At 40.5% G+C, this 144179-nt stretch overlaps 2 protein-coding genes and 1 long non-coding RNA gene across 3 annotated transcripts; 2 read left to right on the plus strand and 1 right to left on the minus strand.

Moving 5' to 3' along the window:
* Nucleotides 1-1786: 1786 nt before the first annotated feature.
* Nucleotides 1787-55169, plus strand: LOC146496689 (protein jagged-2-like). The gene is given in 27 exon segments (XM_085144142.1): nt 1787-2152; nt 3107-3430; nt 20310-20367; nt 29100-29354; nt 30633-30693; nt 36196-36326; nt 37348-37467; nt 37594-37707; nt 37831-37944; nt 39924-40037; nt 41298-41344; nt 41909-42082; nt 42182-42332; nt 42444-42608; nt 42884-42997; nt 43523-43636; nt 43727-43840; nt 43925-44041; nt 44257-44284; nt 45075-45160; nt 45752-45865; nt 46503-46618; nt 46725-46781; nt 46783-46986; nt 47921-48052; nt 51392-51551; nt 51895-55169. Coding segments are annotated over 27 exon segments (3762 nt in total). The 5' UTR covers nt 1787-2080; the 3' UTR covers nt 52401-55169.
* Nucleotides 55170-68495: 13326 nt separating this feature from the next.
* On the plus strand, nt 68496-77332 carry LOC146496690 (uncharacterized). Its single transcript, XM_085143806.1, has 4 exons — nt 68496-74725; nt 76287-76403; nt 76520-76623; nt 76727-77332. The coding sequence occupies exons 1-2, from the start codon at nt 68543-68545 to the stop codon at nt 76290-76292; spliced, it is 6189 nt and encodes a 2062-aa protein (XP_084999932.1). The 5' UTR covers nt 68496-68542; the 3' UTR covers nt 76293-76403; nt 76520-76623; nt 76727-77332.
* A 39238-nt stretch (nt 77333-116570) lies between these two features.
* Nucleotides 116571-121628, minus strand: LOC146496691 (uncharacterized). The gene is made up of 5 exons (XR_014871278.1): nt 121352-121628; nt 120408-120467; nt 120250-120298; nt 118531-118686; nt 116571-117207 (listed from the first exon to the last, which is right to left on the minus strand). It is a non-coding gene; the product is annotated as an uncharacterized LOC146496691 (long non-coding RNA).
* Nucleotides 121629-144179: the final 22551 nt, after the last annotated feature.

The raw sequence follows: 144179 nt of genomic DNA on the forward strand, positions 1-144179 counted from the left end.
GACAGTCTTGTATGGATTCATCTCTAGAACTTTATGCCATTTAAATATATATATATATATATATATATATATATATATATATATATTAGGGATGCACCGATACCAATACTGGTATCGGGTATCGGGGCCGATACTGTAAAATGTGTGTGTACTCATACTCGTAAAAGTTAATGATACCATTAACCAATACTAACTTATTTCATTAGTCAGAGGGTGGCTTGTCATTTCTGTTGTAGTTTTTTAGATTGGCCACTAGGGGGACATTCCACGCTAAACAGGCACAGGGTTAGGCGAGTGAGACTGGCGGCTCCAGATAAAAAAGAGAAACTGGAGGCTGCTGTAGCTAGGCTAAACAAAATGTCAGCAGTGTGGAACAGCCAACTTTAACTCAGGTTTTGGAAAAGCGATGAAAAATGTCAAGAGAAAATCCACGGGCAGTTAAAATAACAGAGGCTCTGACTCATTTTATCGCTCTGGATGACCAGCCAATGCCGGTCGTGGAAAACATAACAACACTCGAGCCAGGATATGAAATTGGACACTCTGCAATAATTTAAAAGTTTATTTTATTCTCAAACCTAATTTGTATTTATTTTATTCCAAACAGAAGTGTTTATTTATTATTCTGAAAGCTCGAGACAGTGCCAATAGTTCAGTGATATTTTGTAAAATTACATTGTGGAGACTCCGCAATAATTTAACAGAAGTGCTTATTTTTCACTTGAAATTTTTTTTGTGGTCATTTTTATTACGATTTTATTTTTAATCGGCAGAGAATAAAATAAAACCTGTCTTCCAATTCATTGCATTTGTGTGTGTGTGTGTGTGGTAGAAGTATCGTTTTTTGTACTCAGTATCTGTATCCAAGTATCGGTATCGTATCGGTTTGAAAAAATTGGTATCGTTGCATCCCTAATATGTGTATATATGTATATATATAAACAGAAACATAAAAGGAACCCCAAATGGAAAACTAGGTAAACAATAGGGACCAATGATGTGCAAAAAATTGACGGTTTTAATATTCTCAGCATACAGTGTGCACAGATAATGGAGATATGGAGCACCAAGATAACAATGCAGACATTTCTCTAGAATTAGTTTAAAAAAAATATGAGATGGGACAGTGTGAAACTGTGGATGCAGCAAATGACACAAACAGTAGGTGGGATCCTCTTTCCTCTTACACATTAAACTCTTTATGCTGCTTAAGGATTTGCTTTTAGCCTAACATGCATTGACTGCATTGGCAGGAGTCATTTAGTGTAGGCACTCATGCAGCACGTCAGAAAATATAAGACAACAAAGGTGTAACAACTTAAATTTACAGAGCATCAGCCTCGGGAGTCAGTAGAGGGCGCTAACAGCCCTGTTTCCTCAGGCTGCAAGTCAGTGAGGAGCAGCTCGTGGCGCAAACAGCATGAACTGCGCTCTGCATGTCCTCGCTGATTATTTATGACTATCGTTTACAGCATGTGAATTATAAGAATAAAAGCAAAAGTTTCTTTGTACATTTTTTCTGTCACATTTTTATCGTGACAATTTCATATAGAGAAACATACAGAGAAACTTTTGTTTGAATTTTGTTTGATTTGATTTGATTTTTTGCTAAGAGCCTTAAAAATGCCCAATTCGAGGTAAAGTGTGAGAAAACGTCAATAATAAATCTATCAGCTGTCCTCCCTTTTTCCCGCCCCTCTCTTCATTGGCTCTCTACAACGACGTTCCACGCTAAGGGGGATGCGATTGGTTCACTGGGCTGGCCGTCAAAGAGAGCTCCGGCTTTGGGCAGAGAGACGCACGCTGCTTCTAGTCCCTGCTGCTCAGTGCGTCGAGCGGCGGAGGGAATTGGAGTTTGTGCGTCTTGTTGTGAGTCCGTGGACCAAACAGCAGCACCAGTGCGCTTTTCCTCCTCCAGAGCCGCGGGCATCCCGGGGAGGAGCAGCAGCCGTGCATGTATTGGATAGAGGGAGGAAGAGGATTCTGCTTTTTTGTCTCATTCATTATTATTTTTTGACTCATTGAGACATCCATATTTTCGCTTTTCCCTAATGGTAACCAACACCGAGCAGCCGGAGACATGTGGACTAATCTGGGGAAACTGCAGCGCTTCTTCCTCTTAGTGTGTCTTCTCCTGACGCTGCGGGCTGAGGTGAGAACTTTATGTCTTTCAGCTCCGATGCAAATTATGATTTTGTTGCTCTGAAGTTCTGATTATTATTAATAATTCTGTTGTTGGGTTTTTTTTTGTGTGTGTGGTTGCTTGTTTTTGGGGGGGTTTCTTGTGGGGGGCTCGGAATAAATTCCATTCTTAATTGAATTGCCTCCTGAATCACGTGTTCTGGAATTTCGGGGGACAAATTAGATTTGCCAAAATTCTCTGCTGTGTCATAATTGCGCGTGTAACAGCAGACATCCGCAAATTTGTTCTCATCCAGGCGCCGAATGACTGCTATCCGCACCGAGTGCGTTAATGCGCGCCCGCTCTTGAAAGTTTGGTTACTCTAAGAAAAAAAAAGATCGTTAAGTGTCTTCACATGTTAGCAGTGCACCCTCACCTGCACAGAGAATCCCTCTACTGCTGTTATCAGCAGCAAGCGCCTCTAAATCTTTTAATGGTTTGCTTGTCTTTTCACTTTAGGTGATTTTGACTTTTAACTCAGACTGGATGGGTTTTCAAGGTGGATGTGTTTGTAAAGCAGGACTGCAGACTGATCTACAGAGTGAGCTAAACTGGGAGTGCTAGGTCCCGAAGCCGAACCTTGCCAAAAATGTACAGTAGCGTCTGTGCAGAGTGACTGTGCGCTGCAAACACATGAGCCCAGGTCGTGTTTTCTCCCCACACCCGCTTGTTTCCACCTGGAATGTCCGCGTGCAGTTTTGTGGAGAGCTTTCACTGAATCAGTGACATTTCTCGTAAGGGTGGCGATGGTTATTTAACCGAGGGTCATGCAACACTTTGTATACCTGCATTAATCACTGATAGAAACAATAAACTGACTAAATGTAAGGTTTAAATTACTATTATTATTATTTTAATTACCTGTTACAGAGAGATGCTGCTACCATCTTAGGCATTTTTTTCACACCGCCTTGTTCTCCTCAGGTGTCTCGGGCCACCGGTTACTTCGAGCTGCAGTTGATTTCGGTGGAAAACCCCAAAGGTCTGCTAAACAACGGCGATTGTTGCGACGACGAGAAGAGCGCGGCGGAAGGCCACTGCGGCGAGGACGAGTGTGACACCTACTTAAGAGTGTGCTTAAAGGAATACCAAACGGAGGTCACGACTAATGGACCGTGCACCTACGGCACGGAAACTACACAGGTTATCGGTGGGAATACTTTTCAGTTCAAAGGCGGACAGAAAACGGGACAGAACCGGAACAACGACGTCGGGAAGATCAAGATTCCCTTCCAGTTCGCGTGGCCGGTAAGTGGACCTTGCTTGATGGAAATTTGCCATTTGATGTGATAATTGCGCTTTTTAAATTTTTGTTTTGTTTTGTTTTTTTTCGCTGTAACATTCCGATTTCTCTTAAAAGAACGCGTAAAACACTTTGACCCAATTATGTTCGTTGAAATGGCCAATTAGGACGCGCAGGTGGACACAAGTTTACTAATATGTCATTTTATTTGCAAAAAATAAAATATAAATGTAAAATTGGATGTTGTCACGTATTGAGGCTAAACCCCGGATCACGCAAAGTGCAGCGCGCATCAGTTTGGCACAGTTCTCTGCAACAAGTCGCTCCTTGTCTGAATCTCTGCTTGCCACTCATTCTATCCGAAGTTTTGGCAACTTTTGGACTCTTCACATCATCAGTGATTCAGTCAAGTCACGGGGTAGATCACGCAGTTCTCTGGGAACTTTGCAGGAAATGTCCGCGTGCTTCTGATAAAGCCAAAACCACCTGGTGAGCGCAGGACGCAAGACTTTTACGCATAGTGGTGGAGTGGTGTCTCAGTTCTATGTGTGGCTTGTGTGTTTAAATGAAAGGAACGGGGGGTGGGGGTTATGTAAGGATTTTTAGTGCTGATTAAGAAGTGGCAGGTAACTTATTATCTAATCCAAACAGAATGGAGAGCCAATCAAAACCTGCCCCTGCTCCTTATTTGGAGGCACAGCGTGGGAAAGTGGATCAGAGCTGGCAATCAGAGCTTTGTTAAAAAAAAAACTGCTGTTACACCCACAGATCTGCATCAGGGAGGTTTACTGTTTGAAATGATGTTTTGGTGGAGTTTACAGGTTTTGTTCCCACAAATCAGCTGAGTGAGCTGTCCAAACAAGAGTCATCAGTCACTGTGAGACAATCTGGAGAAGAGGATCAAGGTTAAAGTTGATCATCAGAGCATGAAGGCAGGGATTAATCACAGGATATTAATGGAGGTGATTAGTCCAGTAATCAATTAGCCAAGGAAGGGAAAGTGATAAATCTTTTAATGACTGAGCAAACATTTATTTACATTCCAATTCCTAACTATTTTATGATTTAGCTCAGTTAGAAAAATTAATAAACAAACACTCAAAAAAAATGCACAAAAACGGTTGATGTCTTAGTGGAAACACTGGTAGATTCCTTTACTCAAAACCCCCCCCCCCCCCACTTTATAACATTTTTTTTATTTTGTTAAAAACATCTCAGGTCTGACCCATGAAGTCATGGATAAATGATGATAGAGGGGCGTGATAGGGGGCTGGGATGTCCTGTGGCAGAGGACTTCTCTGGGTTCCCAGGTGTGCATCAGACTTATTCCAGTGGGAAATGGGATCTGTAGACTGTGTTTGATTTGAACTTTCTTTGGTTGTTCTGAGTTTTTGAGGTGTGGCCGGGTGCACTGCCGGGAGCTGCTTTTTCGGTGGGTGGCATCCACACGAATTAGCAAGACCCAAGAATTTCCAGCAGAACATTTCATTGTAACCAAACGGTCATCGGTATCCGTTTCATCTGTCAGCAGATTACAGTGTACAACGGTGTACCTAATCTTTTTGATTTTTAAAAGATTTACGTTAATAGATAGCTTTGAACTTTTAGGATCATGTGGTGGGTGTTTGGCAGAAATAATATTTTGCAAGAAAAAATAAAAACATGAAATTACTTTCAGGAATGACGGGGGGGGGGGGGGGGGATGAGTCCCCATGCATCTGTTCATGTCAAAATGTACATATCGGGTTCTTTGTGTGCTTGGGTTGGCAGCAAGACCTTCCCATTCATCACTCCCCATGGTCAGCTGTCAGCAGAGGGGAAGATGGAAGTAGTAAGTTGGGGCCTTGCAGGCAGATTCGGTTACCACTAAGTTGTGTGTGACACAGGCGGTGGATATCAGTGTCACCTTCTACTCAAACAAGTGAACATCCTCCGGTCAATCGGGGCTGGGGGATGCCTTTACCTCGCCGCCTCTCAGGTTCACGCTCTACCCATTATTGGGTCATTGTTTCACTCGTCATGTGTGGGGTTGCTGTTTTCTGCTATCTGACAGACAGCAGATAGAGGTGTGTTTGTGTGTGTGTGTGTGTGAGAGAGAGAGAGCAGCATAAAGAAGGAGGGTATCAGCATTCAGCAGCTTCTTCTGATGAGGATGTCAAAGTCGCAGCAGTTGAAGGCTTGTAAAACAAAAAGTTAGAAATAAATAGCATTTCACATTTTAAAGCAGTGCTCCATAAAGTTAACAGTGTTGAGTGAGCTGGTTTCATATCTACAGTGTCATCATGTTGATTATTTGGGAGTAATTGATTAATCATGTAATGTAAGATAATTGAAAAAAAAGAAAGAAAAGATGCCTGGAATCAAAAATGATGTATTTGAGTGTCGTCTTTCTACCCGGCAACACTGTAAAATCCACAGACAGACATCATTTAAAATAATAATCAGGAGAGAAAAGCAGCTAAAAAGAAAAAGAGAGATCTGTGATATCACAGATAATACAGACTCTAAGCAACTGTTCCTTTCAGCTTGAAAGTTATAAATATTCAGATTCCTGGTTAAAGACAGTTACAGCACGTGCACCACAACTTCAGTCATCTCAAACCTCCAGATCAGGAACACCTGAATGATTACTGTGTAAACTTTGGCCTTGTTTCCCAAATCTTGTTGGACACTTAGAAGTGATGGAAATGACTCAACCGGTGAGGAGAATAAACTAAATGATTATAGCAAAATGCTATGAATAAAATAGACATGACAGTCAACACAAAAGGGTTCAGACATTCTTTATAGTGCATGTTTGAGGTATGGTAACACAATAGTGAACTCAGAGGAGAGAAACAAAGTATTGATCCGATACCAATACCAGGGTTGGTATTGATATTGGTAAACCTTTTTGCAGCTTCAATTTCATGGAGCTACTGTCCTGCCTTCTTCAGTCAGTTTTTGCAAAGTGATGAAAACTCTATTTCTAAAACATATTAATGTAGTTATGTAGCCTTTTCTCACCTGGGATTAGTTTTATTTTCGAGGAAAACTCTGTTTAAGATCCCAAATATGTGTCGAACGCGCGTAAAATTTGTTGTCAAAAGGATGAAGACATGCATGAGGCCGTGGCCTGTAGCCTGTGGTGCTGCTATAGTAGACTCCATTGGCTGACCTCTGTATCTGGGCCACTGGTCCTGACATAAATTAGCTGCAAAAAAAGGACATTGTTCTGCCCTCTCTTCCTTTGCCAATCATTTCTCCTTCATTTTAACCCCTCTGGCTTTTGGGGCCTTCAATGACATGTTCTTTCATTAGAGAAGAGAGGGGGGGGAGGGATTGGTCAATAGAATGAAGGAAGGAGTGATGATGGGGCAAAGGGAGGTAGAAGGGAAGAATGGGCCCCCTTTCAAAATTCTGAGGTTTTGCCACAAGGGAGGTGTATTTTTAGGATCTTTTAAGATGTTGCTTTCTTTTAGTTGTTTTTTTTATAGTGACTGAAGCAAAAACAAACACTTACTTCTTCTCTCATTCCTTCTCTGCCGCTCCACTCGTACCCAAACCTTCCTCCAGCCCTACATCTTCTTCTCCCTCTCTCCTTATGGGGGTATTTTTAGAGCTGCTGTCCTTCTCTCACCCCTCTGTGAGTAAATCAGGGATCTAGGGTGAGTACTCCTTCAGTTTCATAGCCCGCTTCCCCCCCCCCCCCCCCCCCCCCCCGCCTGCCCCATCTTTTGCCAGAATACCCCCTCCCCTCCCTCAGCCTGGTGGAGCTAAGGGACAGAGGTGGAACAGCTGTTGTTCAGAGACCTCCTGCTCCCCCTCCTCCTCGGATAAATGTTTTAGGGAATTGCATTAGGAAAGCAGGCTATGATTACAGCACGCGGCGTGTAAGATCACGTCTCTCGGAGGAGTATCAGTGAGCAATCACAAAGTGTAATGTTGGATGACAGCGAGTTGCTGCCTTCCTCGGTTGTGTCCTCGATGCTGCCACTGCCAGCGGTAGGCTCGTTTGGCTCATTTGCCGAGTGCGTCCTTGGCGCAGTCTCTGTCTCTTCCATCAGGGAGCTCTTTCCTGTTTGCTGATACTTTTATGGTTGATTAGGTTTGGGTAGAGGTTAGGAGGATGTGAAGCCCAAAGGGACAGAGGTGTAGGGTTGGTCTGGTTAGGGAAGCTGAATGAAAAGACACATGATGCAAAAGCACATGAAGCTGACTACCTGGTGTTACAGGTGGGCAGTGTGGTCACATAGCCAGAATTCTGGTGTCAGCTTACTGAAGTATTCTCCTTGCATTTCACGTTAACACAGTTTACAGGACTGAGAAGGAATTTAGAAAGCTAGTGTCTGCTTTTTAAATAAAGTTTGATTGTATTTCTGAGTGATCATCATCATACGTATATAATTTTTAAAGAATATGGGAGGTACATCTATGTTTAGGGATGCACCGATACCGATACTGGTATCGGTTATCGGGGCCGATACTGTAAAATGTGAGTTTACTCATACTCGTAAAAGTTAACCGATACCATGAACCGATACCAACTTGTTTCATTAATCAGAGGGTGGCATGTCATTTCTGTTGTAGTTTTTTAGATTGGCCACTAGGGGGCCAATTATTATTTTATTTATTATTTATTTTATAATAATTATTTTGTTTGTTTGTTTACAATATGGACACTCTGCAATAATTTAAAAGTTTAATTTATTCGCAAACCTAATTTGTATTTATTTTATTCCAAACAGAAGTGTTTATTTATTATTCTGAAAGCTCGAGACAGTGCCAATAGTTCAGTGATATTTTGTAAAATTACAATGTGGAGACTCTGCAATAATTTAACAGAAGTGCTTATTTTTCACTTGAAATTTTTTTGTGGTCATTTTTATTAAGATTTTATTTTTTATCGGCAGGGAATATGATAAAACCTGTCTTCCAATTCATTGCATTTGTGTGTGTGTGTGTGTGTGTTGTAGAAGTATCGTTTTTTGTACTCTGTATCGGCAAGTACTCAGATCCAAGTATCGGTATCGTATCGGTTTGAAAAAATTGGTATCGTTGCATCCCTATCTATGTTGAATGTAAGGATTATGCAGTTGTTTAGTTTGGCGCAGGCTGATGTAAATGACTGGTTTTTGGTGGCGAGAGTGTTTTGAAACTACACAGGAACTACAAAAAAGATGAAGTATTTAGAGTTACGACTGGTTGCTCATTTCCTGGATTAAAATGCTTTTGAACAACATCCTGCATAATTAGTTACTTGCATGCAACAGTTTGAACCAGCTTTATTGGCTGTCTCCACCAGAGTGCTAGTAAGCAGTTTTAGAAAACAAGCTTTTAGTCATGGATGCAGATTTCAGAAAACGCAGCCGCTCACAAAATAGAAATGATAGTCTGTGGTCTCCAGCCTGCTGCTTCTCTTAGTTTGTGTTTAATAAGCCTAAAAGCCTGCAGCGTGATCATGGTGAGGCTCTGTTACGTGACGTTAACTGCACTCACAGTGGATCTGCTCATCTTTCCCACGCTGGTTTGATGTCAGATGACCTGTTTCTGGTCAGAGGCATGGAAATGTGTTGTTAGCTGCTCTGCCTGGTCAGCTGATTGATGCGCATGCTGTGGATGGATTTGATTTTATGTGTGACTTGTGTGTCTGCGGGGGCAGATTTGTGTCACTGCACTTATTAGGCTGTGGTGATATCAATGGGTTTACATCATTAATTCAAACTTTTTAAAGTAAATACAATTTTTTTTTAGCTTGCTGCTTTCTAAAGCAAAACGTGAATAGAATTGAGTCATGATACAACTACACAGAATGCTTCACATGGTTTGTAATTGACATTTCACATCATAAATAACACAGCAGCTTAATACTATTGCATTACAGTGTCGTCTGTCTTTTCTTTCTCCCTTCATCCTTGACCGGTTGCAGCAGATGGCCACTCCCTCTCTTAGCCTGGTTCTGCCAGAGATTTTCTTCCTGTTAAAATGCAGTTTTTTCTTCCCACTGTCACCATGTGCTTGCTCATAGGGGGTTGTTTGATTGTTGAGGTTTTGTCTGCATTAGTATAGCTTACAATATAAAGTGCCTTGATGCATTGAGGTGACTGATGTTGTGATTTGGTGCTCGGTCACACGGTCATATAAGTGACTTTCCAGCATTCTAACTGTGTTAAATTCATAACGTGTGTGTTTTGGTGAGGCAGACATGAAGTAGTATATGGATTATGAACACTGAGGTGAGCAGGGGTGATAAAAACAACATGTTAGAGGCATATACACACAGAGCAGCTTAATTTCCCACTCGACTCTCCAGTTTTGCTGACAGGGCTAATAGAGCGCAGTTAGATGTGGGTACAGGGAGAGACATTATGATGGGATGAAGAGGACATACGGCGGGATGGAGAGAAAGCGATTTTGTGCGATGGCCAAACCTTCCTTTGTTCCACTATTTATTTACCTCCCAAAATCTCCCATCAATCCCATGTTTATTTTATCCATCTCCCTCTTTCGCTCACAGGGTACCTACCAGGAGAACACCCTCCAACTACATATTTTGTTAGTTAAAAGGTTTTTGGCTTTGGTTAGTTTGTTTTGTTTTCAGGGTTCAGCGTTCACCTGAGGTTTGCTTTTTCTTTGTCCAAAAACAGACTGGGCAAAGATCATTGCATTGCATTATTTTTATTTTTGCATTTGGCTCATTTAGGTTCACGCTGTGAACCAGCTGATGAACTAAAATGACACGGAGAGAAGTTTTGGAATTCTTTCATGCACAAGGTCAGCAATTCAACAAGCATAATCAAATCTTAATCCTCATCTTATAAGGATTTTTTTTTAGTTCTTTGCAGGATTTTGTAGTTTATACTTACACTAGAGCGACACACTTGTTGGTAGATCTTCTGTTTTAGAGTTTACTCCAGTAAAGAGCACATGAAGTAAGAGTTAGACTTCCTGACACGACTGTCATTCTTTTTGTGGAAAAATAAGGAGAGAGCGAAAGGAATAAACACACTAGAGTTCCAGTAAACCACTGCAAAGATATACAGCGTGAACAAACCCTGACCTTACCCTTACTCGTCATTTGGCTGAAGTAATAAAACTGGAGAGAAACTCATAGAAATGGGCCTTTACACATCTTACTACAAGTCTTCGTCCTCTGTATCCCCCTGAAACTTGGATACTGTGCAGCCTTTTGTAACTGGCCTCTCCAGAGGGATTGGGTGAAGGTTCAGCAGGGTTTCTCAACTCATGTGGGACCCAAATCTCTGCCAATAATCTCTATTGCCCAACCTCCCCTTCATGGAGAAACCCGTGAAATACTCTCTGAAGCGCTATAATGCAACTAAACTTAATCTACCTTTCTCTTTTTCCATGTAAAGGATCAAAGTGTAAGGTTGTCATGTCTGATATTAGTCATTTAAAGCTGATCAAACAAAGCAAATGTTATTAACCCGGTATGCTTATAAGATTAACAGACATTTAAATGTGTCTTGTTTAACTTAAAGTCCCAGATCGAATCTATAAAAAGTGCCTGTGATGTCTTTGTCTTACATTGTAAGGCAACTTAAAAATGACGTTGTAAAGAAATGTGACATTTCTACTCCTATTGTACTTTATCAGATGTAGCTGGACGTTAGAAGGTTACACCAAAGTTTCAGCCAGTTGGCCACATAATGAAGCACGAGCGAGCATCAGCATGTGAGTGAGAAATGTGAGAAATGATGGATTAAGGGCCCTATTTATTCTACCTTCTTTTCCATCCTTCTTTGACTTTTGAGGTATTTTTTATTTGCTTCTCTTGTTTCTTGTCACTTTTTATTGATGAGATGAAGCTTTTAGCAGCTCCACAAGCTTGTCATCATCAGTGTAGTTTGCTTGAGAAATCTTGAAACTATAGATGCCCATTAGAACACTTTAAAACTTCTCTTTGAGAGTTTAGTTCTTTTTAAATGCACTAAAAATTAATCCCATTTTGGCATAAATGTACAACTCTGAACCCAACGTGCTCTCATACCACTCAAAGTTTATCTACCATTGAAGAAGTTCATTTAAAACAGCATTTAGACCTGACATTACCTAACTGCCCCCACCTTGTCCACATGTTAAAAAACATTATTTGTGTTTGCAGCAAAGGGCAGGTGGACCGTTTATTTGTCACATCTGTGCTAAGGTGGGCCACTATTGAAGGAGTCGGTCAGGATTTTCCCACGGCGTGAATATCGCTTTCCCAGTGGAGCTGTGGAAATGAGGCCTGCTTTAACCTCTTTGTCACCGCACCTTTCAGCAGGAACAATGACTTTATACCTCAGCTATTGTCCCCGGATATTGAGTTAACAAGACAAGTGGAGGGAAGGCGAAACAGAGATCTAGGAGGACAGCTGTGTTGGGCAAATTGTCAGCAGTGGATCTTAGAGCCTCTGGAAGTGCTGAATATGCTGTTCATAAATATATATTCAGCAAATGTGTCTTTGGACTCTGGGATGAAGTCAGGGTGGCATCTTCATACTGCTCATTATCACTTCTTTCACTTCTAGTCCTCATTATTAATAATCCTACTGTACGTATCAGAGGTATTACTGTAAGTCTCGGCAATTTCCAACTTACAAACTGCAGGTGGAGATTAAAGGAAATGAAGAAAGATCAGTGAATTCTTTGTTAAAGCAGTTTGTGGTTTAGTATGTAAATGTCAGAACATGAAAAAACGAGTTGCAGGTATCTCAACAGTAAGATACTGTTTTCCAGTTGCGTGTCTTGTGTAAACAGAAAGGGAATAACTCAGACAAAGCTAGGATTTATATCATACGTCAGCTTATCTTTAGAGGGCTGATAAAGAAAGTAAAAAGAACTGAAAAAATTATTGTTCTTGCCACAGGCTGCTTGATCACAGTTGGGTCATAAACACCATGCGGATATCAGGTCAGTTGAAATTGGCTGGCTAACTGGCCGGGTCGCAGCCCCAGGTGTGTGTGCCTGTGCTGAGTCGGGAGTTTTCCCCTCATAGCCAAGAGGTTTGCTGTGAGTATGATTTAAGGAGAAATAGTGTATTGTTTATTTGCAGTTTTTACATTAGAATCAGTTCAGTTGTTCTGACATAGTTTTGAGAGATATTGCAGACAACAAAGTTACGATAATAAACATTGTTCTTGACTGCATCACTGGCTGTTTTTGTGCACACCTGGATTTTTTTGGTCTATGTCTTTGGATGACTTGTATGCAGTTCCAGTTCAGTTTCCTGAACAATCTTTGAACATTATATCTTTCACCAGACTAGCATCGTTTAACTGGGTATTAACTGCTGCACATCGCCACTGGACATCGTGAATTATGATTCTGTATGGTGGACGTTTGTGTTGAGATTTCAGCCTTTGTTTCAGATTCGTCACCTAACAACAAGCTGCGAGACCTCGTGTTGGAGAAGCTAGACCATACAAACATTTGGCATCATTAAATGTGATTAAGGAGTCATCATATAATTAACAAATCGTCTGTCCATCAGCAAAGTAAACTCATCTTTCCAGCTTTTCTTCACGCTGTATGGATACATGTGTGCCATTTCTTTTCTCTCTGTATCTGATATTCCAATATTTGTATAAAATTCAACTTTTCTCAAGCTGTGCTTGTTTGTCTTCGACGTGTTAGCTTAGCTTTCCTCTGTAAATAGCCTGCTGCCACTTACACATCTAGAACTGCACATTACCCAAGGAACCCACCACAGTACCTACACACTTATATTTCAGTTCCACTGTGAAACATCGCTTCAGCTCACTTCGGAAATCAGTGGGTTGTAATAAATAAAAAAAATAAGTAAACCCAGTGGATTTGTTCAGTGAGCCACTGTGGACTTTTACGGTCATGGTTGGTCTGAATTTGGCTCTCTCGCTCTGGTCTTTTCCAGCACTTCACTGTGTTTACAAATCAAATCAGTAGCATCGGCCAAGCATTTGAGCTAATCACAGACACACTCCTTACAATAAATCAGTGCAAAGTTTGGAGAATCTGCACAATTGAAATTTCACTCATACTCACTCTGCAGACTGCATCCAGACTCGGATGCACAGAAACCTATAGTGCTCCTCCAAGATCACAATTTAAGAGACGAGCGATTGTGCTAGTACTCCGAGATAATGCAGTAAAACATGAGAAAACAGAGTCCCCCACTTGTGGTTGTGATACACAGATGTACATGCACAGTGGCTGAGTAAGTGCAGCCGGCGGCACCTTCTGACGGTTTGATGAGGTGGTAATAAAACTCATATTTTTATCTCTGTACATGCTCTGACTTTCAGCGTTCAGTGGAAATTTGGAGAAGCATCGTATAACCTTACTGTAGAGGCATCATTAGAGAAAGTCACATTTCTTTCTTAGTTATATCACTCAGGACTAACTAATGGATTTAAGGTGGTATTTTCTCCCTCAGACATACGTGCTATTGATTCAGTATGAAAGGCAAATTCACAGAATTCCTCTCTGTTGCCGGAGGAGGCGGCGTGACCTGGAGCGACAGAAATAGCTTTTCACGCGTTTGGTGTGGGAAAAGTGAATTGGGTCATTTCACCATTCTGCAGCTCCAGTATAAAGACCTGATTAGATTAGCTTTGATTAGATTTGCTGTCTGAACGAGGCCTCCTCGGGGAGGGTTGGCACATTGAGGCCTCCTTAGAGAGAAGAGGTGGTAGTGGGTGGAGGGGTGCTGGGCTCGTTCTGTTAATAACGTGCTAAATTAACCATCCGAGCCCCTCTCTGCTGGGAGCAACATGTTTTATTCATGTCAATAGACTAACAGGTGTGACGTGACAGGTGTTGCTGCTGCTTTTATTTTTTTTCTTCTTCCTCAGATCACAACTCTGGAAAAGTTGTTAATTGGGTCTCTGGATTTTTTTTTACTCCTTTTGCCGTGAACGATTCCTGGCTGTTGTGAGTTTCAGTTAAAAGAACATTCCTCGTCATTATGCTCCACCTGTGACTGTGGAAGTTTTTCAAAAATTGCACATCTTTTATGCAACATCCTTGTGGTATTACTTTTACATTACTGCACTCTGCTTTTAATTTATTTGACTGTTCACACATGGAGGCTTTTGACATTTGTTTTTAGCTGCTGAGTTCTTCTGAAGGGTTTGTGCTGTGATATTCTTTCTTCTTTCTTTCTTTTTCTAATCCTTTATAAGGATTTCCAAAATTAAAGTGGAAGTAAATTAAATGATTGTTAGAGGTGCCCACTGGAGCAAAATGGTCGTTAGTTGTAATTGTTAGTTTCAGCTGTTCAGTTTGCTGCCTCCAAACGAATCCCCCGAGGTATTACTGAATAAGAATGCATCCTTCAGTTCAGTTGTTCTATTATATTTTATTTATGTAGTGCCAAATCACTACAACAGTCACCTCATGGGACTTTACAGGTAATGATACAGAGAAACCCCATCAATCAGGTGGCTCCCTTTGAGCGAGCACTTGGCGACTGTGGAGGAAAAACTCCCTTTTAACAGGAAGAGACCTCTGGACGAACCAGGCTCAGGGAGGGGCATGAGGGGAGGGAGACAAAACAAGGTGGTAACATTCATTTTTAATTATGCTGCATTTATGTAAGCTCAAATATACTCTATATACTCTAACTATATGAAGTTACACTCAGAACCTGACATAAAGCACAGAAACCAATACAGCAAACGAGCACTTGGCGACTGTGGGAAGGAAAAACTCCCTTTTAACAGGAAGAGACCTCTGGACGAACCAGGCTCAGGGAGGGGCAAACCAATACAGCAAACGAACCAATTTGTGCACATGTATAAGTTTTATGGATTTACCTCACCTTACAGGTTTCATCCTGCCCCAAATGTTCTGTTTTTGATAGTTTTTTCTGCTCCCGGCTCTTTATGATGTCAGTGAGAGGGGAACGCCCTATTATGGTGATCAGAGATTTTGTCGACACACCCACCTTTTGCAGTATTTAGTTTTCAAGTAGCTGCCAATCAGAAAAAGTTGGCTTAAAAAAAGGAGAAGGGAGCTAAAACATCTTGTTTCAGACATACGCAGTGAGAAAAATACAGCTTATTTGATTATTGCTGTGAATAATGCAAACCTACTCTAGTAGTATTAGGAGTTCTTAACAGTGAGTGATCTTCTGGCCTTAGTTTTATAGTACTGGCACCACTTCATCTGCACAATAGCTTCTCTTATGGCTTGTAGTGCAGTTTAATTTGTTCCAACAATATTACACACACTGCCGAGTGCGTTCAGAGGGTTCTCCAAAAGACTCAGATTGAGACTGCGCTGTTGTAGACTGCATATTTTTTTCAGTTTACTCCCTGAATCAGTTTTATAAAAAGTTGGAATTCCCTTCTGGGAATGGAAAAGTAAAATCAGGGTGACTTCGATTATCCAAGCGAGAACTCCAAGTTTTCTAGTGGCTGCAGTTCAATGGAAGAAAGCTTGTTAGTGCGTATGATACACATAATTTGCAGCGTGTCGAGCAGCTCCAGACTGTACAGTTTATTCTCAGCAGAGTTGTGTGTCGCTGGCGGCTGTTCCTGCCGTGGTGAGGCAGTAATTTATTCATTGAACAGGTGAAGGCGGTGAGGAGTGGGCTGGTTTCTCCTCGCCTAATGAAAACTCAAATCCCTCTGACTCCTGTAAATTGGTTAGGAGGTGTCAAGTGTCTCCCAACGCACCCTTACACTCCCTTCCTCCCCTCCCAAGCCTCATGTCTCTCTCTCACACACACACACACACGCACAGACACAAACACACACAGATAAGGTTGTCTCGCTGCAGACTGCAGGGACGTGACACTTTGATCTTCAAGCTCCTGGCCTTCGGTGACACACATAGCCTCCTGCTTTAGTCTATGACAGACACTCTTATACAGAAACACACATGCACTCATGTCAAGGTGCTGTGAGGTTCGGAGAAAGCCCCATCTGTCAGGAAGTCAGTGGCTGTGACATTTAAAATTGATTACAAGGGGAAAATTGATTATGATAATGTCCACTTGTGTTCACTCAGAGTTGAATTATGGCTTCTCACGTGCTCATAAATCACTACTGTGTCATCTAAAGAACCGAAGAAGAAGAAGCTGGTATGATCTGGACACTGTGCTCAGATTGTCCTCAGAATGATGCCATAGTTTGGGGATTATTAGTACTGGATCAACTCTGAGCAATTATAAGATTATGTGCTAGCAAACACTTCAGCATTAAAAAACCGATGGCTGAATATCTTTTCTCAACATTTAATCTTGTTAAAATAAATTTGCGCTGGTGTTGAAGACTTTACCTCTTTTACAATCCTTCTTGTTTTCTAATATTGGAGCCCAGAGAGGCGATGGTTACCATATAGACTCTCTATACAACATGTCTCATTCATCCATTCACACTGTGACTGCTTATATTACTGCTGCAGTCTTTATCTCGCAGGGTAGAATAGCTCATCCTCTTCCAAACGATTGTAGTAATAGCTGCATTACAAAGTAAAAGTTGGGAAAACTGTAGCATCTTTCTGTCCCTAGTGGAGATGCTGTAACACATGCCTACACTCACAGAGGGAGTGTAAAGAGCCTGTAAGAAAATGCTCCTGTGAATGCCTCTGGCTCCCTCTGGAAGTTCTGTGACATTACGTAGACACCTTGCGGTTACGAAACCTCTTTGTTTAATGTCATTTCCACTTTCCCACATTTGATCGCGTTACTAATTTGGCAGGCATGCCTGAGATCGCTCCAACTTTCAGATTTAGGATTGGTAAAGTAGGCGCATTCATTGAATTAAGATGAGAGGTAAAGAGATGGGAGGTAAAGACAGGAGCTTTACCTTTCATGTGCCCAGGATTTTAACATCAGATACAACAGTTTTTACGTTAATGAGTTCGTGATGTGTAGAGTAAAAAGATAAAAATGTCTACCTGGTGCTGGGGTGATTACTTCAAAAATGTAATGGGTGAAGAAAAAAAAGGGGGGGGGGGGGGAAGCGTAATTTTTTAAAAATATATAGTCACATTTCATTTCTAGAATAATCAAAAAAATCATATAATGCCAATTCACTGCCATTTTTTTGTTTCTTCCCTTTAATTAGTCGACAGACGTTACTTGAATAGAGCTCCATAAGACTAAAGAAACAGTGACACTCGTTTAGTGTACTAGTTGAGCATAAAACAACTTAACCACAAAACTGAACATGAATTTTTGATTTGTTTTCAAGTACGTCATTAATCATTTAGTCACACTCTATTTGCCATGAAGCATTCCATTCTGGACTTGTTTTCGACGTGGCGCCAACCTGCATGTTATGAACACGCCCTAAAATAAAAACAAATAAAAAAAAACACGTGCTAACAAGCGCTAAGAGCAATATCTGACTTGTATTTTTGTCTCACCCGCGACTTTTCTCAGCTACCCACCCAAAGAGCTTCACACCACGCAATTACGTTTAAAGCACCACCGAGCACCTGAGCGCTCTACCTCACCCCATGTCTTTTGCGCTTCGTCTTTAATCTCTCCTAGCGCCACTTTGTAACCTCCCTTGTAATCTTCCCTGCAGCCTTCAGTCACTCTGAGTCAGACTTGGGTCATGGGAACTCACAGCTGCTTGCTTGGCCCCATGCAGATGACAGACAGCGAGCTCCATCTCGGTTTGTTTGCTGATGCCCGTGAAAAAAAAGGGAGAGGGGGGGAAAATAGCCCTGCACCTGAAACAATCCACAGTTTGAGTTTGTTGCTGTGGGACAGTGGAGTCCATCTCTTCAGGAAAGTAGGGCATAGTGTGCAGGCATGCTGGGCTTTCACACGCATTATACACATAAACCTGCAGTTTAGCGCTCAGCAGATTGTGACATTTACTGTATCTGGTATTATTTAACACAGAAATCCAAATTTAATCCTCATTTCTGTGGATGACAGACAATCCAAAGAAAGGCATAGTAACCATCCTGAACATGCAAACCCAAACAACAGTTAGAGTAATAGAGTAGTATGCATCCATCAGACATAACATTATGACCGCCTGCCTAATACTGTGTTGGTCCCCCTTTTGCTGCCAAAACACCCGTGACCCATTGGACATGGACTCCACTAGACTCCTTAAGGTGTGCTGTGGTATCTGGCAGCAAGATGTTACCAACAGATCCTTTAAGTCCTCTAAGTTGTGAGGTGGGGCCTCCACGGATTGGACCTGTTTGTTCAGCACATCCCACAGATGCTCAATTTGACTGAGATCTGGGAAACTTGGAGGCCAAGTCAGCACCTCAAACTCATTGTTGTGCCCCTGAAACCATTCCTGAACCATCTTTGCTTTGGACGCATTATCCTGCTGAAAGAGACCACAGCCATCAGGGAATACAGTTCCCATTAAAGGATGTACAGGATGTGCTGAGGGAGGTTGTATGTGTCAAAGTAACCAGTCCACCTTCTTCCATTGCTCTGTGGTCTACATGGTGGACAAGGGTCAGCATGGGCATCCTGACTGGTCTGCAGCTTTGCAGCCCCATGTACAACAAACTGTGTATTCTGACACCTTTCTATCAGAACCAGTATTAACTGCTACAGCAGCTCATCTGTTACAACAACAACAAACTTTCTTTATATAGCACATTTAAAAACCAGTGGTGTACCAAAGTGCTTAACATACAAGAGAGTAAGATGAGGTAACAGGGAGGATAAAGGCTATGGCGAAGTACCAACATGGTAGCATGTTAAATGGCATTAAGAACACAAAAGTAAAGGAAATGCATATAAAAGCATAAAAGAACAATATATGTAAAGGATAAAACAGTCAGGAATTTTAAAAATGATTAAAAGTAGTTCAGAATAGACCGAAGATAGAAATAAGCATTCAACTAACTAACAAACAATCATTAACTGGTAGAAAAGGCAAGGCTAAAAAGGCGCAATTTGAAGGATTGAATGGAATCAGACTCGCGCATAGTGATGGGAGGTTACTCCATAGATCCAAGGCAAACGCTCGGTCACCTCTAGTCTTCAGCTGGGATCTCGGCTTTACCAAAAGTGACTGGGAAGATGATCTTAGTACTCTAGCGGGGGTGTATAATCTAAGTAGCTCAATACTTAGATTATACTTAGACCACATGCATCAAAGACTCTTGGTCACCACTGTTCCTTCTTTGGACCACATGTGAAAAATACTAACCACTGCGGACCAGGAACGCACCACAAGAGCTACAGTTTTGGAACAATCATCTAGCCTTTGGAATTTGGGCCTCGTCAGACGGAAATCCCTTGGCTTGCCCGTTTTTCCCACTTCTAACACATCAACCACTATAGGTGCCATGATGATAAGTGTTATTCACTTCACCTGTCAGTACTCATAATGTTATGCCTGATCGGTGTATGCATTCCTAGACATTTAAAACAAGTTGGGACACAGTTTCCCGTGGGGGATTTCAGTGGAGAAGGCAAGAGAATTATATTTCCCCATTGTAGATCAATATAGTCCATTTAACCGCCTTTTTGGCAAGTCATCAAAAACCTGCCAGCTCTGGGGGTGGTGACCTTCCAAAGAATCCGGAAAAATGTAATTAGGAGGATGTCTATCTGACTGAACTTGAAAGGATCATATGGAAACTGTGTGTTGCTAATTTCCAGGCGAATGCTTTCTTTTTTGAATGATCAGGTTGCTGCCCTTTTTAACTAGCCCTGGTTACACAGAAGGTAATCAGTGACAGCAGTGTGGGAACAAAACTAATTTTCCCACCGCTTCTCACCTTCTGTGCCAAATATGTGTGTGTGTGCCAGTTTCTGAAAGCAGTCTTCCATGTCTGTTTGTATCTGGGTTTCTGTGTAAACTCACTGTCGTGTGCCATGTCCACATCATGAACTGGGCACGAGTTTGAGCAGAAAAGTTGATTGTGATGTTTCCGTATTAGTGCACCCCGTGATGACCTCTGTCTCTCCTCCTCTCTGTGTTTCAGCGAGCGTTCACTGTGATAGTGGAGGCGTGGGACAGGGACAACGGCACACACAGCAATGGTAAGGTCCACCTTTCAGTGTTCTTTCCATCGTTTCCATCTATCTTAGCAACGATGAGAGAGTGACACTGATCCTCACCTGCTAAGAAAGCAATGGATTTAGGCTTTTTTAAATCTTTAAATAATAAAGAAAATAAATTATTATCAGCTGACTTCTTTTTGTTTGGATGGTTCAAGGGGCATAAATGCATAAATGCACAGTTCATTTATGATCAACCCAGTCAACATTGTCAAAACATCAGCACAGACAGTGTGAACTGGAAAGTGAAGCTTCTAGGCCTGCCACAATTAGTCGACTATCAAAATCGTCGACGACTGATTCAATAGTCGTCGCGTCGTTTGAAGCTTTGTAAGATCACAAAAGACGCAGGAATAAGTAGTAGGATTTAAGAGTGTAATAACGGACTGAAACAGAAGATGGCAGCACTGCATGTACAAGGATGCCAGCTGCCGTTAAACTCCGAAGAAGAAGAAGCTGCGTCCCAGAATTCATAGCGCAGCCCAGCGCGGCTGTGCTCAGTTTCCAACAATGGCGACAGCTAGTTAGTTTTAATATTACTCTTATTATTCTTTCTGGGTCACAAAATAAACGTTTAACATATTTTCAGGCGAGAATGTAGCTGTGTAAACCTCAGATATTTGCTCAGTTTATCAAGACACCACATATTTTCAAAAGCGCTGCGACGTTTTCCTAGCTGGGTGCTAGGCTCACTAGAGCCGTGAGAACACCGGACTCCCGGCAAATCGTTTTCAAACCCACCGCCGTCTTTCGCTACTCAGGTTAAACATATATAAGTAACTTAGATAACTTAAAAATGTTATTGTTTGGCTTTTTTTTTGTATTTTATTTGTTTCTGAGTAAATCGGTTTGGCTGAGGCTAAAGTTATAGTTTTTACACAAATGAATAAATGTCAAGCAGATAGCTGATTATCAGAAGTGTGAGATGCTGGAGAATATACTCCGGTGTCCTGTTATATTTTAGATAGCAAGGAGCAGTTTATTAAACTTCACCGAAACAATCTGCAAATTTCATTAAAATTTAATAAACTATCATCTTGTCTTTATTTTTAGTTAGCACATACCTTAAACACTTAAAGCTGTAAGCTAATGATAGTTATATAAGAGCAGATGCTGCTAGTGCAATAAGCTGTACGTTTTACGTCCAATGGATTCATGATCTGATTAGTCGACTAATCGCAAAAATAATCGATGACTAGTCGATTATCAAAATAATCGTTTGTGGCAGCTCTAGAAGCTTCTAACCAGCCTGCCTGCCAGCACCAGATTTCTTTGGTATACAGCTGTATCCTGTTAACACACTTCTGGTCTCAGTTCTGTTTGGCTTTGTTTTCCAGCACCATAGTGAGGAAGGTTAATTGAAGGATGCAATCTACGTTAGGAGACAACGCTTCGTTAGCGTTGTTGGCTTTATTTTCCCCGAGTTGATTCAGGACCCGGTTCATTTAGCGCCAGGGTTCTCAAGGTGTGTCATGTGGGCCGATGACGGCTCTGGGGAGCTGCTGTACATTTCATCCATCCACAAGGGAGCTTTTCTTCTCATTTTTCAGCTTCTTGTTCTAGCTATAAAAACTTCTTAATATTCACAGCTGGTGTCAAGAAATAGAGAAAAAATGCAATAAAATGCTTATAAACCTTACAAAAAAATGGCTGTTCCTAACATAAACCACCATCACACAAACAGATGCATTAGAACAATTAAAGATGATGTGTCACTCTAAATTTGAAGTTCATTATTAAATCTTGAGAACTCTTGATTCAGTGGCTTTAGCTTCATTTTTGAAGACGCGGTGAGGAGAAAACTCCTTGAGTGAACCATTTAGCTGAAATTCAGTCCAATTTTATTTATATGAGATCAGGAGTGTAGCTGTAGGGAGGCCTGAGTAACACCACTCCTTTCCCTATTTTCTGGGTGTTGTCAGCCTTATGCCCGTATGCAGACTGTATTTTGTTAGCTACATACGTGATGTTTTTATGCCACAGGAACAGCTCCTTACTCAATACATTAACTTTGTGTTAACTCATGATGGAAGCATTTATAGGTTTTCCCATAGTTAAGCCAAGATTTTACAATGTTAACCAAACAAACAAACACTTAGTGATAGTGGGGAGGAAAAAAAGCTCAAGACGAATCAGGTCACACAGCCATCAGATGAGACACGAATAGACGTGCAGACAGTAATGACAGTAAACACTTAGCAGGTCGGTGAGCCAGTAAGTGCAGATCAGACATGAACGCAGAAAAGGAAGAAAGTGAGCAAACCTCGGGCCAGAGAAGATGTAAACTTAATGGGATGCAATACTCACATATGGATATGGATGCATAGCTTTAAAAGAGTGGAGGTGCTCGTCCATAATGTGAGGATCCCCAAACAGCTTTGGCTTTGTTTGCATCTAATTTTGAAGGTAAAATGACCTTTTCACATTAATAAATGAAGATGACTGCTATGATCAACCACACACGTACACACAAACTGTGTTACTCCACCCTTCTCGGGGTCACCCAGGTTGTTTATGCCTCTCCTCTATATTAAGTCTGTGAGAGCATTGCCTTGTTAAGCCATTAATTGCAGACCCCCACCCCCACATTTCGCTACCTCCTAATTAGCATCCTGACAGCTGTCTGGCTACCGCACGCCACTTTGTTATCACTGTGACAGGCTGCTATGGCTCAGCGTGGACCGTGATTCGAGTACTTTTTAGCTTACTAGATGTGATGGTGCAGCGGCAGGAGGGGGGTGCTTTACTTATCCCGGGAGGGGAGGCGTGTATTCTAAGGTAGTGACAGGCAGGCAGGAGGTGCTGATGTGTCGACCGCCGTGTCTTGTCTTGCAGAGTTGGTCTGAGTCTCATTGCATGATCACAGGTTTCAGTCCTGAATCTGTCAGTTAGTCTGTCAGCAGTCGAGGGTCCTGTCAAGAGACAAAGCTTACAGTTTTGGGCTTAATTATAGGTCAAACTGGACAAACTAAAAATAGATATTTAATGATATAATGAGAAGCCACCACAAGTGTCTTTCTAAAGCTGTTTGGGGATTAAGTGTTGACTTCTCGGTGTATCTGCCTACTTTCGTTTGTCTTTTCTTCCTCCGTTTTGGGATTTCCTACATTTTCGCGACGCACGTCAGAGAGCAGGCCCGAACCTGCAGCATCCTGCTGTGTGTGTGTGTGCGAGTGGAGCAGGTGGAGGTGGAGCAAACATTAGTGATAGTGTAGCATAATTATAGAGAAGGAGAAAGTTCTCATGTGCCCAGGCGTGCACAAGAATAGGAATCTACGTAGGGATGTCCCAATCAAGTTGAGCTTTGCCCAGGGGCCCAGAAAGCATATATCTTGGGTTGGAAGATATATGCTTTGAATATCTTCCAACCCAAACCCTGTACTGTATTTTTTTTTTCATGTGTAAAGCAGTTGCATCGTCCTTGGAGTATGGTTAGGGATCTGCTGGGGTGGTGAAATCTGAGCATGATTTAGGCTGTCCCTCTTCATTTCCAGCCTCAACAAACTGCTAAGTTTAAGTACAGGGACTGAGGTCGCCCTTCCAATGAGTGGACAACCTCCTGAGCCACAGGCAGCCCTAGTCATGCGGGTTGGCCAGAGAGGTGGCCAGACTTCAGTCTGTAGTGGCCATTGTGTAATAAACAGTGGTTTGATTAATTAATCTACTGGTTCTTTTTCAGATTTGGTCTGTGGAATTTTTGTAAATGGTCTAAAATCTTACAAAAGCTTTTATCATTATACATTTTTTTATTACTTTTATTTTACAGTTTATTAAACAGCAAGCATAGTCAATTACTTTATTATTTTCTGCTATTTATATCATTATGAATTGATTATTTTTAGACTGATGATCAGAAAAAAAAATCCAAATTCAAACCACAAACCCTGGTTGCTTTCGTACAGAGTCTTCGATGATAAGTCCGCTGTCATGACTCACCGTCATGGGATAATTAACATGGCTTACCTTTGTTTAATTCAGAGTAATTAGAGAAGCATTGCTCTTTTCCCAAAATATCTAACACTTTATCAGCAGCTCAGCACTTAAACAGCAACATTAAAGTGTGACGTGTCTCGATTAGGGCTGCCACAAACGATTATTTTGATAGTCGACTAGTCACAGATTATTTTTGCAATTAGTCGACTACTCAGATTATGCATCCATTGGACGTAAAACATACAGCTTATTGCACCAGCAGCATCTGCTCTTATATAACTATCATTAGCTTACAGCTTTAAGTGTTTAAGGTATGTGCTAACTAAAAATAAAGACAAGATGATAGTTTATTAAATTTTATTGAAATTAGCAGATTGTCTCGGTGGAGTTTAATAAACTCCTTGCTATCTAAAATATAACAGGACACCGGAGTATATTCTCGAGCATCTCACACTTCTGATAATCAGTTGTCTGCTTGACGTTTATTCAACTGTGTAAAAACTATAACTTTAACCTCAGCCAAACCGATTTACTCAGGAACAAATAAAATACTGAAAAAAAGCCAAACAATAACATTTTTAAGTTATCTAAGTGACTTATATATCATGTTTAACCTGAGTAGTGAAAGACAGCAGTGGGTTTGAAAACGATTTGCCGGGAGTCCAGTGTTCTCACGGCTCTAGTGAGCTTTGCCCCCGGCTAGCTATCGAGCTAGTGGGTAACAGACGTCTCCGAAAACGTCAGAGTGCTTTTGAAAATATGTGGTGTCTTGATAAACTGAGCAGATATTTGAGGTTTACACAGCTACATTCTCGCCTGAAAATATGCTAAACGTTTATTTTGTGACCCAGAAAGAATAATAAGAGTAATATTAAAACTAACTAGCGGCCGCCATTGTTGGAAACTGAGCTGGGCTGCGCTATGAATTCTTGGACACAGTTTCTTCTTCTTCGGGGTTTAACGGCAGCTGGCATCCTTGTACATGTAGTGCTGCCATCTTCTGTTTCAGTCCGTTATTACACTCTTAAATCCTACTACTTATTCCTGCGTCTTTTGTGATCTTACAAAGCTTCAAACAATGCATCAACTATTAAATTAGTCATTGACAATTTTAATAGTCGACTAATCGTGACTAGTCGACTAATCGTGACTAGTCGACTAATCGTGACTAGTCGACTAATCGTGGCAGCCCTAGTCTCGATGTGTCGATTTTTCCTCTGAACTTCTGGTAAATATTCTGAGAGCATACGAGGGGAGTTTCCTCACTTGCGTTTCAGTGTATGCATGAACAGGCCTGGGCTGCAGGTTGCAGAGGCCTCAGGAAAAAGAAGGCCTCGCAAAGGTTGTTTATGTTTCAGGAAGCCCCCCCGCCTGTTTCAGAGCAAAACAGAAAAGCCTTGGGAAAAGAGGGCTGAGATGTTATTGAGCATCAGAGCTGGTGCATTGTTGGTGTATTGGGGAAGAATTATGAATTATGCATGTCAGACTGATTGGATGGTAGTATGAATGATGCTAAAACACTGGTAGCATTCTGTAGAGATAAGCTCAGCTTTGGTCCTAAAAGTATTAAAAATACATCAGCCAGCTGCACGTCTGGAATGGAGATGACGGTGGTTTTTTGAGGTTCCCCTTTAAATCTCGAATGTAATGGAAACCTGCAGAGGCCTGATTTCAACTTTCAAAAATGGATGATTTGCATCTTCACTGATGGGAAATATCAGTGAGTCTTTTGCTGAGTTGTGCCAAACTATTAACTGTCATCGAATAATTTATGATAAAGTTTTGGCAATCAAAGAAAGGAGTTGATTTAGTGCATTTTTTGCCCTTTTATTTGTCATTTAACTCAGATCTGTCTGTAGTGCCAAGCAGGTCACAACAAATCCTCAGATGAGAGGACTGCTCCATTAATATTTATGGGAAAAAAACAGGTTTATTACAGTTGCCTTAAGAAGGTAGGGAGATGACAAATGGCTGTAAACGTTAGGTGGTACACCTGGAGGAAGATGGTTCACAAAGCAAAGTAACTCCTTGCCAACCAGTTAGCTCATGGTTTCACTGGAGAATGTAAGAGTCACGTCACTCTGCCGGCATTCATTCTCGGTGTTCTGTTTGTTGGTGTCTTTAAACAAGAAAGAAAAGTTGGGACCGATGTTGCAGAACTTTTCTGATTCTGATTTTTGTTATCAGCTCAGCTGTAGTCACAACCCCGTGTCTTATTCAGACAATTGGTTTGGAGAAATTGTGAGGAAACAGGTGTAGATTTTGCAGACTCAAACAAAAAACTTCTGCAAAATGCTAGATGTCAGGTAGAGAAAGAGGTCAAAGTTCAAAGACCCCCAGCCCCTCTTAAAGCTCTCCTGTCCCATGAACTGTGTCGCACATTGCCTGACAACTGAAACTGTTGGACAAAGCCATCACTCTACATTTTTAAAATGAATTCCTCTCTTTGAAAGCAAAGACAATCGTGCTGCTCTTGACATGATCAGCTGCTCGGATCTGAAGCCCCTCGTTGTTTATATAAGCTGGTTTTTAAATGGCCTTCCCTCGCCTGCTCTCCCTAGTAACAACGGCCCCTCTTAGTGTGTCTCCTCTACTACAGAGGGAGCTCATGATTGGTCTATATTTTTATATCTAATTGCTGGAGATGAACAGCAGTGAGTGAGTGCCTGGGTGTTTCAGGTGGTGGGTGTGGGACTGAAATCTGTGGCAGTGTGTTAACTCACAGTGAGCCTCAGTAAATCAGGACAGTGTGAAAATGGATTCTAGGTCTTTTAGCTTTTCAGTCATTTTTCTACACTGTCTAACTTAGGAAGTTGTGCTATTGTAGGGTAAATGTTGTTCACAAATATATTTAAGGTATTATATTACCATAACTATTGACCATAAATATTTTTAAAAAGTTATTTTATAAAGATAACTTCACAGTCTTATTCTTCTGCCATGACTAAAGGGGTGTGAAAAGTGGCTAAATCTAGTAAAGTAAAGGTGGACATGCCTTCCTGCTGTAATCTAAAGTCAGTATGGGAATGCTTTAAATGTGCATTACTTTTAAAGGCCAGCAGGGGGTGTCACCTTTGCTGCCTCTGATTGTAAGTTAAAACTATGAGAAAATTACCCCACTGCTCACTCGATGTGTGACCTGAGTAAACACTCCCCTGATGAGTTTATGGTCTCAGTCTTTAGTCTCGGAGCTTATTTATTGCAACACACTGTTCCTTTTTGTAAATAATGTCACATATAGGCTAAAATAGACAGGGTGGGACTAACCCTGCGACTGACATTTCATGTGACTATGGCCAGTCTCCTGGGTTTCTTAGCTCAGATCTACCCATGACTCATTACAACTTGAACTGAGCGTGAGTTTAAAGAGTGTCTGACACTTGAGCTGAGACAGCTTAGATGACTATATAGATCTCGAAACATGTATAAAAAAAGCCGACCGCATCCCTATTCCAAAAAGGAAAACTCAATGCTTACTTACTGAATGAAAATCTGAATCAAACGTTAAGGTGTAGTCCTATCTCTGGGGCTTTTTGTTTTTTTGCATAGATAATTTGCATTTTGGAAGGAAAAGTTTTGCTAAACTAAAGGCAACCCAAGTTATAATGGAAACATATCATTAATAGCATTGTCAGCATTTAGCTTATGACCCAGGAGAGAAAAACGAGTCTTTCAGTCCATCTCCACCTTGTCACCCTCTAAAAACAAGAGAATGCAGAGAAGTCTGCTGGGTCGTGGTGCTTCTGTTCCTTGAGAACGAGCTAAAGGGCCTTTCCTATGTCGCCCTTCCTTGCCTGTTCCCCGTCTCTTATTATTTCCGGCCTGGCTCCGATGAAGTCGAGCTGGATATCCTGAAAGTGGGTGGCAGGAGAGGAGGGGGCCTGAAAAGCATTTCACCAAGCAGGAAAACTGAAAAAGCATTTCGGTTATCAAGCCCTCGCAGACCTCGCTTGTGCTTGCTTAATTTTCCGATTCTTTCACTCTTTTTCCTCAACTTTTATTTTTTCTTTTACCACATTCTTGATAGAACAGAGTGAAGCTTGACCAGAGGTTACACCTTCTCTCTGATGTGTATTAGCGACAGGCAATCTTGAAAGCCTTTTGGATTGTCTCATCAAAACAGCAAGTTCAGTACGGTTAAATCTCATAACTGGCATCAGCACTGTTCTACGCAGTGCCACTCAGAAGTTTTGTTTTTCAGACTTTGCATTCTAAATGACCCCAAACATCAGATCTTTTGAGCATTTCTGTGTTTTTTGTTCTTTTTCTGTATACGTGAAAATGAATCACTACTTCAACTTTTCCTAGACTGGGAAAGGAAGTCTGTCCACGTATACCATGTGAGGCAAAATTTGAACTGCATCACCAGTTGACAGGCTTTGGATTTTTTCACAGTACAAGTTGTGACTGTAACAAAGATAATCTGTCAGGAATTAGTGCACATTTTAACATACAAACAGCACTAATGACGCCACTTGATTTTAGTCAGTTTAGCGACAGGAAAGTTAGTCACGGAGTACCACAGGGCTCTGCACTGGGGCCTCAAGAATTCATCATTCAGTATTGTGAATCTTCCATTGCTTTGCAGTTGGCAACCAGCTATATTGACCTAAAAAGCTGGGAGAGATAACCCTGTGAAAATCGACTGACGTTGTTTCCATGAGCTGCAGGGTTTTTTTTAGTTAAAAGGAAAAATCGTCCACTGAGTAAATAACAAGCATAATTTGTCATAGCATTTTTTTAACATCTGTTTCTGTGTCATCTGTTTTTGCTTTGTCCAGATGATGAGCTACTGATAGTGCGCAGCATCCACAGAGGAATGATTAACCCTGGAGAGGAGAAACAAGTGGTGGAATATAAAACTTTGATTGCTAGTATTGGCTACACCATCCGTGTGCGCTGTGATGAAAACTACTATGGCACCAAATGCAATAAAGTATGCCGTCCACGCAATGACTACTTCGGCCATTATGTGTGCGACCAAACTGGAAACCAAGAATGTATGGAGGGCTGGACAGGGCCTGACTGCAACAAAGGTAGGAAAAAATATATCAGTCAAAGTGCAAACAGCAACACAATCTACCATGTAATAATGTTAATAAGAGAATAAAAATAATTAATCCTTAACTAATAATTAAGTAAATAATGCAATCTAAACCTTAAATCTTCAGTGTCATAACCAGTTAATAATGTATCTATTTCTCACTATTTCATAGTGAAATTGCAGCACTTTTTATGGGGGAGTACTGGTAAATGTGCAATGAATCAAAATGAATCAAAACTGTCATTCAGAAGCTCTCATTGATTGATTGATTGGTAATTTATTTCAACATGTGAACAATATACAAGTACATTTAGAAAAGAAAATAAGAAAGAAAAAAAATACAAATTACATACAAAAAAAATTATTAATTTACATGTTGAAAGGGAGTGGCAAGAAGTAAACACTTATTTAATCCCACCCCTTTGCCATAAATTATCAGTTAATATTTAGTCAGCTTACTGATATAATTTGTAATAAAAACAGTGAACAGATTTCTGATATACTATATACTATAATATCTTTTTTTTTTTTTTTAAATAGAGACATTCCCTTAATTTAAATATTTTCCTTTTCTTTATAGTTCGAGAAGATCATATCTTTATAACTCTTTTTGAACAGTTTTATGTTTGGACATTGCTTTAATTCCATATTCAGACTGTTCCATAGTTTCACTCCATGAACAGAATCACAAAAGCCTTTTCTTGTAGTATGTACCTTCATTGTTTTGAAGTTACAAAAACCCCTTAAATTATAACTTCCTTCTTTCAAAAAAATTCTCATTGGCATCCTTTTCCACTTTTCTTGTTGGTTATTTTGTTTTTTTGTTTTTAAATGGTTTTTTTTTAATTACTTACCACTTTTGGAAAGCCAAAAGCAGCCAGATTCAAATAAACACTCCTCATCCAAGCTTACTGTGATCACGTGGATCCTCAGTTTTTCCTTCCTTATTGCCCTTTTTGGATGAAATTCAGAAGTTCACGGAAATTCGTGTCAAATGTCACTTCGCAAGAATGTGAAGAATGTCTGGAAATTCCTACCATTGCTGAAGGCACCTTCAACTCTCTTGACAGTTCATCCATCTATTGTCACAACAGCAAAGTTTCTCTGCATTTTCACGAGCAAGGAGGGCTAGGGAAGGACATTTTAATGACTGAAAGCTCAAAAGAATTCAAATGCTTTATGTTAGCTTTATTATGCTTTTAAATACAAGAGTTTTTCACAATTTTTGGACAAATCCATACATGTCGTTTTCTCTTTTCCTTCTCAAAAGCCATCTGCAAACAAGGCTGCAGCCCCATCCACGGGATTTGTAATGTGCCAGGAGAATGCAAGTAAGTCACCTCTAGTTTTTTTTTATGCACCTCTTTGTTTCTCTTACAGCATTGTTGTCAAGTGATGGAAAATATGTTCTTGTTTGGATGGAAACCCCATCACCATCACCTCCACCTCCAACACATAGGGACTTAATGAGAATAACAGTCCTGACACAACAGAGTGGTGAGTGGGTGAGGGGGTTGTTAATAAGCAGCCTAACCCCGCATCACTCTTAACTCCCCCATCCCAGTCTGATGCATTGCCCCCCGTTCCTCCACCTCCATCCCTCAGCTCCACTCTGATCCAGAAGCTATTGTTCTGCTTCCTGTTCTAAAGCTGGCCTGCTCTTGCCCGCACACAGAAAGAGAGAAAGCAGCCTGGGGTTTTTTTGTTTTTTCTTCCATGTTTCCTTCCTCATCCTTCTCCAGCAACAGAGAGGCACCGTACCTCATGCAGTCCCTTCCCTCCACCACCCTCTTCCAGTGTCTGGAGCCCACATCACCTCTTCCTATCCTGGATCTTGTTATGGCTGGCACTCTTATGTTAGGAAGTGTGGATTCCACGCACAAAGCTACAGACAGCAAGCAGGGATAAAGACAGAGGGCATTGAGGGCAGTGTCACTGGTTGCTAATGGTAACTCAAATTATAGGTCAATACATAGTCTGTGAGTACCTCGAATATAAATATATAATAAGGTAATGAAGTCAATTTATACAAACAACTCAAAGTACATGAAATAAGAAATACCAATTACTTAAATGACATTTTACGTGTCAAAACCAAGAGAACTTACCTCACTACAAATAACCTTCATTATGCTTTGGTTGACACAGGCTAAGAGACATGTCATCGACCCCCTGACAATCTTGAGTCACTAGGAGAAAAAAATGTATTCTCTGAGTGGTTCTTGTGGGCAGATTGCTGGTCACTAATAGACGCAGTCACACGTCAGTTTCTTGAAAGATGTCAATTTGTCTGCATACCTCATAAAAAAAGGAAGTGAACAATGATCATCTTCAAAGTAAAAGATTTGGCTGACCACAAGTTAAAAAAGTTGTGGGTTGAATTCTTACCTTGAGGAGACCATTTTTCATGTACGGTTTACGTGACAACCTGCTACTGACCAAACCAATCACAAGGAGGTTGTATATATATATATATATATTTGTGACCAATTTCATGTTCTCCAACTACCAACAACTCTCAGAAAACATTTTTAAACCAGTTGAAGAACACACTGTTGTCTAGCGATTGGCAGCTAGTGATTGGCTGTACTTTACCTGAGTAATTCAGCCTTGATAATTCATTGGATGAACGTTCTATGAGATACCAAATACAACAAATCAGAGATGCTACTGCTCCAAAAAAATTGTATTTCATGGCTCCCGTGTGTTCGTGAAAAGTATTAGACCAGTACTTCTAGACTGGCTACAGTGTTGTTGCTTAAAGCAACAAGCATTTAAAAAAGGCTGATGAAGCGTTTACAGTTACGTGAAGAGCAGAGATGGCAGCAGAGAGATATTTAGATTTGATTACATTTGGAACTGAACTGTACATTTAGACAGAGTGGAACACAAGCTTTAAAAAGCCAAACTACACACACACACACAAACACACACACACACATAGTGCCAAGTATTTGGAAACATCAGAAGAGCAGCGTTGACAGAAGGGAGGGAGGGAGGTTAGGGTTTTACACTGTGGCAGGTTTGATTAGGTTTGACGAGGCTGACATTTCTCATTGAAAATGGCCAGAGGACTGCAAGAGAAAGCAACACCCTGGAATGTGCCTCAACATGTGATTTGGAGCTTCGTCGCCATCAGGAGCGCACATACGCGCAGCGCTGAGAAAGACAAGAAGCAAAAGAGAAAGAGAGAGTCGGGGGATAGTTCACATTTATACGAACACATAACAAAAGTGTAAGCCTAACTGTGTGAGAATAAAACGAAAACAGACACACCTGACAATAAACGTGACACTCTTGAGCACAGAAAAACTGATGTGAAATAAATTATGAAATGAATTGCATTAGAAGGATTTATTTGTATTATATATCAATGTTAAGGTTGAAATGCTGAGCTATGTCACAATTTATTCGGAAGAGAAACAAACAGTCTCTTGTCTATCACACCAACTTCGTACTTTAGCCTTAATCGATCTTTAATTTAAGTTAATCCACCTTCTAAAACAAGGTATTTTAGCTAACTATGCCTTCTCTTTAAGCCAACCTTCTTACTGGATAATAGCAGGTGAGTGGGGCTCCTGTGAGACTAACCTACTAAGGGTATCCCCTGTCTTTGACATCATACAGGTCCAAGAGAAAAAAAAACTGTATAAAACCTCACATTTAGAGCAGTCTGAAGTCTTCTCATGACCTTTTGGTTCATGGGGATCACTTGCGTATACACTGCCTTCATTACTTGAGGTAAAACATCATTAGCCCCCTTTCAATGGAGTCAGTGGAAAAGTGTTAAATGGATCCAGCCACTTCCACTTTATTTTGATGCAATGAAAATTGTGGATGATACAAGCCCTTTAATTAAAAATCTAATTTCACCGTTTACAAAACACGTAAATCTAATAACGTACACGGAGGATCCATTTATTCAGAAGACAGCCACCTAAGCCGCAAATATGTGCCTGTCAAACGTTACGGTGTGGCTCAGCCTGTGGTGTCAGGTGCAAATTGATTGAAAGCTCCATAAAAATCACACGTAATGCGATCTCGCAAAGCAAACGGGCTTGTATTAATATGATTCAAATAGAAAACCGTGTCAGGGCGAACGCATACCGAACAAGTTAGAGCGAATGTGATGTCAGAAGAAGTATTAAACCCCGATTCTTTTGTCCCCATGATAGAACAGAGAAAACCCGACTCATAGTGGTTAAAACATTTTATATTTCTGAGAGGAGAAAAAAAACAGAAGAAGAAGAAGAAGTAGTTGCTGGGTTAATGTCTGGGAAATTTTGAGGGAAGAGAAAAGAGAAAGAAACTGGGGAAAAAAAGCATCTCAGCCTGGCAGAAGGAAACTAAAAATGTGTGTTTGGTATCTTGTTTCTTACACACAGCGCATTCACAACCTACGCTCCCTCATGTGACACTACTAAACATGTAGCTAGGCAACAGCAGGCTAAGTCCGTCTGCTGGATTTGGGCGCGAGACTTGCCTGTAAATAATTCAGCGGTCCCACACACAGACACTCGCACACACACAGCCCCCTCTACCTCGGCCCACCGTCCCGTCTTCAGGGTGTGGTTTGTCTGAGGGGCAGCGGCGGGGCGTGGGGTTTTGTGGTAAAGGAGGGATATTTTAGGCCCTGGCTTGGCCCCCACGGCCCCCTCCATTGATGGGACAGCAGCAGCCCAGTGACGGTGCTTGTGGGTAATGCCACCCTTGGCCTGTGGCTGCCCGAAACCATTTCCCTGCTCTCCCACACTGCAGCCAGACAGGCTGTCCGCTCTGCCACCGCTGACAGTGTGCAGGGCACTACTGCCAACCGCAGAGCCGGACAACACTGCATACAGTAGTAAACAATACACAGCACTGTCTCCCAGACACGCAAACACACACATATGCATAAGTGAATTGCAAATACAGAGCGAGATCAGATGAACATTGCAGTCATGCATACAGTTAAAAACATTTCAACTTGCAAGTTGTGCATGAGACCAAACTGTCTGTGCATGTTTTGATGTAATCAGAACTTGGTCACTGCTCCATTTCTTTCTTTGTTTTAAGTGTGACTCTGTTTGCCTGATACCCCACACAGGAATTTCAAGGTCACCAGCTACAGAAAATATGTTGTTAGCATTTTGCATGAATTGAGTTTAAAGACCGTTAGAGCAAAATTTGAAATTAGCTACCATAATAAATTTGATCCTTGGTCAAATAGGCTTTATTCTTTTGGTTTCTGATAGTTTTCCTGGACGCCAGGGCCCAGTCACATTTTTCTTTTTTGAGTGCTGTCCCGTCTGTCATTGTCCCAGAGTACTACAGCACATCACAGCAGGCTACATTTCGCTGCCTTTTGGTCTTTTGGTCGGCTTCCATTTTGAAGTGTTCGTGAGAGTCGAAGGAGAGGAGGGCTTGTTGGGTGGGGAGGTGGGTTTTGGGTGGCCCCAAAATAGCCCCAACGGAGAAATGACAGGACAGGTGGGGCAAGGTTACCGCTGGCCTTGGAATAACAGAGCGCTGCCATATACCAACAGATTAGCTAACCCTGTGCCGGCCTCTGCTTCGAGACGACTAAGCCTCGTTCCACAAAAAAAACAAAAAAACACCAGTTCCAAGTTTGCCCTCAAGCCACGCTCACGGCACAGGAAGAGGGCAGAGAGCAGACACGGCGTGCATGACGTCTGTGTGAAGAAATGCACAAAACAAACAAAATGACCTCTTAGAAGGTCATTTTTCTCTTTTATCGACAGTATTTTGTAGATTACAGTATTGCCTCTGATGATATAAGTAGTATTATACACCAACGAAGGCTTTAACTCTAATAAAAGTGCAGGTTTTTTTGCTAATACGTAATACTTGGGAGTTTTGGACAAATATGTTGGCAAAATGAACAATTTGAAGACTTCTGATGAGACATTATTTCGCGTGACTTTTGGACTTTTATATTAGCAGTGAAGTCACATTTCATATATAAGTGCTGCAGCAGTCAGACATAAGCTAGTTTTAAATAATTGACCTGAAACTTTGTAGGAAATGTGAATGAATGTGCACAAGAAAGTAAGCATGACGGGATATTTGCAGACCCACACCCACAACACACTCAGGAATGTCCCCTGGCCCTGCATGTTCTAAGATTAGGAGTGGCAGCAAACATGTCACTCACCTCGATGAAGATGCTTTGTCCTGCTGTGGCGTTCAGCTGCAGTGTCACAGTGGTAACGTGTGGCTGAGTCAAGTACAGTGATGTTTGCACTTGCTGACCCTTCATGTATGCAGAATTCTTCCCTCTCTGAACTCCATAATTTGCCCTTTTTTTGGCACCCGGCAGCATCCCTCGTGTTCACCAGCCACGTCCCACTGGCACGATGGCATGACATCAAGTGCTCCTCTGTGTTTCCCGACATCGCAGAAGTATTAAATGACTTTATTGTTATCAATACGTAACTATCACTCTTTCTCAAGGCTAAATCCTCCCACCCCCCACCCTTTCCCCTCGCATTTTTAAGCGTGTCTGTGTGCCTGATGCTCCCTCGAGCTGGTTGTGCTATTAAGAACACATTCTTTTTGTGCGTGTGAAATAAGAGGCACTTATTTTGCTAATAAATACACTCACCCACTGTTCTCCCTCTTCTCTGTGTGCTTTTTATTTATTAGTAATGGCACAAGTATTTCAGTCCTCAGGAGCTTAACTGTCTGTACCCAGTTCTCGGGTTTATATTGCTCCTGATTGAGGAAAAGAAAGAAGCAAGGAGGCAAAAACAGCCGCCCAGGTGTGCTGTCTGTATCAACAGCAAAAGTATTTGGTAATAAAAATAAGGACATTTCTCTTCTCTGCGTTGCAGGTGTAACTACGGCTGGCAGGGTCCGTTGTGTGAGGAGTGCTTGCCATACCCAGGCTGTGTTCATGGTACCTGCAAGCAGCCCTGGCAGTGCAACTGTGAGAAGAACTGGGGAGGTCTGCTATGTGATAAAGGTCAGAAGTTAAATATGTTTTCTAAGATCTAAGATATCCATCTTTAACATAGCCAGAATTTCCAAGACAAGCAATCCTTACGGTTATTTATTACAGACGCTAGCTCTGACGGGACCATGCTAGTCAACACGGGATTCTTATTCTGTGTGCACTAATTGACATGTGGCAGTATACCTCTGTTTTGTGGGGAGGGCGGCAGCATATAACCTGAATGGAATTAATTAAGTCAGAAACAACATGAATAGCGTGAAATGGAGGAGCTGGGTTGGAGGTGGGTTGACAAGTGGCTTGCAGAGGGAGCGACTGCTTAAATAGATGCTCGGGGCTTATTTAAGCTGTGATGTTAAAAATTAGTCAGTAACTTCTCTCACCTCAACCGGTCGCAGCAGATGTCCGCCCCTCCCTGAGCCTGGTTCTGCCGGAGGTTTCTTCCTGTTAAAAGGGAGTTTTTCCTTCCCACTGTCGCCAAAGTGCTTGCTCATAGGGGGTCATATGATTGTTGGGTTTTTCTCTGTATCTATGAAGCGCCTTGAGGCGACTTTTGTTGTGATTTGGCGCTATATAAATAAAATTGAATTGAATTGAATTGAAATAAAAAATGTCTTTGGGTTGTAGTGATCAAAGAAAATATAACTGTGACAACAATGTGAGCAGACATAATAGGTACCATTTCAGTTGTCCAACGTCTTGGAAATAAAGAAAACCTGTTGCTCCTGTAGGACTGTGATCCTTTGTTGTTGGATTCATCTTGGCCTCATGGTGAGACTAGTCAGGATGCAGAGTAGTGAGATAGAAATGGAATAAATTCATCATTTTGTAGGAAAAAAGTGATGGTGGCTGATGTGTTTTGGAAGTTAAAGAGCACAGAGATGCAGAATAATGACACCTCAAAGTATTTAATTATTATTTTTTGGTCAGGGAGGCTTTCGTACGTAACAATTTTGCTGCTAGTTTTCTATCAGATAGCTTCTCCCAGAAATATCACTTCACACACACACTTTACTGTTCTGTCTCTGTGCAGATCTGAACTACTGTGGGACCAACCGGCCCTGTAAGAATGGAGGAACGTGTATGAACACGGAACCAGACGAATACCACTGCGCCTGTCCGGATGGCTACTCTGGCAAGAACTGCGAAATCGGTCAGTGTCTAAATACAACGCACCAAAAGTTTAGGTTCAAAGACCTTTGCTTTGGGCCACAGTACATTTGGGACAAAGCTCCAAAGAAACATAAAAAGCTAATTAGACATTTGACTTTCTTTTTAGCGGAGCATGCCTGTGTGTCTAACCCTTGTGCCAACGGAGGGACGTGCCACGAAGTCCCTACGGGGTTTGAGTGTCACTGTCCTGCTGGCTGGACTGGGCCAACCTGTGCTAAAGGTGAGAGGTGCTAAACTGTCTAGGTATTTAGATAGGTAGATGGATGCATATAACTATAGTTTTCTGTACTACACTAAGTACTGTGGCTGTGATAGTAGCTTTAACATACGTCTTATATTTCAGACACTGATGAGTGTGCCTCCAGCCCCTGTGCTCAGGGCGGGACGTGCATCGACATGGAGAACGGCTTCGAATGCCTCTGTCCTCCACAGTGGACAGGCAAGACCTGCCAGATAGGTATGTCTGTCTGTCTCCATCTAATGAATGATGTGGTCTAAAGAAAGAGAATCATACACTCATTTGAGCAGCTCTTTTTTTTTTTTTTTTTTGACTGCTCAACATCATAAATTGATGTGTTTTTAAAATTAAATTAGGAGTCTTTCAGGTAGAAGCTTCATAATATTATATAATTTTAATTTTAAAATCCTAATTTGAAAAACCACTGCATGCTAGATGATATGTGGTGAAGCCAATGTGTGTGGCACCTATGGTGAATTCCATGCATCCACACTTGCGCGCAGAGTTACAGCATATCTAGTTGTTTGTTTATCCTGCCACATCGTTTAACCAGCAGTATAACTGCAAGAGGCCCACTAATTTCATGTCTGTCTGTGCATGCGCATGCCCAGCGGAGACGCTCTCCGAGCATCGTCTGCAATTTGAGTCAGGTGATTTGAGTAAAGCTAAAAATAACACCCCGCCTGGCAACTGCTAGCCTTGGGACCAAATCTACTCCACTGGGGGGTTATCTTTGGCTCCAGACTGGCCGTAACAGTGGAGTATATGCGCTACGGTGAGGCAACGCCCCAGCATAGCGGAGCCCTCACACCCTCCGGCTTCAGCCAGGAAACACTTTATAACCTGTAAACAACAACAGGGAGCAACCGAAATGCAGCGGCTTGTGTTACGAGTCCTGTTATTCTCAGAGTGCTTCCCCTTTCAGGGAGCAGGGTGGTACCTGTGGGAGAGGGAGATGAAGTGAACGGGCGCTTTAGATCGGGAGGAGGCTCGGGTTTTGGGAAGGGGTTTGGGGTGTTTAGTTTCAGCAGGCTAACAGGTGCCGCTTACCTCCTGGGAGTAGTATTAATGCACTGTGTGTTGGTTTATAGTGGGCAAGGCGGCACGGTGGGAGCGGCGAGCGCTGCCTCTGAAACTGACCACTTGGAATGCCGCAGGTTGGCCCTCAGGGAATGCAAAAGAGAGACATTAACCCCTAGGGGTGGGGATGAGGACAAAATGGCAGGAGTAGGGGGAGGCAATGGAAACCAGTGGAAAAGTAAACACCCATCCAGACATGAACTTTACGCTGTAAATGTGCTGGCAATTTCATGTTTGAAAACAACCCAGAGTGTTTGGGATCATTTAAAGTGGTCTGATTAAATATTACCTAGTACACATTACATTTATTTCAGTGTTCATTTATTTAAATAAATCAAGTGGCTTTATTGTGATTCCAACCGTGGTACAGTTCACAGTGAAACGAGACAACGTTCCTCCAAGACCATAGTGCTACATGGGACATATAACAGACAATCAACACAGGACTCCGTAAAGTGCAAGTGTGCAAAAATGGCAAAAACACAAAACAAAGACGGTGCAACACCAGACAGAACAGAACGATACAGACACAAGACAACAGATGACAACAATGACAGTGGGTTGTGCAAATGACTGCACACTGTGCAAAAAGTAACTTGATGTGTCATATATATATATATATATATATATATATATATATATATATATAATAAGTGCAGAAAGCTGTGAGCAATACAGGAATTAAATTAAACTTGTGCTGTGGTAGGGTGCTACTGAAGTGTTTCCAATAACCATCAAAGCACCAAAATTGGTTTTGGAGACAGCTCCAAACAGGTCTACAAACAGCATATGCCCAGTGCGGATGACAACCATAAATCAAGGTGTTGGAAAGAGTTACCATGAGTCAAGTATTGCAGGATAATTCGCAGCACTTTGAGTTACCGTGGAGCATTTTTTGTTCCTGAAGTCTGCGTTTAAAGCCCGTAAATGAAATGAAAAAAGAAAAAAAAACAGATTCAGATAAGTTGTCGCTAAAAGGGAAGTTTGCGAAAGACCTTCGATCTTTGGCCTTCATTTCAGTGGGCTGTGTGACAGGAGGCTGTGCTTGGTGACGGGCTTTCTGAGCAGGTTCTTGGCTTTAATTCATTTTCTCTGTGTCTCTCATCTCCATTTTTCAGATGTAAATGAGTGCGCGGGGAAGCCGTGCCTCAATGCTTACGCTTGCAAAAACTTGATTGGTGGATATCACTGTGCCTGCTTTCATGGATGGGTGGGCCAGAACTGTGACATCAGTTAGTATCAGTCCAGCAGATTATTAGTCTTTAGCCTCTTTCCAGCTACCTGTAGAAAACGGAGGTGAAACAGGGGCCTCTGTCCAGCCAGCTTCTTTTCCACTGTAGCAGTAAATCAGTGTTTGTTGATAGACGGTTTCTCATGAAAATCGACACCATGTAATTCCTATTTCAAAAATAATAACCAATTTTTCAGGAAAAATGGTCTTTCTAGATGCTTATTAGAAGCACTGACAGCATAGCAATATGCTATTAATATCTATCGATATCAAAATTGCTAGCAAAATTCTAGTAAATTCCAATGTAATAGGTAACATCTTTTTATATCTGAACATAGTATTTACTGCAGTTATTTCTTTTCCCGAAATAAAGAAAAAAATATCTGCACAAAAAGTCACATGGGGCCTTAAAAGCATGTGAGTTTTAACCTGTTTTTGCATATTTTTAGCAAAAAAAAAAAAAATGCCACCAAATTATTTTTTTTTCTTTGGCAAGTTGATTTAATTAATCATGTTTATTAAAGATATATTAAATAATAAATTTATCTTTGAGCTTTAATTTCGGAAACAGTCCAATCTCTAAGCTCAGTGGTAAATTTAAAAAATACTGGCAAAACAATCAAAACTTCACCTTAAAATAATACTTCTTCCAACAGTAGAAAGTACATGTTCATATTATGTGACCAAAACATTTTGACTAGAATTTCCTTATGCTTTGGTGACACAGGTGTGCTAGCAACAAAATGAGCTGCTGTCCAGTATAGTCCTTAATAATTCATATGTATATAGTATATTTTACATTGTACACATAAAAGTCAAGAAGAGTTTATCTTCTTAGAAAGCACAAAAAGAAAAACATCTACTGAGAAATCCAGAGATTTGCAGATGGCGGTGGAAGAGAAGCTTGGCTTTAGCTGTATTCTGTCTCTTATATACCTCCCTTATGGCTTTGTACCTGCTACACACTGGCTCACTCTTCTAAAACTACAATATTTTCCCAAACTATCAAACTTTTTTCTTAAATTGCCTAAACTCTTTAGGGTTAGCTTTTTTCCCTCTGCAAGTTAAATTCCGTTGCACATTCTCACAGCTCATCTGCACCTCTGAATCTGCAATTCTTCCAGGCATGGAAAACTTTGCTTTGGTTTCATCGACCACTTTCCTGTAGCAACTGCACGTTACAATACTGAACACTGTTCTGCCCATTTTGTCAAAGTCGGTTTCAGATCTGACGTTTTTCTTGTGATTGATTATTCAACAGACATGAACAGCTGTCACGGACAGTGTCAGAACGGAGGGACCTGCAAGGTGAGACTTAGTTCAAACATAATGAGGTCTTTATTGATTTTATTTATGATGTGATGACAGCAACGGAGAAGTAACATGCTTCTTGTCAATCATCCAAGTACCTGTCAAAACATAAAAGAATAAGCTTAAGGCTATTATGACTTTGAAAGGTTGTCAACCTTCAATGACTGAATGAGTTTTTGTGTTTTGTTACACAAATAAAAAACAAAACTTCAAATATGGACTTGGGTTTGGATTAGAAGCCTGTTTCAGATAAATCAAGGATTAAAGAAAATGTCATGTATGGCATTGATCAAGTTAGTCAAGTAAGCTGTGTCAGCCTCCTGGTTAGTTTTGCATGTATTAGCTAAAGAAGGTGTTGAGCTGTTTCTTAGTGAAAAACAGGTTTTTCCTTATAAACTGAAATCCGTCACTATTTGTGATGTGAAACTTACCCTTTCCAAATGTCACAGCAGTTGTCATGGTGAAAGTTTGAGCATATCTGGACAAAAGTGACAGTTTAATTATCCTCTATAAATAAAATGTGTCAGCAGACACTTTGATGACTTCTTACCTTTATACCAGGAGTTGGCCAGAGGCTACCAGTGTGTCTGCCAGCCAGGTTTTGGGGGTCGGCACTGCGAGGTTCCGAGGAACTGGTGCAGCAGCAGTCCATGTAAGAACGGCGGGCGCTGCCACACCCTGCTGCACGGCTTCATGTGTGAATGCCCACAGGGCTTCACTGGAACAACGTGTGAGGTAAGGACTAAATCCAACTTATATAATATGCAGAAGAAAGTTTGTTGTTTTTGCTGTAGTTTTGTTTCACAAATGCATTTTCTGTTTTTCTTCCTGAAGTTGCAGAACAACCCCTGTAGCCCAAACCCATGTCAGAACAAGGCTCAGTGCCACAGCCTGACCGGTGACTTCTACTGCAGCTGTCCGGATGACTATGAGGGCAAAACCTGTTCAGAGCTCAAGGACCACTGCAAGACCAACCAATGTGAAGGTAACCCAGCATCTTCACATTTTTAAAAAATGTACTCGTCAGAAAATTGTGACAAATAATTCCAAGGCGCTCCCCTTGCTGATCATCCGTTTTTCATTTCGTTACCCCAAGTGATTGATAGTTGCACTGTTGCCGTCACAACTAACGACACTAAAAAGAGGGTGTGGAACATCTCATCCAATGTGTGTGGACCGCGTGGCCGCTGCATCAGCCTGCCGGCCGGGAACTTCAGCTGCTCCTGTGATCCGGGATTCACTGGCACCTACTGCCATGAGAGTGAGTCATTGTTAGCTGACCCACCCACACACACACACACACACACACTGACTATATTTATCATCAGTTACCATCACTGGGAACCACATAATTCTTACGGTAATTCAAACTCTCACTTCAGCAATCATGACTTAGTTTGGTCTTCTTAGTTTGGTCTACAGCAGAAGGAAGAAAGAATCTCAATAAACAAAATGTAAAAGACAAAAATCAACAGTTTTGATCTTTGCTTGAAAAGTAACGGGGTATCAAAAGACCTCTTCTCTCTTTGCCTGCAGACATTAATGACTGTGCATCATCTCCGTGCAAGAACGGAGGCACTTGCATCGATGAGATCAACTCCTTTAAGTGTTTCTGCCCAGACGGCTGGGAGGGCAGCCTCTGTGATGTTGGTGAGTGCGTGTAGGTGTGTGGCAGAGGAGTGGATTTTTCTCAGTGTTGGTGTAGCTCAACAGTACAAGCTGTAAAGGAGAGCCTGGCTTAGTCATGCAGATTATGAGTCACAGCCATGGGAGACACAAGAGGAATGACGAGCAGTTTGAGGATCTCGCAGAGGACTAGAAGATTTGAGATAAATACAGGTGTAAAATGTAACAATCAAGCCAGCTGACAGACTCAAAATCTATTTTGTGGCTATGTGCTTACAGACAGTGCACGCATTTGCAGATGACAGTCTATATTATATTTGAAAGGAAATGAGTTAGGTTTAGACAGAAGTAATTTATTGGTGAAATAAACATTGACAGTTTTGAGTGCAAAATACTATAATCGCTGCTAAGACTATGCCTGGGACTAGAGAAGCTTGAGTTTTTGCTGAAGAGTTGAACCAAACTATTATCATACGTTATCCGATTACGTTAGGACGGTAATCAGTAGCTAAAACGAGTGCACTGAGTTGCTGTCTCACTCTTTTCCAGACGTAAACGAGTGCAGCAGGAACCCCTGTCAGAATGGAGGCCAATGTGTCGATCTGCTTAATGACTTCTACTGCAACTGTGTAGACAACTGGAAAGGAAAGACCTGCCACTCACGTAAGTTCAACATGCGAGCCAACTCATTAAATAAACACCTTGCATTGCGTCAAAAGCTTAAAATCTTTTCCCCATGCCATCTCGGTGTAGGCGAGAGCCAGTGCGACTCCACTACCTGCAGTAACGGGGGAACGTGTTATGACCACGGAGACTCCTTCCTGTGCAGCTGTCACTCAGGCTGGGGTGGCAGCACCTGCAACACGGGTGAGACACCAGCCTCACTTTTGTTTCACTGCAAAAACACAGAGTTACATTCATGATTTATAAAAAAATTATTTGTTTTTTTAGCCAAGAACAGCACCTGTGATTCAGGTCCTTGCGAAAATGGAGGGACATGTGTTGGAGGGGGAGACGCCTACACTTGTATATGCAAAGACGGCTGGGAAGGACCCACATGTTCACAGAGTATGCAAAGTTTTGGGTATTTCTTATATTCTCTTACTAACCAGGATACATGCAGATACTGTGTGTTTAAAAAAACGTATATCTATATACTGTTATAGCATCAGGATAAAATCAGTTACATATGCTTGTTATACATTTATACAACTCACTCATTCTCACCTATGGATTATGACAGGTTTCAAGTTTTAAAGTTAATTATGTCTTTCCTCTTGCAGATGTTGATGACTGCAATCCTCATCCCTGGTAAGATATGGAAATATTTTGCCCTCTAATGATTTTCAAAAATGTATTGGTGCCAGAATATATCAGTATCTAAGGAAATTTGTATGTGATGTGTTTTTGTTAATGAGTTTGAGGTTGTTGGCTGGTTGGTTACACAAAACAACACATTTTATAATTTTTTTGTTTTTTGCAATTTATTGAAAAAATGAGGAGTACACAAACTGTTGAGCTCTTGGGATTCTCTACATCAGAGAGGCTACCCTGGACAAAAGCCTTCCCTCCCCCTTGCCCTCCCCTTCAATGACTGACAGGTGGATTAGTGGTGGTTTTGGTTTTTTGGAGAAGGCGGTGGATGAGGAGGGGGACAAGTGCAGGAGAGTGTGAAGTGTCACCCCTCTGACCATTCACCGACCTCGACCTGGGAAACATTGTAAGGAGTGAAGGTGTTGAGGGGTGTTTGGGGGGCTCAGTATGTGGCCTGGGCAGATTTACATATGAAGCCTGGACATTGATCTGGGATCAGCTTCATCCTGCTGCGCCTCAGAGGCTCTGCAGACCCACAGAGCAGAGCGTGGGATAAATCAGGACTACTAAGCTACACATATCTACCCGTTCACCCATTTTCCACCTATGCGTACATTTTCTTACACCTTTTTGTGTGTGTGGGCGGGGTTATACGGGTCAAATTAGAATATTTACTTACCAAGTGCAAAAAAAATTCAGAGAGCTTTTGTTAACATCAAAAACTGAATATTTGTTTCTAGGTTAAATCCACTTTTGATTGACTTGTTTGGTTCTGTCTTCTTTGTAGCTACAACGGCGGCATCTGCGTGGATGGTGTGAACTGGTTTCGCTGCGAGTGCGCTCCAGGATTCGCTGGACCGGACTGCCGCATCAGTGAGTCCCTGGGAACTGGAAGGGGGGCATGAGGCTGGGGTCAGATGGGCGGGGGTTCAGGGGTGAAAGGCCGCAGCGAGGGAGCGTGAGCCGATTGTTTCAGGGCGACAGATTAGGAAGCCTTTCAGGAAGACCGTCTTAACCTCTCCCCTCTGCACCGAGCGAGGTCAGAGCTGAAGTTTGTCAGACAGGTCTGTGCGCTCTCCCGTGGCCCTTCTGGGAGAGAGCTCTTCAGAAAAAGCCCCCGCTGAACCAAAGCGTTATTCTTTTAAAGAGTTTAAAACCAAACCGGTACATCGGTCATTGAGACGTTTTTTTTTAAAAGAAACACTCAAAAGAGAAATGCAACACTGAAAGAAATCTCTGTACTTAAAAATATTTTTTAGTTCTTAATGTTTTTAGGTTGTAGTTTTCAACTTTCTGTGCGCTATAATCTGAAACGTTTTTTCTAACAATGCCTACAATGCTTGCTTTTTAAATAAAGCACTCACAGTTGTTACAGTGAGTCACCGGGACTTGTCTAGACTGGTTTATGATGGGCATTAGACGTTTAATAATGCTCTGCACGCTGCCTGCGGTTTTCTCTTTCAGACATTGATGAGTGTCAGTCGTCTCCTTGTGCTGAAGGTTCAACCTGCATGGACGAGATCAATGGCTACCGCTGTCTCTGTCCTCCAGGACATGCTGGACCTCGCTGCCATGACTGTAAGTGCAATAAATAGCTGTTTATAGAGGTTCATAAGATGACGATTAGACGTGAACCAGATTTTTGTCAACAATCAGATTTGAATCATTTTATTAAAGAAGACCTATTATGCTCATTTCCAATATTTCTTTGCTTGGACCTTTTATCAGAGTAGCTGTTTGTTCATTTTTCACAAACGTTTGTCTTTATTTAGCACCCTTTGTGTGCCCTTTGGGTCTGAAGCCTATACGTCGATCCCTTGGCCCTCTATTTAAGTTCCCTTTCTTCTGATTGGCTGTCCCCAGTAAACACAAGGTCTTAAAAGCAGGAGGGACCATATTTGCAATATCCTCTGTCTATGACATCAAGCAGAGCTAAAAATAGAAAAAGTATCTGAAATGGAGTGAGCAGGACTACATCGGCATACACTGACATCATTATTTTGAACTTCCACCATTTTTCATGTAAGCATTCACTACTCTGATAGTAGGTACTGTATATGACACAAGAAAAGGAGAGAGAATAATATGTCTACCTAGGGCAGCTCTGTGGCTTTCATGTGACTCCAGTGAACTCCAGCAGCATAAGGATTATAACTTACATTTAAGATTACATTTGACAACTTCAATTGTTGCTTTAATTCTTTCTTCTCTCCAGTCATCGGACTTGGGAAGCCATGCCGTCACACTGACCTACAGTTTCCTCACGGCAGCCGCTGGGAGGAGGAATGTAACACATGCCAGTGTGTCAACGGGAATGTTCACTGTTCCAAGGTTAGGAATACGAGAATGAATCGTAATTGCTAAAGCTAAGCTAGCTCGGTATTAGCTAACTGAGCGTTTGGTGTGGACCCTCTCTCTGAACGCTGAATTCCTCTAGGTGAGATGTGGCCGTAAGCTCTGCATCCTCCCGAAGGCTCTTCCGCCTCCCGAAGCAAACCTTCCGTCCTGCCCCTGGAGGTCACGAGTGTGTGGAGCACCAGTTCCTCACCTGCTTCTCGCCACCCTGTCATCAGTGGGGGGTGTGCTCAACGCCAGACCCCCCCACACCTCTGCACACCCAGTGCGAACCCAACAGCGGCTATCTGGATAACAACTGTGCTCACATCACACTCATCTTTAAAAAGGACAAAGTGCCACAGGTGAGTAAATCATACAGAAGTAGGAACTTGAATCGTTGTCTTCTGAATTTTTTTAAGCTTGGTCTGTGGGTCCAGCTACAAAAGCCTTTTATGTCTTATGCTTTAGTGGCACTGAATAAAAATCTGTGGTTTTACATTGCAGTCACGGTTCACATAAACGTGATTCTTAATGTATTCTCCAAACATTTCAAGACTTTATTAATATTAACACATGGCTTTTAATATAGAGGACACTTTTACAAAGGGACAGGTGCTGGATCAGCTCTGTACTGACCAAAAAACTTCGAGTCTTAGCAGGTGGAGGGGAAAAGTTTGAGCTCAGGCTGAAGCATTTGCCCAACCATCAAACACTATCTTTCAAGCCTGGTGATGTGCATGTCATAACAGAACACTGGAAATGATCGTCCTCCCGCCGGGAATTGTTGACATTTGATAATGGCAGGAATTATCAAATGCTAACAATACAGGATGGGAAGAAGATCATAAACAGTTATTTTAAATGTCCCGTTTCTTTGAATCCACACACGCAAGAGAGCAGACTGTCTGTTCTGTTGCCCCGATGCATGTTTTTATTTCCTCTGCTGACAGTCTGATGTTTGATAGTGTGTCTTATCCCATAACTGCTTGATTCAGACAGTGATGTTCAGAGGTTTTTGTAGTTAGATTTGGAAATCTTCCAGAACATGTGAAAACATACGAATAAAGATAGTATGACTTTTACACGAATGCTCTATTCTTAATGGTCACATCACTTCACCATCTGTCTGGGTGCCTGTCGGGCATGTCTGAATGGGAACAAATCTGCTCCTCTGACAAAGTGCTGATGAGGCAAGGTTTTCCCCCTGCCGGGGAATGCTTTCGGATTGAATCCATGTAAGAAAGACTTAAAAGGAATGAGAGGAATTTGTTCACCCGTGTTGTCCGTGTGCCGCAGGGAACCACAGTGGAGAACATCTGCTCGGAGCTGAGGTATCTCCCCGTGACTCGGACGCTTGGTGAGGAGCGGGCATTGCTCATCCTCTGTGACCAGTCCTACTCCACCAGTGATGCCGTGGAGGTCGCTTTGGTAATTATTACACACACACACACACATGCACTTGTGTGCACTTGTCCCACAATATAAGACTGACTTGTGCCTTTATATTTGAAAAAGCAAAGAGCATTGGTGAGAAGTTTTAGGATGATCCCAAGACAGTCGTACAGGTCATCATAGTCTAAGGAGCTTGGAAAGAAAAGCGACTTCTTTAAGTTGCTTGAAGATGTTTCACCGCTCATCCGAGAAGCTTCAGTTTGAAATATGTATCTTTATGCAAATAATTCATCCCCCATTATGGCTGCTGCATCCACCCACTACCATGATTCTGTGGAGATGCCTCTCTGATCTCTGATCCTGCTTACACGAACTCCCAGTCTCTCCTCCTCACTTGTCTCTTTTTTTTCTTCTTCCACTTTATTAAATCGCACATAATCCCACACTGCAAATTGTTTCCAGTAGAGGACATTAAAATCAGATCTTTCTTCTATTTTTGGTTTATTTCGTCCTTGTTTTAGAAAACAGAGAGAGTATTTGATGCTTTTAACAACATCTGGTTAAAATTTAGCTTTACTTTTGGGAACTTGCCGATCTTGCTCTCCTTCTGCGTAATTCTTCTTCTTCCTCTGCATCTTCCTCTTCCTTCCCCGTCTTCTTTATCTTCTCCTTTAATATCTGCACAATCTGTCTGATCCCATCTGTCTCCCTTGCTTGCTTTTATTCGCCCTCCTTTATTGTTTCCCCCCTCTTTGTTTTAGTTTCTGTATTTCTCACTCTCGGCCACCCAGACTTGAGGGAATCAGTCACATCTAAGCTCTTAATGGAGGGGATTAGTTTTTGTTCCTCTGATGTTTGCAGGCCTGTTTTGAGCGACAGATACAGGAAAAGGAGTGGTGAGCCTGACATCCACCCAAACTCCTCAACAAGGCTTTCATAAAAAGAAGGAGGAAAAAAAATAAAAAAGCTTCACTCCCACTTGTTGCGGACTTGTGTTGCAGCGATATGTCACCGCTCAGTTTCACGTGCGAGTGAAATCTTTATGATCTGAGCGCAGGCTTTAACCTGAGCGGAGAAAGAAGTGCGATGCCTGTCTTTCAGAATGCATGTGGGGGCGAGTGTTTGCCTTGGTTTGTGTCCCCTCGAACATGTTGTAGCCTCTTCAAATGTTTTTAAGGAAAACTGAGGGATGTTCAAGAAGTTGTGGCCAAATATTTGAAAGTGTTTACTTCGATTTGTTTCATCGGGCATGCTCATCACAGAGTTGTCCATGGGTGCTGCACAGAACGTTGCAGACTGATGTCCGCTTGTTGTAGGTGTGGCAGTGTTGAATTTATATACAGATATGGAAAAACTAGTAAGGTGGGAAACACTTGTTTATGTTCATGCTGTGTTGGTCCTTTGCTTTAGCGCTTGGCATGGAAAAAACAGTCATCATACATAAGAAATTTTTTGTAGTGGAGTGTTAGAAACCGTTTTTAATTTTAACGATTTTTTGTGCTTCTTTCTCTTCATGGGGAATTCCACTGTTGTTCCCATTACTGTCCAAGCCAACGTTTCTACCTGTCAGCGTTCTGTCTGCTGATAGCATCACGAACGTTTGGCTCAATGCTTTTGGCTTTTTGGAGGACTGCTAATGTTTCTCTGCGCTGGTGGAATTTCCTCTGTCTTTGTAGCCATGCATTCGATTTAGTTGAGTTTTATTTATATACCATATATATATATATATATATATATATATATATATATGGTATACATATATATATAACAACAAGGCACTTTGTATTGTAAGGTAAAGACCCTAAATAACCCCAGAGAAAACTGCAACAATCAAACAACCCCCTTTGAGCGAACACTTGGTGACAGTAGGAAGGAAAAACGCCCTTTTAACAGGAAGAAACCTTTAGCAGAACCGGACTCCAGAGGGGGCAGTCGTCTGTCGTGACCAGCTGGGGTTGGACAAACACAAACCAACACTAATGAACTAAACACTAAATGTGTTTTCATCCGCTGCTCAAGATAGTCCCAAATAATTGCAAAAAAAAAATTCATTATTTCCTCCTGTTTGAGCTTTTTTTTGCTGAGGATCACCTTTCCCGCTAGGTAGAAATAGTGTAAGAGGATGTGGAGTGATTTTTGTTACAGCTCTTGGAGGGAGCCCTGTCTACATGCCCAAAATTACGACTAAGTTCTTAGAACTCCAGCGTTGGGATGTTTTAGCTCCTGCTTCAGGATAGCCGCTTTCTGGCACAAGAGGAACTTAAACACTAGAACAGTGATTGTTCTAGAATTGAGCACATGTTGCTGTCAAGTGTGTTAGATACATTTACTCTCAAAAATGGAACAAAATATGGTAAAATAAATAAATCCTTCAATATCTCTGCAATGTGATCTGTCAGTCAGTCTGGAAGTTGGGTGTGTGAATGAGCTGCTGATTTCCTCGGGAGAAGAAAAAAGGAGTGTTTGTCCCCAGGCGAGCAGGGAGCACAGCTGGCCTCTTTTCTATTGTTTGTCCTAATTGAACTACACAGCACACAGCTAATCCCCCAACAACAGCCCTGCATCCCCAACTCCACCTCTCTGTTCTCACCATCAGCACCTTATTAGGCAATTAACTCCACCCTCAGCGGGGGGGTGGGTTCACAGCCTGCCAGATGTTGGGAGGAGAATCTCTTTTATTCTGACGGATGAATGTGTTTTTTCTTCTTCTTCCTTTTTGTCTTCTTACATGGCCTCGAGCGAGACTTTGACCATTTGGCGAATGGGACTTCTTTTCTTTCTCCGCTGCACTGAGGGAATCTGTGTTTTGCAAATTTTTTTTCCTTTTACCTACAAATCAGCTTTTCTTTACATCGCTGAAAAGCTCTATTCAAAGAGCACTGAAAGGTTTGAGGGAGTATTTGTGTCCCCTGTAATGAAAGCAACTGTCAGATGTTTAAGAAGATGTGCATTACATATTTTAGTGTGTGCAGGGATCACGATTTGATTGGAACTCTCTCTGTTATTCTTGTCATAATGGTTCTGGTTTTGCTTATCTCCTTGGTTTGGTTTGTGAGAATCAGACTTTCTGGCAGTAGAAAACTAAACGTGACACGATGAACCTTTCAGAAGAGGCACAGAAATGATGGGATTTTAACCAAAAATCAATGCAATGAGATGTTCTCATGTAATCCAGGATTATACAAAAGCAAGTGCCTTCCAGGACCATAATTGAATGAAACCATTAATTCCTGCAATCAGCTATTTAAACCCTAAACTTTCTCTACTCCAGGCCCGAGCTATACCCACCACATATTCAAATCTAAACGGCGAAACAAGTTATTTTGAATTCAAAAGAGAAATAAATCTTATGGTTCCTGTTCTTCCTCTTTGTAGTCTTTTGAGCAGGATGGAGGATCGAAAGACGGCGACTGTGGACAGATCCAGAAGGTGGCCAGCGCTATCACCAGTGCGCTGTCCAAACGCCAGAACAGCACCATCATTCTGGCAGTGGTTGAGGTCAAAGTGAAGGTGGTGGTGGAGTGCCCTACTGTTGGTGAGTTACACATCGGTTCCTCTGTGAGAATTAGTCTACCGTATTTTTGTCATATTTGCTACAGCCAGCATTTTTGTTCAATTTATCACTTAAAATTGTGTTGCGCAATCACGAATCACACTGATGTTACAAAAGTCTATGCAATCACCCTCTGGCCTCTGATCTGCAAGAAAAAACTCAAGCGGTTCCAAATTTAGTCAAATTTAGTCAAATTTAGTTATTATATTCTGTACAAAACAATAGGTACATGCTTTTTTCTTAATTTTGCCGATGGTATGATATATCTTTGTAACATCTTTAAATGCAATGATCTCCTAATATCCCATTAAACATTCCTCTTCAGGTTACCTGGTCCCAGTTTTGTGTGTGGTCTTCAGCGTTCTCTGGATCTTCTGCATCGTTGTTTGCATTTGGTGGACCCGCAAGAGGAAGAAAGAGCGCGAGAGAGCGGCCCGATCTGAGGAAACAACAGTCAACAACCAGCTGGAGCCGCTGCGAAGCAACGCTCTCAAGGATAACCGCGACAAAGACGTTCAGTACGAATGCAAGAAACTGATGGGCCCCTCTGACAGGACGTGCGATGGGGCCGAGGGTGAGGAGGACGGGGAGCACGAGGGGGATCAGGCGGAAGACGAGGAAAGGGCGTTGGGCATGGGAGACAAGTGTCCGCCTCAGAAGTGCACCATAACACAGGACAGGGGGATGATGGGTAAGGGAGGGATGATTTGTACAACGCGCAGCGGTCCGCTGAAGGTGCCGCACCGGACAGCGTACAGCCCCAAAGACAACCGGTGTAAAAACCTGAATGCCGCCAAACTCAGCGAGGACATTAAAGATCACTACGTGTGAACCCCACACAGGAAGAGGAGGGACCGTCTGAGTAAAAGGAAGAAACTGCGATGTCTTCAATGTCACTGACTTTTCAACTCTTAAAAGCACCAAAAGTGAAGATTACAGATGCTTTAATTTTATATTTTTTATTTGCCTCGCCTTATTTAAATTCTTCTTCTGGAGCACAGATGTTACTATTAAAAAAGAAAAAAAAAAAAGAGGCATGAAAATTAAACATCACGGCTTCGGGATTTCTGGATTGTTACACTGTTGAAATCACGAATTTTCTTTTCACATTTCTAGATTTTCTGTTTACACACATTTCTTTCTCTTTTTTTGCTTCACTAGAAAAAAACTAACGCTCACGTTTGTTTCTTTGAAACTTTGGAGATTTAACTGAACGTCATTGGCTGGCAGCTGTTAACGCCGTTTCTACTGCGTGGCGTGGTGCATTTGTTTCCTGTCTGCCTTAGCCCACACCTGTGGGCCTTTTCTACACTGTCTTCAAATCATGTGTTTTTATTTAAAGAAAAAAAATACTAAAAACAAGTTTTATATATATATATTTAAGTTCTTTGAAAGTTGGCACAAAGTAACCACTGTATAATGCCTGGCATGATTTATTTTTTTTGTTTGTTTGTTTACAGTCATAAACATCTTAAAGGTTTATATATCATTTGAAAATAATTGGCACTACTTCCTGCAAGTCTGCATGATTATTTTTCAGCATATTGCTTTAGTAGAAAAGTGCCTTCAGCTCCTATTTTTACTTCTTTCCTTCCTCTTGTAGACTGTACGCAGATTTTAAACACACAAAAAGGGAAAGAAGTCCTAACAACAACTCGATCGCAGTAAATGCTGTTTTCTTCTTTGCATTGTACATATGTAAATATAAAAAAATGGCTGTGTATATTTGAGTTTAATAACTTAAGTGATGCTTTGTATCATAGTTATTCTAAAGAATAAGATTGTTTTGTGGTTGTTTCTTTCTTTCTTTTTTTAATTATGTCATTCCGTTTATCAGTGTCTGTTGACACTACGACAGGTTTTAGACAGATTTCTCAGTGCCCGTGGTCCCACTGAGTCATGAAAACTTGTTTAAAGAGAAATTAAGTGTTGATTGTTTGTCTTTATGTTTAGAATTATTTGTTAAGCTGATCCCAGACCTGCCAATCATTGGAACAGGCTGTGAGGATCAGCTGGGTCATCAGTGCTACAGCTACAGGAACTCCATCATTAACAGTCATTTTCATCTCACTGGAGACCTCCAGAGTGAAATTTTATGAGCATTTGCAATAGTCACCTTTTATTATTTTTGATATTTTTAATTCTACAAATTCAATTCTTAGTGTTTTTTCTTTTTTTGGGGGGGGGGGAGTCCATTTGATTTTTTTAAATGTCGGTCCCTGAATTTCATTATCACAGTGTTCGGGGCTAAGTATCATTTTGTATCCAGATAGGTTCTAATTTATGTATTTGCTCAGTTTTCTGTTGGGTTTTTGCTAAATTATGTATTTTCTTTCATTTTCTCCACATTGGACTTGCTGTAACACACCATTGTCATTTATCACTTAATGACTCACTCATAACTGCTGATCTCTACCTTCTAATCCACATTGTTCTTTTACATTTGAAGCAATCTGAGTAGATCCAGATCTAGGTTTCTTTGTTCAGGTTTTCCTCAGTATCATCACTCAAAATGAGTAAAGCTGTTCCCGAAAGCACTTCTTAATTCATTAATGTCATACTCCCTACAGAAATGCATGTACTGACATTTGACAATCATCATTCTGGCATCACAGCAGGCAAGCAAATTGAAGAATTTTGATATTTGTCTTGTCAAAAGCAAAGGCGAAGCGCTGTGTGCCATAAATGATTCAGATAACAGTTTTTGCGGTTCATTTTGGGGGGTTTCTGTTCATGTCTGGCAGAATGGAAATATAATTTCAAGTTAAGAAAGTTTTTGACTGACGGTTCTGAGGTGCTCTGCCACATGCTGCTTACGAGATTATTGGACACCAAATGGCAAAAAGGAAAACTTTGGTGAATCTTTAATCAGCACTGATGCATCTGATTTCTATTTTCAGTATCTAGAGGACGCAGGGTCCAAACAACTTAAAAGCCCCGCTGCCAGTCTCACTTTAGCCTCTTAGTATGTGAGTTACAAAGTTATAGTTCTACAGACTGCTGACAGCAGAGATGCTGCACAGAGCAGCATGGTGTTAGCTACAAACAACTCCACGGTAATCATCCACCCAGGGGAAGTGCTGTTTAGCAAGACACTGAAACCTCATCACAGACAGTGTGTTGTGTGAATGGGAACCTGCTTGCAATAGATGTGTCTGTATCCTAATGTACCGCCTCTCCCTGTGTGTATCTACTCTGGTCTAATGAAGGGAACAAGTTGTATTACTGTTGATGTTGTTTGACTGTTGTGGATGTTGTCCAGTCTGTTTCTGCACTAAGAACACACAGGAAGAGAAATGTTTAGTGTTACCTCCACAGCAGTTGCAGGAGGGGGTTGGGGGTCAGTTATCGTCACTGTTTGCAGATGAATATGATAATTTTTTTTTCAATATTTTTTGTTAATGCAGATGCATTCATAGGAAACCCAAATAATTTTTCTCTCAGTAAATTTTTACTTTCTGTTAGCCCCACATGGGCTGAATGTGCAGAACATTGTAATTATTTTGTACAATATTTGGTAAAAGTCTTGGTTTGTTAGTGGAATTTTTTTTGTTTGTTCTTAGAACAATACTATTATTTATTAAAGTATTTTATACCAAAGTCTGTTTTGTGTTGTCATTTGTTAAAAAGCTGTCATTGGCTACTGCAAATGCCCTTATAACTGGACCTTTCACTAAGGTACTCTTGAAGCTTTCATTCACCTTCCATTCTGTAACTTGTTCATTCTGGACATTTGAATTCATCCTAAAGTTGTAAAGTGTTTCTATGTATTCATTATAAAATTCCAAGTTCCATTTAGTTCAAATCAGCACTTTGAAAGGGAACATTTTACATTTGTATTCTAGAATTTTACTTCCTACTTAAAAACTCCAACCTCAATTCTCGAGCGTCACTTTCCAGTAAAGTTATATTCATTCGATTTTAAATCCCACACAATTACTTTTTTTTTTAACCTTTTTCCAAATTAGAACATTTTTTTGTATTTTAGAATGTCACTTTCCATTCTAGAACTTATTTCCCTCCTTGACTCAAATTGTCACTGGAACTTCAATTTTCATTCAGCAATTGTATTTTACAGTTTGCAGTTTTTTATTTGCAGACCTAAATTTAAACCTACCGCATGTTTTTGGTGCTAACCTAGTTTTCACTAGTTTTGAGAAAAGGCGCTGTAATCAAGGAGTGTCAAGCTGACACTTCCTTCCTTTTCAAACTAAAAGTCTGTCCACTTTAGGTCACACAGAACTGCTGTATTGGGTCAATATTAGCTTTGCAAAATGTTTACAGGGAGTGTGGTTAAACTCTCCTAATTGAAGTTTGTCCCATAAACTGAATTTTTGCTTATGTTTCATTTGTAAAGGGTTACAAAATAGGTTTAAATTTCAGGAGTTCACAATGTGAGTTGTTTTACCTTTTTTACTTTCTACATTTCTAAAAAAGAAGAAGAAGAAGAAAAAAGTACACATTTTTTCCTGCAATATTTTCTATCCTATCTTATTTTTGTATGTAGCTTGACACCCAAAACTTTTCTTTAGCCATGGCAACACGTTCTCACTCCCAAAGCGTAACATTTTACGCTAGGTGACAAATAGTCAACATATTACGTTTTCGGCTACCCACCACGTTCCTAAATGACGGAAAAATTAGGAAATATGAGAACCGTATGGACTCAATCTACACATGCTCGCTCTTTTTCTTCAAATCGCTTAGAAACACGCTATTTAACATCATTAAAGTCCTGGTTAAGATCAGGAAAAAGGTTATGGTTAGGGCTAGGGATAAGGTTAGGTTTAGGGCTGGAATACAGGGCTGGAATGTCTATTACCGCGGGAGCGTCATTGCACTGGATTTCAGCCATAACCCGCTGCGTACCATAAGAACGCAGAAGGTCTCCTTTTGCGTTCCTCAGGAACGCCGCGGGACGTGACAAAACGTCGGCATGCTACGCCTCGGGAGTGAGAACGGGCTGGTCATGGAGACAATCGCCCAGCATCCCGCTCCCGCTTCATTTAGCGCCAAGCCAATGAGATAAGTCCTTTGCATGACTACATCTGCCCCTTTAATGACATGGTGGGAAATGATTAACAGTAGCCCGCTCTGCATGAAAGCCTTCCAGCAGCTGTGTTGGATATCCTTAATGCTTGGTGGGACGTTATGTGCTATGCTATGTGTTCATTAACCCATCAGTTGTTTTGGGAAGAATGGGAAATGTGTCTGGAATCCTGGATGGCATAGCTTTCAGGTCACATGCACGTTCAGCGCACATTTGCTGACCTGCTTGGAGTGGAGCACAATGGGAGAATGAAAAATAACGGCACGGTACAAACAGCAGGAACAAGCGATAGCATTAGCAACTGGTGTCGTCCCACAATGTAGCATGTAAACAGAATTAAACTGCTTGTATCAGAGCTGAATATCACAGTGAGAGCCCAGCTGCATGAGAAAAGAGATGATTGGTATAATTATTGAACCATTTTGTGGGGCGACCATGGCTCATAAGTTGGGAGTTTGCCTTGTAATCGGAAGGTTGCCGGTTCGAGCCCCGGCTCGGACAGTCTCGGTCGTTGTGTCCTTGGGCAAGACACTTCACCTACCGCCTACTGGTGTTGGCCAGAAGGGCCGATGGCACGACATTGGCAGCCTCGCTTCTGTCAGTCTGCCCCAGGGCAGCTGTGGCTACAACTGTAGCTTGCCTCCACTAGTGTGTGAATGGGTGGATGACTGGGTGTGTAAAGCGCTTTGGGGTCCCTAGGCAGGACTAGTAAAAGCGCTATACAAATACAGGCCATTTACCATTACAGGAGCTGCCATTAAATACCATAATCCTCAGACAAACTCGACCTAAGATTTACCTAAGAGGCCTGTTAAAATCACATTGTCCACGTTGGGAATCAGTAATTTATTGGCATCAGCAAATTCCATCTGGTGATAAAGTCCAAGGCTTGGGAAGCCACGCAGAGCATTTGTAACTCCAGCCCGAAAGTCAGAGCAATAAAGCTTAAGAACTAAGGTCTCACTTTATAACAGCAATGTCCTTCCTAATGAACAATATCAACACCTTCCACAATGGATTCCTCATGGATCTCAAATGATCTCAGAAAAGATACAAGTGGAAGTGCCTTATGTCCCTCCAGGGGTGTAAAAGAGCCAAATAACTGTCTACAAGGAAGTCAAGAACATCTACTTGTGATGTGTTTTGTTTTTAGCTCAGCTTTTTAAGCACATATGAACGCAAAAAGTTAAGAGGGAAAACATGAACAGCTCCAAATATGTCGACTAAGGAGCTTGGAAAGAAAAGCGTCTGGACTTCTTTAAGTTGTTTTCACCTCTCATCCAAGAAGCTTCTTCAGTTCTAGGGTCAAACGGTGGAGAGTCCCAGATTTAAGCCCTATGAGAGGGTCCCCCCCAAAGGGGACAATGGACCCCCTAATGATCCTCAACCTAATCACACGAGCCAAGGTGTGAAAACGGGTGTAGGTCAGCCAAGGTTTCGGGTGAGCTCATTGTGAAACCTAGCCCCACCCTATCATCAGATTTCCTGAGGTCAGATGGCCCAGGATGTGAGTGGGCATTAAGGGGTCTGGGAAGGGATCTCAGAAATGGATTATAGATGGCAGACAGTTGGTGTCGTAAACCACCGCCTCTGTTCAAAGATGGTCGCTCACAGTGGGCATAGATTCAATTCAATTCAATTCAATTTTATTTATATAGTGCCAAATCACAACAAAAGTCGCCTCAAGGCGCTTTATATTGTACAGTAGATACAGAGAGAAGCCCAACAATCATATGACCCCCTATGAGCAAGCACTTTGGCGACAGTGGGAAGGAAAAACTCCCTTTTAACAGGAAGAAACCTCCGGCAGAACCAGGCTCAGGGAGGGGCGGCCATCTGCTGCGACCGGTTGGGGTGGGAGAAATAGATGGCTTCTTTCACTGCTCTTTCAAACCATCTGTCTTCTCTGTCCAAAATGTGAACATTGGCATCCTCAAAGCAGTGACCTTTGTCCTTTAGATGCAGATGAACCGCTGAGTCTTGTCCTGCCGAGGTGGCTCTTCTATGTTGTGCCATGCGTTTATGAAGTGGCTGTTTGGTCTCTCCAATGTAGAGGTCTGGGCATTCCTCGCTGCACTGTACAGCATTCCAAATATGTCAAAATCCACAAGCTTCCTTTTGTGCAATAACACATTTTACAATAAGACAAAGGCCAACAGGCAAGCAGACATTTAAGTATTAAGAAAATCAAAGATCCAAAGTTGCTTTCCATCAGTTTTTGACAAAATAAAAAATAAAATTATATTGTTTTAGTGATGTTTAAGGGAAACACAAATTGCTTACATACAATCCAAGACTGGGTACAGTAGGCTTGACAGTCTATTTAGTAAGTTTAAAAAATATGAATTTTTCCAACACATTGAACAATAGAAGCATGTCTCATATATAGAGTACTGTTTAGAAATATGTACCTACATACAAAGTGCAAGTAAACATAATTAACCTCCTTTTCCATTCTTTTTAACATTACAACATGGCTATTTAAGTTGTTGCTACCAGGATGGCTAACTAACCAACTCTTCCAAGTTGGTCCCTGTCATGCTTGAAGAACTCTAACTGATGGGAGATGTGTCGTGGATTCACGGACCATTTGATGCTTGTCCTCCTGGATAATTTAAACTACCAACTCAAAATTGTTTCTATGGTGATAACATCAAGACGTTGCTTTATGCTTAACTGAAAATTTATTATCCTCTGTACCTAGAAGGATGACTCAATGTGGCAGATAAGCGGCTGAAAAGAATGATGCGCGCAATGTGTAATGATTGATAAACTGTGTTGCAGGTCGGCCAGTTGGTTTCCTGGATGCTGTTAAGGGTGCATGGGTGCGTAGTTTGACAGTTTGAAGCGGTTCAAAAAGTCTGGTCAGTCTGGATGCTGCACACAAATCAAAAGAAATGTTATTTTTTACTTTCACTTTCTGCAATATTAGCTTGATGATTATGCTTTTTTTTCTAGTCTTTTTTTCCTTCAGTTTAGGAAAAACTTAGGTGGATGTTTGAGTCATCTGAGGCTTTTTCTAGTAAATCAACTTGCATCCATTGTTCACCTTTTATACACGCCTGTGACTGTGCCTCAGTTTTTCAGGAAGACTTACCTGGCATCATTGTGATATCAGAAATAAGTGAAAGTGTCAGAAGTCAAATAATTCCAAATAGTTCCAAGCAAAGAAAGTTTTTCTCAACATCAAACATTTAATATTATAGACTGTAACTTCTGAGCTGTTCTTACCTTTGAAAATGCTGCAATTTTTTAATCCATCCCTGGAAAATACAACAACCGTACAATTGCTAGTAGATGCATTATGTAGAAATTGTGTGTTTGGTGAAAGTTAGTTAGATTTCCATCTTCACCAAAAATACATCACATATCATCACTAGCTAGGATGTAGCAAATGAAAAATGAACCCACTCAACAGTAATATGCATTAACCTGCTTGTCAGATCTAATTATTCATTAACTCAGGGTGCAGGAACACTCTTCCAGCCTTCTTTAACCACAGGGTAAACTGTGGTGATAAACAGATGGTCATAAATATTGGTCATGCCTTTATGATCACGTGGTCTACAGCAATGCTCAGGTAGGTGGTCTTGTGTTTAAATGACGCTCAGATGGTACTAAGATGCCCAAAAATCTATTCTTAACTTACACGAGTGACACCCAGTGTGGTCTTCTGCTGCTGCCTTAAGGTTTGACTTATCGCACGTTCAGAGATGCTCTTCTGTACATCTTAGTCAGCTCAAAGCAGTCTTCCTATTCTCCTCTCACCTGTAGCATCAACAAAACATTTGGTCATCATAAATTTCTCAGATACTCAGACTAGCTCGTCTGGCACCAACAAAGCCACTTAAATCACTTTAATTGCCCATTCTGATGCCCTGTTTACATGTGAAAACACAATGAGTTGCTGCCATCTGATTAGCTGATTAGGTATTTAAGTTGATGAGCAGTTGAACTGGAATACCTAACAAAGTGATCGAGTGTGTAAGATAATATAATAATAGACATAATAATAGACATAACAGTACCAAAGATATTTTCAAATCGGTTGTATTTTAAACAAAACAAACTCCATAAAAAACAGTGTTAGTTTATTTTTTAATTATTTTTTTTTTATAAAACTATCAATGTCTTAGTTTCAGCATATGTTGTTATGTACTTTAAGTACAATAAATTATTTGTGAAATATTACATTCTACTTTTATTTACATTCCACACAGAAAAAAAAGCTTATGCCCAAAGCACTGATTTAAAGTAATTTGATTAGATGAAAAAATTTCCATGCCATTTTGTGACATACGTACAATGTAAAACATAAAATTGATTTACATCTGGTCAAATAACATTTACTTAATTACTTGCATACATTCATTTTATAGCAAGCACATTTTCAAAACTCAAAATTACTACCTTACCTTTATTGAAGGTCAAAAATATTTTTAGAAAGCTTATTTTATGCACTGATGTTTTACTTAAAGAAAAAAGTATTGGTAGTATAACACACACTGATCTAATATAACAAAAGAAAGAAGAACGTTTTAAGTTTTCTTTGGTGGCAGTGCCAAAATGTGTCAGTATAACTAACATCCCAGCTATAACTGCATAACTTGTTTTTTTTAAAAACCTGTGGAGATGATTGTTACTGATGGTTACTGATATTTCACTAAAAAGCTACAAGTGTGCACGGCAGAGTGACTCTCCAACGGGTAACCGGGCAGTGTCTACTTCGTCAGGGTTTCACAGTAAAATCCGAGCTATTCCCTGACCTGCTGGTCTGGCGCCGCTTAGCTTTTAAACACAATGACCCAGATATAATGAAGCTGAGAGGCTCAGTGACTTTTCCCGGCCTCCTCCTGCTTCCCACACAAACTGAAACCTCTCTCTGCACACACCTGTTTCTGCCTGACCACCAGCAGCGAGCTTTCACGCGCTCTCACACCCAAGCACTGACAAATAACTGCCACAATCTCTATTCCTGGACCAGGTCCCAGCAAGCGCTGGTATCCAATTAATGTCTGAAAGCTGCTTAGAATATAAATAATAAACAACAACAACAGCTGGAGGTGTTACAGTGTGTTCTCTTTTCAAAAAGTGTTTGGTTTTGGTTTGAGGATTTTTTTCAAGTGAATTAGCCCAGGTTTCTATCCCCATACCATGATTATGCGGAATTCGTTGCTTCAGACAGAATTTATGTTGTTGAATTTTTAAAGGATTAACATTTTTTAAAAGAATTAAAATCTTTTGTAGCATTGAACTAGTTGAATGATACACCCGCATAAAAACAAACTGCTTTCAACAGCCTCACCTAAATTACTTCATTGTAATGTAATGTCTTATCTCTTTGATCCAAATGTTTTCAGCAAGGTTTCTGAACCTGAACCAAGGGTACAGAGTTTGTCCCCACCATTTCACCAACATGTCGACATCGTTTTGGTCTTTTCTCAGTTTAAATTGAAGCCTATTATGTAATCCTATTGCCATGCATTTTCCAGAACTACTTACCAAAGCCTAATTTTGAATTCAACCTCAATTGATTTGAGCCCTCAGTCCTTATTTTATTGCCTTGCATGGTTTACAGGTATTATAAAACCAAACTTGGATACTGCTGTAGCTTGTCGAGTCACTAAATATTAGTCTAGATTACAAATTATTAAAATTAGTCACTCAAATTGCTTTGAGCACTTCATTTGTTGCCCTTTACATCTTCAGGATTTGTTCCACTATGTTTACGTCTAAAGTCTTTAAGCTTCTTTTTCAGTACTTCCTCTCTTGCTTCTTTGTGTAATCACAGAATAAGGCTGTAGCCGGGCTTGGTCAGTGTAATTGAATTCTTACACACCAAACTAAGTCTGAAGCAGACTGAGGCTCAGGGTTTGACAGTCCATTACATAGATGTAAGAGGAGCGTGGAAACGGGTAAGGATCAGACTGATCCTGAAGACAGCAGGATTCCTCGTCGGTGCTGGCCACACCTTGGCCTCACTGTTGGCGGTGAGCCCTCTGACTCCTCCCAGGGTTAGGGCCGAATCCACATGTTCAAACGGAGATGAAAGGCCCCCAGTAGGAAGGTTTGCCGGTGCCAATACCAACTGCCTGCCAAGTAAGCCCTGCTTAACATGCGCTTCCAGATGTTCCTGATGCTGATTATTCTGCTCTTTGGCTCTCCCTGGAGTCAAGGAGGGAGCCTCCGCTTGACCCCTTCACATCAAAGTGTGGAGGAGGACTCAAAACAATGAGCACTTCCAGAGAAGAGCGAAGGTCTTATGTGTGTGTTTATGTGAGTGTAAGTGTGTGCAGAGTGAGGAATCAATGATTTATGAGGGTAAGATGTGGGTTGGGCCTCTCATCTGAATAGTTGACATTAATGCCTATGTCCTGTGGGTATGAATCTGGAGAGCAGAGAACTGACTTACTATGAGCTCACACTCGCATACTTTTGCTCATAATTCAATCCACACTGTACTCTACTTACAGTATTCATGTAAGTAATGCATGGCAACATCTTCACAGTAAGACGTACTTACATCCTTGAATGGGAGCTGTAATACTACCAGAGATGAGAAGTAATATAGTACAAGAATTTTCAAGTATCTGCACTTCACTGGAGAATGTTTCTGCTAACATTTTACTTTCACTTACTTTTATCAAGGGTTAAAATGAGTCAGAATGATCCAAACAGCGTGTTTTCAGTGAGCATAAAGGGAGTATATTGTGAAATGTCCTGCAAACCAAACAAAGGATATTCAAAGGTTGTGTTGGACTGGTGCACAGCAGCTGTGGTGTTCATGGTCAACGTTGGGTTACATGACGAGCAGCAGAGATTGATTGTCAGTGTAGATGACAGCTTGTTAAACATGTGCTTGAATCTTCACGTCACAATTCAATTGTGTAAATCCACAAAAAGGAGTAAACTTCAGAGCAGCAGCAGCACTGATATGTACACAAAGAAAATCTACAGGAGCTTGTTTTTCCCCAGACTGAGCCACTATAACTGACCATATGTTTGAACCTGTTAACACCACTTTAATATCTTATTGCACTCGTTCTTTCTATTTAGGTGTGGAGCCAATTTAAAAAGATAATGTTTGCATTCCCATGTACTGTATTATTATATGTATTATTTTATAATTAGTGTGAATGCTTGTAAAAGCATTCACAGTATTGTTGTTGTAATCTTTATTATTATTATTTCCTATTCCGTACGTTTTTCGCCGACTATCTCCTTCAAAACCGCTCAACTTAGAAAAACCATTCAAACACCATCAGATTCCTCTTCTTTTGGAAAGGTGTGCTTCTATTTTTCTCATTTTTAACATTTATATTTTTAATTTTATTCAACTTTTTTCAACAAAAATTTCCCATGTATTTCAATGGGGAGACCCTTCAAATCCTCATCCAACTTACTCATTTTTAAACTCTTACTACTTCCACATACATTGACATAGAGCAACCATTCAAACTTTAAAACGAAGACAAGACATTCAACTATTCAACTTGTATTTATCTTTTCAATATCTATTATACTTTTTCTTCAGTTCCAGTTTAAATTTCATGTTGTTTTTTCAGCCGTTTCAGAGTTTATAATGGGTGTGTATGGGACGGAATGTTGCCGCTAGAGTGAGACAGCTGACCTGCTAGAGTGAGAGGAGCGAAAAAATTAATCTTAAAATCTTTTTTAAAACTGCTGCTGTGTCCGCAGCGTTTGCTCTACTGGTCTGATTTTACCCTCAAAACGTAGCCATCGCTGTCCTCTTTCATCCAATGTGTTTATTATAGTAATGGGTGTTATGGTTCTTTCATAAATGTCACCAATGCACAGCCTCCTCCCTCCAACTCTTCCATAGACTCTAATGTTAAAATGGCTCAAAAAGTTCGTTTGAAAACCAGAAGTACAGGCTGTCTTTACACTGTCACCACGTCAATATAATAAACTCCACCGGCATGAAAACTGAGAATTTGGTAGACTGGACATTGCTGGCGCTCACGGTGAATTTTGTCAATACGACCTGTACTTTTCATTTGGGAAGGATTTGTTTTGGCCTGACTTTTCTGTTCATTTTAAGCATCAAAAGTGAGGCGCATGTCTGTCTGTGTGTGTAGGGAGCCATTGGGTGCAGTCACCAATGTCACCAATGCACAACCTCCTCCCTCCAACTCTTCCATAGACTCTAATGTTAAAATGGCTCAGAAGGTTTGTTTGAAAATCAGAAGAGCATGGTGTCTTTACACTGTCACCACGTCAATGTAATAAACTCCACAGGCATGAAAACTGAGAATTCAGTAGACTAGGCATTGCTGCCACTTACGATGAAAGAATTTTGTCAATACGACTTGTACTTTTCATTTAGGAACAATTTGTTTCGGCCTGACTTTTCTGTTCATTTTAAGCATCAAAAGTGAGGTGCATGTCTGTTTCCGTGTGTAGGGAGCCATTGGGTGCAGTCACTATAGCAACCAGGCTCACACCTGCCTGCTTAACGAGCTCTCTCTCACTCTGCCAAGATTCATCTTAAAAATTTCTGTTACAACTAAGCAGTTTGAGTTAGATTAAGTCAACAAGTCAATAAGTCAAATTTGACAGGGTTTTGCCACAGATTAATAGTATGTCAGTAGTTAGTATAGGTCAACCGAATAGTGCATTCTCATTGGCCTTTTAAATTCAAGCTAATTGTGTATTGGTGGACTTGTCCTCTGCACACAGGTTTTTTCAGATCTGTGCAGTTGGAGTCAGTTGATGACTTTAAAATAATCTTTTCTGACTGGATAATTAAAGCTCACAGCATCTACCTGTCTGTAGTGGATTTTCCCACATTTTAAATAATCTAATCTTATTTAATGTCTCTGTTTTTAGTCTGTATAGTTTATCTCCCCACGAATACACTCAAAGTAGTTTTAAAACAAAACAGTTCAAGATGACATACTTTTTATTTGCTTGTTTAATGCCAGTTGCCCTCTTTCTCTGTATGTCACTCATTCCCTTATACTCAGGCAAAAAGTATCAATATTTATGCTGATGAGTCTTGTGTATTTTTTTTTTTTACTCTGTCTCTCTATGACAGAGTATATGTAGAGTATATGCTCAATATTGCTGTTCAAACTGATGGTCAAATTTCCAAGCACCACCTGAACGCCTCATCGGTCTTTAACCAATCACTGCACCAGCTGTCATCATTCCGCTTTGCTCTCTGCTGTGGTAAGTACAGTATACTCAGTACTGCACTGTTTTATTTTTATGATCATAAAAATACATGTTTGACATTTAAACTCACATATCAAGTCTTGCTAAAGTTCAACAGAGTTCAACGAATAAAGAAAGCAAAAAAAGAATAACATTCACTATCACAGGTTTATGAATTTTGCTGTTAGCAGCAGTGCTAATGCTAGCGTCAATGCTAATGCTAGCAACAATGCTAATGCTAGCAACAATGATAACGCTAGCTATAGTGCTAACCCTAGCCTTAGCAGTTGTTAACTGACAAAAAGAATATTCCTGTGATATTTATTTGCGGTTAGTGAGACAAAAGTAACACATGAGCTTTATTATTGCCATTATGGCTCAGTTTTAACAGTAAGAGTGCTCTAGCTCTAGCTGCAATGCTAACGCTAGCTGCAATGCTAACGCTAGCTACAGTGCTAACACTAACTGAAGTGCTAACGCTAGCAGGAATGCAGCAATGCTAAGGCTAGTAACAGTCTAACAGTAGCCTTACATAAGTGGAAATACTTCAGTTAAGTAGTTTTAATTATAAAATGGCTGCTGTGTCAGCTGGTGTGCTATATTACTCTATAATTACCCTACTGACTATAAGTTCAGTGTATCATGTCGTGTGGGATTTGTATTTCTGTTAGTCTGATAACACTGTACAGACAACTAACATATTATTTCTCGTCTTACACTTTCAGGAACCCGACTGACATCTGTGCTTTGCCTGGTAGGTGTGCACATATTGTAAGAGAAGTAGACCAAAATAAAAAAATAATCTCACTAATATAAGCTGTAGAGTGATGGGTTCAAACTTTTGTTCAAACTAGACCTTTTAAACACAATTTTATAATAAATACACATAAGTGCAGCATAACAATTGGGCTAAAATGATTTTTTTCGTACATTTTTGTAGTCACACTAAATGTGATTAGTTAATGATTCGCTCAATCATATTTGTATTTAAAAATATTATTGCTGAATTTAAATAAATATTTATTCTTTTAAAAAGTGACCAATTATGCAACTTTTTGCATATGGCAGCCGACAACAGTTTAGCTTGAATATTTGTTTTGTCCTTTTTCAGTAGTCACAATTAATTCATACAATTACCATGTGATATAATTTTAATAAAATTATTATTTTTTTCTTCTTTTTTGTTCACAGTGTGCAGAAGAAGAACAAGGACCAGATCTCCAGTCTTCTCTCTCACATCCCAACCCCCCATCCCCTCTATCCTCTGTCCTGCTCCACCTGTTGTCTCTGCCTTCTTTCCATCTGTATTTCACCCTGTGGTTTGTGAGGAATTTTGCCAAACCAAGAATCTTATTGCGGTTTGATTTAAAGCCGTCTCTCCTGCTCTGTCTGTTCTCTCTGCTAAATTTTCTCTCTACCTGTTTTTCACTCTTGGCTTGCTGCTGAAAAACGCCAAGCCAATAAAGCAACAAAGAGTGCATATTTTGCCTCAACCTAAGAACAAACTGAACAAACAAAGAAAACTCTGCGGTTTGATTTTCAAGCCGTGTCTCTCCTGCTCTGTCTGTTCTCTCTTCTAAATTGTCTCTCTACCTGTTTTTCACTCTTGGCTTGCTGCTGAAAAACGCCAAGCCATTAAAGCAATAAAGAGTGCATATATTGCCTCTACCTGAGAACAAACTGAACAAACAAAGAAAACTCTAATTCACGGTTTGATTGTGATTTCCCAGCCGTGTCTCTCCTGCTCTGTCTGTTCTCTCTTCTAAATTTTCTCTCTACCAGTTTTTCACTTTGTGCTTGCTGCTAAGTTGTGCCAAGCCAATAAAGAGAGTGCATAATATTCTCTCGACTGAAGAACAAACTGTCAAACAAAGACAACGGTTTCTGAGAAATAAAAACTAAAATATAAAGACAAAGACAACATCTCCTGGTGTGTGCCACTCTTATTTTATAAACATATTTTCTAAAGACTAAGAGAAACACTTGTGTAAAAATGCCAAGGAAGCAGAAAAAGTCACAAGCTGCAAAGCAACGCTGGAAGAAGTTCCATGAGTTTCACAGTGTACCAATATGTGAACAAACTGAGTGTGATTTTCCTCAGTGCTCTGCAGAAGACAGTGTGTCTACAAAGACCAATGCTGACAGTGTCAAACAGGCAGGTCAACATGTTCCTGCAAGTGTACAACAGGTATCCTATGCTGATGCTGTAAAGAGTGGACTGCAGCATGAATTTAATGAACAATATGAGGTGTCAAGTGCCCCACAGGTGGGTTATGCTGATATTGTGAAAAGAGGCTGTCACAGTGATGTGGCAGGACCATCTCATGCAGAAAGAGTGAACCTTGAAAACCAGCCCTCTGTAACACATGTCTGTGCATCTCACAGCCAGGCACATCCTAAATATGGAGACTCCAGAAACAAGCAGTGCACATGTAACTCTCTCACATTTCTTGCTTTCCTTCATGAGAATGAAAACATGACTACAGCTGATCTTAATCTGGTCTTGGATAAAGGTGATGTGATGTACAAAGAGGCCAAGAAAAGATTTCCTAAAAATATTCATTTGGCAACCGATGAGCTGCCAGACAAAGTTGATGCACGCAGGTCTATGTATCATGTCGACATGACACAGCCTTCCCGGTATGGGACACATGAAGAACCTCCAGAGGAGGCAGTAGATACCTTTCTCAGCTTAGAAGCAGGACTGAGCTGCCTGTTGTCAGATGTGCAGTATGCCTTATTAATTATGAGTGGATTGTGTATCGCAGTGTTCAGATCCACATCAGGCAAATATGGTTTTTTTGACCCACACCCAAGAACACCCAGTGGTCTTCCTCTACCACTATGGTCACGTAATTGTGGTACAGCAGTGATGCTGAAATTCACACTCCTCAGTGACATGATTAAGAGGCTCCAAGATTCTTATGAAGGGATGGAGATATCACCCTATTGTACCTATGAACTGAAGCCTGTGCAGTTTTACAGTGTGCACACAGTCAACCTGAGGGATACTATCACCGACACAGTCTGCAGATCAACAGCTGCCACTGCTGTGGCACCTACTCACTCTGATACAACTATTGATGAAGCAAACTCCTCTACTCCAAGGAGAAACACATCATCTGTCAAACCATTTCACAGTACACAAACTGAATCAGTACCATCCAGTGAATGTATTTTCCTACCAGAGAATGACATTTCATGCAGCCAGTTAAACTCTTCTGCAGTCAATAATGCAGTAGCCTGTGATCTTTCCTGTACTGCTTTAAAAAAAATCGACAAAATGACCAAAGTTAATAAACAACGAAGACAAAAAATGAAAAGAAGATTAATGGCATCAGAAAAACAGAGAAAACAGAGATATGAAAACCAAAAAATGAAAGAACGACAAACGTATGCTTCAAATAAAGATTACAAAGAAAAGAAAAAATCTTGCACAAGCAAGGCATATAAAGACAATCCTGAAGTTAGACGGAAACAACAACAATATAAAAAAAGGCTTTACTGTGAGAATGATGAATTCAGACAAAAACGACGAGACTATATAAAAAGACTTTACTGTGAGAATGCTGAATTCAGACAGAAACAACAACAATATATCAAAAGACGTTACTGTGAGAATGCTGAATTTAGAAAGAAACAAAAAAGCTATATCACTAAAAGGTATCAAGAGAGCCCAGAATTCAGAGAGAGACAAAGATCTCGAATGACTCAGCGTTATGTACGTGACAATGCATTCAGAGTAAGACACAAACAACTAATGAAACAACTAATGCGAGACAGGTATCAAAGTAATCTTGCATTCAGAATTATGCACAACATGAGATGTGCAATGAAAATAAAAAGGAAATACAGATGGGTGAACAGACAAACCCAAGAGAGTGACAACAGTGTGATCAACGAGGCCATATCTGTGTTCAAATCACAAATCAAAGCTGGACCATCATACCCATGTACTGTCTGTTTCAAGGCTTCATTTCCAAACCAAGTACGACCCTGCAGAAGGTCATATTATGTGAAAAACCCACATGTGGTTGCAACATGTTTGACAGGAAGGTTTGTTCATGTTTGTGATGAAAACTGCAGAAATGAGGAGTGCAATGTGCCTGATGAGAGAAAGAAAGAGTGGATTTGTCACACCTGCCACAATCATCTTAAAAATGGATCCATGTCAGTACTTGCTGTTGCCAATAAACTGGATCTTGCTGATATTCCACCAGAACTGTCTGATCTCAACATACTGGAGAGACATCTCATAGCCAAGTGCATACCATTTGCCAAGATTATTCCTCTTCCCAAAGGCAGACAGAGAGCAATTAGAGGGAATGTGGTCTGTGTCCCATCAGAGGTACAGGAAACTGTTGAAGCACTACCTCGATTGAGAATTAATTCTCAGGTGATGAGAGTAAAACTGAAGAGACGCTTGTCTTACAAAGGTCATCAGCTGTTTCAGACTGTAAGCTGGTCTAAACTTGTGCAAGCACTGCATAAACTCAAGCAGATTCATCCACAGTATAAGGATGTGAGCATCAGAGATGATCCTGAGCTGTGTGATCCAACACTTCCTGATGAAGATGAGGAGGATGATGATGATGAAAACATGAATGAGGATGATTATGATGAGGCTGATTTAATGGAAATTGACAGCTGTGAGAAAAATGCACTGAGTGAAGCACAAAATAAAAATGAACAGGACATTGACATGTTACCCTGTGATGGTGAACAATCACATGAACAGATGAGAGATGATTCAGAGCAAGCAGATGGACTGACTAATGGTGGTTTTGCACTCGAGTCCTGTTTGCAGCCCCCTGATGTGGCTGAGGAGATATTATGTTTCAGTGAAGGAATCTACTCTGTTGCTCCTGCAGAGAGAAACAATCCAATAAGTTTTTTCAAAACACCTAAACTGGAGGCCATGGCCTTCCCTGTGCAGTTTCCTACAGGCCAAAACACACTTGATGAAAGAAGGCTGATCAAAGTATCCCCCAGTGGGTATTTCAAATCAAGACTTTTCTGCATTGATGATCGTTTTGCCAAAGACACAAACTATTTGTTCTTTGCACAGTTTGTGACTGAAATACACTTGGCTACTTCCAGCATGACAATACAGTTAAGGAAGGCAAAGCCTCTGACCAGAGATGGGAGAAAAATAACCTCAGGCATGTTACAAGATAAACATGAGGTGGAGAAACTGGTGCGAAATAAAGATGCAGTGAGATTCATGCAGCCTCTGAGAGGAACCCCAGCCTATTGGGAGAAAACAACAAGAGATCTTTTTGCCATGATCAGACAGTTGGGAACTCCCACGTTCTTCTGCACATTTTCAGCCGCTGAAATGCGCTGGCCTGAAGTGATTGAGGCAATAACAAGGCAGCAAGGTGAACAAGTGAATTTTGAAGGACTCGACTGGTCAGCAAAGTGTGACATCCTGAGAAGCAATCCTGTCACAACAATGCGCATGTTTGACAAGAGAGTTGAAGCATTATTCAGAGATTTACTCTTATCTCCTGCACAGCCACTTGGCAAAGTTATTGACTACTTTTACAGAGTTGAGTTTCAGCACAGAGGAAGCCCACACATACACTGTCTCCTGTGGGTAGAAGGTGCTCCTGTGTTTGAGGAGGATGATGAGCAAACTGTTGTGGATTTTATAAACAAATACATCACAGCTCAGCTGCCTGATCCTCATAAACAACCTGAACTGTACAAGAAAGTAACAGAAGTGCAAAAACACAGTAAGAACCACACAAAGACGTGCTTTAGGAGTTTAAGCTCCGGGTGCCGTTTTGGTTTTCCTAAACCACCCTGCAATGAGACAATGATCACAAGACCCAGTGAGGATGATGCACTGGAAGTAGAAACAGCAAAGAACAAGCTCAGACCACTGAACCAGCTGCTGAATGAGCCTGAAACTGCTTCCATGAGTTTAGAGCAGCTCTTGGCAAGATGCAAGTTGACACATGCAGAATATGAGAGATACCTGAATAAAATGAACACAAGGAGTACGATCATACTAAAGCGTGATCCAAAAGACTCTTGGATAAATGGCTATAATCCACATCTGCTTGAAGCCTGGAACAGTAATATCGACATAAGCTTTGTTTTAGATGCTTTCGGCGCTGCAAATTATTTAATGAAATATATATCAAAAAAAGAGGGCGGGCTATCTGAGTACCTGAAAACTGTCATTGAGAACTCCCATAAGGACAGTGTAAATGAGTGCGATGAAATGAGAGCCGTCATGCAGGCATATTCAAAGAAACGAGAGATCAGTGCACAGGAGTGTGTTGCTCGTGCATGTGGTCTTCACATGAAGCAATGTTCACGTGCTGTAATCTTCATACCAACTGATGATAATCCTGTGAAAATGAGTCGTCCCCTGTCAGTTCTGGACAACACAACACCTGAGTCTTCCAATGTTTGGATGACATCTTTGAATGACAAATACAAAGCCAGACCTGAAACACCAGAGTATGAGGAGATGTGCATGGCAGACTTTGCTGCTACTTGCAGGATTGTCTATGGCCAACAGACAAAAGGTAAAGATGTTTTGCCCCTTCTCAATGAGATAGGATTTGTGCAAAGGCGCAAAAACGATAAGCCTGCTATCATCAGATTTCACCGCTGTTCACAAGAAAAACATCCAGAGCAATATTACGGAAGACTGCTTAAACTTTACCTTCCTCATCGTTCAGACCATGAACTGAAAACACCATCGTTGCCAACCTATCAGGCTTTCTATGGTGCTGGCTGTGTACAGCTACCAGGTACTGACCGTCTTGAGTACGTGCAACACATTGTCAAAAGAAACAGAGAAAAATATGAGAAAAACAGTGAGGAGATCGAGAGCGCTGTTGAGGAATATGAGCAGAACAGAGGTGTGACTGACGAATGGTGTAATCTGGCACCTGAATCAGATCTCGTAAGGTTGCCACTTGTTGAACAAGAAAGAGAGCGAGACAATGAAAATGAACAGGAAGATGTGCCCGACTACAGCCGTCAGGCTGATGCTTCAACAGAAGTCAGAGCCATCAGGGAACCCCCTGCTATTGATCCTACATTGTTACGTCAGATGTTTCAGAATCTGAATAAGAAGCAAGCCTGCATATTTTATGCAGTTAGAGACTGGTGCATTAAAAGAGTCTGTGCTCTAAATCCAGAGCAGTTTTTCTTTTATATTAATGGTGGTGCTGGAACAGGAAAATCACATCTTATCAAATGCATCTACTCAGAAGCATCTAAGATACTGAGCAAAGTGCCCAGATATGCAGACGACGTTGACATATCAAAACCCACTGTCCTGTTAACTGCTTTCACTGGGACTGCAGCATTTAACATTTCTGGAACAACACTGCATTCTCTACTCAAGCTCCCTAGAAGCTTAAAACCTCCCATTCAGGGACTTGGCAATCAGCTGGATGAAGTCAGATCAGAACTTTTGAATGCTGAAATAATCATCATTGACGAAGTGTCTATGGTGTCAAGACATCTCTTTGCCTACGTAGATGCAAGACTCAAACAGATCAAAGGGACTCGGAGACCCTTTGGAGGCATGTCAGTCATTGCTGTTGGAGACTTCTATCAGCTACCCCCAGTGCGACAGTCTAAACCTCTCTGTGTGCACGACCCGTCCGAGATCGACCTGTGGCGGGAGCATTTTCAAATGATCACTCTGACTGAGATTATGCGTCAGAAAGATGATGTTGTCTTTGCTGAGATGCTGAACAGAATTCGTGTGAAAGGAAAGTTGGATGAGCTTTGCGAAGCAGATAGAGATTTGTTGTCACAGGCCATAACTGAACCAGCCCTTTGTCCGACTGATGCGTTGCACATTTTTGCAACTAATAAAGAAGTGGATGCACACAACTCTTCAACACTGGCTCTGCTCCATACTCATGTCATTGACATCCATGCAGATGATTATAGAAAAGATCCTAGAACTGGCAGAATGGCACTTCAAGACAGACCATTGAAAGGAGGTAAAAACGAGTTACCCGACACACTGAAAGTTGCAGAAGGAGCTCGTGTCATGCTCACCAGAAACATTGACATACACAATGGTTTGGTTAATGGAGCTTTTGGAATACTACTTAGAGTAGTTTACTCTGAAAACGACCAACACATCATCAAGCTTGGACTTAAAATGGATAATGAGACATCTGGAAAGAATAACCGCACACCAGCAGACGACATGGTGTACATTGAGAGAGCAGAGGAGAATCTGAAGCAGAAAGGAGTGGTACGAAGACAGTTCCCAGTGAAGCTGGCCTTTGCATGTACAATACATAAGGTACAGGGTATGACAACTACATCAGCTGTTGTCTCTCTTAAGAGCATTTTTGAGCCCGGCATGGCCTACGTAGCTGTCAGTAGAGTGACGTCTCTCAGTGGACTGTATCTTCTTGATATGGAGGAGAAAAAAATATTCACCAACCCAAAAATCACTGCAGCGCTTGAGAACATGAGACAAGCCAACCTTGATGACATGATGCCTCTTCTACACGTGAGACAAACACTGAGCAGGTCAGACGTTTTCACCATTGTTCATCATAATACAGAGGGACTGCCAGCTCACATTAATGACATCAAGAGTCACCATGAATTGTGTCTAGCAGATGTTTTGTGCCTAACAGAAACACACCTGCGGGGCTCTTTTGTCGCAGAGAGTCTCCACTTGGAAAATTACAATTTGTTTAAACGCAACAGACACCTGTCCTACACAAACTTTCCCCAGATGGCAAACAGAAGTGGTGGTGGAGTTGCTGTTTATGTGAAAAGTGACATTCAAGTGCATGAAAAACAGTACATCCATAATGTAACTGACCTTGAATTTCTGGCTTTAAAGGTTGAAGCACCAGTCAGTGCACTGATTGCAGTTGTGTACAGACCTCCAGACTACACTCTGAGGCCATTCCTGAAAAACCTGGTAAGCCTATTAGACTCATTGGAGATCATGGACTGTCATCCCATCATAGTTTGTGGTGATTTTAATGAGAATGTTTTATCCAGTGCAAACAAACCAATCCTGGAGCTGTTTGAGTCTAGGGGATACGCACAGGTCATCACTGCCCCTACCACAGAGAAGAACACACTGCTTGACCTAATTTTCATTTCTCAGCCAGAGCGATGTCTCCATTCTGGAGTCATGAAGACCTACCATAGTTACCATGACCCTGTATACTGTGTATTGTCCTGTGATGATTCATGATCTAGATCTTTGAATACAGTAAGTAATTTCTATATTTTTGAATGACATAAGAAAGTAGAGCGATATTTAAAAGTTGGCTTAAGAAAAAACGCCCTGCATTGCAGTATAATGTTTGAATTGTTTACATAAAATACAATTAAATGAATTAAGTAATGATATCAGTAAAAGATGACAATTTTATTTATTACAGAAAATCTAAAAATCACCTACAGTAATCTATGAATGTCAGAAAAATCAAATATACCAGTTTAAAACGAACAGTGTAGGCATATCCTCTCTGCAGCCAGGCTTCAAAATCCTGCCAGGCTGCCCCAGTCTCACTGTGGCTGGGAGGGAGGGAGGGTGGACCAGAGGATTGCCCAAACAACGCATATATGTTCAACAGCTTCTTCGTTGTTTCTGGGAGAACAACACAGACTAAAGGTTTAAAATACCTAATTACAGCAATAATGACAGTTAAGCCACTTTATGTGTGCCTTTATTTTAAAATACTATTTACAAAAATGTTATTGATTTTAGTTGACTTTAAACTTTTGAAAAAGTTTAAAGTCTTTAAACTTTTTCAAAAGTATACGATTATATTTTTGGACAAATCTTACGATGAAACATACATTTTTATGAGCTTTTATCATGTTTCAGACAGTGCATTTATCAGGGTGGGTCTGGATCTGGGATGATAAATGCACACTTCTGGCCAGAAGTGTTTCAGCAGTGTCACATATGTACTACATATGTGACACTTGCTTTCTGTTACCAGCTGATACCCTACATTTGTATAGACATTGGATCTTGTGAGGCTGGGGAGTTGAGTGGGTAGGTGGGAGTTGAGTGGGGGCGGGGGGGGGGGGGGGGGGTTCGGTGGGAGGTTGTTAGGTTTTTGTTTTTTTTGTTTTTTTTAAGAGAGACACAGTCCTCCTGTGTCTTCTTCAAGCTTAAAAGCGTAAAAGCCAACAGTGTGAAGCACATAGCAGCCAGAAACTGTAATGCCACAGATCAGAGAGGCTTCATCATCACCATCTTCATTGCCGTACGACCAGAGTGTGAGACTTCACATCTGGAGCACAGGAGACATTCTGTGATAAGTCCTCCTTCTAGCTCGTCCCACAAGCAGTCGGTGAGATTTACTCGCATCAAAAAGGGTTAATGACATAATTTCCATGAAAACATGTATTAATTTTTTGTAACGTGTTTAAATTGTGTTTTCACCTGACCTTAGGAGTGTTAGAGTGTATTGTAATGTCTGTACTCAGGTGTTTCCCTCTGTGATCCATCCCTTCAGAGCTGAGACACTCAGGACTGAACAGACTGCACAGTTTCTGTGACTGAGCCTCCAAAACACCTTCTTTGAAACCACACATGATAGGAGGGCTTCATATTTGCAGCAGCACTACTACAGGTATTCAGTTTATTACAGGATGTGTTTGTTTCTTAAGACCAGCTCTAAGTGCACACTACCTAACATATACACCTTTCTGTTCATTACAAACCAACTATTCTGGATCATATGGCCAGTTGGCAGGAATGTTGCTGCAGGAAAACATCCCTGGAGATCACCATCATTGTCAGACTGACTGTGCCTCCTCTGTGCAGTGTCAAGAGCCTCCCTAAATGAGTGTGTAAGTTAACATTTTCATTATTTTATTCCCTATGACAAGACAAGTATCACTGATATTTACATTTACAACTACATATGTTCCTGTTTTCTGCTCTTCTTTCAAGGCCTCAGCTATCCTGCTTCTGTGCTGCTTGCCACACATCAAACACTGGCCGGATGACAGGGAGGATCCACTCTGAAGTCACTGGACATGATGAGGATCATCTGGGACTTTATAGTTTCACAGAAACGTTGTGCTCTTTGATTACAGGTTTTAAATGGACATAATGACTGCCTCTCTCTGATCAACAGGCTAAAGGATTGTTTTCATTATTAGAGCTCTGCAGAATGTATGCTTATTTACTATTTCAACACAGAGCAAACCTTTATTTATTTATTTAACATATTTTTATTTGTTTTAATGTTGAATTAACTGTGGGGATTTTTTCAAGTGGGCACTCAGGATGTCATATGACCAGAAATGTGGTAACTGGAATTCAACAGTATGGAGAAAAAAATCTGCTAAGAACAAAACACACACAAAAACCCCCAAGAGAACTCAAATTCATTCCATGTAATCCAATCTAAAACATTTTAAACTGCTGAACAGCAAAACAAACAGTGTTTAAAAAAAAAACAAACAGTGTTAACAGAATGATTATGATGAGTTTTTACCAAAGTTTCAGGTCACATGGCACACCTAGTGTGTAGTGTGGGGTATCAGCTGGTAAGTATAGGTTTTTTCATATTTGTGTCCTTAGAGTTCAGATGGATAAAGCCTTGTGTATAATAATTAGTCATAAACACAACTCAAAGGCAGGGACTTACTGAGATAACTAAATTTGGGACTTTGTGTCTGAGCCCAGGTTAAAACACTGTGTAAAAAAGCATTTAGTGGCATGGCTGAACAATGCTGTAAACTAATGATACTTATTTATCCATGTTCACAAAAAGGACTAATGTGTTTATTTGATTATTTGTATGTGTTAAACTGTGTCACCACCTTAGGCTTTCATTTGAATTTACTCAAAAATCTCTATACAGTTCTCTTTTACCACTGCGTGGACTCTGTTTACATTAAAACACAAAAAAGAATGAGTAATAAAAAGATGTGTAGACAGATCAGTAGATTAAGTAGACTGATAGAAACAGCTGTTCAGCCATGTTCTAAGAAACCAACACAATTTAAAGGTTCAGGATTGTGGTTTTAAAAGTTGAATTTTCATGTATTTCATATGTTGCTTAATATTTTTATTTAGTTATTTAATTTAGTTATTTTGATTTATTCTACTAGTCCTTTTCAGAAAGGAGCTGTAAAATATGACTTAAGATTTTTATGTTATTTTTTATGACATACAAAACAAATTGATGTATATAATACTATTAAACATAATATACACAATATGTCTGAAAAACATTATGCTGTATATTAAAGTTTGTATTTTCTCCAGAATGTTTGTTCATCTTTTAAGTTCGTTTCAACAAATTTGTTTTTACATTTATTTTTAATAAGTTCTTTTTTTATGAATTGGAGATTTATAATACATAATTCCACTCTTTAAGTGATTAGAAGAATATAAACTTTTAATATTAATTCAGAGGTTTTCTGACTCTAAATTTTCTTTTGTCAAGACTCATCTTTTTCTAATGTTCAGCTATTTTCCAAATTCTTCCTTTGTGTAAACGTCAGCTTCTAGCAGTTCAGAACTTTTGTTTTCAGGTGAAAAATTCATTTTTTTAGTCTCATTCAACATTTTTAACTTAATTTCATCAATTAATTCATTTCAGTGCATACATTCAGATTCAAGCATTCACACTGCAGTTTCTTCAGAAAATGCACTTTCTAGTTATATTAATATATCAAAAGGATCAGTTAGCTTTGCATATAAAATAGCAGGTATAAATGTCAATTTCCCTTTTTTACTTTTACTTCAGTAAACAAACTGAATCAGTACTGGAGTGTTTGGATTAACAAACTCTACATAAGTAACAAATATACCACTACCACCTCTGCATAAACCAACTTTAATATGATTAAAGATGTCATGAAGAAATGTCCCTTTATATTTCGCTGTATTGTGTGACGTTTGCTTTTTATGTGTTTTTGTTTTGCTTGTTAGTGTGTATTTCAGTTTTATTGTAGAGATTTTTATGTACCTTTATATAGTGCTCAAAATGATAGAAAAAGTACCACAAATTGAAAAGTGCCAAATTTCAACACTCCACTCTTTCAAAAATGTTCATGGTGTGAAAGTAAAATGATGCATACTATAGTTTCCTCAATCATACTACAGTTATTGTACAAGAAAGGGAGTAAAGGTGGAACTTTTATCCAGGCAATGACTCAAAAAATAAGAAACTAAAATTTAAAGATCACGTTTTATTTGTAAAGTTCTCTGTCTACAGTTTTGCAGGAAAAAAGTGCAACAGTAAAAGAAAATAAATGGATTTAAAAGTCACAGCAAGTCACATTTTTATGTTACAGAAGCATTCTGTACTTTCTTATTTTGAAATATCCACCATTCATCCATTCCGTCCGTGGTGAGAGGTAGGATACACCCTGGGAGTTTAGGCAAAAATAAGGCAAAAATAGAGTTTATATGGGAGCTTAACAACCTTGAAAGTAAACACTTTATATGACCACCTTTAGTCTTCAACACAGACTGATCTCTCTTCGGCAGCTTTCTTGTAATTTCTTTAGACAGACTACAGGAGTCTTGCTTTGTGAAGTACATTCTGTAGGTTTTCTTTGGATGTTGGCTGCCTTTTGTTCCATTCTCTGTCAAGATGATCACACACTGCTTCAGTAATGTTGAGGTCTGAACTCCTCGACACCACTGGCTGAACTGCAGCTTCAAGCTCAGCTCCGTCCACTGTGTTTTACAGACTGATGTAGACACTCGCTGACCTCTCCTGTACAAATAGACATTTATTTCAACTAAAAGAAACACTGACATTTGAATTAATCCACTAACTGCTACTGACAAAGTGCCTAAAAATACAATTTCAAATGAACTCTTTTCTTAGTTGTGTTTTATGTATAAACACAACACTGGTTGTTAGGTGCCTTTTGATATCTGAATGAGTCATAGGTTAGTGTTAAGTAGCTTAACAAAAAAACCCAAACATTCGTCTTAAAATGGGTCAGGTATAAGGACTGGGCTAAAAATGAGTGAAAAAGCACCAGAGGAAGAAGAAAGTCTGGCTCTTGTGTGGAGTTGCAGCGCATGGTTCAAATCAAGAACCTTCCTGTTGTGAGACAACAGTGCTTTCCAATCGTTATTGAACTTCTTTAAATGCTTTGCTATAAGGCAGCACAGATAAGACATCCTTATGTGCCACAGATGACATCATGACTGCTTCTGAGCTTGTATATTAACAGGCTGCACTTTAAAAAGAAACAATAAATCACTGCACATAACGAGTATATTGAAATATGTTTCAGTGTATCAAATGCACATACACATTGGTGAAAACAGGTGTAATTTGGCTTAAAATAAAATAGAAGTAAATTAGTTGAGGCAGTTTGCTGCAAAATGAGAAGGCTCTTAATTCATCTGAAAAGTGGCAGGAGCTCAAATACTGGCAAAAATGGATCTACACTTTTTTTTTTAACCACATAGCTTTTTGTCTGACTGCATTGATAAACGTTTCTTACAGGAAACATTTATAAATAAATAGCATCTTATCTCGGTGACTATTTTTTTTAAATCAAAGCATTAAATCAGTAGGCTCAAAACATTTGTGTAAGTACGCAGTTAAGGAAAACTAATAAATTAGGTATTCAGTCAAAGCGGCGGAGTCATTTCATCGCCTTTTGAAATCTGAAGAGTCTGAAGCGGCACGCCTGGCTTACATGAACACCACCCAAGGCTACACATTTCATAGACAAGCCTCAACTCAGAAAGGAACGCCGTAACTCCCAATATCATCCACCTATTCATCCTAACAAATGAACTGGATCTGTTTCATGTTAGAATTGCAGTGCTCACACATGAAGAAAGCTGAGGAGTCTCCTTCACAGGAAGGGAAAAGTGGATCTTATTATGTTGCTGTAAAACACATTATCTTTATGCTTACATAGATGTGCGTGCCGCAAAGTATAAAGTGTACAAAGTAGATCGCATGGGTCGGTGATTTTTATAAAGCAACAAAAAGGTGCCTCAAGGTGAAAGCAAAAGTTCAACTATGGTTAACAGCCGTAAAGCATACAGTGCGGTTTCATGCATGTACAGACACCAACATAAAGCATGCCATTAGAATACATGAATAAGATAACCTTTATTGGACCTATAGAAGTGAAGGAAATGCAACAATGACGTTTCTCGCGTATACAACATCGTATAGGAACACAGTTTTCTGCTTTCCATGTTTTTCTGAGCATGTGTTATGTCCGTGTGGTCCTGTACACACTACTGCAGGTAGAACCAACTAGAAGTATCCTAATGACACATTTAAAGCTTTACATGTGTCATTAGGATCAATATTGATGCCAAGTTTGAAGAAAGGTCATGACTGAAAAAAACATTGAAGCTCTGTTAAAACCTACAAGCAAGTCAGTGTTACACCAGTGTCAAAGGTCATGATCTAAAGCCAACATTTGCATTTTGTTCAGAAAGATATTATCAGTGCTTTGAGCATCAGCATCAGGTCAAACTCGGCTAATTCACTGTCTGACATGCTGCAAAGTAACACAAGCAAACATTGATATTGCGGATGTTTTATTTGCTTTCTCATAAATATCAAAAAATTGCATTTTGGGTATAATATATTTGAAGTGTTTTTGGTGTAAACCATCGATATATGATGTATCTACAATGGTCTGAGAACTTTATAGTCTCAGAGAGGCTGTGGCCCTGTTGTGAGATGTTATCTGGATAGAATACACCGACGTACATTTGTTTATTCTGTACAAGTAATACAAAGCAATCAAAAATACATGTATAAAATAGACAATATATGTATGTAATAGTTATATAAATAAATAAATAATAAATAGTCCATGCTGCATTATGTCTGAGTATATCCTATACACATTTCTGAAGTTGGGACACGGAAAAAAACAAAAACAAATAAAAAATAAAATAAAACAAAACAAAACAGAACACAATCTCCTAAAGACAAAAAAATACAAAATCTTGAAACTGAGAAACTGTACCATTTCTAGAAAAATGTTAGATTATTTTCAAGTTAATGGCAGCAATATCTGGGACAAGACCATGTTCACTACTGTGTGGCATCTGATCTTCTTTTAACAATAGTCCATGTCCAGACAAAAAATGGACAGCATTCCATGTGGGAAGTGGTCTCCTCACTTCCCACATGGAATGCTGTCCATTTTTTGTCTGAGTGGAGCTAATAAGCAGTCTTTGGGTTTTTTCTTTCTTTCAATGTTTAGAAGAGTCTGGGAAGAGTCTCTGGATCTGCCCTACCTGCATACGAGATCTTTCAGCAAATCATTTTATTGTAATACGAATATGAATAATATGAAATTTAGCATTGTCTCACTGAAATATGCATTTAAAATATACCTTTGAGCATTGATGGTGCCTTTCCTAATGTTCAGGCTGACAATTTCATAGTCCATGGAGGCAGCCGTCTACTTATTTTTGCAGATGAATCCAGAATTTTACACTTGGATTTGCTTTTGGATCACAGAAGAGTTTTCTACTTTACCTCAGTCCATCTTAAATAAGCTTTGGTCCAGGGAGGATGGTGGTATTTCTGGATCATCATGTTCACATATGGCTATTTCTATGGATGACAAAGTTTTATGTGTGGACGGCAGACTGTGTTCATGGGCAATGATTTCTGAGTCCCAGTTTTCTGCAGATTTCCAGAATATCTTGATAATATTATGTACTGTAGATGATAAAATATATAGTTTTACTTTGATGGACATTATTCTGAAATTGTTACACAGTGTTTGCCTCTGCTCATCTTTACGTCTGAGAAACTCTGCCTCTCTAAGATGCTCTTTTTCTACCCAATCATGGTACTAATCTGTTGCCAGTTAGTTGTAAAATCCTCCCTCCATCTGTTTCATTTTAATATTACTTAGTTTTCCAGCTTTTTGCAGCCCCCTACCTTTTTCTTGAGATGTGTTACTGCTATCAAGTTCAAAAGGAGGTAATTTTTTTTTAATGGTAGATTTATTCAGTTCAAATATAACGTGTTTTCTATGTCATATAGTGAATAAAATATTGTTTTACAAGGTTTGCAAATCATTATATTTTACACAGCCTGTTTTTTCAATGATTATTTTGTTTTATTCAAATTTGAAATGAAACAGTAGTTTCATTTCAAATTTGATTACAGATTACAGTAGTTTTTTTGGGGTTTTTATAAGCAATAGCATTTTTCTACGTACAGGATTTGGAAGCTGACATGTGTAGAAATCTGACTTTGTGACCTTTCAGCACCCTTTCTTTAGGCCTTTACGGCTCTGTAACAAACACACACCCAGAAAAACACAAAGTGACATGACACAGGGTGAGGCGGACCTTACGTCATGGCATTTGCACGCTGTGAGGTCGGGCCCCGGGGCAGTTGGGTTGAGACAGCGTGATGGTCGGATCACTGTGTCATCAGTTGGCCGGAGGTGCAACAAAAAGGCTTAATGCATGATTAAGTCCCGAATCAACTCTCATTATGAGTGAGCACGTCAACTGTGAGTGCAGTGTGGCTCCCTTTCAGAAAACTGAACCCTGTATCAAAATCTGCCCTAACAGCTCCCCCCTGAACTCATGCTGAGGCTCATAGACTTTCTGCTGCTTTAGACTCTTTCTGCATCTTTGACTTTGTCATCACTAGCTAGAGTCTGTCATCTGATACTCTATTTAAGGCTATAGCATGCAATCTTTTGACACGAGTTGGCACAAATTTGTTGTGCTGCTTTTACGTTCTTCCTCCTGTGCGGAAATTACAGTTGAACTGTCAAACACATTTAGCTTAAGGACCTACGTCTCAAAGTCCTTCACAAGCACTGTACATATCTGGTAACCTGGGTCATGTTTGCCTTTTTCAGAGGTGGCAAAAGTATACATAACGTAACTGTAGAGGTACAGATACTTGTGTTAATAAATACTCCAGTAAAAGTTGCAGTGCTGTGCCAACATCTTCACTCAAGTAAAAGTGAAAAAAATAAGATAACGACCCCACAATAATGCAAACAGAGAAAACCCCAACCATCATATGACCCAAAGTGCTTTGGTGACAGTGGGAAGGAAAAACCTCTTTTTAACAGGAAGAAAATTCCAGCAGGACCGGGCTCAGGAGGTTGGGAGTAAGAGGAGGGAAACAGTAGTACTGTAGCAGTACCTACTACTACTACAATATCCTACTTTGATATCTTACTATCTACTACAAGTAAGCCACCTGTCAGAGAGCATAGTGCTCTATTGGGGTAATATGGTACTACAAGGTCTGTAGGACCAGAGATCCGATTACTTTTTTCAAGTAACGAGTAAAGTAAGGGATTACTATTGCAAAAAAGTAATTAGATTACTGTTACTTTCCCATAAGCACGCTGCGTTACTACGTTACTACGGTACTACGTTACTAAACCGTGATTTTGTTTGTGAGAGTGTCTCATGACAATGACGTATGAGCGTGCGATGCCCGTGGCAACAACAGAGGTGTGCAGATCAACAATGGATAATATGGAGTGTGGAGAACACTACGACCGTGCAGCGTTTAAAGCGGGGAAGTACTGACATTATTTTGAGTTTGATTCCGTAGAAAGTGACAAAAACCTCCACCGGCCCCACTCCTGCTAAACAGGTGAAAATAGATTTAAGAGCAACAGGCCTTAGTGCTGCCGAATCTTTGATTTTGTTTATTTTTTTACTGTGTTTTACTTGCATCTATTTAAAAGAGTGAGTGTAAACACAAAAAATTATTTTATTTTATGTGCTATAATACGCAAAGAAATGGGTTTAAATGTTAAACAACTTTCTTCAAGTCAAAGACTGTTGCATGTAATTTAATTTTTGCTTGATGCAATGTGCATAAAGTTAAAAGATTAAAACTAATAAAACAAGTTTTAAAAAGAGACTTTTTTATTTTATTAAATGTTATATGATGGATTATGCATAAAAAATGAAACTGAGCTACAAGGTCTAGTGCTTTATTACATGTTCAGCTTGTGTATTATGTTTTTAGTAATAAAGTAAATAATTACTTTTAAAATTATGTAATCAGTAAGTAATGGGATTACTTTCATGGAGAGGTAATCAGTAATTAGTAACTAAGTAGGTTGATCAACACTGTTTAGGACTTCACAGTACTGCTCTGCTGTAAAGCTAACCACTGCACAACCGTGCTGCTCTTGCTTGTATATTTCCACATATATATTAATTTGATTAGGGATAAACGCAAAGACCAGGAATAAAACTGGTTTATAAAATAATAAAAATCTAGCTTTTTCCATCAACATACAACATTGGGAATACACTGAATATGACTTTGTTTAAGATGAGAGTAAGTGCCTTGTAATGGATGTAAACAGAATATTTGGAATATTCTGAGATGACAAAATCCCAAAGTGGGAACGTCCATCTCAGAAAACCCAGCTAACCTGAAGAATGTAAGAGAGCACACCCTGCAGCAAAAGAAGCTAAACTATGGAAAGGCAAAGGAAAACATGAAGGCAGTGTTTCCGTTGGTTACCTGATAACTCACAGGCGCAAAGGGGGAGGAGGAATTGTAGTTCAATATGTTTATTGAGAGTGGGATGTGCACTGTTTCAGTCAGCTGCGCTCAAGATGTTTAGCACTCCACTTGAACCAAAATAAAAAACATGTGGATCTGCTTGGTATTAAAGGGGCTAAGATGTATATGGAAAAGTAGAAACTAAAAAAAAACACTCATGAAAGAGGACTGGAACAGATGCCTGGATCAAAACAGAATTAAAAGCTTTTTTTTATGGGTCTGTCAGCCTGTTTTTATAACTATATTTTGCTGCTCCTTGATTAATTAATTTATTAATAACATCCTGTTTTTTCTTTTTGCTTTCTATGAACCTGAGCTACCAGAAGATAATTAGAAAAATGTGGTGTAGTCTGTTCTCAACAATCCAGGTCATACTAAAGGGTTATCTGATCCATTCATAACTAAAGCAGAGGAGCTGTTACACAAATGATCAAAAGATGTGGTAAAGCTCTGAACCCAGCATGTTGCACGTGCTGGAACAGCACTTTTAATTTGCTGAGACGACTGCTGACACTGGACTAAAACAGCTAGTGAGCCAGACATGAACGCATGTCTCACAAGTGATTGGACCAAGCTGGAGCGCCTTATCAAGCTGTTTGAGCCCTTTCCCATTCACATAGTCCGTTTTAGAGTGACAACCAGCCACTCTTACAACAAGCAATACCTGGGTTCAGCTGTGAGACACACCTGCTGACTAGTCTTTGTTTTTTCTTGGTTCTGTCCATATGCTGTCGTACAAATTGACAGATTTCAGGCCTTTTGTTGTTGCTGAGCTGGCCAGTGCATTCATTCTTTTTAATGTAATGTAATTTAATGTAACTGTTTATTAATTTAGCTATTCCTGCATCTCTGTGCCTTTTATATATTTAATTATTATGACACTTCAGCCTATTTTGTTTCCAGTAATTATTGATCAACATATTGTTGTAATCCTCGTGGATTTCACTGCATGATGTATTTTGTGAGTTTCACTTCAGGGAGACACTCTCTGGGAGTCTTTAAAACCTTTATAGTCTTTGATGCATTGCAACAACTGTTATTATGGCACAGCACCGCTAGAGGGGTGTTTTTTCCACTATTATGGTAGTAGGGGAGACCGCTCTCGTTGCCATAACAGACGAGCATGCTGCTTTCTTCTCACCTCTTCATCAGAAAGGCCTTAACTTTGTAACGGGCTGGCACAGGCATCTACCTGACCCCAGGACATGTATGGCTTGTATGGTCTTCTTATTGTTAATGCCCCCAAAAAGGCCAAGTATTCTACCTATGTGACTAGCCTCTAGCCTATGTCTGGTTGACTTCCACACTCCCCCGCTGGACCTGCTAGCCACTCCTCCCTCGCCAAACAGCTGGTACAGCACCTTTATCTTTTCATCTTATCCTCTATTAAAATTATTTCCTGTTCTCTGACATGCATCACATCTAAACGTCCCTAAAATGAAATGCCTCACTCACTATCGCTTTTATAATTTTGCTTTTTGGCACATTTAAGAACAGATTTTCTATGATGTGTCAATCACTTTCACTTTAAGCTCTTACCTTACCATACTCAAACTTTTATTAGATTTGTGCAAAATGATACCTCTGTAACATTAAACCCTTCAATTTCTTGTTAGTGCCCATCCTCAGTGATGGAAAGGATCGGATTGGACGATTTGTCTTTGCCTTCAGCTCCATGGGCTGAAGGTCTTTCCTTTCTACGCTACCTGTCTGTCAAGGCTACAGCAGATGCTAGTTGTGGAGTTGACTGGTGGAATAACAAACTATCTCTCTCGCACTCTTTCTCTTTCCCTTCTTTTAGCTGAAGCTAATCATTAGAAAGCCCCGGGATTTTGACTTTGCATCTTATGTCAAACGTGTTACGATCTGCCTTTTCATGGTGCAGAGAAAGATGGTTCGCTAGAGAGACAACGGACCTTTAGCTGCTGCCAGATGAATAATTTAGCTGAAAAACATATATATGACTGTTTCTGTTTTTTCAATGCGCACATGTTTCAATTGACAGATTAATTGTGAGGTTATTGGCAAGTTTTATAATCTTTGGCTCGATGAAGTCTTTTGAAAACTCTGGGTTGAGTTTCAAAGATTTATGGGCGTGAGTTCAAAGGTTTATGCTTTTTGCGTAATTTACCAGAGACAGATAGATTGCAGGGCACCCAGCAGGAGAACTCCTGGCCTCAACTTAGAGTCTAGAACATGGCATTGGACTTTTTCCAGCTTTTATTTCTTCATCCATGTGTATTACAGAGTTGCACACAATATAAACTAGTTACCAGATTACCTATAGGTTCTGCAGTAAATGTTTCTTTTCCTACTGACATTCATTCCCCAATCCTTTTGGATACAAGACTGTTATTAACCATAAGGTTTCTGATGATTACCATGTGAGATGCTTCCTGCATCCCTCTGGTGTCCATCTGTGCAAAACAAACTCAGGAATTTCCCTAAGTTTTGAAAGATTTTGCATCCTTCCTCACTCAGTAGACAATGTACTACAGTGCATTTCTCTCTTTTCCCACAAATTGCTTCATTACAGCTTGCTGTTTTGAAAGTAAATAGACCAAATTACTGAATTACCATTTCGTCAGTGCACACTGGCTTGATGGCATTTCAATTTGCAGTTAAATGATCTGATACATAGAACATGATCATAACCAATGATGTTGTGAATGTAGGAACTCTAAATGAGGATATGCCAATTTTATAATGGTCTTATAATGTAAAACCACAACATTTCAGATCATTCTCAGTGGTTCTGAGACCTCTCAGGTACAAATGTGGTATCATCTGTGATCAGTTTGCAGGACCCTTGTATGTGTTGGGATTTCCTCAGGTATGTTATAAATGGGTCACTACCGAGATAGAATTTGCTTGACCTGCTCTATAGTCTTCAGGTAAGAAACTGAACAAACATCAAATTTGTTTCATCTGGAATCTTGTACAAGTACTAATTCACTGGATATGAGGTGGGTTTTTACTATTTATTGATATTTTATTTTAGAACAGCTGTCAAAGTAGAAGAAAGCCATGTATAAAAAAGGATCAATTTGACAGAGGAGCATATAAATCTCATTTCAGGGCCTTTGGCTTTGATGTCCAGCACAAAAAGGACCTGCGTTTTTTCCACCCTGCAAGTGAAACCAAAGACTTGAGTGGATTTTGGGGAGCTACTCAAGGACTCATTTTTGCTGACTTCTCAACTCATCTTTTCAGCACTCCTGCATGGATGGATGGCGAGACAAAGGTTGGGATGGGTGAATTTTCTTGAAAAGAGATGTTTGCTGCTCTTCAGAGTAGCTGACCTGAGACGACAGCAGTGACGCTAATGGCTGCTGTGAAGAGGCCTACAGAAGTCCAGGCGGAGGTTAATGGGCCACTTCATCCCTCAGTTTCCAGGCCACTTCTCAAAATAGATACAGGCAAACCAAAACCGAGTGGACCAGAAGACACCAGATTCTTCTAAAAGCAGAAATGTTAAAACTTAAACCTTATAGCATCTTAAAGTTAGCAAGCTAGCAAGCACACATTATTAAAAGGTACTGAGAAGTCTATCTATGCCTGTCTCTATGAGACAGAGTTAGTGTCCACAACCTGGTGGACACTAACTCTGTCCTTTGACCAGGACATGTCCTTTGACCAGGACATGTCCTTCAACGCACATATTAAACAAATATGTAAGACTGCGTTCTTCCACTTGCGCAACATCTCTAAAATTAGAAATAGCCTGTCTCAGAGTGACGCTGAAAAACTAGTTCATGCATTTATTACTTCCAGGCTGGACTACTGCAATTCATTATTATCAGGATGTCCAAAAAACTCGCTGAAAAGCCTTCAGCTAATCCAAAATGCTGCAGCAAGAGTCCTGACAGGGACTAGAAAGAGAGAGCATATTTCTCCTGTTTTGGCTTCCCTTCATTGGCTTCCTGTTAAATCCAGAATTGAATTCAAAATCCTGCTCCTCACATACAAGGTCTTAAATAATCAGGCCCCATCTTATCTTAATGACCTTGTAGTACCATATCACCCTATTAGAGCACTTCGCTCTCGCTCTACAGGCCTACTTGTTGTTCCTAGAGTATTTATAAGTAGAATGGGAGGCAGAGCCTTCAGTTTTCAGGCCCTCCTTCTGTGGAACCAGCTTCCAGTTTGGATTTAGGAGACAGACACTATATCTACTTTTAATATTAGCCCTAAAACTTTCCTTTTTGCTAAAGCATATAGTTAGGGCTGGACCAGGTGACCCTGAATCCTCCCTTAGTTATGCTGCAATAGACGTAGGCTGCCGGGGGATTCCCATGATGCATTGAGTTTTTCCTTTCCAGTCACCTTTCTCACTCACTATGTGTTAACAGACCTCTCTGTATTGAATCATACCTGTTATTAACCTCTGTCTCTCTTCCACAGCATATCTTTTATCCTGTCTTCCTTCTCTCACCCCAACCGGTCACGGCAGATGGCCCCGCCCCTCCCTGAGCCTGGTTCTGCCGGAGGTTTCTTCCTGTTAAAAGGGAGTTTTTCCTTCCCACTGTCGCCAAAGTGCTTGCTCATAGGGGGTCATATGATTGTTGGGTTTTTCTCTGTATCTATGAAGCGCCTTGAGGCGACTTTTGTTGTGATTTGGCGCTATATAAATAAAATTGAATTGAATTGAACCTTCACTGAAAAAGTTAAGTTGGACTTAATTCGTAGAACCACAAACATATTCACTATGCTTACCAAACCATTTAGCTGAAGTTCCCAAGTATGACATCAGGCTTCAAACTTTCCTTTTTGCTAAAGCATATAGATCAGGTGACCCTGAATCCTCCCTTAGTTATGCTGCAATAGGTGTAGGCTGCTGGGGGATGATGATGCATTGAGTGTTTCTTCTTCAGTCACCTTTCTCACTCCCTATATGCTAATTGACCTCATCATACTTGTTATTAATCTCTGTCTCTCTTCCACAGCATGTCTTTTATCCTGTCTTCCTTCTCTCACCCCAACCGGTCACGGCAGATGGCCCCGCCCCTCCCTGAGCCTGGTTCTGCTGGAGGTTTCTTCCTGTTAAAAGGGAGTTTTTCCTTCCCACTGTTGCCAAAGTGCTTGCTCATAGGGGGTCATATGATTGTTGGGTTTTTCTCTCTATGAGTTATTGTAGGGTCTACCTTACAATATAAAGCACTTTGAGGCGACTGTTGTTGTCATTTAGTGCTATATAAATAAGATTGAATTGACTTGAATTAATTTACAGATTTGAGTGTAATTTAGTTTATACTTTAATTTTTGTGAGTTATCGAGACCTCTATATCATGGGTTAGACTTTACAGGGTTTTTTTTAAAAATTTTGCTGCTATTCTTTCTTGTGTTTCTGTCATGATGCCGTGCTCGTCTGTGTTCTATGTTTATGCTACAGCAGATGGTAGGACCGATGATCAGGTCAGCTGGAGACACCTGGGCCCAGTGTTTCATATATGAAACCCACCCTTCAGTCTACCTTTGGGAGTTCTTCTTCAATGCATGTCTTTGTTCTGTGCTATTTAACATTTCCATCACTTTGTGAATTGTGTAGTCATCCACTCACACACCCTCACTAACAATAACACTGATTTCCACATGAGCTTTTAGCTGAAGGTGATGCGAGGGCTGTGTTGTCTTCCAGTCAGACACATTGTTTCAATGTAAACAGCGTACACCAAGTTTTCTGATAAAACCATTTAGGTCCTGGGAAAAAGTAGAACAGCAAAGTCAATGCATAAAGTTATCTCAAGTTTGAATATGAGTTGTTCAGTTTCTGATGTGCATGATTTCACTGTATTGTGTGAGCTCACTGTGCTGGAACAATTTACCAACTCAGTTCCTGAGTATATGGCAACTTTGATCAGTGAGCAAAAAGAAAAAAAAAGTGCGGGTAGCACTCATTCATGATTATGTGTTGACACACGAGTGCCTTTGGAGAATTTTCCAACTTACCAGAGTCGAAGTAAAGAAGGCTGTAGCGTGCATGACAAAGATTATTAGTTGCACACATTTGCTTAGCAGGAAGTTGGCTGAATGGCTTAAAGGTAAGCTTAAGTCTGCTGCAGGTCTGTGCATCAGCTTATGCATGCTCACAGTGGAAAGACTTGCATCCAGCTGGTTTGGAGTTTTACCAACACACTGTTTGTACCATCTGACAACGTGATGTTACACTGCCACTTGTTTGAGGCTGAGGGCCAAGTGAAGGAGTTTCTGTTGTGTAATAACCTGACAGATCAGCACAGATGCACCTCTGATTTTGGAGGCTGCCTCAGTGCTGCTCATAAAACCAAATGAGAGGGTGATCTGATTGCAGAGCTGTTAATCCTCCTTTGAAGGATTGAATAAGTAAATACTTCTGCCTACTCCTTTTCAAACAAATAATGGAATAATATTTTGTAATGATTGTGAAGGCTCATGTTTGAAATGTTTGAAATAAAAAAATAAAAAATAAAAAGGTGCTGTTTGATTAAGTTTAAGTGAGTTAGTTGACAGAACTTGTGGATGTATTCTTTAGGACCCACTGTTAAAAAATTATTCCAGGTTCTCAAGTAATACAACTCCTGTGTGAATAGGATTTCAGTCACTTTATTTCTGAGCTTTATACAAAGTGAATGCAAAAATGAAACTGTCCATGGGCTTGAGGTTAAATAGAATGTTTCACAGCACTACTGTTTAAACTTTCCGTCTGTGTGGAGACAGGTGAGATGCACCTTCTTTAAATTTACCTCTGCGTTTCGATGCTGTTCCTTGCTGCTTGCCTCATAAATTACTTTGATGCATCTTCTAACTGCAATGGAATTTTAATGCCTCCTGTAAAATGATCCATGTGACATAAATCATTATACCTTACTGCTTCTACACGGAAACATGTGGAACCTAAACATCCCTCTTTTCAGAGTTTGGAGGTGTGTGTCACAGAATATGGGCAACACAGAAGTGTATGTAAATCAAAGCCTATTTCTGTACTTCCTCTGTGATCCCCACCTCCCTGCAGCCGTCCTACACCTCGGGCTGGCCAGTGTAGGCAGGTTGGTGCTTTGGCCTGTGCTTCAAAGACTCAACTCTGCTTTCAACCAAAGTCTGAAACAAAGAGTCCCAGATGCTCCTTATGGAAGTCCAGCAGAGTTCCAGCAGATGGATCGGAATAACTAACATACTGGAAAACTAGAAAACAGACGGGTTAGAGCACTGGTGTCTCAAAGCTGCTTCGCTTTACTTCATTATTGTAACTGAGTAAATGCTCACTGAAAAATTTGGTATTTTAGCTGATTGATTTCAAAGTCAAGCGCATCATTTCATATTATGTTGGAATGTTGAGTTATTGGTTGAAGGTTGGGCTTCGGGATTGGATTTGGATGAGTCTGATGTGGCTAGACGACTCAGTCAGAGCATCTCTAGAACTGCAGCTCTTTTGGGTTGTTCCTGTACTGCAGTGGTCAGTATCTATCAGTGGTGAACCAGCAACAGAGTCATGGGCAGCCAAGACTCATGGGGGAGCGACAGCTGACCTGCGTGGTCTGATCCAGCAGACAAGCTACTGTAGCTCTAATTGCTGAAAAATGCAGGTTCTGATGGAAAGGCGTCAGAACAAGACACTTTAACACCCCACTCACACAATGTACATTGGAAATGGAAAAAGGTGGGCTGGTCTGGTAAATCGTGCTTTCTTTCACATCACCTGCATGGCTTGGTGAGTGTGCATTACTTAACTGGGGATCACCAGAAACCAGGATGCACTATGGAAAAAAATCAAGGGTCAGGGCTGTTTTGGCAGCAAAAGAGGGACCAACACAAAGGTCATAATGTTACGCCTGATCAGTGTTTACTAGTCAGTTTTGGGTGAAACTTAATAAAGTTAGGAAACTGGGATCCAATCAAGTTAAAAACTGTATTTACTCCTATTTAATTTAGAGATGGACCGATCCGATATTACGTATCGGTATCGGTCCGATACTGACCCAAATTACTGGATCGGATATCGGCGAGAAATAAAAAATGTAATCCGATCCATTAAATATCAAAAAAGCACCTCACAAAACTTGCTACATGGCGTAACTTGTCTCATAACCGTAGCACTTCGCAGCAGTGTGCATCACGTGATAGAGCGGCTGTGTGTATTTGTAGCCTTGCTAGCAAACCAGCATTTCATCTCCGAGGAAGTTTTCCCAGAGAGAAGTAAAGCAAGTGTGTAAGTTCATCTCTGAATGTTTGTAAAGCTTATGGCGCGACTGCCTCTCTCTCTCTCTCTCCTGCTGCTACTGATCAATGATCAGCTGATCGGCTTTTCTGTCGCGAGTCCGTCTCTCTTCTTAGTTTTTGGCCCACTTCTCACCAGAAAGAGGAAACCAGCGGCTGAACAACAGCAGCACGTTTAAGCTTGATAAGCTGTTGTTAGAATTTATTTATTAATACTTTCTACACCAGGATCCTTTTCTACATAGCTGACTGCTGGTAACTGTGCAGGGGCGGATCTAGCAAAGTTTAGCCAGGGGGGCCGATAGGGCATGAACAGGGAAAAGGGGGCACAAAGACATACTTTTCTTTCTTATTCTCATTTAAAATGTCTAGCTTTTAATAAATAATTATCTGACTCTTACACCCAAAGTTTTAATCTGATGTAAAATGTATAGAAGTCCATTACTGTATATAGTAACTGTTAAGTCTAATATACCCTAGTAAGCTAGTACTTTTTCCTTTGGGAAGATACCATCTGTGCAGTCTGCAATTCTGTTGAAGAAAGATGTTGAATCTATTTAATTATTCTTGAAAAATAATTTATTTCTGTGCATTTTCCCCCTGCATCAAATTAAATTTGATTACATCGATTAAGCATCATGAGGTGGAGGGTGGTTCCCTATTTTTTTTTTTTTGCTGGGAGTTTGCAACCCTATTAGTTAGGTTGCTTGATATTTCTGCTAAGTACTCTTTAAAATACCAGAATAGGGAGGATGGAGCAGGTTTAAGGTTATTAGATTGATCAGTGTTGCTGAACTATAAAATATTTTGGGCGCAGTGTATTTTTTACATACAGGTATAACAGAATAGCTTTAGTGTTGTTATTTATTTAAACTTGAGTATGAACTTATACAAAATGCAGCAAGATATTAAAAAAAACGTTTTATTGATTAAAAAACACACTATATCGGATTTATATCGGTATCGGCAGATATCCAAATTTATGATATCGGTATCGGTATCGGACATAAAAAAGTGGTATCGTGCCATCTCTAATTTAAATACAGGTTGTGCATACAAAGTGTTCAAAACACATAAAACCAAATAAAAAATGCAAAATGCAAAACAAAAATGAAAAGACTGCAACGCTCAAATGAGAAAATATCATGTCTGGATTTTCACATCAACAGTGAGGTTGTTGGATTGCTCTAAGGATGGAGGTTCAGGATCAGGTTACTTTACTTTCACCCACAGGTAGATTTGGTTTGCACTGGATGAGTCATTTACAGTCATATGCACAATTTCCAAGTTTCTGTTTCACAGGCCAACAGGTCTGTGATCTGGATGCTGTTCAAATCTTTACCTCTTTAAAAATGTATACAGTGTTTCATCAACTACTCAACTAAGAAAACCAGTTGAGCACCTTGTGATGGGCAGCTAACGGTCTACATGCAGCTGAACACAAGCTATGCAGGACCTCTATGAGGCAAGCACACACCTGCTTATGATTCCTACACACATGCTGCATCTGCGATGATCAGTGCCAGGATGGTTTACTCAACTTTTCATAGAAACGTCAGCAACAGGGAAAACTGATTCCACTCGTGGAGAAGGAGAGCTTTTATTTCAAAGCCTGATCCATTTTCAGGAATTCATCATTCAATACTTCAAAGATGTCGATGACTGAATTCTCCAAAGATGTTTGGATGTGGTTGAAAATGACAGCTCGTGACTGTTATGTTTTAAATGGGTATGCTTCTCATGTTAGCCATCTAATATAAGAACCATACTAGACAGCTATTAATATGGAGGACTAAGTTATCAGTTAGTCATGCTGTGAAAGGCACTTCTTTTAAAGTTGATGGAAAGAACACATCTGTCACCAGCAAGCTAACTTATATTACAATGGATTCTTTTTAATGCCAGCTTTGTCTAGATACAGATCGGTGCTCTATGTGCAAGAGCTCTCTGGGTATGGATGTCTTTACTCAAAACAAAAGCACCTAACCAAAGAATACTTATATTAACCCCCCTCACATTACTTCACATCTAGTGCATAGCATTAGTGCAAATATTCAGAAATATTAAATACAAAATAAATACATAGTTACTTTGGTGATCACTTTAGAGATCCAGGTGAAGCCTAAATACTGGGTGAAACGTAACTTGATTTTTGTGTTGAAGATCACCAGCCGTAATTAGTCTCCTGTTACGATAAAACCCCTGTTTTCAGAGGCAGCATTCTGTTAAAATTGGAGCTGAATTTCCGCAGAGCAAATTCTGGCTCGTAAATCAAATAATCAACTTCAGGCTCTTTACAACACATTTAAAATATCACAAAAAAATCTTCTTGTTTTTGTTCTGTCTGCCCTCCCCTCATTCCCAGTTGGATGGAGAAGATGGCCGCCCCTCCCTGAGGCTGGTTCTGATAGAGGTTTCTTCCTGTTAAAAGGGAGTTTTTCCCTCTCATTGGTTCGAAGTGCTGGCTCACAGGGGGCATTCTATTGTTCAGGTTTGCTCCGTATTATTGTAGGATCTTTAATTTACAATAAAAAGCACCACGAGGTGACGGCTGTTGTGACTTGGTGCTATATAAATAAAATTGAACTGAAGTTGCATTGCTCTAAAACAGCCTGTTCTCACTCTCGAGGCGTAATATACCGACTATTTGTCACGTCCCGAGGCGTTCCATGGGAACGTGAAAGGTGACCGTCTGCGCTCCTATGCTATGCGCCAGACTGTGCATAAAATCAAATAGAATGATGCTCCCATGGTAACACACGTTCCAGCTGTGTCTTTCAGCCCTAACCATAACCTCATCTGTAATGTTAACCAACACCTTAATCGTGTTAGTTAGTATTTTCCAAAGCAATGTAAGTAAAATAAATGTACATGTGTAGATTCATTCCAAATGGTTCTCGTGTTTCCTCATTTTTCCCAAACTTGTAATATAGGGACGTGTTGGGTGGCCTAAAGTGTACTATACTGACGATTTGTCTCCTAGCATAAAATGTTACGCTTTGGGAGTGAGAATGTGTTGTCTAAAAACTTGTGAGATGAAGACTGTCTTTATATTTACTGTTCATATACTTATTTAGATTTTAACTTGGGTTGTAGATGTGGGCTAGGGTCAGTATTTTAAAGTTTTTGTATGAATGACCTGTCCAACAGACTAAACTTTTTTTTTTTTTAATTGCCCCATGTGTGAATCTTGTCAGACAGGAAATAGCTACCAGATCCATGTGGTGAGGAGTGAAAACATTACAAGCCGTGATGGCTGCATACCTTCCCTGATGCCGACTGTCGTAACAGCTGGACGCTGAGCCTCAGCATCAAGTGTCATCATCTGTCTTTTCCTTTTTACGTCATTTAATATATTAAACTTTGACCCCTCTGAGCTTATTTGTTATCTCCAGTTACATTCCTCAACAGCAGAAAAGCCCAGCAGCTGATTTAGAGGGGTGTACTACAGGCTTTGTACCAGTGTGTGTTTTTGTGTTTGGAGAGTTCTGGAGGTTGTTCCTTTTTCTAGTATTTAAAACATTTATAATTCACTCAAGAAAGATCAAAATATGCAACGTTCAGTTATATAGTGGGGTATTAACCAAAAAAAAAAAAAAACCCACTGCAATTGAGAAAGGTTATAGCATTGACAACTGACAAAAATCCTAAAAGTTGCCCGTGGTTCCAGGGCTAACCCCAGTCCCACAATACCAAAATATCAGTAAAAAGGCACTCCATAATCATCCCAGCCCCCCCCCCAAAAAAACATTCTATCACTGGGTTAAATGTCTACAGACCTGACATGTGTAGTCATTAAATCCTTTGAGAGACTGGTGTTTGCCTACCTGCAGAACATCCATGCTAGAACCTCTGCAGTTTGCTGGGCCAAGCAGCTCTACAACACCTTGACTGCTCAGACATATGAAAGGGACAGTATGCTGACTTCAGTTGAGTAACTTTATTAAGTCCACTCCAAACTCGCCAAGATCACTGTTCCAACCTCCATCTGTCAGTGGAAAAACAACTTTCTGACAGACGGGAAGCAGCAGGTGAGGCTGGGGAGACTCATATCCAGCACCCGCCTCCCAGTATGTGTGTACTTCCTCTATATAAATGACTACACCACCCATCAAAAACACAAAGTTCATCAAGAACAGTGAAGAGTCTGCAGTCATGGTGTTGAGCATTTGGCACTGTGGCGTGGTCAAAACAAATATACTGAACAACATACAAAAGCATAATATATAAAATAACATTTACTTGAGTTTTTTCTTTGAAAGAAGCCCCTTATGTCCATTCTTGTATATCAGTACATTACTGAAACCGATTTATTTAGCCTTGGAGGGTAACAACTGAAAATATGAAATAAACACACATAAGCTAAGACTCTCTAAAGAAACAGCATTGTTGTTGTTCGGCTTTTCATTTCACCATTTGTTGATTTGCTTGAAGAATAAGTAACGTAATATGGGTTAAGTGATCAGTTTGACATCAATCTTTCGTGATACACCGTCATATTTACATTATTTGTACAGTACGAATGATTTGCTTTGGTACCTGGTTGAACTTCAGTTCTCCTCTGTCTGCCTCGCTGCGCTTCTCCAACAGCGCACTCGCAGGCAGCAGCTCCCCCCGCCCCCTCGCTCAGTCGCTTAGTGCCTGAGCTCGGATCATACCAATATTAGGGGGGATTTACACACAGTCGTAAATTCCCACGGTGTGCACTATGTGCTTCGAATATTGTGTGTAGTTTTTGTTTTATACAGTTGTCAGCCACACATCTAGCTATGAAAAAATTACACTCCAAAAGACCCTGGGCTTCTGAAAAAACATCCCGGGCTTAAGCCCAGTAAGCCACCCCCCGGTCCGCCACTGCTCATGGGGTCATATAATTGTTGGGTTTTCCTCTGTATGTATTATTGTATGATCTACTGTACAATATAAAGCGCCTTGAGGCGACTATTGTTGTGATTTGGTGCTATATAAATAAAATTTAATTTAATTTAATTAAAATCAATGAAGTACCTGTTAAATAATCAAGACCCATCTTATCTTAATGACCTTGTAGTACCATATCACCCTATTAGAGCACTTCACTCTCGCTCTGCAGGCCTACTTGTTGTTCCTAGAGTATTTAAAAGTAGAATGGGAGGCAGAGCCTTCAGTTTTCAGGCCCCTCTTCTATGGAACCAGATTCCAGTTCGGATTCAGGAGACAGACACTATCTCTACTTTTAATATTAGCCCTAAAACTTTCCTTTATGCAAAGCCTATAGTTAGGGCTGGATCAGCTCACCCTGGATCCTCCTTTAGTTATGCTGCAATAGGTGTAGGCTGCTGGGGGATTCCCATGATGCACTGAGTATTTCCTCTTCTGTCACCTTTCTCAATCACTATGTGTTAATAGACCTCTTTGCAATGAATCATACTTGTTATTCATCCCTGGCTCTCTTCCATAGCATGTCTTTTATCCTGTTTTCATCCTCTTACTCCAACTGGTCGCGGCATGTGGCTGCCCCTCCCTGAGCCTGATTCTGCCTGTTAAAAGGGAGTTTTTCCTTCCCACTGTCACCAAAGTGCTTGCTCATAAGGGGTCATATGATTTTTGGGTTTTTCTCTGTATGCACATTGCAGGGTCTACCTTGTAATATAAAGCACCTTCAGGCGACGGTTGTTGTGAATTGAAAATCTTCACTTAGCAATCAGTGTGCAGGCCTTCAAACCTGCCACGTCTGTATTGTTCTTTACCAGCATGTATGGAGTGATGGATGAGAGTGAGTATCAAATGTGCCAGTTTCTTATACTGCTGTGCTGATAGTGTTAGTGCAGCTGTCCCTTTAATAGTTCTGATACCTGGTGACATCACAGGAAACACTCCACACCAGTTGATGGCAGTAATGCACCATTTTGCTGTTTGCCAACCGCCAATAAACCCTATACAGAAGAAGAAGACATCACAGGAAGCAGGAAATAGTAAGGTTTAGTGAAGTTTGCACATGGCCAAGGAGACTGCCATGAGGTGGCGAGAAATTTGAAGGTGGACGTTACATACGGATTGAGTGAATCGATTAGTTTTTGGACTTTGGACTACGGATTAGGATCACGGATAGTGGCAGTTGGCATAAACTGGTATGTGCCTGGCTGGAATGGCGTCTCTGGTGGATGAGGATGTTGATATGGATTTTGGTGACTGGACCCCGGTGGCTGGAGGGGGAAGATCAGGAAGAGGGAAAAGCAGGAGAGAGGACGCGGGTTTGGTTGGGTCGCAGACAAGTAAAAGGAGTTTGGAAGAGAACAGCTCGGAGGACAGGTCCAGGGTCATAAGGAAGAAGACGGTAAGGGAGGAATTTAGGATAATTTTGAGATTCAGGAGGGAGGATGAGGGAATGCAGTTGAGCCCAATAGCGGTTTCCAGGGAATTGAAAAAGAAGTTTGGAGAGGTTCTTCTAGCTAAGGTTCTAAGGGATGGAAATTTGCTGGTAGTGGTCAAGTCAGAAGAACAGAAAAACAAGGTGTTGAGTACTGAAAGTATCTGCAAAAAGATAGTACAAGAGAAACGGGTGTTGGGAGACAGTAAAGTGACCAGAGGGGAGATTTCTGGTATCCCAGTAGAAGAGGATTTAGAGAAATTAAAGTGGTGTATTCAGAGGGGCGAGGTCAGCAGAGTAAAGCGACTGTTACAAGCTGTTAATGGGGAAAGGGTTAGTAGTTTGTCAGTTTTGTTGCAATTTGAAGGTACTGTGTTGCCGGACAGGGTTAAAATAGAGTGCATGAGCTTTCCTGTGAGAGTATTCGTGCCACCGCCCCTTAGGTGCTATAAATGCCAGAGATATGGACACATTGCTGTAGTCTGTAAGGGGAAGCAGAAGTGTCCCAAGTTTGGGGGTGAGCACAGATTTGAGGAGTGTGGAGATAATGTTCTGGACAAATGCAGTAACTGTGGGGGGCAGCATAGGGTGAGTTTTGGGGGCTGTGAGGTAAGGAAGAAGGCCGTGGAGGTTGAGCAGGTCAAGGTTACTCACAACATAAGTTATGCTGAGGCAGTCAGGAGGGTTCAGAGGGGTGGAGATGGTCCAGGAAAAGATCAGACAGGGTTAACCCCGGAAGCTGTTAGTGTGCATGGGACTTACCCAGGTTTGACAATGGAGAAGTTGATTTTGTTCATTGCGTATGTCATAAACTGTTCAGATCAAGTGAAGCATAAGACAGAGAAAATCAAAATAATAGTGAAGGGGCAGAGAGGTTTTTAAAGACATATCCTGGGAGAACATAAATAAAAGACTTGCAGGGGAAGGGAGAGCGGAAGGATCAGGGGAGAGGACATTTTGATTGTTTTACAGTGGAATGCTAGAAGTTTGATTGCTAATGGTCAAGAGTTTAAAGGATTTGTTGAAAAATGCAAAGAGAAACCAAATATAATCTGTGTACAGGAGTCATGGCTGAAGCCTAATTTGGATTTTGTTATCAAAGGATATGATGGGGTTCGGAGGGATAGGAAGGAGGGTAATGGGGGAGGTTGTGTAACTTTTGTGAAACGAGGGGTTCAATATAGAGTGGTAGCTATTGGTAAGCAGTTAGAGTATATAGTATTGGAAATTTGGGGGGGGGGGGACTGGGAGCATTAGAGTGGTAATTTTTTATAATCCAGGTGGCAAGCTAATGGAAGTGGCGGAACTGGATACTTACTTAAGGGGGAAAGTGATTTGGTGTAGGGACTTTAATGCTCACAGTTCTTTATGGATTGAGGAGTTGTTGGATTTGAAGAATTATGTGTGTTTGAATGATGGGAGTGGTACTAGGGTTGATGTTAGAACAGGAATTGAATCGTCTATTGATCTAACGTTGGTGTCTGATTCATTGGCAAGCTTATGTTAATGGGAGGTAATGAAACTTACAACAATAGGGAGTGATCATTATCCTATAAAGATTGTGGTGAGGCTGAGCATTGAGAGACAGGTTACCGGGGGAGTGAAGAGATGGTATTTTAGTGAGGCTAATTGGGATGTCTTTAAGGTACTTAGTGAACAGGAATTTCAAAAGGTTGATATGAATGTAGGGGTGGACGATTTAAATGACTCAATTTGTAAAGCCATATTAGTGGCGGCAAGCAGGGTAATCAAGAGAAAAGGGGGTAGTGGGAAAAGGAAGATTGTGCCATGGTGGACAACGGAGTGTGATAAGGTGATTAAATGTCGTAATAAGGCTTTTAAGAAATTGAAGGGTAATCTTTGCTATCAGAATCTTGTTGAATTTAAGCAGTTGCAAGCCAAGGTAGGAAGAACGATTAAAAGTGCAAAGAGGGACTTCTGGAGGGGTTTTTGTAATTCAGTGGGGAGGGAGACGAAAATTCATAGTGTATGGGCAATGATTAGGAGGATGAATGGTTTAAAAAGGGATTATGGTTATCCAATCTTGAAGGACGACGAGGTAACAGCAGTGAAGGATGAAGAAAAGGCTAACATGTTGGCAAAATCGTTCGTTGAAATCCATGGCACAGGGAATGTTAGTGACGAAGGGCGTAGAGGGAAGGACAGGACAATTATGGAGAATAGAGCTTTGTTGGATATGGTGGAGGATACGGATGATCTTTTAGAATATACCTTTTAATAAATCAGAGTTACATCGAGTGCTCCGGAAATATAAGTTGACACAGCCAGGGAAAGATCAGGTGTGCTTTATTATGTTGGATCATCTGAGCGAGTCAGCCAAAGAGAAGTTAGTGGGGTTGTATAATAGGGTTTGGGAGGGTGGGAAGCTGCCACAAAGTTGGAAAGAGGCTGTGGTTGTGCCTATATGTAAGCCAGGGAGGGATGGTACCAAGCCAGGTAATTATAGACCGATAGCTTTAACATTACATATTTGTAAAGTTATGGAGAGTATGATTAATGAGAGATTAATGTATTATGTAGAAAGCAGAGGGGTTCTATCTCAATATCAAAGTGGATTTAGAAGGGGGTGAAGTACTATGGATCCAGTATTGTGTTTAGAGCATTAAATTAGGAGGGCTCAAATTAATAAAGAGTGTGTGGTGGCAGTGTTTTTCGATTTAGAGAAAAACACCGAGGAAGAGAATGAACTTTCTCAGGGAGAATGGCATCTGTTTTAAGTGTTGCAACTCCTCAACACACACCACGAGGGAATGCCAAAGTATCATTAAGTGCACTGAATGTGACAGTGATAGACACTCATCTGCTCTACATACCGGTCAGGCACTGTGGGTTAAGAACATAAGCATGCCTTTGGAGCATGGCGGGGAGCCAGAACCCACACAAACTTCAGAAGTTACTGCTCAGTGTACCGAGATCTGTGGAGAGGACCACACTGTGAAGAACTGCTCCAAGATCTGCCTGGCCAGAGTCTATCCCAAAGGAGAACGTAAAAAGGCCATAAAGGCCTATGTTATTAAGATGAGCAGAGTAATAGATCTTTGGCTCACTCAGATTTCTTTGAGAAGTTTGATTTGCAAGGCCTTACTGCATCTTACACACTGAAGACATGCTCTGGGATGACTGAGAACATGGGGAGGATAGCTTCAGGCTTTTGTATAGAGTCAATGGATTGTAAAACAGTTCAGCTACTACCAAGCCTGTTGGAGTGTAATGAGATACCAGACAACAGAGCAGAGATTCCAATACCAAGTGCTACTGTTTATCATGATCATCTGAAACCAGTTGCTCACCTTATTCCAGAGTTTGACCTTAATGTTCCCATTATGCTCTTACTTGGATGTGATGTCATTAGACTTCATAAGGTTCACAAATACATCAATGCCCCCCCCCCCCCCCCCCCCCCCCCCCAATGCCCCCTATGCGCAGAAACTTGACTTGGGATGGGTGATTGTGGGCAATGTCTGTTTGGGACGTGTTCATAAGCCACGCAGTGTGAACACGTACTTCACCAATGCTCTTGAACAGTCTCGTCCTACTATTTTTGAACCATGTCCAAGTGTTCTCCAGGTTAAAGAGAGATACAGTCCCAAACATTCAAAGTGTGCCTATGATGTAAAAAGATGCTGGGCTAGGCTGCACAGTGTTCCAGCTTACCCGAGAGGATAATCAACCAGCACCATCTTTTGAAGATCTTGCCTTCATGGCAATAATGAAACGAGAGCTCAAGAAGGATGCCAGTAATAGCTGGGTAGCTCCTTTGCCATTTAGGCAGCCAAGACAACACCTCCCTGGCAACAGACAGCAAGCTCTTAACCGCTTCAGCTCCCTCTAACGCAACTTAGCAAGGAAACCTAAGATGTCCCAACATTTCTTCTCATTCATGGGGAAAATATTCGAAAATGGTCATGCTGAAGTTGCTCCTCCTCTCAATCCAAACCAGGAACGATGGTATTTACCCATTTTCAGAGTGTACCACCTAAAGAAGCCTGCCGACATCCGTGTCGTTTTTGACCCAAGTGCACAGCATGAGGGAGTGTCTCTGAATGATGTTCTCTTGAAAGGACCTGACCTCAACAACCTACTCCTGGGAGTTCTGATGAGGTTTCGCAAGGATGCCATTGCAGTAACTGCAGACATCAAGCAGATGTTTCATTCCTTTCTTGTGAGCTCGTAACTTCCTACAGTTCTTCTGGTTCAGAGACAACAGTCCTACACAAGATGTCATTGAGTACCGCATGACTGTACATGTGTAATAGCCCTAGCCCAGCAGTTGCCATTTACTGCCTCAGGCAGTCTGCGATGGATGGAGAACCACATCATGACCCTGAGGTGAAACAGTTCGTTTGCCTTGACTTTTATGTCGATGATGCACTTAAATCTTTTTCAAGTGTAAAAAGCGCTGTCTGTCTGTTGAAGAAAACAGGATGTTCTGGCAAACTCCAACCCGAGGCGCCACAAAATCGCCTCTAACAGCAAAGAGGTCATGGAGGCTTCCCCACCTAAAGATCGCGCAAATGACTTGAAGGATTTGGATCTGAGCTCAGATATTCTACCTGTACAGCGCAGCTTGGGACTAAATTGGAACTTGGAGTCCGACACGTTCGTTTTTAAAGTCAACAAAGAAGAGAAGCCTTTCACACGCCGAGGCATCCTATCAGTGGTAAATAGCGTGTATGGGTGGCTCCTGTGACCATTCAAGGGAAGCACATTCTAAGAGAGCTCACACAACAAAGATGTGACTGGGATTCTCAGCTCCCTGAAGGGATGCAAGAACAATGGAAGTCTTGGCGGGATTCACTGAAAGACTTATGTTGCGTGAAGATTCCAAGACCCTATACCAAAGCTTTTCTTTCAACAACAAAGACGAGAGAACTGTTTGTCTTTTCTGATGCGTCAACAATGGCTATTGCAGCAGTTGCCTATCTCAGGGTGGTGGACGAAGCAGGGAATACTCATACTGGCTTTGTTATGGGTAAGGCGAAGCTGGCACCCAGACCTGGACACACAATCCCCAGACTTGAGCTTTGTGCAGCTCTACTGGCCGTAGAGTTAGCAGATTTCATATCATCAGAGCTTGACATGCACATCGATGCTATCACTTTCTACACTGATAATAAAGTAGTGCTCGGATACATAAATAACAAGACAAGACGCTTTTATGTGTATGTCAGCAATCGTATTGTGCGCATCAGAAGGTCCTCTCATCCTAAGCAGTGGAAGTATGTGTCTACAGGGGAAAATCCAGCAGACTGTGCGACTAGGTCTATACCGGCTGCCTTTCTCTCAGATACTTCTTGGCTCACTGGACCTCCTTTTCTGACTGAGCCTATGCAAGATTCTCTAGAACCAGACTCCTTTGACCTTGTGGATGCAAACATGGACGCTGAGATCCACCCACAAATCTCTACTTTGCAAACACAGGTTTCTCTCACACTACTTGGGTCCCACCGTTTCTCCAAATTTTCTTCCTGGTAAGCTTTGAAATGTATCATTGCTAATCTCCTTCACATTTGGAACAGCTTTCACACACGTAAGGTCAAAGGGACCGTGCGATGCAAGGGGTGGCATTTCTGTCAGAAAGCAGGTACACCTGATCAACTCAGTTTATCAGAGCACATCATTATTCAAACTGTGCAGGAAGAGGCATATGCTGAAGAGTTGACCTGTCTTATGAAGAATAAGGTGATCCCTCAAGGGAGTCCTCTTAGGACCCTGGACCCCTTCATTGACGCACACAATGTCCTCAGAGTTGGTGGTCGGATAAGGCATGGAGAGGTTCCTCATGAAGTTAAGAACCCTAAGATCATTCCTTGTAAGCACCATATTGCAACATTGCTGGTCAGACATTTCCATGACCTGCACCATGGACGCCACTTCACAGAGGGTGTCATCCGTGCAGCAGGCTACTGGATAATAGGTACGAAGAGATTGGTGAGCACTGTCATCCACCATTGTGTCACATGTCGAAATCTCCACGGCCTCCCTGAACAGCAAAAGATGGCTGACCTGCCATCTGATCGCCTCTCTATGGAACCCCCATTTACCTACGTTGGACTGGACATGTTTGGCCCGTGGAGTGTTGTTGCACGGCGTAAAAGAGGTGGTCTCACTCATAGTAAGAGATGAGCAGTTATATTCACTTGTATGGCCGTTAGAGCAATCCACATAGAGGTCATAGAATCTCTGGACACCTCATGCTTCATTAATGCCCTCTGGAGGTTTCTAGCTATTTGAGGTCCTGTGAAACAAATACGTTCGGACAGAGGCACAAACTTTGTGGGTGCTTCAGCTGAACTAAAGATTCCATCCAATATTGACTCCACGTCTGTTGAGAAGTACCTGGCAGGAAAAGGCTGTGCATGGGTCTTTAACCCTCCACATGCGTCTCACATGGGTGGCGCATGGGAGAGGATGATAGGAATAGCCAAAAGAATCCTCGATTCAATGTTCCTGCAACTGAGACATCAAACTTGACGCATGAGGTCCTTACTATGCTGATGGCAGAAGTGGTGGCAATTATCAATGCCAGGCCTCTCATACCAGTATCTACTGATCCAAGGGACCCAGTTCTACTCACCCCAGCCAGTCGCTTAACTCAGAAGATGGGTACTCCATCAGCTCCACCTGAAGACTCCAATGTCAAATACATATGTAAACAACAATGGCGTCAGGGGCAGCATCTGGCTCACACTTTCTGGAGCAAATGGAGACAACAGTATCTTTCTTCACTGCAGTCGAGAAGAAAGTGGCAGGACAGTCAACCCAATCTGGAGCCTGGGAGCATTGTACTTCTCAGAGATCAGCAGCTCGAGAAATGAATGGCCCCTTGGAGTAATCATCCAAGTCTTCCCTTGCCAGGACAATAAGGTCCGCACAGCACAGGTGAAGGTATCCAGGCCAGACGGGTCAAAAGTATTTTTGAGACCTGTGTCGGAGCTCATTCTTCTGTTACATCCAGACAAAGACTGAACTGTTACTCTATATGTATATACATATATAACCATGTATAACTGTTCTGTATTGTATGTTAGTAGTGGCATTCGATCATGCCAGGCGGGGAGTGTGCTGATAGTGTTAGTGCAGCTGTCCCTTTAATAGTTCTGATACCTGGTGACATCACTGGAAGCAGGAAGTAAGTAAGGTTTAGTGAAGTTTGCACATGGCCAAGGAGACTGCCATGAATCCACATGCATCTGCCCTCAATCCTTCGTCTTTTGGAGCATCGTCTGTATGTATATTGTTTATTTGATACTTATCTGTAGTTCTGTTCTTGTATTTTGTGACATGAGGGAAGTTTAATGTGTAAATGTGTTACTTACGTTGTTGAAGCCACATGTTTAGAGCGCGGCTATGCTTATTCTTGCAGCTAAAGTGCTACGCTATGTTGATTTAGATTATTGTAGACTTGTAGGTACAGTGTATATGTAAGATTTAAAGAATATACTATAATTGTAATTGTGTTATGTTTGTTTCAGTTTCACACTTTCTACATCATTAAACCTGTGGACAAAGAGTAATGGTCTTCAGAGTGTTGATGGAAGAAAAGTGTTGAACCTTGCTGCCGGTTCCTCTTCTGTGCAGTGTGAAGAGGGAAAAACAGTACAACTGCAACAGATTTTATTTTGGTTTACATGTATTTTCTGTAATATTTCCAGTATTTCAGTTTTCAGGTGACACTTATTGAAATAATCATCAGCAAGCTTGAGCACTTCCATAAAACCAGAATTGTTTTGACAGCTTGCTGGTCTAGAGTATTCAAATGTGTGTTAACATAATGCCACAGTCTTCCCAGGAGTGAACATTGCAGCAAATTCACTCCAAGGTCAGACCTTGCAATGGTCAGAGAAATTGCAAAACTAAAGTCAAGAATTACACCTCCGCCTCTCCGTGTAAAATGTTAAAGTTCATGACAGAAGCATTAGAAAAAGATGAGTATGGCTTATTTGGAACAACTGCCAGGAGAAAGTCTGCACACCTATGCACAGCTCCACTTTTGATGAAAAACACCTTTTATCCAACACTCTAACACCTGTTTACTTATTGATATTCATATTTGTTTAGTTGCCATGAAATATAATTAACTGATTGTATGAGTAATATATGACAAATGATTATACATAAAACCTACGTTTGTGTTTTGTTTATCATGGGCACATCACTCTTTCTCATGTCAGGCTCCTGACGTAGTTTTCAGCTCATGAGAGTGTGTGACATTTGTAATTTATTGGTTGATTGACTGATTTTCGCAGTGGCTCATGTCTGCTGTGATGACGCCAGGAAAAGTCATTAGTCTGTTTTCAATTTTCGTGGTTTTATTTCCTGTTGAGGCCTGAGAAACTCCTGTAGGTTAAACTGAACTACCCAAACATTTTAATAGGGACTACCTGAAGACCTGCTCTAAACAGACTCATCGCACTTTGAACAGTGACTCAAAAATAAATGGTTAAAAATTAAGCAGACAATTTTTCAAAAAATCACATTGTCGCTTTCTATTATTTTGTTTAAACTTTCTTGGTCATTTGTTTGTGTGAGAATTTTACAAATGTAAAGCTAAAAGCCCCACAGTGACATGAATACCAGTCTGGCACAAAGCAGAAACAAAGAGTATGTGTGTAGAAGACATACCATGCCTGATTATTCATGCCGTTAAGACACTGGCTGGGGTTGAGGTCTGCAGCAGCTGTTCTTTTTGTATATGCAAGTGTTTGCATGTGTATGTGTGTGTGTTGGTGTGTGTGTGTCTCAGAACAAAGTAATCACAACAGGTTTAGCTATGGTTGTGATGTTCAAAAACCCATCATATTGAAAGTCTGACCTGACTCACACGCTGACTAGACACAAGTCATCCGATCATCCGACACATGTCCCGAAAGGGGAACATGGACGTTGCACAATGCAGGTCCAGATAACATCGGCGTGACAACTTACGAGATGTAAGAAGCAAACGTGGTTGTTAGCATGTTAACATGTCACTCCATGTTGCGTTTGAGGACAATCGTATTTTGGGATTTATGAGCTGGCATCAAAAAAGGAATACTTTATCACTGAGTAAACTCAAGCCTAAAGAACAAAACTACAAGCAGAAACCGTAATCTAATTGTGTGGTTTCCCCAGTTTTGTTCAGCATGTAGGTGTCTTGCTGTCTAATTATTACGACGGCAGTAAAAAAGAAAAAGGAAACTTTATTGGCACAGATCTTTTCTTGAGGCTAAATGTATAAACTATCTGCATACATAAATACAAAGAGTGGAATTTTCCCCAGATATCATTGCAGTTGGGATATATGCGACATATCTCAGACCATCCATTTAAAGCCTTTTCTTAGAGCAGTTCAAGCCTCATATGATGACAATTAGGCTTCTTTTTTGGGGAAACTGCACATGCTATAACAGGCAGCCTTGCATAAATAAATGTTGTGAGTCATTGTTAGGGTGCTTAGGCGCAGAATGAAAAAGTGCTGTATGAATGTGTGTGTAAATTGCGTAAATGAGGCTTGTAGTTGAAAGCACGCTGAGTGCTCAGTAACACTGAACTTTCCCACATTTTGTCACATTACAGCCACAAACATGAATCAATTTTATTGGAATTCCACGCGAAAAACCAATACAAAGTGGTGTACACGTGAGAAGTAGAATGAAAATCATACATGATTCCAAACATTTTTTACAAATAAATAACTGAAAGTTCAAGCGGGCCGAATACTTTTGCAAGCCACTGTATATGAGCACCTGAGCATTATTATGGCCTGCTGCATGGTCCAGACCTAAGAAGTTTAAAGTCCTGTTTAAATTTATTGCCTGCAATTGAGCAAATTAATAGATATGTGTTTTTTTTCTGCTGCATCTGCACAGTTTATAGTTGCAGCTTCCACACCAAGCTTTTTAGCATTAGCTGATAATTTAGCACTCCATCCTTTTACAATTCCCTATTCAATGGTACATTTACTAGCTGGGCCCACATCCTCATCTTAGGTTAGACAGCATTTTAGTGGTAAAGGTGAATGGCTTGGACATGAATTGAGCTACGGTTTGGGGAAAGCCTCAAAGTGGACTGGCGGCAGCTCCCGGGCCTGGCAGATCGCCATGTACTAAATAGAAGTGAAGAAATTAAAGAATTGAAAAGGGGAGGGAGGGGAGGGCACGTAAACTACAATAAACAGTTGTGGAACTGGGGGAAGATATATGAGAACCAGAAGGAATGTGTTTGGAGCCGTGGTCCCACTCCTGAAATTCCGATACTTAATTTCCATTGAATAAGAGAATTTACTAGTTCTGTAAAATTAACATTTTATAGCAGCGGTCCCCAACCCCCAGGCCTCGGACCGGTCCGTGAGAGTTGAGGCTCAGGTGTGAAATGTATAGTTTTCAGGGTTTTTATCGGTTTTCAGCGTTATTTTGTTATCGTTTTTATCGTTTACTCGGTTTTCCTTGGTCTTTTCACGTGTGTTATGAATAAACTTTATTTTTTTTGGTACTGGTACTAGTTTTATTTTGTTGTATTTATCTGCGACACCTTAAAAGCCGGTCCGTGAAAGTATTGTCGGGCATAAACCGGTCCGTGGCGCAAAAAAGGTTGGAGACCGCTGTTTTATAGAACTCACTGTTAAATGTTTGTTTCCAAATAAGGGCAAGTAGGGACTGGATTAACACAAGAGGCCACAATCCTGTTATCACTTTAAAAAATGTTTTTGTTATGTTATTTTCAGTAATAAATGTATCACAAGAAGCCATTTTCTTTGATGATAATCCAGCCATTGCTCTGACAAGTCCTTATTTATTTATCTTTTAATTACCCAACAGTCTTGCCTTAACAGACTGGTACATTATCATGACATAAGCACAGTTTGGCAGACTTTATGGGAACCATAAAAAAAAAAATTCCTTTCCTTACTATCCCAAAAACAATAATTTGGGGTTTGCTGTTCTGGTGAAACCATGACAAACTTTCACAAGAAATTCACCAAAACCTTATAATCACCTTTCTTCGAGGTTAACGAGACCAAACCTTATAAGTCATGCTTCAGTTTTTAAACGTGATAACAAGAGCTTTTCATCTCTAAAACTGCTCCTCCCGTTCACCAATTATTCTCTCTTCACAAAGGGTCTCAGACCGGAACATCAACAAGTCAAATACGAGGAGATGATCCAGTGCGTGGGAGGCATACTTTCGTGTTTTATGGTGGATTCTCTGTCTTGATCTAATGATTATCTTCGCACAGGCTGGTGGACTGCCAACATAAACCTCAGAATTCAGTGTAATTCTCTGTTGATCCCCTGAAACAACGCGAGGAAAACATTCTTTTATAAGAGACAGAAACTTTTGTTTGCCGTACACATTTTGCCAGCAAAACACAAAGTCTGCGATCGTCTACGTGTAGCTCTCCCTGCAACAGTCTTAATCACTGCAACTTAAAAAAAAAACAAACATATAGAAATCTAACAGAAATATAAATAAAAAATTTTGAAGCTAGTCAGCAATGAAGCCTGCCAACAGAAACTCAAAGTGGGAACTGCACAGCCAAACCTCATTGCACTAAGTTGGCTAGCTTATCTGTTTACATAATAAGGAAATGCTAATCGGAATGTCTAGTAAGTTGAAAAAACAAAACAAAACAATTGATGAGTGATAAGAAATCTTGTGCAATCCCATGTAACTGCAAACAAATGATTCTGTGGCTTGAATATTGAACTCACTGAGGTAATTCATCATTGCTGTTGTACTTTAAATCTAGTTTTAAACAACTTACCGTTAAGATTCCTCCTCACCTTACACAAAGAGCATCCAAATGATCATCTAAATGATCTTTGGGGCTGTAGTGAATGGCTGTGGATAGTAAATGGCTCCTGACTACACTCTGCATCACTTACTGGACAGGCAGCTGAACACTTTGTCGCCTTATACCACAACACCTGCATTCACTTTTAGATTCAGGCTCCCCGTTACATCATGAGTTTCCTACCTTTCTAAACTATAGTACTTCTTATTTATTTTTACTTACAACCAGTTAGCAAAAATGAAACATACTGGACAACATTTCAGTGTTTGGAAAGGCCACATCCTATTTTTTTTTTTCCATCTTAGGGATTCTTTCGCTAACCTTAACCTAAACCTGCACGAGAAGGTTCATTAGGAATGATAGCTGCTTTCATTGTCCCTCTAGTACGAAGGTATCTTAGGGCTACATTTAGAAAAAAATATGTATAATTGATCATTCTGAGAATAAAGTCGAAATAATATTTTGATAATGAAGTGAACTACAAAAGGCCTTGTGTAGTTGAGTCAGTGAAATTGTACTTCAGAATTGGTTTTGGTTGAAAGGAAATGATTTTGCTTTTAGGACATTGTATCATTGTATGTGTATCAACACATTGCGATGGTAAGTACCAAAGACGTTGATGGATGTTGGTGATCAGGTGGTCAAAAGGAAAAAAAAACACATAAACTTGAAAGAGTTGGTCGGATTTGTGCAAAATAAACTGGCAATGGACATATGAAACAATATTGATGGTTACACGCTTGTGCAATAAAAAAGGATGTATGTTGTATCATAAGGAACGATAAGATTAATTTTTTTCACTGACTCATCTACACAAGGCGCTTTGCAGATGTTAAAGGAGCCGTGACAGGTGTCTGGCTGGAAACAAAAACTGTAATCTCCTAAAAACAAACATTTTGTTCTGAATGTGGCCCTAATACGCCGTCGTAGTCTAGCGATCACAGCAAAAAGTATGTTGAAAGTAAAAAAACAAAAAGCAAAGATAAATAAATAATCGAAAATCATTTTTGGTGAGACAATAACTTGACAAAACAGCTGCGAGAGCTGCGGAAAGAAAAACATTTGAGGGAGTGCACTGAAAAAAGCTTTGAAGAAGAGGAGCATTTGCTGGTGTTGTGAGGAAGAAAAAGATTTAAGGTAATGTGTTTTCGAATTGCATGGTAATACTGTACTTTTTCTACTTCGGTTGTGTTTTACTTAACGTCTTTTGTGTCTGTGTGTCTTTGCTATATTTTTCTATTTGATGGTGTTTTCCTGGAATCTCAAACGTGTACAGGGAGGAGCTTGGGGTGGAGCGATTGGTGCTACAAAACTTTGAATGAGAAGCTGCTAACCCATTTTAGCCTTAACCCCATTATTGTTTAACGGCCTTAACAGTATGGTAAATGGACTTGTTCTTATATAGCGCTTTTCTACTCTGTCTGAGCACTCAAAGCGCTTTATACAACTAATTCATTCACCCAATCACACCCATTCACACAAGCACTTTTTTCTGACCTAAGTGCTAAGTAATCTACCATTCATACACATTCACACTCCGATGGATGCATCAGAGAGCAACGCAGGGTTAGCATCTTGCCCAAGGATATTTGGCATGCACTCTGGAGCAGCCTGGGATCGAACCACCGACCTTCTGGTTAGTGGCTGACCTGCTCTGCCACCTGAGCTACAGCCACCCCAAGTATGAATCCATTATTCTGCGCAATGCAAATCCTGAGCTTTCCAAAGATGTTCTTGTAGATTAACCTAACCAAATAGCTGCAAAATATATAATATGCTATATCACATTTCTATGGGTCAAAATTCAAAAGGGCAGACTCATATAGAAGTGCAGATTCAAGCTTTAGTGTATGTGAGATAAACAAGCTTATTTCAGCAGCCACTGGGAGAAGTTTCAGTATAAGTTGCATAATTCACCTGTCATTTATAGAGCTAACCCATATGGAAAAGATATAAATAAATCTTATAAAGTTTGTTTCTGTCTTGTGTGAAACTTGTATGAAAAGCATACAAGAGTGAAAACAGATATAAGATCCCTTGAAAAATTATATGAATGAAACTTGTATGTTTTGGATAATTTTTAAAACAATATATGAAAGTAATGAGAAAGTGGCCACTTTCATGAGTAAATCATATAAGCCTTATATGATTCACTATATGAAGTAGGCCACATCTGATGCAAGTCTTTTATAAGTTTTTTCTATTTCTTTTCCATATGGGAATGAATAGAAAGACAACCATCCACCTTCATGCCGGAAGGCACTGCAAAGATTTATTTTCTCATAAACTGTTGTGCAGCTTTGAACTATTAGCTGTGCATTTATAAGGGATTTAAATCTGTATTAGTTAATAGCTCCTTGGGAAGAGTCAATTTTCTCTCTGATCTCATTTGATTTATGTGTTGATTTGGCTGTTTTAGGAGTCAAGGACATGACCTCCACTTTTCCATATGAGCTCAGATAAGAGTTAGCAGAAGCGCATATACCATAGTTTTTTAAAAATTCACTCAGATGTACTGTTCATCTAAAGCAAACTTTTATGCAGTATAGATGGAGTCATCAGGATTCCCAGTCTGGAGGAATTATGAAATTCTGCTCTGATATCCATGTTCAGTTGTTCTTTTATGGCTTTTAAATAGTTAAACATTCAAATTAACTAGTGGTGTTCTTGCTTGAGGAAAAGATCACGTTGGTCATCAGGTATAAGGGATATCAACTAAAATATACCATTATAGCTCCGAAAAGAGGAGTGCTTTGAGGATGATTCACTAAAAACAGATCTGAAAGACAAACACAGACGCTGTGTACAAAATAATCTTCATACAAATAACTTTGTTTGTACAGAACTTTTTAAAACACACAGTTGCAAAATATTTAGATTAAACCACTGTAATAAAAAAGATTAGGTCAACATGTCCCAACAGACAGCAGATATAGTCTTGAAATCATTCGGCATGCACTTCCTTACATACATCTGATGTGAACTACAACCGAAAAAAAAGAAAAGTGTGGACTAATAGTTCCAGATTATTGGCTGATGGTAAAGGTTTGATTCTTGCACTGGTTCTCAGATGAAGGAAACAAGACTGGATAGCTCAGAGACGTGACAGTCAAAATTCAAATGTGTGTTAAAAATAATACAAAGTTTCTTGGCAGATAATTTAGTACATTTAAAATGTCTGACCTTATAACCAGAAAGGCCAATTGTTGGAATACAGACTCAGCAGATCTGCTATGCCTGGGCAGATAGGGTTTATACGTGATTAATAACATTTTAATATGAATTCTGAATTTCGCTGGAAGCCAGCAAAAGGAAGCAAGAATAGGAGTGATGTGCAAGTACTAATTAGTTTTTCTTAGCAGTCAAGCTGCTGTATTTTGGACTAACTAAAGATGGGTTAGGGAAGACTGAGAAAAGTGTGTCACAATATTCAAGCAGAAAACTGGGTACTAATGACAGCAAAGGTTTGGTTTTTGTGACGGTTCAGAGATGAAAGGAACAAGACTCGATGTGCTTAGAGAGTAGGAGTCAGTTTTTCCCTAATTTCCCCAATTAGAAGCAAAAAAAAAAGCACAATGAAAATGTATATTGTATGAATATACACTCAAAAAAATGTGTTGTTGGATGAACACAATTTAATCATGGCACCCAATTTGCACACGATTTAACCAAGTACAATAAACCATTTTCAATCATGTCAAACCAACACATTTAGCATTTGGCGGTTTAATGTAATCAGATTACGTTGGATCAACATAGTATACTTACATTGATTTGAAGTGATTTATTTAAGTATGTAGAGTGAAATTTGTTTTAATTCATTCTACACACGTTAAAAAGTTTAGGAAAACACAATTAAATCTTGTTGTTTCAACAACTACTTTGTTAATCAAGGCAACTACTGCAAGTCTTGCTTAATAAACCAATATGGGGGTTGATGATTTCACTCATTTCAATCGAATTATTTCAATTAGATTTGTTTACATTTGTTACACATTTAGAAACCCACTAGTTTACAAAAAAAAGTCACAATCAGATAATGATAACATTAACTTTATTAACTGGATTTAGTGGACAATATAAAAGCTTACCATTTTTGTACACCTGCAAGCATTATGCCACTTCAAAAGGTATAACGTTAGAATACTTATTTACATTGGTAATATGTTGGAACCAAAGCTTCCACAACTAAAAACAGATGCAAAATTTGCTAAATATTTCAACTGTATTTTAAAAAATTAAACTAAAAGATAAAAATACATCTCCCACTTGGCAAGTTAAAACATGTGACAAAATAGAATTACTATTGTGTGAATTTGGGAAAAAAAAAAAAAAAAAATTAGAAATAATTTGGGGGCAATACAACAACAACAAAAAATCCATAGGTAAAAAATAATAATAATAATAAAAAAAATATAGGAATTAAAAAAAAATTAGGAAGTAAAACGAAAATAGAAACAGAAGGCTTAACATCAAATTAAATGACAGATGACATTTTTTTTCAAATGCAATTAATTATTTGAAATGAAAATCTATATTTGTTTGGTGTATCTCATTGTAATAATTATTAGTTTGACCAATTTTTATATTTCTGTATTTATTTTTTAATTTTTGTTGCAGTCCTCCACAGCTACCAATATAGTTTTGCTGTGTTTATTAAAACATGCTAGCAAGCAAAATGGACACAATAATACAGTGAACTTAACAGGTGGCAGTGGTCTTAAACTTTACAGGCCCTTGACACAACATAGTAACAGTGCAGCTAAAAACAACAATGAACATTTCTTTGGGAAAACCCCTCAATGCAGTTTCTGTAAAATGGTAACTTTGTTCTACAAAGGAGAAGAAAACAAAAAAAAGAGGGGGGCACTAAAGCACTCCATTGGAGTGCTTTAGCGCCCCCCTCTTTTTTTTTTTCTTCATTCAACACATGACAGCATTATGGTATGTGTCAATTAGTACCTATACTACAAAGTCAAAATTAAATGAAAAATAATTAACAGAACAGTACTTCTGTCAGTACTTCTGATCCATTTTGAGCCATCTATATAAGGACAAACAAAAATCATCTGCAGTGCTGTATAAAAGGTGAATTGCCCAACAGAGAGAATCCAAAAACTTTAAAAAAAATTTTAAATAATAGAAAAAAATATAAACAACTCAAATATTAACATTATATATTGGAAATCACCATTGCACCAATGAACCATTCAAGACCTATCAATCATTTTCAAGTGCTCTCACCCCATAAGCTTGTTTTTCAGAAACTGTGCCTTTGAAGAGAGCTTTTGTCCATCAAGATTTAAAAGTATCTTCTGGAGGACTTCAAAGGTGCATTTAAGTTCTGGTGGGTAGCTCAGGTTCAAACAGTATACGAGTCCAAACAACAGAGCCCATGCTTGTGCAATGTTACCCAAATCAGTGTTAGCCTCCACACCCTCAATCAGGACACCAACGTCCTCTGGGTCATCTTCAGGTTCAGCACCCTCCTTCTGGATGACGTACACCCCCATCACAGTTTGCTCCATGCAGCTTTTTGCCTCGCTGTCCGTATCCTACATGAACAAATATAAGACAACAAAGTAAAATTTAAGAGATTGTTTAAACAACTGTTTCTATGCTGTTCATAAAATCCAAGTAGTCAAAGTAATAAACAGAAAATTACACCACTAAAGTAGTTGTTAGTAATTACTCCAATACATAAATTATAAAATACACCTCTCATGTCAAAAGAGGTGGCATAATTGACCTCTCACCAGCCCCTCCCCCAAAAGGGCCATTGTCCAATTACACATTATAGCAACCATTACTGTGTCTGACAAACATTAACCTCAAGCAAGATGGAGAAGCAGTGTGCCCACCGATACCCCGAGAGATTGTGTCTGGAGGAGTTGTGTTCTTTCCATTCACAAAGTCAAAAACAACGTGAATGGATTAAACAGTGTGGATGGCCCCACTCCCAGGTAAATGTACCAAACATTATGAAGCATGTCTGCTCGCACATTTGGGTACCCATTGGTGCGCAGAGGAAACCATTTGTTTGTCGGACATAGCAAGAGTAACTTAGGGGGACAGGACTCGAGAAAAGGCTAACTCAGCTGCTAAAATAAAACAGGTATAGAAGTGTTAGTACTAAACAGCTCAAAGTTCATAGACATTTCTATTTACAAATACTGATGACCATAGCAATGAAAAAACAACAGGACTTGTTTTAATCCAAGTGCAGATTCAAAAGCAATATTGTCTTGATGCATGTTAAATGCATTGTATGTTTGTGTATCAAGTTTAACTACGGTATGCATAAATTTCTTTCCTTCCAATACCAAATTCCATAAATTCTTTATTGCAACGCTTAATACTGTTTGGTATTCAAGACATCCTTTCCCCAATACCAGGTGTCTTGTTGCTAATCTCAAAATTTTAATTTTAACGATTTGCATTTGAGGCAACGTCACAATTTGTATGGTAAATAAAATGGTAAATGGCCTGCATTTATATAGCGCCTTACTAGTCCCTAAGGACCCCAAAGCGCTTTACATATCCAGTCATCCACCCATTCACACACACATTCACACACTGGTGATGGCAAGCTACATTGTAGCCACAGCCGCCCTGGGGCGCACTGACAGAGGCGAGGCTACCGGACACTGGCGCCACCGGGCCCTCTGACCACCACCAGTAGGCAATGGGTGAAGTGTCTTGCCCAAGGACACAACGGCCGAGACTGTCCAAGCCGGGGCTCGAACCGGCAACCTTCCGATTACAAGGCGAACTCCCAACTCTCCATTTGTTAAGCCGAAACAAAATTGACAACTTCATCTCCAAATAAAAGTTATTTTTGCTGCCTATGACAAAATCTACTCAATCCTAATACAAACCTTGGAGATGGCAAGCATGAGACCTCTTATTTTCTTTCCAGGTGTCCCTCCTTTGCTCAGAAAGATTTCCATTAAGCGTGGCGCGTATTGGTCAAGCTCGGCAAAGAAAGTAGATAGCAGAGGCTTTCTGGTGATTCGCAGAAACTCCTTGTCAATCTGCAATAGAAAATAAATACATTGATTAAAAACTCAACTGTATATTTCACTAACTTCACATCTAAGCTGACTAAAGCTGCTTTTAGAAGACCATGCAGACATCAGTGCTGTCTGTGTAGAACATGAATCAGTCTGTGTCAGATCCTGAATTTAAAATTTCCACTGAAGTCACAGGTAAGAGGCAAATGGAACCAAGATCTAGGCCATTTGCTTTTTGAAGTTTGCAAAGACTGCTAAATTGTGCCACATAGTACGCTGGTCTAAACAGATTTTTCAGGTTTATTTTTAGTATGTTATTTGCAATTGGTGTTTGTTCTGGGAAAGATATTGCAGACTGAGCAATAATGCATTTCTAATGGGGGCCTTTCTTAAATGTACTGGTCCCAGTAACAAAGGCGCTTGTCGACTCAGAAATCGAGGGAAAACCAACAACACAACCGGCAGAACATTATGTTATTTACACGGGTGCACATACGTGGTCCGCATGTGCGCATTCGCTGTCAAAATAAAAGACGCGCACCAGATAAGAAGTTGCAACGCGCATTTGCGTCCATATAAAAGGCACTGTTTTTGTCCGCTAGAGTGGGATTTTCACAGCACATTCTGCACCACATCTCTGTGCGTTCATCATTTGTTTGAAGCCAGCTCACCTCCTGCAACCACTTTTCTGAGAATACGCGCTTCTTTTGTGGTTTGGACTCCTGACATTTCTTTGGAGGTGGAGGAACAACAAAGTAATTGCTTAAAGGAGCTTCTTCGACATCTTTAAGAGTTCTAAACAAATGTCTGTCCTCCTCCAGAAAATCTTATGTACGCAAACACGCGTTGCAACTTCTTATCTTGTGCGCGTTTTTTATTTTGACAGTGAATGCGCACCTGCGGACCACTTATGTGCACCCCTGGTTATATAGCTTGTCATATTGCAGCCACAGAAATTCTTTTGTCCATGAAACCATTAAGCTGCACTTTCTTTTTGCCTTATAGTCTGATTTGTAATAATTTTTCCGTTTTGTGGTAAGATTTTCTTTGGCTGTCACTTCTGCACCCTGACCTGTCTTATTTGGCTCAGCAGAACTAAAATATATATCCTGCTGCTTTTACACACACACTCACATAACGCTCAGCGATTCTCTGTGCGATCAACCTCTCACATGTTTAAGCTTGCTGCGGGAGATTTCACTTGTCATGTTTGCATAGTAAGCTAACAATTGATAAGACTATGTCAGAGGAATTGGTGCGCAAATTATCATCACTCACCAATCAGTGCTGTCGCTCTCTATACACAGTTCACGCGATTGCAAAGTGAAAGCAAAAAACAAGCGCAAATTCAAACGCGATTTCAATATGTCACATATTGACAGTGGCTCACCGATGCCAATGACATAATTACCCAGCTACATTTCCGAAAGAATGCAAAAGCATTGACATATATTTTTCCTTCCTATGACAGCCCGACGGGCAGGGCAGAGATAGATTTTGGTGGCCCGACTGGAAAAATCGCTAGCCCCGGGATGTCGGGCTAGCGATTTTGCGAGCCCTGTACAGTGTTTCAATTTTTTTTACCTACTACTCTCCCTGATGGAACAACGCTTGCACTGCCACATACAAGTCACTGAAAGAAAAAAAGAGAAGCAGTTTTAAGGATGGTTTTATTGACCACCTTTTTTTTTACTTTGATTAAATCATAAAACTATCATAAAAATATGATGGTAAAAACTTACCATGTATTAAAGAGGAGGCACAAACAATCAGAAAAGGGGTCAACTTTCTTTGTGGTGTTACTATGGTAAAGAAAACAGACAAAAAAATTTATAAAAACTCCACAGTGGATTTTTTTTTACTTTGTTGCAAATGTATAAAAAAATACAAATACATATAAATACCTCTTGCAATATAAAATTCACAGATAAATATCCAATCTGTTGCCAAATGTAATAGCAGTGTTTCACACTATGCAATAAAGATGCTGGTAGTTGCGGTAAAGGTCCGACAGGCAATTTTCATAACTATCCGCCATTGCCTTTTCCTCTGACCTCGTGTTTATGCTCTTTTCCCCATGCACTAGCGTTTAAGTCAATTCAAAGGATGCAGTCCCTGAATTTGGACACAGCTAATATTTAGCAACTCGCGCATGCTAGTTTAACTTGCATTACTGCAAGAGGCCGAATGCTTAAAAAAAAGGAGAGAGAATGAAAGAAGAAATGCAAATGATAATAAAAAAAAAAGTGAAGAAAGACCATGTCTTGCAATAACCGTCATTTAAAACCAAAGTGAATGCTAACAGAGCTAGGTAAAAGTTCAATGAGACAACCATACAACTTTAGCTAACTTCATTTACTTTGAAATTGAATTTCAAACGTGTTAAATATTGAATTAAACACATTAATAACCGCTAAAAACACTATAAGACTAACTGCAAAAACGGGTAACAAAAAAAAGAATGAAATGGAAATGCTAATAATAATATAAATATAGCCGGAGCGGATTAGAAATCAGGTATTAGACGGTACCGATTGGCACCGTCTAATACCCGATTTTCACTGTATTTGCTCCACTCCCGCTGTCTAATGACAAATTACACATTTGGAATTAAAAACATTGTTAAACAATTAACGGACGGAACAACTTTGTTTGACTAAGATAGTTTCAGTTATTTATTACTTACCTGTATTGTGGAAGATCCCGCAGAGAGAAACGGCAGTTCACTGAACACATATAACTTTCTCCGCGTTCCCGCCTCTTCACTTCTGGGAAGTTTGAGCATGCGCACTAGGCATCGGTTTTAGAGTTGTTGATTTAAAATAATTACATTTAATTGAACTGAAGAATGCAAATCTAGTTCATTAAACTTTTTGTTATTTTATGTTAAACCAACAACTGATAATGATTTAAAAACCTAAACTCAATATGTTCATGTTAAATAGACAAATGTATATTGAATAAATCAAACAACTGCCTTAGTTGACTTTTTTGAGTGTATATTCATCAGATGCCCAATATATATGCATTTACCAGACTTCTCCACTGAATCGCCAAAGCTCAAAGGTGCAGGTAGGGCATGTTTATTATCGTATCCATGACAACACGCAACACTTTTCACTTAAAAAAGCTAATGGGGCCAAGGGTCTTGTAGTTTACGTCAGGCCGGAGGACTCAGGTGATGAAAAGTAAATAAACCAAAGTTGTGATTTTTGCCTCCACACCAAGAAAATGAAAAGTACGTGTAAATCTAGGAGAGAAAACTGTTGCCACTGGGCCATGAAGAAGTTTGGAAATTTACCACTCGCATATTTTCTGTCAGCATCTGTAGACCTCAGTGTCAACAGTTGAGGCATGCGTGGGAGATGCAGCATATTTTCATATTTGAATGGAGACTGCATTAATCTGTCGATTACGCTCATGAAAACTGGCCAACACAAACCGCAGCATCCAATGTATTCTAGGACTGACTCAAATCAAACCCACTTTTTTATTTGGTCCTTGATCCTTAATGAAAGAGCAGGACAACTTAGTGTAACAGAGTCATGAATGATTAATAGTCTGAGGTGTGTGTCTTTGTTCCCACTTTGAACATTACTGTCAGTGAGCTAAACCCTCATCCCTGCCTAAACACGCCGCCTGCACTGTGCCTACTTGTGCTTGTCTGGGCAAACAGCACTGAGGCTGAGAGTGTTTCACCGCTGGGTGAAATACTTTGGCACTGAATAAACATCTTTTACACATAGCCTTGGGGCCCATGCGCTTTTTGAGTGACTCAACAAGAGAACCTGCATGAGTGGGTGATTTGACTTCTTCTCTCTGTCTTTAAAGGAAATGAGATGCTACTGGTGGCACACCCTTATCTTAAGGTTTCATTTGCAACTTCCTGTAAGGAGAAGAAAAGAACAGTTCTTTAAATGGCTTGACCTTATAATTGCCTTGACGTGAGTTTCAACTGTATGAAAAGAATTTGAGGTCACAAAGTCCTGTATATCATTCCTAAAAGGCTTACTAAAAATCTTTTTTCCGTGATGAATGTTATACAGGAATTATATAGACACCTAGAGTATTGGAGAGATGTGGGGGGGAAAAAACAGATTTTCCCTTCAAGATGTTGTGATATAAAAGAATGTCACGGGATAACAACAATAAAATAAAATAAAAGGTCTTTCCTAAGATTTGAAAAATGTCCCTGTTTGTCTTGAGAATCAACAGTGAGCAAGTGGTTGACATGTCCTACATTCTGCAGGCTCTTGGCAGAATCCTTGCCTAAACCAAAGGTAATGCCTACAGTAGTGTGAGAAAACACTGGAAGTGGACTGTTTTGTACTACCTGTCTTTGATATGTCAAAGACAGATTCAGAAACATTAATAATAAGAAAAAGAATAACAATACATTTTTATTGCTGGCTTTTATTCTATTTTATTTTAGTCTGTTCTGTTGTTGTTGTTGTTGTTTTTAATTTTTGCCGCTCTTTTTGCCGGGAAGGGAAGACAGAGTTATCAACAGATTACAAAAACCTATGTGATTTAAATGGGGAAGATCTGGTGCCAACAAGAATAAACTCAGTTTATTGCCATTAAGTTTAAGACAATTGTTAGAAAATCAAACTTTAATTTTATTTAAACTAGAAGAGAAATAGAGCTGGCTGTCATCTGCTTAACTGAAATTGAACGTGACATGCCCTGAAAATATTACAGAGAGATAGGAGATAAATAATAAAGTGGAGAGGTCCCTGGACAGAGCTCTGGGGCACACCAAATTTAATTGAAGTGGATTATGTGCAACTACATTTGTTTCACAAACTCAGAATGGCCATTTTATATTTTGCATTGTCAAGGTGTTTGTAGTTTGGATCATAAAACTTAAATGTAGACAATCCAAGCAGCCAAGACCTTATGGTTAAGATAAATTGTACTATCATACTTTGTTAGGGTGGACAGTTAAAAACAGCAGATAAGCAACTTGGGTGGGTTTAGTGCAGCTGTTGCTGGTTTGAGCCCCTGTTGACATGCTGGTGTCTCTCCTTTCTGAGTTGCCGAAGCTAATATTTAGAACACACATTCATTCCTCTATAGGATGGTTTCTACGGTGGCCCCTAGAGACAAAGCACGTACAAACTCCAAAACACTTGCAAACTCCAAAACACTTGCAAACTCCAAAACACTTGCAAACTCCAAAACACATGCAAACTCCAAAACACTTGCAAACTCCAAAACACATGCAAACTCCAAAACACTTGCAAACTCCAAAACACCTGCAAACTCCAAAACACTTGCAAACTCCAAAACACTTGCAAACTCCAAAACACATGCAAACTCCAAAACACATGCAAACCCCAAAGCACATGCAAATTCCAAAACACAACGGAAGTGCTCCAGGACGCTAGGGGCAGTGTTGAGCTCGATTTGCAAAATAAACGGCAAGTTTGTCTGTATGGGACGGTCTAGTCTCTGTCGCGCTTCCCAGGTTGCCTAGCAACCATGATACTAACCGCTCGAAAAGTGTCATACAACTTTGTTTGACAGAAATGAAGGAAAACATATTTTGTTCATTTGTTTGTTTGTTTCTACAAGAGCTTTGTGTGATTTGATAAGTATCTGAGGTTGAGACCACAGGACATGATTTTTGGGCTTCATTTCTGTACTGAACAGTCATTTAAGATTAGTTAGTAAATAACAATTAGCTAATGTTGTTCATGAGACTAAAGTCATATCACTTTGGTAATGTAAATATAATATGGCCAATATTATAGTTATTATATTAATCATTATTAGCTATTACAGCAGTGAACATGAACTCTGTGTCAAATACTGAGCCTCAGTACAGATTCAAGTTGCAGTTTTTTATAGGTCTTATCACCTTAAATCTTCACTCAAAGACAAGTATCTTTGACAGTGCATATATAGGTGTATCATATATAAGAGACAAATGTTGTTCCTCCAGTATGTTGGCATTACTAAATTTGGCTCATTGCTTACATACGTGTGTAAAAAGAAATTATATGAGCTGTGATAACTGTTTCTGATAGAATGAAGAGTAGACTGATACATTGAATATTCCTTTATTGGGTGAGAAAATCAGACCATGTCATAACTGCTTTAAGTCATACAGAATAGATATCAGAGCCTTAAACAGGCTGACTTCTGCTAAATGGGTGAAACTGGGCAGAAAGTACACAAACACATAACATCCTTATAGAATATGATGTAACACTATAGATCAACTTACCTCAGAATATATAAAGCATATAAACAATTACAGCGATATGATGCAACAAACACAGCAGTGCTACTAATCCAAAATACTCAAAGCTTCATAGAACTGAAACAAACATTTATTTTTAGGTCCATTCAGCTGCTGATACACACTTTAGGTTTCTGAATATTAAACTTGTTTCTTCCTTTCATAGTGTGTAACTTGAAGGCCCTGAGTACTTTCTCCCACACTGCAAACACTGGAATGATAAAATTATTTGAACATTATCTAATAAGACTGATTCAGGACAGACAATTAGTTATGTTAAACTTTCCTAGCAGTCCTTCACAAACAGGGAACAGTCTGTCTATTCTCTCCATCTGTCAGCTGCTGCTGGCTCTTCCTCCTCCTCTTCCTCACACACTGCTGAGTCCTGGTGGATCATCAGGGGTGCAAAGCCTCACAGATGATGTGCAGCAGTGAGTCCCTCAGTCTGTCCTCACTCTGGACACTTGCAGTTGTCACACATGGAAATCAAATGCGTGATAAGCTGCAGGATTCAAACACAAGTGTAACTTATAAATACATGTTCATACTTTTATTACACAATCAGAGAGAAAGAAAAAGAGAGAGAGTGCAGGACAGACAGACAGGTGACAGCCTCAGGTGTATACACTGCTACAAAACAGCACAAAAGAAGGAGGACTGTGTTATTACGAAACAAGAAGAGTTCCCAGATGGTACAGTGGACACATGTGTGACTCCTGTGATTAAAGCACCTTTCTTTCAGCTTAACGAGTGAACCGTCAGCTCGTTCAAACACACGTTAAAGTCCGTTTGGCTTGACACCACCGAACAGAGGCAGCAATATAACATAGCTAACATTAACAGTGCAGTGAATCCTGCTTGTGCCGTGATATTCAGGACTGCAAACCGAGCAGCATCACTGACTTTCAGCCTGTTGTGTTTGTGGATATATGACTGACTTTAATTATCCATAAAATCATCACATTCTCTGTAAGATTAAAGTCAACTATTGAACGGCGTATATTTTGGAGTAAAGGCTTTAAAACCAAGTTAGTACAAACATCGCTAATGTCACATAACTTTCCTGACATGTGGCCAACAGTAATGTTTTAATGTTCTTCATTATAAAAAAACATTTGCGCATAAATAAGTGACATAATATTCAGTACTTACTTCTGAAAGTTTACTCTTCAGCGGCTCCGCTTCCGCCGTTTTTTTCGGCAAAATTATCCACACCACAGCCGCGCTATGAAATCTGGGATATGTTGGGCCATGAAGGCTACACCAACCCATCCTTAAAATTCAGGGAAATTAAGGACGCATTTGAGGGCCGCATTTCGAGCAGCCTTTGAATTGGGACAGCCTTCGTCGTGTCGCTGTGACGTAATCGGCCTTAAAATGCGGCCTTTAAGGCTGCAGACCCCAAATCCGGTCATTGGTACATCCTGGCTTGTGTAGTTACTAGGTAACAAAAGCTCAACACTGCCCCTAGCGTCCTGGAGCTACTTCCGTTGTGTCTGGAATTTGCATGTGTTTTGGAGTTTGCAAGTGTTTTGGAGTTTGCATGTGTTTTGGAGTTTGCAAGTGTTTTGGAGTTTGCATGTGTTTTGGAGTTTGCAAGTGTTTTGGAGTTTGCAAGTGTTTTGGAGTTTGTACGTGCTTTGTCTCTAGGGGCCACCGTAGGTTTCCATAGAGTGGACAAATACAGCCAAAGCCGGAATCAAGACCCCTGTCAATCAAGACAGCTGATTTGTTCCAGAAGTACTCTTTCAGATGGTTTGTTGTAGGACCTGCCCGCTTCACTTTCGCCTCCTTGAAACTGCCAAACATCATTCACTTTCTGTGGTAGCCACATCACCACAAATCGCTTCCAGTGTGTATGCAGCTTAAAGTGACCCAACTCTCTCTGCTCTTGTGAAAGTTGGGTGATCGTGGACCACTTGATGGAGATCCTCACAGATTCTGCGATTCAGTGCTGCTTCTGCTCCATCATGAAATCAGCAATCACAAAAACGTGAAACACAGGTCCTGATATTAATCACAATCAGCTGTCCTAGGCTGGTGTATTTCACACTAAAACAAGTGAATATATGGTAGAGGATAACAGCCTGTGTCATACATGCTTTTATCTGCTCCGTTATAAATGTTGTTGATATCTTATCTTTTCTGCACATTATCCGGTATTACTTTTATTGAAAGACAGACAAACAGTAAACCTCACCTAATCATGAGCCTTTTTAACTTTACCAACAATGCTAGTGCTACCGGACTTCCGGTTGCGCCGTAAGATGGCTGCACCGACGAGAGCTCCCAGTCATCTCAGCAAAAATGTTATTATTTATTTTGTTCTGCTTTCAATTTCTGTGCGCACAGCGCGATCATACACTCGGTATGACAAACAAACGCTTTTGGAGCTACGTTCGTCAGCCAGTTCGGACTTTACAGCGGGTTTCGACTCCGTGGACGCTCTGGTGCCTGGGATCCTTTGTTTACTCGCGCGACGTCGAGGGAAAACAAAGAGGGGGAAACGTGCCGGAGTTTTGTGCCGAACGCGACAGAGAAACAGCAAGCCACCTCTCCCCAGCATCCTGCTTGCGAATCTCCAGTCTCTGGACAACAAACTTGACGAGCTGCGTGCACGGATTAAACACCAACAAGACATCAGGAACTGCTGCGTTCTGGCCTTCACAGAGACATGGCTGGAGCCCAGCGTCCCCGACTGCGCCATCACGCCGGATGGATTCACTGTTTACCGGGGAGACCGAACGAAGGACTCAGGCAAGAAAAGGGGAGGAGGGGTGTGCTTTATGGTTAACTCCTTGTGGGCTAGAGATGTGTGTATCTTAAAAACTTACTGCTCTCAGAGCCTCGAACTACTGACCATTAAAGTCAGGCCTTTTTACCTCCCGAGGGAGTTCAGCTCAGTTCTCCTCTCAGCTGTTTACATTCCTCCACATGCTGATAAAACTACGGCTATGGACGAACTGTATGACATCATTACTGGACTTGAGAACAATAATCCAGAAGCTGCCTTTATTGTGCTGGGAGACTTCAACAGAGCCAACATGAAGAAGGTTCTCCCCAAATACTATCAGCACATCTCCTTCCCCACAAGAGGTGATCAAACATTGGACCACTGTTACACTCCATTCAAAGAGTGCTACAAACCCCTCCCCCGCCCAGCTTTTGGTAAGGCAGACCATTGTTCCATACTGCTGCTGCCTGCATACAGACAAAGACTGAAACAGGAAAAACCAGCTTCCAGGGTTATTTACAAATGGGACAGTGAGGCTAAGGAGGTCCTGCAGGACTGCTTTGAGACAACTGACTGGCAGATATTTGTGGATGCAGCTGATGGCAACATCAATGAACTCACAGACTCTGTCATTGGATATATTGGAAAGTGCATGGATGATATCATCACAAAAACCACTGTCCGCATATATCCAAATCAGAAACCCTGGGTAAATAAAGACGTTTGCGCCAAGCTAAAAGTGCGGACCTCTGCCTTTAACTCCGGGGATGCTGATGCTTATAAAGCAGCCAGGTATGACCTCCGAAAGTCCATAAAAAAGGCCAGAAAGGACTACAGGGACAAAATGGAGTCCAGCTACCACAGCTTTGACACCAGGCGACTGTGGAATGGACTGCGCTGCATCACTGACTACAAGAAGGTCAACACAGTCAGTGTTCAGCCCACTGCATCTCTCGCAGACGAGCTCAACAACTTCTATGCTCGTTTTGATGCAGACAACAGAGAGCAGATCCTCTACCCTCAGGAGGACAGTGAGGCTGCAACTTTAACTCTGAGAACAGAAGCTGTGAGATGGACCTTTAAAAAGGTCAATCCTCACAAAGCTCCAGGACCAGACGGCATCCCAGGCCGGCTTCTCAGAGTGTGTGCAGACGAGCTGGCAGAGGTGTTCACCAACATCTTCAACCTCTCCCTGAGGCAGTCAGTGGTCCCCACGGCCCTCAAAGCATCCACCATCATTCCCGTTCCCAAAAAATCAGTGGTCTCCTGTCTGAATGACTACCGTCCTGTTGCACTGACATCCGTCATCATGAAGTGCCTGGAGCGGCTGGTCAAAGGTCACATCTGCTCCTCCCTCCCTGACACACTGGACCCTCTTCAGTTTGCCTATCGGACAAACAGAGCCACAGAGGATGCCATCGCCCTGGCAACGCACACCACCCTCACTCACCTGGAAAAAGGGAATACATATGCAAGGATGCTCTTCATCGACTACAGCTCGGCATTTAACACCATCATCCCCTCGAAACTTGCCACGAAGCTCGTCGACCTTGGGCTGGGAACACCAATCTGCAGATGGATTCTAAACTTCCTCACAAACAGGCCCCAGATGGTGAGAGTTGGTAAGCACACCTCCTCATCACTCATCTTAAACACAGGTACGCCACAGGGTTGTGTGCTTAGCCCCCTCCTATATTCCCTGTTCACACACGACTGTGTTGCTAAACACGAGTCCAACACCATCATCAAGTTTGCTGATGACACAACCATCATAGGCCTCATCACAGGCAATGATGAGACGGCCTATAGAGAGGAGGTGATGGCACTGTACGAGTGGTGCCTGGAAAATAACCTGACTCTCAACATCAGCAAAACTAGAGAGATGATAGTGGACTACCGGAAACGACCAGTCAGAGAACACCAGCCCATCCACATCAACGGTGTCAAGGTCGAAAGGGTCAGCAGCTTCAAGTTCCTTGGAGTCAACATCACCGAGGACTTCTCCTGGACCCTTCACACAGACACTGCTATCAGGAAAGCTCGCCAGCTGCTTTACTTCCTGAGGAGGCTGAGGAAGTTTAGCATGAACGCCAACATCACCTCAAATTTTTACAGGTGTGCAATTGAGAGCTTGCTGACGAGCTGCATCACAGTTTGGTACGGAAGCTGCTCTGCCAGCAGCCGTAAAGCACTACAGAGGGTGGTGAAGGCAGCAGAGCACATCACTGGCACGAGGCTTCCTGCCATTCAGGACATTTACCTCCAGCGATGCCTCCGTAAAGCACACAGCATCATCAAGGACCACAGCCACCCAGCACATCAGCTGTTCTCCCTGTTACCATCTGGCAGACGTTACAGGAGTCTGTCTGCTCGGACTACAAGACTTAAAAACAGTTTTTACCACCAAGCCGTACGACACCTCAACCACAACACTTAAACACACACAACACAGCACTCAGAAGCTACCCTGCAGCTTCACAAGTACTCTGTTTAATCTGCACTGGTCACTTCACTTTATTGTCATTGATATTTATATTTAAAGTGCAATACTGTAATTTTCTGCTGCTCATTCCTGTGCAATATCCCATCTGCCCTCCCGTCATATTTCTTTTCAAGATTTTCTTATTTAATCACTAGTGTACATATATTTATATTTATAGATACATATATATTTAGTCATCTTTTCTCTTTTACCATGTCTCTCTAATATTTAGCTCCTTACTATTTTTATATTTTTATATTTTATTTTATTATATTTTACTATATTTTCTGTACTGTATCATGCTGCTGAGTGACTGCTGCTCGTCAAACACATTTCATTGCAATGTTGACCCTGTGCTAACTTGCATATGACAAATAAAACTTGAACTTGAACTTGAACTAGTGGGAGAACTAGAAAAAGTTATTTTATTGCAGGTCTTTTTTTATTTCCAAGACATCACCCTCTTTCTGACTGTTAAGCAATCGAGCAGAGTTCCCAGAAGCTCTGACCCAGGGATAAAAGATTTGTGGTGTGGAGCAGAAAGGGTTTTGTTGTTTAATCACACTTCCTTATACTTTAATCACACTCAAGTTTGGTGGTGATATATTGCAGCTGAAATGTTAAATGCCACACTTTCACTGCCACCATTGTCTCTGTCTTCTTGTCATTCAGTACTGAGCAGAAGTTCCCAGAGGAAGTGAATTGTTTCCGAGGATAAAGTCAGTCCGACGTGCGGTTTAGAGAAAAAGTTCCCACCTTTGTTCCTTTGGGATTCACAGGCCTCGCTCTGCCTTGGCTTCTCTGTACTGGGCTCTAACGCGCTTGTTCTTGCATGCTCTCTCTGGTTTGGCTCAAAAAAATGAATGGGCACTTCCTTGAACATAAAATGGAGCACAGTGTGTTTGCTTTTTCCGGTGGTTTGGTTAGTAATCATCACCTCTCAGTTTCTGATGATTTGCTGAGTGGCATGCTTGAAAACCACGTACTGCATCATTTGTTCAAACTGTCTGTCAGTTTTTAATCCAGTCAAGATGGGGAGCGAGCACAGAGCGAGAGAAAGTGGAAGCTAGACACGAGTGTTTTAGTAGGACTGTGTGTCATTTTAGAAAACCTGTGCACAGCGTGAGCCAAAAATATAACCACTCACAGATGACCTCAGTAACATTTATTATCTCATAATAACAGTGTGTGTTGAGTTCAGGGATATATTAAACAGCTTAGATGCGAGTGAAATGGCCAGGCACGTAAATCGTGGTGATTTTGTCATCCAGCCAAACATCTGAGTCAGAGTGTCTCTGTCAGTAGCAGTGAATGCCTCGAAACACTGATTAGTGACTAAAAGTCTAATATTTGGTGGCTCTAACTCACAGCTTACACCACTAAAAGGATCTGATAGCAATGTAAAAATGCACATTTAGAGGTCTTGTAACATCCAGGACTTGGCAGGTTGGAGCTTATTTGGCAGTGCATGAAGAGCCAACAGCATGTTTGGCTGCTTTGGCTCATTAGTGTACATGTCTGTGTGTTAGCAAAAGTGTAAGTGTTCATGCTGATGTTGTTCTTTTGCCATCTGCATCCATATTATATAGCAGATCTGCTTATTACTGCACACGTGGTGATGTCTCTCTTTGTACTTCTGGCTTTGTGATGACTAAAGGTGGAGAAAGATAAAGTAAAAATGATTTTAACTGTGGGATAAATAAATAGCACACACAGTATTTCAGAGTTTGGAAACTGTTGCATATAAGTAAACTTTGTTCAGCCATCAATTTTTTTCAAAAGGCTGTTTAACAGTTTTAATTTTTAGGAATTACATTCAAGTTAGCTTAAGTGTCGGCCTGGAGTAAGGAGTTAGGTAATGTATTACAGAAGTACTGAACCGTGTGTAAACAGTGTAATCTCAAGGTGAACTGGAGAAATTTAGTCATGATAAGTGTGTGAGTGTTTAGCAGCCTGTAAATAGTAAAAGTTTAGATTTAAAGTTAATGGCTGCTTTGCTTCAACGTTGACTATCCACTAGAGCTTTTTTGTGTGCACATCAAATGGGGACCGAACACCACAGTTTTCAAAGACAGTGGTATTATTTCAACCAATAACTTAAGGGCAAGATATAATGGAGAACATGCAACAGATTAAGAAGCCATGTGGACATGATACTTCCCAGCTGCAAAAGAGCGGTGACCATGCATGCCTCTGCAGGCACGCTTTTTATCCACACCTTGCCGGGTGTGTACAGTTAAGACAGCAAGGCCTATGCACCACCCAACCGATCCTGCACTGTGACTGTAAGGCCAGTAGGTGTTGCAGAAAGTTGTAGCACATAGATTAATGCAGAGCTTCTGTTTTTGTTCTTTTAGTCCTGAAAGAGAAAATTGGACGGGGGAGGACAGATATAAAATTATTTACAGCGGGGCAGTGAGGTGGAGGGTCAAAATGAAATGCCACAGAAATATTGGAAATTGTCTGAATCTTTTCTATGATTAGGGGACGTTGAACAAAAATAAAATACTTCTACAGATTCAAGGGGTTTTCCTTATTTTGACCTTTTTTTCCTTCAGCGCTGTAACCCAGTACCGAGCACGTAGGAACTATGAAATGACACATATTGAGTTACAAAGTCAGTAAAAGCAAAAAAAAGTGTAAACAACCCAAAATATGTTGCTTATTTTAGATTCCTCAAAGTAAGCCTCTGCTTGCCTTGATGACAGCTTTGCAAAATATTGGCATTCTCTCAACCAGCTTCACGAGGTCGTCACCTGGAATGCTTTATGAGTTCCCACATATACCGAGCACTTGTTGGCTGCCTTATCAACAAACTGCGGCCAACTCCTTCCAAACCATTCCTGTTGAATTTAGGCCAAGTGACTGCAGAGGCCAGGTCATCTGATGCAGAACTGCATCACACGGCTTCATGGTCAAACAGTCCTTACTCTGCATGGATGTGTGTTTTGACTTATAGTCCCGAAAAATAAAAATGGTGGGCCTACTAAACCATGTGAACTGGTGTGTCACTGCAGGCTGAGTCTCACCAGCAAAGCTCCATCACACCTCCACTTCCATCCTCACAGTGAGAACCAGATATGCCAACACGTTCTCACTCCCAAAGCGTAACATTTTACGCTAGGTGACAAATCGTCAACATATTACGTTTTCGGCTACCCACCACATTCCTAAATAACGAACTCGGAAAAATTAGGAAATATGAGAACCGTATGGACTCAATCTACACATGTTCGCTCTTTTTCTTCAAATCGCTTAGAAACACGCTATTTAACATCATTAAAGTCCTGGTTAAGCTCAGGAAAAAGGTTAGGTTTAGGGCTGGAATACAGGGCTGGAACGTCTATTACCGCGGGAGCGTCATTGCACCATAAGAACGCCGAAGGTCATGTCCTTTCGCGTTCCTCAGGAACGCTGCAGGACATGACAAAACGTCGGCATGTTACGCCTCGGGAGTGAGAACGGGCTGGATATGCAGACACCATCAGGTAAACATTCATAATTTTCATGTCAACTTAGTTTTATACAGACAATGTTTAAAAAAATAGTGAAAAACTTTTGAATCAGTGAATCTCTCAAAAATGTGCCAGTCAAGCAGTTTTTTCTTCAAGTGGTTATGACAAGAGGTTGACGCTTGCCTTCAGCAACACTTGCCTTCAGAGTTCACTGTACTCTTCACCCAGGGTAATCAAGGTCATCAAAGATGACCCCGATGAGGGCTGCAGGCAAAAATGTGCCAGTCAAGCAGTTTTTTCTTCATACTACAGACCTCTTAAGACGTCTGCTCTTCTCCATGCACCTTGGAAGGAAGTGAGGTTATACCAGAAACTTCTACACTATATCTGCAATTAGTGGGTGTGTACTTTTAACTGGTACTGTATGTTTTATCATTACCCAGTTGAGATGCTTTGACAAAAGAAAAAGAACCTTATGCCAAAAATTACTAATGTGTTTAATTAAAAACATAAAATTACATTAAAAAAATGAGGTGATGAAGTCAGTATTGTCAGTATCAAGTGTGCGAGTGGACAGAATTATGTTGAAAATGCTGAGTTGTTCAAAGCAAAGATGCATGCTGACCTGGCGATCTTCTCCAAGATCTAGCACAGAGCTAGAACATACAACATATAGACGGGTTAGACAAGCAGGCAGACCACTGCAGCAGTAGTAAGGAGACAGTGAAGGTTTTAACCTCATAATGAAAAAGCTCCTTCACCTTTTATTTTACTATGGAGAACATGTGACAGCTTGAACACTCAGGTAGGAATTAAGAAAAAAGAAAAAAAAAAAAAGCCTTTATTCAAAGTCCAAAAAGGAGGCCTCTTTTTCTAAGCATGTTTGCAAGGGGCGGAGGCAGCTAGCAGCCCTACAGCCACACACAGGACACAGACACACACATGCACATAGCTTATGACAGAGAGGACGAAAAGGTCAAAGGTGTGCTTGCACTTGATTAGGAATCAACTCTCCCAAAAAATGGATGACTAAATAAAAGCTGTTCAAAATGGCTATTAAGGCATATCTGAATTAAGACATGAGATATCAACATAAAAACGTACTAATGAGTAAATGACGACTTTAGTAATGTAGATTATTGAAGGCAGTGTTTTGAAGACTGCTATGTTCTAAGGATGATGCAGGTTCCTAATTGGCAGCCCCAAACTCTACCTGGCACACATAGGTGGGAAACTCGTGTGTGATGTTGAAATTCCAGCTGATGGTTAGTTTTTATTCCAAAGGAAAGTCATTATTATTCCAACAACAATGCCCCATGCAGACAAACTTACAGAAAATCATTTTTGGAATACTTTTGTTTATCTGTTTTTTTTAATGTACTCTTAAAACTTGCCAGAATCATTCAACAGGTCCAGACGGGCTTTGGGAGCGACAGGGTGATGACTGGTTATTGACACTATGACATCCAAAATCTCTGTTTACACTTTGTGTCTAAACAACATGTAGAGATGAAGCCCAACACATGTACCAACTTCACCAGCTCTTGCCTTGCAGTCAGACACTAACACACGTTTACACACCTCTCACACTCACACACGCCCTTTCCTCCCTCTTATTATCGATGCTCTCTGGCACCAAACAGTTATGAGAAGACCAAAGCAAAGCACCCTCATTACTATCTGAAGCTAATACAGTAACTACCATCTATGTCCTCTTTGCTCCTTTAAGTCCTCAGTAAAGTCTAGCCTAACATTTTATTTTGCGCATTAGTTGTTTTACTTGAATTTTTGATTGTTCGGGTGGTAATAATCACGCTTTATATAGATATATCAGGTATCAAGTCTATTCTTCAGAATCAACTAAATAAAAATCAATTTGGAAGAAATGATGACACAGAAAAGAAGGTAAAATCTCCAAATCCATAAAGGAGTCAGACTATATTATTGTCTCCACCCTTCCAGGAAAATTATTTTGCTTTAAGTACGGCACTTATAGTAAGTAATGTTTAAGGCTCATGGACTTTAGTACCAATTTGGAAAATGACTTTACCATTTCCTATCTGAGTGAGAAAATTACACCCAAGCGCACATTTTGCAATTCAGTACTTTGCTTGTAACCTTCCATTATCGCCCTCCCCTTATGGGAGTCCATGGAAATAACATGGAAGCATCAGAAGAATACTTAGACCAGTGTTAAACCACAGAGATGACAGCTTTATGTTAAATGTCAGATGTGCTTGTTGGCAACACTCCAATATCTTATATTTCAAAAAACAACAACAGGTCTCTGTAACTCAATACAACTTAAATAATCTAGTACGTGCTGACCCACTAAAAACTCATCAGAACATCAGCACTCACACTTACAGATATAATTACATTTCACTCACAATAGCAGTCACCTCAAGCTTAAAAGAGGACCGCAGCTGAAAGAGAGAAACTCAACAATGAGACCAATGTTCTCCTGTGAACAGCACCATGGTGATGCTAATACTTTTAATGTTGCATGGCAGCAAAAAGAGGGCCACGGGCTGAAACATGTCAGTTTCTTTCTGCTGCTTATATTAAAAGTACTTTAATATTTTCCCTAAAAGTAAGGCAGTACATTACCTTTTTTGCGCCACAGACCGGTTTATTTCCGACAATATTTTCACAGACCGACCTTTAAGAAGTTGCGGATAAACACAACAAAGTAAAACCAGTACTGGTAAAAAAAACAAACCAGAAGATGTATTCAAAACACACGGTAAAAGACCCAGGGAAACTGAGTTAATGATAAAAACAAACAGTCACAACAAAAATAACAATAAAAACCCTGAAAAAACCCATAAATTTCACACCTGAGCCTCAACTCTTGCCCCCCGTGACCCGGGGGTTGGGACCGCTGCATAACTTAACATAGAGAAAGTAATTTGTTGTGCTATTTGATACCAAGCAAAGCTGAAAGGACTTCAAAGTGATTTCCACACAGATTCTGCTGTAGAAACACGAACAGGTAGAAATGCCTTTATTACCTGTTGATGTTCAGGCTCTGGCTGCTGGGTGGGGGTCAGCATACATTCAACTTTATCGTCATTCAGGGTACCTGGCTAGCTTTGCGTTAGCATGTTGCCTGTACAGATAAAGTTGTGTTAGCGGTTGTTTCTGTCCTATTCTCCAATGTCCAATTTACATGTTATCATTGTGATCTTGTCCTTTAATCCAGTGAAAGTAAAAATTATGTCTATATCTCCACTGCTGTCAAAAGGTTTAGACCTCGTCACCGTTTCCGATGGCCACCCCCTCCCTAAACCTGGTTCCCGGTTTTTTGCTGTTAAAAGGGAGTTTTTCCTTCCCACTGTTGCCAAAGTGCTTGCTCATAGGAGGCCATATGATTGTTGGGTTTTTCTCTGTATATATTATACGATATAAAGCGCCTTGAGGTGACTGTTGTTGTGATTTGGCACTGTATAAATAAAACTGAATTGAATTGAATACCACATGATGATTTTTGATACTAATAAAATAATGATTTGACCTTTGTTACTTTGCATTAAAAGTGGAATTTAGCCAGAGTATTTCTGGCTGTACCTAATGAGAGCTTAAAAAGGTAAAGCAAGACTTTGGTTTAAAGCTTATCATTTAATGCCGTTCAAAATCTGTGTGGGTTGATTATCGAGCTGAAGTCAAAGGTCTGTTGTTTATACATGTGATTTGAAATGTGCCTCATAACTAATTATCACAGATAATTATTGCTTTAGACCTTAAGCATAAGCAGCGGTGAAACATTTTAATTGTTTTTGTGTGGGGAGGAGAAGGAAAGCAAGCATCCATTTTGCAAAATCACCCCGAGGGCTTTTTTACTGTCAGAAACAGGCTTAATATTGTGTTCGGGCATGTAATGCTACTTCCTCGACAAGCAAGAACCAATAAACCCCTGGAATGAGCTGACGAGGAGCAAAGCTGAGCTAAACAGATCACTTGAGAGTTTGCATAATAACCAGAGGAATCTGGATAAGCTGGAGCCTATCTCAGCTGTCATGAAGGAAGGGTACAGCGTGGACAGGTAGCCAATCTGTCACAGGGCTGACACAAAGCAAAAGACAACTATTTACCGTGCCATTCACACCTATGGCCAATTTACAGTTACATGTCTTGGACCACTGTGCAGTATAAAGGGAGCATATTCATAGAGGCCAAAACCAGGTTTTTTAATGCTTTTGAATGTTGGAAGACTCAACTTTTATCATAGACGGTAAAAAAGACGCATGCCTAACACGACGTCACCCACTGGTTTCTGACTGCTTTCTGTCTAATGACTTGTCCAGTCATTATTCGATGAGCATGTGGTTTCATGGTAATCCTTCATTTTGAAACACTGTATGATGGGACTTACAAAAAAAACCTTACATTTTTATTCAGTATGACCAAAAATGACTAACTGAGCCCATGAACTCACAAAAGCATTTAGGAAACACGGCTGCTGGTCCGAGATCAGCATTCACTCAGCTTTATTATCACTCTGGGTTCTTGACTATGTTAGCATTAGCACAGCTGTTTCTATCCTGGATGCAGTTTCCACTTTAACGTTGTAATTTGTGAATAAAAATAAAAGTAATGTCCATATCCAGGTTTTAGACAATGCACCTATTTTCCTTTTCTGATGCACAAACTGAAATCTGCTGATTGTAATGTAAGTACAAGAACCAATAAGCAGGCTATGCTAACAATTTCAAGGAATTTGAATACTGGGAACCAGTTTCCTACAAGTGCGAGTTTTCGATTCCCATCCCTACCAGTATCATGCACAAAAAACCCCGTTTCTTCTTCCTAATGCTAGCTAGAATTTAAATTCAATTCAATTTTATTTATATAGCGCCAAATCACAACAAAAGTCGCCTCAAGGCGCTTCATAGATACAGAGAAAAACCCAACAATCATATGACCCCCTATGAGCAAGCACTTTGGCGACAGTGGGAAGGAAAAACTCCCTTTTAACAGGAAGAAACCTCCGGCAGAACCTGGCTCAGGGAGAGGCGGCCATCTGCTGCGACCGGTTGGGGTGAGAGAAGAATTTGTTTGAATTTAAATTTTACAAGAATTTGTAAATACAGCCATGTTTACCACATTGCTATTGAGTCAGGAGTAAAACATAAAAGTGTAATTGCCAGCCTGTTTCAACTGAAGAGTTGGATCAAGAGATAGCTACTGCTTGTCGATCATTCAGCTCAACATCTTTTCTTTAGATCTTGGTGTGTGGACTACTGCCTCTGCCACTGAGAATTAGCTGCATAAAAACTTGATCTGCTCTGACCCCAGACTGTAAGGTTTGACGGTGTAGAGGTCATCTGACAAGACTGTCAGATATTTGACTTTCAAAGCGTGAGAACATGGACGTTATCATTCGCAAAACTGCTGCCTTGTAGGTTTTTGCTTCGCTTCCTTCTATATTCTGACATTTGCAAGCAAATCGGTGGAGGTCAAACAGTGTAAATGCCGACAGTGATATACTGTAGCGTGTGTATCAGATTTACTGTGTGTGAGAACGTGGAGCCTGTCATTTCACAAAACCACATGACTGGCGCTAAATCAAGGAGGAGGGGGAGGGCGTGTGTGCAGAGGGGAGGGAGGTGGGGGTTAAGACCACATTTGGATATGTTAAGAAGTCCTTGAAGGGTGGTTATAATTGTCAGATATACCAGTCTGACTCATTGTTTACGGCTTGCGACAAAGGCCTGTGTTGACCATAGCCTTCCATTCATCAAGCTACCATTACTGATTAGGCGAATGCTGAGTTATGGTGGGAACCAGTAACATTTCCTCCCTCATGTAGACCCAGGTTCCTGCTGATAAACAACTGCACAAAGCCCTCGTGTGTGTACGTGCACCGCAGTCTGTCTTATGTTGCATTGGAGTAAGAATGGCACATTTGAAGGCTCCACTACATTCATATTGGTGGCGATGTATTAATAGATTTATGGGACATGGAGGACCCTTATATAAACCAGGAAGTACACATCAGAAGGAGGTTCCTCCCAGTCCCTCGTTCTATTTTCTATTCAGTCACAGTTTCATGTCCACACGTGGGCAACCTCCGAGTGTGTTAACTCGAGTTGTGGGTATGATACATGTGCTATTGTTCTGGATGTGATTTATATATTTATATATTACATTGTTTCCCACATGCACAGATCTCTTTCAGAAGTATTCCAAAGAACAGAGATTTCTATGGAAGTTTACTTTATGAGGCTATTTTCAGGCAGTACTGTGCTGGTGATGTTGCCTTTAATTGTCTGCAACAGATAGTGCCGACAACTGTGACCCGTGGGCTGTGTCTTTGTATATATTTAGAATATGTCCCTTTGTCATTTCATGGAGAGATGCTTTATAGACACCTTGTTGTGGTTCATTTAGTGCCTTCTTCTAATCCCTGGTGTTTTCCTTATCGGTTTGGTTCCCTTGTTTGTCTCCCTGTGTTTGGTTTGTTTGGTGTATTGTGACCCTTGATTCCCTCCTACTGGTTACCTGATTGATCACATCTGTCAATCGTCTGAGCAGCTGTATATTTTGGACTAACTCTGTTTTCTTTGTGTCATTGACCATTCTTCACTAATCAACCCAAACTGCTTGTTTTCCTTGGGCAAAAACCTCATGTACTCATCATCCATCCATTCCTGCTTTCAGGCAGCCCAGTCAGTCCCAGTTGGCTTGCTATTCCACTACCTACAGCTTTCTCAGTTGCAGCCCACTCAGCTCAGTCAGCCCACCTCCCTTCCAGGAGCTACTAGCAACTAACCCCCGCCAGTCAACACTCACCATCTTCTTTATCACTGCACTCATCCATTCCCCTGAGTGCTGTAAATAAACTAGGTAAACCGTCTTTCTGAGTCTGTAGTTGCTTTTGCATCAGAACACATCGCTCATAAAACATCTAGTCTGACACAGCGACTACCGTATCACACAAATGCAAGATAAGAATTTAAATTCACGTTATCATGCAGGCATTCTTTATTTAAGATATTTAATGTTTTTGTTCGCATTACATTTTTTTTCTGCACAGCTGCATCCAGTACATATTTATTGTCATTGCTGTTTCCAAAACCTCTGCAGCCACTGCTACAGGCCATTTCTATAAAGGCAAAAATCAATCTGCCAAGTTAAATAATCCTTTAAACTATGTAATGCATTAATGAAGACAAATGGATCTGTGTGTGTGTGTGTGTATGCGCGCTCTTCTCTCGTTCCACTCCTCTGCGTGTTTAGTTTGGTCTCCAAGCACCAAGATGTTTGATGGTGGATTAATACAAAACAAAAAATCTTTGCACTTAAGGTGCTTTGGAGAGGTTGAGCACTGTTTACTCACCTGCTTTGTGGTGTGTCTTTTGGGTGAAATGATCACTGTACCACCGTACGTTAGCAAAGGTCTTGTGTAAGCCAAACTAATTACCATGAAAGATCTCCACCAGAGGACACAATCACAAGTACAGCTGTGCTGAATCTGTGGTTTTGGATGTTTGGATCTTGGCAATATTCTGGAACAACAAACAGCTGGACACAGTATTGTTTCTATTGGAGCTTGTGAAACATTATCTAGTGAATATTCTAATATTTGCCCAGCAGATAAACACTGAAAAAGGAAAGTTTTCACAGGACAGCCCTATAAAAAACAGCACATAATAATTTTTACTGTTTCCACAGGAATTAAGAGAAAAACTAGCAACCAGGTTCTTGCAATCAAATGCAATGGTTCCTATCATCTACTGCCAAGTCTAATTTAAACTGTTAATGCAGCTATTAGAACACAGAACACACCACAAGAAGATCTGTTCAATGAATGAAATTAATTTCACTTAAATGCTGACAAACTCAAGTGATTTCCACAGCGCATTTACTAGGCTAGGGGACAGAAGGTGGTTGCTGCTGGTAACAACAAGAGGACAGGCCTGATTAGCAAGACACATAGGAGCGCTGGCTTTGCATTCCCAGCTGCTTCTATCCTGAACACACTGTCAACAGCACATCAGCAAACGTCTGAGCTCCATCCCCCCAAAAAAGTCAGCCACAAGAGACACAACATACGACCACTGTCCTCCAGGCCTGGGTGGTAATCAGCAGCAGGGTAACAGGGCCAACATATTTCTGCTCTGCCAAAGTACGTAGTTTCAAACAAGACTGTGACTGTTAAAGGGTGAAGTACTGTTCATATAGAAATGATTCCTTGCTCTTAACTTCCATAACTTGAATACTTTCCTGTTATCTTTGATGAGAACCTTTGATGTTTGAAATCTTTTGTGAATCTGTCATGAAGACACCGGGTAATTGATGATACTAATTTCAGTCAGTTCAAAGCTTTGACATTTGAAAGCTAATTATGTTAATTAATATTCTTGATTTAAGTGTTTCTCCTTCCTTTCAGTCAGGATTGAATGAAACAAGTTTGCTTTGCCAAATCAGAATGTAACAGCTTCATCAAATGTAAAGAAGGTCAGCCTACTGTATGTGTGTGTGTTTGTTTGTGTGTTTGTATGCTGCTGAGGTGTATACCATGAACACCCTAAAACCTCAGGTATCACGACAGCGGTTGTCAACTTTCTCTTTTAAGCAGGGCCTTCTGCTTCAAAGTTTGTGTGCTCTCATAAAAAGGGGCCTTTTACAGGTCATGTGACTCTTCTTCTGCACAAATGATCTCTATGACTCCAATCAGAGAACTTATCAGCTGATGATGATGATGAAAAATGATGAATGATGAAAATAGCGATTAAAAAAATCCTAAGAAAATCAAAATGTAACAATATAACATGCACAACTGTTGGAAAGAAGAAAATAGTTTGGATTATATAAATACTTTCCTGTTGGTGTAGCTGATAGCTGTATGCTAGCCTAATTTGACTTACTATATCTGTGGTGTTAGTGTTTACCTGTTATTCACTACTGAATGTCCAAGACATTTATACTTTAGGTTTTTTGCAACTGAAATTATAGCTTTTTATTAGTCTGTATATTGTCCTAAATACATGTATCGAGGCATAGCAAACTTAGACTTTGTGAAATCAGTTTGGTAATTGTTCTTGCTAGCTGATAACTTTGCCCAAATAAGGCCACGTCAAACTAAATGACGTGTTAGTGGCTGCTTATTTATTATAGTCACTTATTCAGTGGCTGCTTATTTATTATAGCTCCTGGCCAAAATGATATTTTGACCCTATTAACCGAGCAAAAATAGCTCTTATGAACCCTTTAGAGTTCATAAGAATATCAGTTTTGATTATAATTTTGGCGCCTGTCTAACTGACTTAAAAGAGTTAACAGCCAAAGTTTCAGGTGAATCACAGAAAGCATCTTTGGTATGTAGATGCAATTACACCCACTCACACCTGGCAGCTGCTAGCAGCCACTGCGGGATCAGTATCTTGCTTCAAGGCGTCATCAATATCTGTTTAGAGCGGGTTACCTTCAAATGCTCAGGGCAAAACAATATTAAATGAGTGATTTAAAAAAACAACAACATTTGAGTATTAAATGCTCCCCGCTTGTATACTTGTGATGCTAATATGTTATTATATGTCTGCAGCCACGGTTTAACAAAAAAGCAACAACAACAACCAGCAACAAAAAGAAAAACACATGCTCACATAACGATCTGTGCATTAGTGTTTTCTGACATATTCAGTTTCAGCCGAGCACAGATACAGTGATTATAAATCTAATATAACTTCAGTTATCTTTACAAATGATGTGCAGCATTTATAAAAAGATGCAAATATAAATGATAACAATAAAAAATGTATTTGTATTTGATATCCTCCAGTATGTAAAAAGGTGTAAACATATAAAAAGTGTAATACAGAAAGTAAAAGCTATACTTGGTCTAAATGGCAAATGAATTATTGCTCACAATGACTTATGTAGTTTTTTTGTACAACCACACACAATTGTATTTTAGTATGTAGAAAAAGGATTACTGTAGATGCCCTTAGGTCCTAAACATATAATTTAACTGTGCACCAAGTACAACAATTGGTTTTTGCATTCCCTGTCTCAGAGATGTAACAACAAATGTCTTAAAAGTCCTTATTGGAATATTGTCGTCATATGTGTCCTTTCTGGAATTACATACTTTACTTAATGTTGTGCTGTGAGTAGCAGATGGCCAGATCTGATTAAGAAAAATGTTATTTTTATACTTTCCAATTATATAAAGCAGGAAAAAAAAACCTGATTTGAGAAGATTTTATAAAAGCATTCTTTTAAACTGTTTGGTTATCCATTTATCTGAAACAGTTACAGTTATCAAAACAAGAACATTCAAATACACAAAACAGCAAAACCTCCTACCACACAACACATGAACTGAACACCTGGATCCACAAAGATATCTGGATGCATATTCGTTTGCCCAGTGTCCAATGAACCAATGAACCAATCACATAACCTGCATGATGGAGGTAATTACCTAAGCTTACACTTGGGTACTTGCTGGAACCCAGTACTGTTCAGTGTTATATTCACCACAGAAGTGTAAATACAATCTCGTGATTGAGTCTGACGAACAATGGGCTGTGAGGTCAATGTTCGTCAGTGGTGCTAGTTTCATTCATTAAGAAAATGTGCTGTTTA

The sequence above is a fragment of the Neolamprologus multifasciatus genome, chromosome 19, assembly GCF_963576455.1.
Source record: "Neolamprologus multifasciatus chromosome 19, fNeoMul1.2, whole genome shotgun sequence".
NCBI lineage: Eukaryota > Metazoa > Chordata > Actinopteri > Cichliformes > Cichlidae > Neolamprologus > Neolamprologus multifasciatus.

Coding starts and splice junctions, on each gene's coding strand:
- LOC146496690 (XM_085143806.1), top strand. CDS start 68,543: ATGAGTGGATTGTGTATCGCAGTGTTCAGATCCACATCAGGCAAATAT.